This window comes from Pipra filicauda, unplaced genomic scaffold, assembly GCF_003945595.2.
Source record: "Pipra filicauda isolate LSUMZ 115617 unplaced genomic scaffold, ASM394559v2 scaffold136_size1984543_pilon, whole genome shotgun sequence".
Classification (NCBI taxonomy): Eukaryota; Metazoa; Chordata; class Aves; order Passeriformes; family Pipridae; genus Pipra; species Pipra filicauda.
In genome coordinates this window covers 25,592-169,770 of record NW_024103840.1, presented here as the reverse complement: position 1 = coordinate 169,770, position 144,179 = coordinate 25,592, and positions in this window count along the sequence as shown.

Sequence of the window (144,179 nt, the reverse complement as noted above, 5' to 3'; positions counted from 1 at the left end):
TAGGAATGTTTCAAATTTTCCATGAACAGCACATCCTGAATTCTGTTCATCTCTTGCGATAGGTTCAAGATCAGTAAAGGCGAACCCAGTGTTCTTTAGACACATTCAAGCTTCTACCAGAGTATCACCTTGACACCACACTGAAAACCACCATGACTGGTTTTGTGGAAGAGGAAGTTTATATGACTTTAGGAGCCCTTGAGACAATATACATCCCTGGCCTCCTGTGCTTTCAGGCCCTGTAAGCCGTCCTTACCACGAAGGTTGTAGCCAACCAATTTACAGTCTCCATACAAAATCAGGTTACTTGCAAATTAGATTTTGTTACACAGTGCATATGAAAGGTTATTGTTAGTCACACCTTTCTGGAGAGAGAATTCTGACAAGCCAGATTGCCAAATCCAGTATAGTTAACAGAGCCATGGACACAAAGTAGCATCCAAGCTAGAACATGGCCAAGCCCAGTTTTACATTTCTGGAATGCAAATAAAATACAGTTAAGAGTTGTTGGGGGGATTGTGGGTTGGTTTTTGGTTTTTTCAAGTCTTCTCCCGAGACCCTACTATGCCCTTGAACACCTAAAGAGAAGTGTAAAGTAATGATATATCACTTTGTTCCCACATACAAAAATAAGGTAAATATCACAGTAAGATGTAAACACTCAAAAAAAATTATATCTACACAAACAAGCCTTTCTTTATAAACACAGTAATAGACACACTGGCTCTCTCATATACTTAAAAAAAGAAATTGAATTAATTTCATTACAACTTTGAAAATAGCTGGATATTTCCAAATGGCAACCAGAAGTTTAAAAACTGCAGCCAATGACACATTAGTTGCCTCTTAATGCAACAGACAATGTGTCTATGGTTTCTGTACAACCGGCAGGGCATCCTGGCATCCTACTGAGATTCCTACGGAAGGAGAGAAGTTGAAGGAACACAGCTGTTGACACAGAGGAAAATGTCACCGATTAAGATTTCAGTGCTTTTTTGTTTTGTGCTGCACTTCGGAATGGAAATCACACACATTTAAAGCAGACCAAAGCACTCACTCCCAAACCACTATCAGTGCCACTTCCAGAAGCCACATGTCTTGGGAAATCCAGAGAGGTAAAATAATACTGGATTGCACCTTTGTTCTAATCAAAAGCATCAAATCTTTCAGAGCCATAGCAGCTTATGAATGAGAGAAGTCTGTATTCTATGCCAAGAGCAGTTACTAGAGATGAAAAAAACCCTGTTTACTTGAATTTGAAAACAGTGATACTTTTTTTTCCTCTCTGCATAGTGTGCTGAAGTTGACTCTTCCCATATATTCCCATCTATTCCTCAAAATTCTTGATGAATGGAAAGAATAAGTAAACTGGAAAATGGATCAAAATTCTTATTCAAATAATACTTATATTTGGAATCCTAATGATCTAAAATATTTGGAGAACAGAGAGAAAAAACACACACAAAAAGGTTAAGTCAGGAAAAATTATTATTATTACTACTGTTCATTTGAAACAGAAAATCCATGTACATTTTCACAGTTCAGTTTCTCGTGCAAAATGGAAATATAATTCCCCTTTAGTCAAAATGAGATCTACTCTTATATTGCATTTATACTTCTGATGGAGTAATCAAACTTTCAAGAGGGAAAGCTGCAAGAGACGCACTAGTAAGGATAGCTCTATGTGTCACCCTGACAAAAGGTACAGGGAGCATTCGGTCTCACTTCTAGGCAAACTTCACACCACATAAAACAGTCCTTTCAGAGGTGAAGTTCTCCATCTACCTATTCCTTCCACCAAGCAGGATGTATATATTAGTATTTCAAGTAGAAGTGGCAGCCATTAATCTTGTTAACAATCAAATCTGTCAGTAATGTTCTTTACCCTCAGCTTCTGCTTTGAAGAGCCAGAACTCAACTTCCCAGAAACAACAATATTCATAACCTTTAAGAGTATATGGTGTGAAAGATATCTGGTACAAAACATTCATAATTTCTAAACAAGAGGCCTCCTAAACTTTCCCGAACAATCACAGAAGTCCTTAGCATCCACAAGTTCCACATAGCCCCTACAGTATTGGCTCAAGGATCTACACGTTTCGTGGCTGAAACCAGGTCAGAGAGTTTTAACAGAAGACTGATCATGGTACAGTTATTGCTCTGAGCAGTGTAAATCTCTCTGAAAATGAATTGATGATCATTAAAACACATTATTCAAAAAAAAATGTAAGCAATAGTAAGAAAAATATGTTTAGAAGTTCATAGCTTCAAGACTGTAAAGAAGCTTTCCAGAAGATACAAATGCTTTACAGAATCGTATTCTCCCTCTTTCACAAAAAGACACAAGAAAAATTTGCTTTCTTTGTATTTACAAGCTTTTATTTGTTATGGTCAGGAAGGATTTGTCTCCATAGAAAGCATAAACTCACTGCCTCCATCTCTGACAGAACTTCGGAAAGTATGAAGTCTTGACTGAATTTCACAAAGAGAAATCATTACAAACACAAACCATGACATAGAGTTCAATGGGTCATCTAGAGACAGGTTTCACACTTCTGTGTTAAAGGAGAAAAAGATCATGCAGTGGAACACGGAATGTGCCACAAGTAAGAAATAAAATCTTACATAGCATGTGCTGGTTTCATAAAACAATGAAGGTGCTCAAACCAAATTTCAGAGTATTTTCTGAGCTTAGTAAGTCTGGAGCCTCAGGAGGAACACTCAGCCATGATTTTGCAACCAATTACAAAAACTATTCTACTTTTGTGGAATTTAACCACTGAGACCAAGGAAAAGTTAGTTGTAGCAACTTTCTGCAGTAAAAAGGCTTTCCAAATGAGGTACATGGACTTCTCACACAAATGCCAGACTTTTTCATTTTTACATATTTTGTTTGTTTGTTTGGGGGGTTTTGTTTGGTTTAGGAGTTTCTTTGATTTTTTTTGGGGGGGGTTGTATTTTTATTTTGTTGGGTTTTATAGTTTTTAGATCAACGGCCCTAAAATAAAAGCAATAATAGTAAAAGGAGTTGTCAGAACATCACTTCCTAATGCAGCAGTAAGAAATGAGAAAGGCAAAAACCAGGCTGGTTTTCCATTACCTTCTCAAATAAAATGACACCATTTTGTAAAATGTAAGTAAACTAATGAATGAGGGATATACATTCCATTGCTTCCTTAACAGCACCTACAAAGTGGAATAAGTTAATTTCCATTAAATAAGGCTTTCCTTGCCAAAAACATCTCAACAACTACCCCAGGCTCCACTAATCTCACCGTCACTTTACAAGTAACCTCAGTATGCTTTTGGGACAGAGGCTGTGGCACATATTCTGGAGAAAACTCAAAGTTGATGCAAGAAGGAGGGATGCTAGAAGTAGGATCCTGGAGACTCCACTCTCTGGAATACAGCTTTGCAGCCACTGCCATCTATTCAGCATTGCTTTGAGGAAAGATGAATCTAAGCTATAAAAGTTCTAACTCAATGTCTTTGAAAGAAAGAACCAAACCAAATCTTTACTCTTAAGAAATTACTTTTCTGCCAAACTTTGATGTCAAATCTCAAAGTTCAAGGGTTCAAATGAACGATTTTGAAATCCCGTGTAAATCTGTGTTGAACCTGGAGATTTTTCCCTAAGAAGTTCCAAGGTTTGAAAAGTCATTGAAATTCTGTGTGGTTATGATAAAAAAAAATAAGAAACATACTTAACACTGATTTTCTTCCTTTGTCTTCATCACTATCCATTCTCTTTAGTAAAATGACTTCACAGTGCTTTAAAAGAAGCCTCACAGATTACAGGCTCCCTTTTCTTGAGAGCAAGAGGAGTAAGAGGAATACTCCTGCCACAGAACAGACAGAGAGGCAGCTTGGCTACAGCAAGTCTGTCTCACTCGGGCTAACCCATAACATGATAAGGTCTGATGAATTTCCTACACTTCTCTTCCCAAGGCCAAGATACAAATGGTAAACTCTAATTTCACTACAGATGCAAAAGAATTACATTAATGTGTGGTAGTTTTGCATTTTCTTATTGTGCCCAAAACAAGAAAAAATACACATTCTCAAAATGGTAGAAAGCAAGCAAGCCACCCCTCAGCCCACGCCAAGGGCTGGGAAGGGAGTGGGGACTCCCTGGGCACCCTGCTTTTTGTCCCCTGCCATGAGAGGGCCCAACCTGGCTGCTCAGTCCCAGCTCCCACGCGCCAGTCCCAGCTTCTTTTATCACAAGGGAGTTCTGAAATACAGGGCTGTGGCTCCGACCCTGGTTTAAAGTTTCCTAGCTGCTCATCACAAAGGCCGCAGCTAGGGCAGTTAAAATGGCAGAGATGCCATTGGAAGTATTCCCAATCTGCCAGACATCAAGCTCCTAGTGACCACTGAGGGTGACCACTCCGTCACTTCTTATAACAGTCTGTCCTTCCAAGTTCCTTCAATACTGACAGAACTAAAGGGAAAGCTCAATCAAAAAAATAAGCTTTTGCAGGAGAGCGTAAACCAATGTTAATGAAATCTTGTTTTCAGTGTATAGCTCATCCTGAGGAAATCTGGTCATAACACGTGACAAGCCAAAAAAAAAGAAAGAAAAGACATTGCATTGCCCACAATGACCACACTGAATTGCACACCTGAAATAAAAATCAGGGATAAAAATTCACATTTGAGACTTTGGCTGCTGATATAGGATATTACACCAGGTGCTTGCAACTCAGTACTACAATACAAGGCAAGGGAAAACTATTTCTGAAAAGGTTTGTTAATGTAAACAGCAAATGCTTGCTATATGGGCATCACTGCAAAGGCATGATAAGCATTATGTTCAAGGCAGGTCCCTAAAGGAGAGCAGCAAGCCAGCTCCTTCGGGAAAGATGTAGAAGTCTGTGAGTAAAGTCTGTTCCAGGGCTCCGTTGAAACCCTTCTTTCAACCTGAACTGAACCTGAACAGGATGTGTTACCGGAATCAAATGAAAACTAACTGAAACTAGTTGCAATTAGATTTGAAACAATACCTTGACTACAGATTGTTTCTCTCAGGAGTGAATCAACTCACAACTGCTCACACCTCCATGTTGGTATGAAGTGTGAATCTTTTACGTTCTCACAGTACAATTGTGGCCAAATCTTGACCGTTAGATTAATTGAAACAACAATATTTCACAAAAATGACAAACATCCATTTAAAAAATAAGTTGTTCTGTTTTCCAAGGGGAAAAAAAATTGAGAAAATACTTTATGAAGAACAGAAAGGTTAATTATAACCATCCTAAAGGCAGTTGTAAGTGCCAAAGGCTTTAGTGAAGTCCACAAAGTCCTCAGTGGCTCATGCTTGACTGCCAGATATATGGCAGCAAGAAAATGGAAGAGATCATAAAAGCAATTCTACCACAGGTTCTAAAACCAAAGCTCTGAAAGCTATTTTCTTTGTAAGAAATTAGGAGGAAAAATGCAAACCTGCTGCTGCAGAAGCAAGAAAACAAAACACAGTATTATCTATACTCGTTTTATAGTTCAACGGGTTGTGGCAGCAAATTAATATGGTTTTCCAAGAGTCATTTACAACTATAATCTCTCTTGGGGGGAGAAAAGCTTTGTATATGCCCAGCTACTACTGCAGCTGAGAACACAAAGATCTGGTTGAAATTAGCATGTTTTTCTTTGTGGCGACAGAGGCCTCTAAACACAGAAGTATTTGAATATTTCCAAACTGTTGCTGCATGTTGAAAAGTCTGTTTCATGTTTTGCAAAATAATGAATTGCATTAGCAGTATTTAAAATATGTATTAGAATCAAGGGGGTTGAGATTTGATAATCTTTCAGTTGTTGTTAATAATGTGTCTACAGACAACACAAAGCACACTAGAGATGTTATTGCTTGATACCAAACAGTATTTAATACATGTTTCAGCCCATCCTGATTATCTGCCAAAACACCTTCTGCATCACAACATACTTCATAGTGTCATCGTTGAGTGCATGGATCCTGCACTGCACAGAATCGCTATCACTGCACCTTGATTGACTCAAGATTCTGCTTCAATTACTAAAAGTTACTCCAACAGATTAGCGAAGCATTAAAAACTGTAAGCTTTAAAAACATATTTTAAATTGGTGTACTGAAAAGGAACTGAGTATTCCCTGTATTCCTTCCAGTGTGTAAAGAGGTCATAATACAGTCATAAACATTTTTACCTTGTTTCTGATAAAATGTCATCACTGAAGAGAAAGTCATGAAAGAGAAGAAACAAAAATGATACCAAATATAACTTACAAACACAATATGACAAAGCAGAAAATAGGTAGCTTGCTCTCAGAGTAGGTGTTAGTCCTGAAGAATCTCAAGAATTTTTTTACCCCCACTACACATTAACCTGTTTCATTCAATCTTCTCCACCTGACTAATATTTGTCAAAAGACTGCACAAGAAGTGTTTCTGTGAGAAGGTTTTTTTTTGTTTTATAAGTAAAGGTTCAACAGCATTTGTTCTTCCATGAAAGGAGTTTTGAATTAGAAAATACTATACAGTTCTCTCTTCCAATACAAATTGTCTCAATATTCCTCCTTTTTTTCCTTTTAAGATCCATTTATCCATTTCTCTAAAATAGAGTTGTGGAAATATTTCTTTTGTGAACATATTCTGCATAGATTATAGAGCCTGAAAAGTTTCTGACTGAGTTTCAAATTACAGGCAGTGTCATGAGGATATGTTTGGGTGCATTAAACAATGCACTGAAATGCTACAATAGATTAGTAAATTTTAACTAAGATTAAGTTGGTGTTGATAATACTTTCATTGCGTATTCTAAGGAAGTTAGAGTGTACAATTGAAAAAAAGTACAATATACCATGTAACGTTTCTTTAATTTCTTAAAGAACTGCTGCTTATCTTTACATTTATCCAAAAGAGATGTGCAGCTATTTGGAAGAGAGACACGGACAACAGCCTGAATGTTCACATGTGTCATGTTTAACAAGATGCTACAGTGGGAGCAACAGCTACAGAACAGTGTGAACTAAAGGCAACAAAACAGAATGCAATGACAACAACATAACACCATGTGCAACCCATAATATGTGCATTGGTGCTAGAGATCAGCATCTAAACAGCTAACACAGCTCTATGACCAAGCACTTGTTTCACAAGTTCTGTCAACTCTGAGTCCAGGGTTCCAAGGCAAGGGCTGAGACCTGACTTAAGTGCCCTAAAACTCCATCCTTTTCCAAAAAAAAAGTAGGATACAGACAAGCAGAAACAGGAAAGGAAGAGAATGGTACATGCAATCTTCCCTTTTCCCCCTGTAAAGCTGAGGCGTGACCAGCATAACTCCAGGTCCCACAGTGGCTGCCAGGCCAGTACATACAGCCAAACATGTATATCCAAGCAAAAGGAAGTAATGAGAATTTTATTTTCAGTCTAATGCAATTCAGTATTTACCTTTTGTTTTGCACACTTGGTGTCAGAATCCTCCCACTTACCCTTTTATACAACAGCCATCTTCTTAAGGCACACCAGGAAGTGATGGTTACCAGCATTATCCATTCTCTCTGCCAATACTGTCACAGCAAAGACTGAAACCAGTGCCAGAAGCCCCTCTTCATTATAAAACACAGTGAACAAATTCAGCTTATAAGATGCAGATCACTGCACAGTATACAGACTTCATGAAGCTGTATCTGAGCAAACGATCTACAGATGAAGAGAACCACCATGCTACCAATCCATGGGTGAAACGCATTTTTCAGTATAAGTGATTTGATGTTCTACATTACTTTGATAAACGCCTTTTTATAATTAATTTTCAGTACTATTTCAAAGACTAAGTTAGTCATGGGTCCCACCACTTAGGGGTATTTCAAGATTATTGACTGTTGTAACATGGCCATCAGCTTTAGTTCCCAACTGAATGACCTGTCTCATGACTTACCAACATACTGAGGATAAACTCAATGAAATGTAATTATTCTTCTCTACTAACCATGGTCATTAATCCTCATTCATTCCTTGGCACTTCCACAGAGGGGGATGTGTGTGAAAATACAAGTCAAGACACAGACAAGAAAATAGTGGCAACCTACTGTGGCAACCTACAGAATACATTATTGTTATGCTTTCTACAGTAGTTAACTTAAAAATTACCCGAAATGAAAGCCTGGAAGTAAGTAGGAAGAGTTACAGCTACCACATGTACACTTCACTTATTACGACTCTATACAAGTCGTATCCTCATGCAGTTTGAACATCACTTATTCGAATCTGCATTAAATCTCAACTTTAAAAAAAAGGGCACAGGAAAAGCCTTAGAAAAGCAGGTGTTCAAAATACTGGCTGAAGTTGATCTCAAGAGATTCAGGTTGGGACATCTTTGAGGTTGTCCTTCCGTCCTTCTACGTGCAATGTGCTCACTTTTCCTTCACCTTATTTCTTATAAGCACCCCTTGCTCCCTCCTGATTTGAACTGGTATTTTGAGGCAGAGGACTGCTGCCCTATTACCTCTTTGTAATCCTAAAGGCTTTGCAGATTGATCCATTCACCCATTGAGCATTTTCAGTAGTGAGAGGCATTGCTAGAATGTTATTGAGAGAAAGGAATGAAAGGGTTGAATGTTTGCATGTTTGCAGTGCTCCTTGTCTACTTGCAGAGATACAAAATTACACAGAAGTGTCCCACAGATCCCAGAAAGCACCACCAAAATGCATACTTTGAGATCCCCTTGGACAGGGAAAATGAAGATGGACAAGACAAAAGAAGGAACTTCCAGAAGGATGGGAGATTATCTGGCTCAGTGCCTTTTGTCCTTAACTCCTAGGGACAGAAAGCTGCATGTGAAGAAGTTAGATGAGAAGTTCAGACACAGCAAATGTCCCAGACAGGTAATATTCAATACTCAGAAGTTTGTTCTACTGCAGATGTCTGTTAAATTCTCTATCAAAATTCCCTATTAAAACTGAAATGCACAGACTTGTTCATTCCAAAATATCATTCAAAAAAAAAAAAAAATCCCATGGTGAATCTACACTTGAGAATGAACCTGCCTTGAAAGGTAGATTGCTTCCATAACACAAATAACTGCCTTTTGCAATTTTTATGACTTTGATCTCAAAAATGTCTGGTTTATGTTCAGGTGGGTGGAGTAAAAAACAAGGCTGTGATGTATTGCATCATGTGCATATGAGGGTAAACACTATCTGAAGTGGATGAATTGAACTAGTAAGACTTAAATCATAGTCAGTTTAAGAAGTCTGTTTCTCCCTCCTAAGCAGTCAGTTTATTTAGATATTTTCTTTCATCCAAAGACACGATATGTTTTCTAAGGATGTTTACATCTGAAGGCAACTGAGAAAACACAATGAATCTGCTTGCTATTTGTCCAGTATTTCTGGACAGCGAGAGGAGACAGTTATATTGTCATGGCAAACATACAAAAGTACACAGAAGGGGAACTGTAACATCACTTCAAAAATCCTTATCAGTCTGATCTTCTCCAGTCTGCCCACATGGCTTCTACTTAAGTCAGAGCTACAAAAACACACCAAAGCTACAGAACCTCTGGCTCTCTACAGTAGTAAGACAGCCAAATCACTGACTATTAGATAATTACCTATATCCATATGAAATTCCAGCAGGGTAGGATTAACCTTACTGCAACATCCTTCATTGCTAGAGTCTATCTGCTCAATTTTTTTTCTGTTCATTCTGAAATCTGAACATTTTGGACTCTATCAGAAGGTATTCCTCCTCCATCAACTCTCAAAGAAACATTTGGCCTATCTTAGAGATCGCTTTTCCTTTTACTGGCTTTATATTTTATCCAGAACACACTCAGCAATACAACTTTGACCATGTGAACAAGCTTCGTGCTACAGGATACAGAACTCTACATAGCTAATTAGGAGAAGGGAGTCCTACAGAGATACATACACACACAGTTCAGTGAACGACTGCCTTGAAGACTGGATAATTTCTTTGTTCATCCAACACTACCCTGCCCATTCCCATCCTCACATCCATGACTCCATAGCCTGCAGCATATATATCTGTGTGCTAAAGCCATGCAAGTGACTCTCACTAAAGGCAACAAAAATAATTACTTTTAGCTGCTTGAGTCTGCTCAAACCACTTTCATCTGCTGGATTTTTTTACTTCTCCTGCGTCTATATTTCTAACCTCTCTTTATATCCCACTAGGTATGTAGTAATAGTTAGAAAGTTAGGAATATTATACTGTGTGACAGCCAGTTCTTCTAGGGCAGACATCATGTTTGTGGGCATTGTATGTTGGGAAGCCCTTTGTCTCAACTACACAGAGCACAGCAACATTGAAGACGTGTGAGATATACCCACAGTCCCTGGCTCCAAGTAATTTCTTTCTTGCATTTTTATTTGTGTAATGCAGATGTTTAACACTGACCAGAACTCTATTAAAGTGCTCATGGCTAGAAACATAAATGGATGCATTCCGAATCAGATGCCTGTAAATGTCTTCATAAGGTCCAGACCAGAATCAGACCCTGAAAGTACAGTTCTCATAAGATGTTGAAATGCTGTGCATATATTAGTCAACACAAAGAAAGGCAGGAAAAGTATTGTGGAAGTACTTACAGAGTAGTCACAACAAGAAAAACACACTCTAGTGTACAGTTACTGATGATGAAAGCCCTTGATTACATCAGTGAAACCATTAAGAGTTTCTTACCCTACCAAGACATTCTTCCTCATTATCTCTCTCAAATAAGAATTATTCTGATCTAAATGCAGTTTAAGATTGATTTAAACTAAATTAAGAGATCTAGTAAAGGTTAAGCATGTTATAATAGGATCATGCATTAATTCTACCTTAATTGATTGTGGCTGAGCCCTCTGTTCATTTCGCTTCAATAAAAGCAAAGGGATTGAGCAGAACTTTCTAAGAAAGGACACCACAGCAGCTCCCTCACAAGCCAATGCAGCACCACAGCTAAAGCTGCTCAGACTGAGGCCACGGATCCTCCAAGGCTGTCTCGGGGGTTAGTGGTGCAGCTACACAGTATTACATCTGCAAGAGCAATAACAAAAATGTCTGGGTTAGGCTCTGGGGTTTTGAGATGGTATTTTTGTTGTGGTTTTTTTTCCTAAATCTTCATATATCCTCAACAATCTTTAAATAGGGTTAAGTGGGAAATCAAGCAGTGAGTAGAGATAAATCTTATCTTACTTGTATAATACTGGTTTAGATTAGGGAAAAAAAGCTGCTGGTGAATTTCTGTTCCTTAAGCATCTGTCACAACAGACAAAGGAGCTTGCTAACCAAACTAATTCCAGGCAGAGTTATATTTATTCAATTTTTGCTTTGCTCTTGTTTTGTTTTGTTTTGTTTTAGTTAGTTCTGGGGCTGATTGACTTTTTTGGAACAATATATTTACATAACAAGTATTGAAGAAGGAGTATTCACTTGCATAAGATCATGAAGCCTGAGCAATAGCAGCTGGCCAAAAAGGTAATTTCCCACACAGAGCCCCACCCACGGCAATGCAAGCACTCCAAATGTACCTTTTGGGCTACATTTCATGACATTCTGGGTAAATACTGCAACATCTTATAAACAAATAAAAGCTCTCAATCAGAAATGCAGTTTTACTAAAATTCCTTTCTCCTCAGCCTACAACTACATACTTGAGTCACATGTTGACCAATACCTTCAGATAGTTCTATTTCATGTTATTTTAAGACTGACCTTTTATGCAAACTGCTGTTAGTTATATGGAGGCCAATGCAATTAAAACAGTTTAACTGGAATTTCACCAGAATTTCATAGAAGGGAGGTCTCAGGAGTTATTAGAAACATTAATAAAGAAGAAAAAAAGCCTCTGTAGTCCAGCTGAGAGGTATAACCTCTGCACCATCTAGTGCTAGCTGCAACAAGCACTAATACCACAAAAAGAAGCACCCCCAGTCACAGTAATTCTGTTTAATATATAATGTGGATGGACAGCACAGCCTATCAAAATGTCTCTTTGAACACAGAAGATGAAAACTTATTGTTTTCTAAGGTGACAATTAATAGTGTTTTCCCCTACTTCATTAAAGATTATCTTCAACAGAAATAAAACTATGACTTTAGTACCTGAACGAAAGGAATGAGGCTCTATTTGTTTACGCTAATTTCCTTAGATCTTCTGATGGAAAGCAAGAAACATTTCTGAAAGCAACTGAAACAGGAGAAGTTACCCTTGATGGGTTTGTGCTGCAACATCAAATTGCAACAGGAACTCAAAGAATGGATTTTCTAATTTAATGAAATATAGTTTGGTGAATTGTTGATTTCCTCAAAAACAAATGAATGTTCAGCCTCTCTGAAAGAAGAATCATGGACCTAGAACTTGATTCCAGGATAAGAATAAAGTTTCTACATTTCCATCTCAGGAGAGATCCTCATAGGCCAGAACCTTGAGATAAGGATGGTTTTTTTCTGAAGAAATATATTGAAAAATCTAGAAGAATGTTAAAACCCATAAACCTTAACCATAACTGTAACCCAGCCTTCAGAATTGATTCTTTGTTTTTTTTTTCCCCAGGGAAACCACATTTTAAAATACAAGATGTTCCCAGCTTTGAGTCACTGTATGTCATTCACTGTTTCTAGTACCTCTATGGCATTTATATTACTTTGAGATTTCTAATCATCTATTATTCATATTATTATTCATTAAGAATGTGAGAGCAAAAGCAGCAACTCTGATTCCTCTGTTTCCCCACACAACAGGCTCTGAATGATCAACAGTAATGCTCTACTCAGGTATGTGTTGCCTCGATTTGGAAGAGTCCCCTTTCCTTTCATGGGAACGTTCAGTCCTTCAAAATCTGTGTTGAAGCCACAGATATCAACTGGCAAACTTAACACAAAGTAAAGGCAAGCAACAAGTATCTATGAATTACTGGAACAAACTATCAAGGGAAATAACAGATGACTCCATGGATGGGCTTCACATCGAGTCTGTATTCCATTTAACTTGATACAAGTCCTTAGGCACAAAATATAAATACCAACTGAAGGTTGATTGCCTGTGAAGAACAGGACTCCCAAAACATTAAACTTTTCCTTGAACTTTATTAGTTTGATTTCATGTATCACAGTATCCAGTCTTCAGATGAAAACAATACACTGCTACTATTCTTCTGGGTGGTTCCCAAAGTTGCCACACAAAGGCTCATATATGAGCGTATTCCAATATGTCTCAACTTCTTTCAGTCATTAACTTAGGGAACATGAGCCACGTTAATGGAGTTAAGTTAAAGGAAAAGTATGGATGTAGTGTTTAAATGGATCCAGTGTTTAATTAGAAAAACTGACCTCAAGCTGTAGAAATTTTGCCCCAAATGAGAATGTAAACTTCAGGATTTAGAGCTCCTACTTCATTTCCTGAACTTGAGTCGAGTTCCCTGTCAATTTCTCATGCTTTTTTCCCAGAACAAAAAAGGCACAAAAAATTTGAGGGTTTTGTCAATTTTTAAGTCTAGGTTCTGCAAAACATATCCGAAATGGTAACAGCTATTACATTGCAGGTGTAAATAAAAATGGAAGGAGGGGACAACAGTTAAAGCTGTAATGAATACAGTATTAGCCTCATTCTTCCAACCTGTGAAGAGTAAAAATTTGCAATGCTGAGTAAATACAGGGTTTGCTTTCCTCATAGTCTAGTCTCCTGCCTTCCAAAATGGTTGCTCAGGGAAAAAAAAACCCTGTATGTGCCCTTGGGCTCCAAGAAGACAGCAATGAAATATCAGGCTTAAGACCCAATAAACAAACACAACCTACTCCATAAAAATCTAGTGCGAATGTTTAATTGATTTAAAATATTACTTACAAAAAAGTATATTACTTAACAAAAAAACCTACAACTCTCAATTTAGTTTGCAACTCAAAACAGAAGCATTCTTGTAGCACATAAGGAAAAAACATAAGCAATAGGACTGGACACAATTAGATGACAAGTATTATTTTATGTATTCAAACACCTTTAGCCACAATGTGGAGCAAACAAGATTTTTTTTTTCCTTAGTCAGTCTTTAAGAATAAAGAACACTGGAAAAATATCCTCCTTTTACCTTTATAAGATTTACCTAAATGACTTGTAAATGCAAGCCACAATTTATTATTCCAGTACATTCTTCACAACCCTTTCATTCCTCTTCATTCATTTTATATAATTATAGCAGTAACAAATAAAATGACCTGGTAGCATTTCCAGATGAAAGTCTGGAAAGACAGAGGAATCTTCTCAAATTGCTTTAGAGAAAGGTCATAGTAAAAACAGACACATGATCCTCATAAAAGCATTTTTCCACTGTGCTTAAGGAGAGCACCAACCAGCACAGACCCACATAAAACAATGTAAGCTTAGAGAAGTTTTGCACATCTGCAGTGTCAGGAAAAGATCTCTCTGGTCTTGGATGATAGAACTGATACATCAGAGTAAATCTAGCCATGTTTATCTGATGACGGACCTTGCTAATTAGGATCATATTAAACCACCAGTTGGCCAACACATCAGTTATAAGTCTGCTCAGTTTATTAACACCACACTTTAATACTAAATCAAGTGAACTTTCAGTGAGAGCCAAACATCTGTGTGTACACATCCCTTCTGAGGAGCACTCTCTCCCTCTGTGCTGGCAGCAGTTCTTCTAACTTTTTAGACAGATACTTCCTGGAGCATTCTGAGAGCTGTGGGTCTCATCAGCATCAGTCCCAACCCAGCAAAGTACCTGGGGTCACACATGGTATCAACAGCCTTATCTGACAGGACTGCAGACACCCACCTTCCCATTTCAAAGAGGACCTGAGGAGAAGGGACTGCTGTCCCAGATACCTGCAAACCCTATGTCAGAGCCTGGCTATCAGATAGCAGCAAAGCAATTTCTTGAAATTATTCATTTCTTAATACTCTATAAACACAATCTGAGACTTTCTAAATACCAACTCCCTGCTTCATCTCTACCCATGTGTTTTTTTAAATCCAAAGCCTGGAAAACGTTTCATAGTGGAAGAGGCAAAACCAAAACAATGCAGGAAACTGGAGTATCCAATTCCATTGTACCACTGACTAAATTCTCCTCTGATACTATTTGCATAAACAAGTAGGGTATGAGAAACATGCAACAATAAGTCTTTAGTCATACTGAAAGGCCTGCAAAAGAGAAGAGAATAGAGAAAACAAGAGTTGAACAGCTCTAACCCCCGCCTGTGGAGAGGAGCATTTGCAAAGCCAGCAGTGCATTTTCTGCCAGATACCAGACATGGAAAAGCCAGACACTTTTTTTCTAGAGGTGAGGCCATTGGTAGTGACAAACCCTGTGATACATAGGGCAAAGGAACTTTTTGTAGATTCTACATGAGTCCAAGAAGTAGGACAATTTGTCTCTTGAGATATCTTGCTAAAATTGCAAACTGTGGAGTAACATAAAAACTCATCTAAAACTCATCTAAAATTCCAGAGCTAAACTCAAATGCTGCTAAGGCATTTAAACACATTACTCCTATTGAGTTTGGGGTCAAAGGAGGAGTCACCATGCGTACCTAATACCACTGAGAACCTGAATCACAGCTAACACCCAAGCTTCTGCAAAGTCTATATAACATGTAGACGAGAAGGGAGTACTGTGAATGTTTGTGTACATTTCATCACTCATTTGAGAGAAGGCAGCAGCTTAAGGGTTTTTTCATTGAGGAGTACAAGGAAATACCCATAATTCTGATTCACTGTGGCCCAATGCACTGTACTCAACTGTTGCTGGTTTTCGCATCTGGGTAATCTTTACTGCTTATTGCAATAGGATGGTTTTAATGAAAATGTTTTCATTGTGTGTCAGGTCAGTGACTGGACTAATCTATAGCATTGTCATAGCCTCACAAAACAGGACAAATGGAAATAGAACTTATCGCATCTGATGCCTTTGCTATCCAAACACACAAAACCTACAGAAGTGAATTTCTGTTTATTGGATTCAGTCGAGAAATCCACAGGCAGACTCAATTCCCATTGATTCTACTTATGAAGAGCTGCAGCTTTAGATAGGGCTGCTCTTCTTGATTAGCTAGACAGATTTAAAAGAGTTTAATTACCTCAGATTAATCAAGCACTGAAGTCTGGCTGAAGGCTAATAAATCCTAATTAACAAGGATTATCTCCAAATATCTATTGAAGACTAACCTAAGTTATCTTTTGGCCACAGGAGCTAATTTGTCAGTAAAAGCAGTTTTAGACAATGAGATCAGAAATTATTTGTAGGCAACATTTTTTAAGAAAATCTTCTTAAAAAAATAACTCTTTTACCCTCAATATCAAGACTAATACCATTCACCAGGCATATGATCTAACACCGTCTAAACAACACTAGAAGATTCCTAACAAGTTACTCAATTCAGAATGTTTTCAAACTCTCAAGCCTGCCACCAGCTTCAGTGAGACTACATTAACAATTGTCTGTGTATCTTTTTAAAATCCTAGTCAAAATATTTAAGAATTCAGAGCAGGTGGAAAAACCTCAAGGCATATATTTTTAATATATATTTTATATCTGCATATATAAAAATAAATATATATTACTGGAACATGTATTTTATATATGTATTTAATATATATATATTTCAGTCATAGTATTAGTGTGAGATTTTTGGCTTAGCACAAAAAAACCTATGTGCTTGTTCCCTTACATTTTCCATGCTACCAATTAAACTATAGAGCTTTCTTCCATCTAGAAAAGGATGAACCTCCTCTCTTAAAAACAGAAACATCTGTTTTCTCAAGACATCTGCTAAAGAAGAGAGAGCAGGATGTAAACTGCTTAGTCAAATAGTTTAAAGATAATGAAGAAATAATTAATTACAAGGAAAAAAACTATAAGATTAAGATCTGCTTGTAATTAGCTGTACTCAAAATGCCAAAACACTATGCTCCAAAAAATATAATTAATGAGTTCTTGAGAGCTCCTGGTGATTCTCACTAATGCAGTGATAAAGGGTGCTGCAATCTGCTCCAAATGTTTACTAGGCAGGACCTGTGGAGCTGGGTTCTCTTCTTACAGCCAGGCATATGCTAGAACAGTATGTTTTCATGCTGTGCCCAGGTCCCATTAGACTTGGCAGAGCCATAACCTGTGGATTATGAGGCTTGCACACAGCCAAAGGCAGTTTTACCAGCACAGCTTGATTTGGTCCAAGCGCAACAGCATAAGAATATATTATGTTTTGGGGCACTTGTGGAGATTTCATTGATGAAGACTACATTGGATCTGATCCTTCACAAGCTAGTAATTTATTATAAGGGTATGGAAGTCCAAGAAACATGCAATGTACATTTATTTAACAAGAAAGGGGAGAGACTATGTCCAGTTACTGTTCTTCCAGTGCTGAGTGTTTTTAAACACACATGGACCAAAACTGAAAAATAAAAAGATGAACTCAAAATACAAGCGTGTTTTTCTGACTGATTTAATGGCAATCAAACTATTTATGTTATTTCACTTTGTATTCCTATCCATGATGGATGCAAAAGTTTCTTTTAACCTACTGGTTTTAAAAATTTCCACTTCTTCCCAACTTCATATCTTCCAATCTTAGAAATAAAACCTTTTTGCTGTCTTTGCTGTCTCCTATCAGGAGAGCAAATGAGAGATACGTGCAGCACTCCTAGGGGAAACTACAGGATGGCCCAGTCTTTTGATGGTGGAGCCAGATGCCAGTTTCAAGGCCTCTCCATAAGCTAATGGCAGAGAAGAGCAATTTCACAGCCCCACCATACAGGGATAATCAGCACGAGGTAGAACTGAACCAGCAACTTCCACCATCTTTAAACTGCCTGACCAGACACTCCAGAACAAGCCTCCTCCATGAGGCCAGATAGCTCCTAAAGGCAGAGCTGTTCACCCTCCACAGCAGCACTGACTTTTTGTGTACATGCTACAGGACAGGAGGGGGAAAAAAGAAATGATGACAAGGACTATTTCCTCATATCACATAAGAAACCTTGCCAAGACCAATGCTATACATAGCAGTTGGTGATCTGGGTGAGCAAAAGGGAAGTCAGTCACCTCTTTTGGCTCCTCCTCATTTTTTTTCCTACTGCAACTTATTCTTCTACACCAAAGGGGGGTTAGGAAGACACTTCCTCTAGTTATCTACTTCGGCACATAAAAAGAAATTAGCTTCAGGCAGCACTGGGCTTACAGCCTGCCAGTTGGACCATTCAGATACAGACTACTCTGCACATTTAGAGGGCATTGTCAGGTGAGGTCATAAAATTCCGCAGTTTCCTTTCTATGTTTCTTTTTCCTTAAGATAGTCAGAAAATTTAGAAAAAAAATTTTTTTGTTCTAATACAGTAATACTGATTTGTAGAAACAAATTTCTACAGCAACTGATACTGTCAAAAAACTTTCAATGAAAACCAGATACAGAAGACCAGCCAGCCCACCCACAGGCAAGCTCCTGAGGGGGCAGTCATCTTGGCAGACATTCTGAGCTCAGTTTTGAAAAGAAAAATTAGTCGTTAACATGAAAATTTCCACAGTATGGATGTTCCAGTTCCCACACAGCTTCCATGTTAATTGGTTGGTTAAAAAAAAAAAAAAAAAGACAACAACAACAAAAAAGTATCTAAAATGTAGGCTCATCCTCTCAGGAAATCAAACCCAACAGTCAATAGCAGTTTTCACCATTTATCAGGACACATTGTGCCATCAACTAAATTAAATGCAGAAGAAAGACTCTACCATCACAATCACAAAGAAGGGGATAGTAGAGAAGTGCTGATTCTCCAGGAGAAGAGAGGGAAAAGGTTTGTATCCACTCTTAACAGGGAGTGGAGAAGCTGCTCTTAGTTTATATGTCCTTTCCTTTGAGCTCAAGCCTTGAAGTAGAAAAACATTAACACAACCAGCTTACCCACCTCAACACAAAAAATGAAAATTGTCATTTAATATTGGCATAAACCCTCTAGGCATGAATTATTCTCCCTACAATTCTTATACAGGCACTTTGAACACTATTGATAAAACAATCTCCCTTCAGCTAGAAGTGAAAACAAATATAACCCTGATGAAAAGGTCAAAGATTATTACTATATACAAACAAACAACAGCAGGTCGTAGCCTCCACACCCCCTTTAAATTAAAAGCTGAAATTTTAATATAATCACAACTTCATCAGATAATTCAGAATGTTTTTCACACTGAATAACACAGGATAGGGATGCTTCCAAACTCACAATAATTAAGCAAGTCCACTCCTGCTAACTCATCAAACTAGATTAGAAAATGGAGTTATTTTATATATATCTGTTCCATGAAAGACCAAAACTGAGAACACTGCTCTCTATGTTTCACTTTCTGCACTGGCAGCTAACATACATATCACATCCATATGTACATACACACATTCTGATGTACACATGTGCTTATCTTCCCAGTCAGCTGCAGAACTATTCATCTTAGCTATGCAAGCCCTCTCTGGGGATATGAGCAGTGCTCTCCTGCCTAAAGAGATGAGATCCAAAAATAAGTCCATGCTGGTTTCAGGCAGAAAGTCATTAGGTACTCTGACCAGCCATATTGAATATACTAATTTCAAGTAGCCCAGGATTAACAGCTGAAAGCCTTCAGTGGGGATTCAGCCAAGAGGAAGGAGAGAAGGTTGTTCCTTCTAGGAAGCCAGGTAGACTGAAAATCAAGCCAGGACAGGATACCTCGGGAACACAGTTCCTTGAGAGGTAACACAATAATGGGACCTGCTAATTTCTGATTCAAAGGTCAGTGACATTTTTTGTTCTAACTGGACTGTTTTGTTTTCCTTCTGTTTATTCAAACTACCCCATAAGATGATAAATCTTAGTTTGCCCACTCTAGAAAGTCAAGACCTGACTGCAGAAGGATTTTAGAATTTTCATCCCTCCTGCAGTTTGGCCACAGACATTACAAAGTGTGCTTCTGAAAAATATCACTATCTTCAAGATCCACGTGGAACCACAGTCCTACTTAGACCGACATCAGATAAGAAAATTAAGTTTTCTTAAATAGCAACAACAGCAGAGAAGTTAGTACAATTGTTTCATTTCTATGCACTTTCATGTGACCAGAACAAAGTATTCTCATAGCACACATGTTACAGTATTCTGTTATTTGAAAATAAGTTTGGACTTGACAGGTTCTAAGCATACACAACTATTTAGAAGTCACCAAATTAAGAAACTCCAGCACTGAGGAAAACAAGAAACAAAAACCTCAGAAGTTTCCTTCTGAGATATTTAGTTATTGTAACAGTTTGATTTTTCTGTAAAAATCTGGTGACCCAAAAAAGATGCCTTTCACAATACGTTAAAAGATCCAGGACTGCCTTACATATCTCCAGTGACTCTACATTTTCAAGCAGAAAACATGAATGGAAGACAAAGTGATTATCAATCTTTTGTACTCGGTATTGAGCAAATGCCAAAAGTGCTTGTTTCATCACAATAACAGCTCAAGTGATTTTTTTTGTTTTGGTTGGTTGAGAAGGATTTGTTTTATAAAAATATAAGCTCTTTCTTCTCTCTTTGACAGTCAGCTCTTGAAAGTCAAGCCTGGCATGTTTAGATCCTTCTACACTTCCACACCCCTTAGCAAATATTTTTAATTGAGCAACTTCTGTTATGTGCTGACAGGTATAAGGCTCCAGAACAGGAACTTAATAAACTCATTACAAAGCTGTAATAAAACTTTCTGATTACACGTGAATACAAGGACAGAGAGAAAGAGTGAGGATGGCCAAGAAAAAGGCTTGACTATCATCTGATGGAAGTGTCTTGGCTATAGCCAGTGTAATAAACAGCTGTACTGCAAGTTACACATTACAGAACTTCTTATTCCCCCATGCCTGAGCTCAACCCTGCCAGAATCATTTTACTCCCCTAGCCTCCAAAAACACTCCAAACCAATGTACTCTGCATATTTGTAGCACCTCTGGCTAATACCCCTAATTGCTGCCTCTGATTTGGCATCCAAAGAATTGAATTGGTCTACATAAACACACTCAGAACTATTTGTTTCAAATGCTGCTGGTGTTACAGACAGTAAGTTACACAAAGAAAAACGCATTATGTTCGCACTGTCACTTTCCAAAGCCGCATGACAGTATGTTGCCATCTTCTTCAAAGTAGGGAAATATTTTTTCCGCCATCAAGTGAGTGTTATTTGATGAAAGAAAAGCTTTACTAGCTCACAGATAATGAAGCGTTTTTAGCAATGTCTCTCATCTACAGCCAAAGGGAGGACAAGCAAAAGCAAATTGCTTTTTCAACCAAGTAAAAAAAAAAATTTCATTTATTTTTATGTGCTCCACTTCTATTATCATCCATGGTATTTTTCATTCTCGTGATTATGTGAGCAGATACAATATTGTAACTTTCTAGCTTACCTGCCCTTATTCAAAACTCATTCCAGCAAAAAAGTATTACTTTCATTTAAAATTAGTCCAAGAAGTACCTTCATTTTTGGGCTCTCTGACAAAAGAACACATCAGTCCCTCTGTATCACAACACTTTTCAAGTACTAACATAAATGGTTTGGGTGAAATAAGTTGGGAGTTCTAATACTGCTGCTTTTGATGAAAGTCAACATAAGTTTGGTACTAAACCCAGAACAGCAAGATTGAGAAAACAAAAACCTTTGAAACCATACCCAATTTTACACTACTTCAAAGCTGAATTATATTGACCAGGTGGAGTGAGAGTTTTCTTTTCCAAGGCCTGTACCACACAAGCTCAGTCAAGAATTCAAGGACATTTATCTTCAGTAACAGACCAGAGGAACATTATGACTTACAGTCTAGTAAGTCTGACTTCCATACTGTATTTATGGAAACTGTAACAAAGAATAAACAATAATGAACAAATATGATATATTGTGGAATATTCAAAATAAACTCTTGAGTTTTTTCAAGGAAATATGAACATGTGTGCAAGGATCACACAGTAGATAGAATTTTTAATTTCCAGGAAGGTGCTTGTTTGTTTGTTTGTTTTTACAAACTTTACACCAAAGGCCATGAAACAAGAGAGAACATACTCTCCCAGACTAATTCCTGATAAAACAGTAAGGATAAACAACAGGTATAAATGCTCATATTTCATAACAGCTATAGAGGTAAATTGTAGAACTTCCTTGTGGAAGCAACTGAGATTTTAATCACTCAATATGGTAACAATTACGGGGAAAACAGTGAGGTTTGCACATTACAGACAAGCATATTAACAAAATAAATAAAATCAATATTTTCTAGAACTAAAGCTAACTGAGAAGAGTGCCAGAAAAAAAGCGCACAATCCTAGGTTGCATGCTAGAGAACTGTAAATTAATGCACATGCCCTTAATAATGGGCTCTAAATTAAACCATTCTTAAACACCTAGTCAAACCTGGAGTCACCTTGGTTACTTCATCTAGTTCAAAAAGCATAGAAAAATGTGGCCTTGTGAATCAGAGATACAAAACAGCTTCACCCACCAGAGCAGAGGCTATAAAAAAGAATGACTCAATAGTATGGAATACAGACAGCTCTTTGCTTGATCATGTCACAAGTCTGTAAAAATGGTGCAGAGAAAGTCATAGGGTGCAATTACTCACTTTCTCCTCAAAATGAGAAGTAGGGGGCATTTCATGTAATTACCCACAGACCTGGGTTAAGACAAAAAGAATAAACCACTTTTCAGACAGCGCAAATTGTGGAACTCTGCCACAGGACAGTGGAAAAGCTAAATATGCAAATAGACTCAAAGGGGAGACGAACAATTCACAGATAATTGGTCTTTTGGTAGTTGCAAAATATAAAGAACCAGACAGGATCTTTAAGTCAGTAAGTTGGTAAAAAAGTCACTAAACGGAAGTTGGGTGAAACTGGGCTGGTGAAGACAGAACTTATTTTGTCTTTCCTTAAGTACACAGAAAGCCAGTCAGGAACAGCACAGTAGATGGGGGAATTCTTGGTCTGACCCAGCATTGTCCATCATGGGACCTTAGAACCACCATTGCTGAGCCAAGAGAACTGTGGTCTGTTTCCACCACTGTCATAGATAATAGGTACCATCTCACTTTGCGTCACCCCATACACATCAGACGAAGTTCTCTATAAGTTTCAACTTTCTTTGAAGTTTGCTGATGAAAAGGCCTGTAGGGACAGAATAGAAAGAGTCAAAGCACAACTTTCACTTGCATGCCCCTTCAGAGCTGATAGCTTGAGTCAATCTAAATTTCCCAGAACCCAGATTTTGACCCTAGGCTATTAATGGTGATGTGGGGGCATTCTCATCTCATGGCTGGGCTTCGTGAACGAAGATTTGGGAAGGGCTCTACCCACGTTTGTTGCAAGCGCGTTGGTTGCTGGAAAGGCCAATATGAGACAGGCATGACCGGTTGCAAAAGGCACAGCAGAAAGATTCCTTAGATGGTGTATTCTGCAAGGCACGATTCTTTCTGCGTTGCCTTTTCTCCTCAAGGGTGATCCTGCGTGTGTTCTCAAAGGCCTCAGCAGCGTTATAGATGCTGTGTCTCCAGGTCTCCCGATTGGAGGCCAGAGTAGACCAGTTATGTTGATCAATATGGCCAAGGCTGAGATGTTGTTTCAGGGAGTCCTTGTATCTTGTATCTTTTCTTCGGGGCATTACATAAATAGAAATAGACGTAGCATGCAGGAAAGCAGTGGAACAATTGTGTGAAAATAGTGTATGAAATTAGGACTGGCTCTCAGGACTCTCTTTTACCAGATTTAGTTCAGGACAACACTACCTGATCAGCATTAAAGCTACTAGACACAAGACAAAAATCAACCTGTAGTGGACTATATATATCCAAAAAGAGGCTACAGTCACAGCACTTCGACTAGGAATGTTTAAATCATTCTGTGTCTTTAACTATGGTACACTTGGGACTATTTTGAATTATTGGACTTGGCCAATTATCTTCCCTTAGTACTGGTGAAATAACACATGAGGAAAATGAAAGAACTTTTCAGTGAATCTCATTCAGGAATTTGATTCCCTGTATTTTTCCTAATACTCCATCATGACTTAAATAAAAGTCTGAGGGTTATTCTTATCTAGCTCCCTTTTTTTTGGCCAGTGTTCAGAAAATAAAAAAAAAAGGCATGAAAAAAAACCCATCAGCCAACTGTATAAAGTTCATTCTGAAAGTCTTTTTTTCAAAATATGCTTGGTCACTTGATGCTATAAATACAATTGTGTAGAAACCAGTGTTACAGCATACCAATTGTTATTACTATTTTGACATAATCAAAACATCTACCATGTTCTATATTAACTGTGTTTCAACCAAATACAGCAATATGGCCAAGGCTCACAACTCAAAAGCATGAGCCCTACAGAAGCAGGACAACATGTAAGGAAGCAAGGAAACCAGCCCTGTCTTCACTAATATGGGGTAGGTGACTGCTTCTGCTACCAGACAGACAGATTCCCTCAAACAAGTCAGCACTTTCCATCTGCCACAAAGAGGAATCTCCCCCTTGTTTTGCCTGTATTACCATTTAAAATGACATTTGGAAAATAATCTACAATATTAGAATTACTATATAGCCTTTAATCAGTTTCTGCTACAACAACTGATTTGCTCTTATACAGAATTTCAGGACATTCTTTTCCATTATTGTTTACTTTTTTTTTTTAATACTGGTGCCCTACCCCATTGCTAATTGTTTACTTTCCCCCTCCTCTCCCATGGAATCTTGTTTGGCCAAGAGCATCTTATTTTCATTGGAAGTACTAGTGGGAGGTAGGATCGCAGAGTCACAGCAATTAATGATAAACAGATGCTATTTACAGATTAGTCTAAGTATTCCACTGACAGAAGAAAACAGAGCCCATTTTAAACCTCTGTAAAGTCTGGACATTTCTTTCCCTCTCCTTCATGATTCCTCTGCTAGCGTCTAGGGGGGGAAGAGAGTGTTTTGATTTGTTTGGTTTAGAGTTGGGCTTTTCTTAAGTTTCTTTTTGTACACAAGAAATTTGAAATGTTGTGACTGGTTTCTGTATTCCATCACACGCATAAAATACATTTTTTTGCTGCAAACTTCTGAGAAACTTAAGGCCATTACATAGCACAGAAGAACTGATATCTGTTTAACTTTAGAAGCACAGTGGAGATGAGAAAGCTTCCTGTGTTCTCAGGTTAACTTGTGCATAGGAAGACAAAAAGCAGAAAGAAATAATGTCCACAAGTCCACAAGATATAAATGAGAGAAAGCAAATAGGATCTGACTCTTCTCTATACCCACGCAACACAGCAAACAGATAGAAAAGGTATTAAATCAGAACAGCAGCATTTTACACTATTTTAAATGACACACAGTGCAAGGCAAGGAGGAGCGAGTCCCACAGAGGAAATGCGGTTTGCCCAAGGTCACACATCAAGTCAGTGGCAGAAGTTAGATGAGTTCCCTGCTTCTGACCCTTCACAAACTGACAGACCATGCTCCCTTGTGGCCTCTCCCTTCCAGGACCTTCCTGAAGCTTTTCCACTGCAAAAATGAAAAGGCAAAAAAAAAAAAAAATTAGAAGTCTGCTGTAAGAAACAGATGGGGGTATTTTTGTGATCACTAGCCCAGTACCTAGAGCCTTGTTTATACCGTAACTTTTCACTCTTCAATCAAAGGAAATAAAACAAGCATTTGTGTCTTTAGCAAATACCAAATAACTTCCTGGGACGTACGTTATACTGAGAATATGAACTGAGAAACACTTTTGATCATAACCTTGGGAGCTACAAAGCACAAAGTAGTGTAAAGTTTATGCTCCTGAGATTTGTTTCCTGATGTAACAGCTACAAGAATTCAGTATGTATTCACTGGGAAAATCATGAAAGGTGGAAAGTGCATAAACATATGATTCCTTTAACTTTTATTACATGCATATACAGGGTCTAGTTTTCACTTAGCAGACGGTACAATGTAAAGAGAAAACTCATTTTCTAAATATCCCACCGTGAAAAGGTATTATCCTTACAATTCAAAGACTTCAGTTAATCTAGGATAAAAGATCAAGTTAACAAGCATAACAACCACTCTACATAGGCTAGATACAAACCTTCCTAATTTGGTTATTTGTATTCTTAAACTGTTTAAAGATACAGGCAGAAACTTGGAAGAAGTGGCTGTTCTCGATTCATTCGCACCTCTCCTGTGCCATCTACTGCTTACAAGTTGTTATTGACACTATAATACTTGGTGCAAGATTCTGCTGACCATAGCTTCCCTGTTCATAGAAAGATAGACAAGAGAAGATAAGCTTTCAAATTCAAACTTCAGTAAGGTAAGGACTGAAAACCGAAGATGAATTTTACACATAAATAGATTAAAAATAAAAGAAAGTTTTTAAAAAATTACACCTCAGTGTGGGAATTCAGCACATAGTTGTGGAAGCACCACATTAAAAAAAACCAAACACAACACTGGACAAGGGATTAGACCCAGCCAGCACGGGTTTAGGAGGGGCAGGTCCTGTCTGACCAACCTGATCTCTTTTTACGATCAGGTGACCCACCTGGTGGATGAGGGGAAGGCTGTGGATGTGGTCTATCTAGACTTCAGCAAGGCCTTTGACACTGTCTCCCATAATATACTCCTGGAAAAGCTGGTAGCCCATGGCATGGACAAGTGTACCCTCTCCTGGATTAGGAGCTGGCTGGAGGGTCGGGCCCAGAGAGTGCTGGTGAATGGAGCTGCATCCAGCTGGCAGCCGGTCACCAGTGGTGTTCCCCAGGGGTCTGTGTTGGGTCCAGTCCTGTTTAATATCTTTATTGATGATTTAGATGAGGGGATTGAGTCCATCATCAGCAAATTTGCTGATGACACCAAATTGGGAGGGAGTGTCGACCTGCTGGAAGGCAGGAGGGCTCTGCAGAGGGATCTGGATAGACTTGAGAGATGGGCTGATTCCAATGGGATGAAGTTCAATAAAGCCAAGTGCCGGGTCCTGCACTTTGGCCACAACAACCCCCTGCAGCGCTACAGGCTGGGCACAGAGTGGCTGGAAAGCAGCCAGGCAGAAAGGGACCTGGGGGTACTAATTGACAGGAAGCTCAACATGAGCCAACAGTGTGCCCAGGTGGCCAAGAAGGCCAATGGGATCTTGTCCTGTATCAAAAATAGCGTGGCCAGCAGGAGCAGGGAAGTGATCCTTCCCCTGTACTCTGCGTTGGTGAGGCCACACCTTGAGTATTGTGTTCAGTTCTGGGCCCCTCAGTTCAGAAAGGATATTGAGGTGCTGGAGCGGGTCCAGAGAAGAGCAACAAGGCTGGTGAAGGGACTGGAGCATAAGTCCTATGGGGAGAGGCTGAGGGAGCTGGGGTTGTTTAGCCTGGAGAAGAGGAGGCTCAGAGGTGACCTCATCACCGTCTATAACTACCTGAAGGGAAGTTCTAGCCAGGTGGGGGTTGGTCTCTTCTCTCAGGCACTCAGCAATAGGACAAGGGGGCACGGGCTTAAGCTCCGCCAGGGGAAATTTAAGTTGGATATCAGGAGAAAATTCTTTACAGAGAGAGTAATCAGGCATTGGAATGGGCTGCCCAGAGAGGTGGTGGATTCACCATCCCTGGAGATTTTTAAACGCAGATTGGACGTGGCACTGAGTGCCATGATCTAGTAAATGGACTGGATTTGGACCAAGGGTTGGACTCGATGATCTCGGAGGTCTTTTCCAACCCAATCGATTCTATGATTCTATGATTCTATGATTCCCCGTAGTCACGTGCAATTGAAATGCAAGCAGCACATAAATTCCTGTTAAAGCATCTGGGTGGGGAAAAAGACACAGGGGAAGTCAAACCAATCTTTTCATGCATAGTTCGTCCTTTCTGCTCACTCTGTGGTCTGGCCCCTATATTGTATCTTGTCAGAAGAGCCACTAATATCACAGGTTGCAAAAACCTACCCAGTACTTTTTCTCCCCAGCTTAAACCTTTGTCCTGCTGTGGACTCTACTTCTTTTCTGAGCTGAAAGCACGCACCACACAGCCAGATAGCACCGCCCTCCATCAGCTGAAAAGTTGCTTAAGGCTTCATGCTGCAGAAAACCACTGCTGATTTTGTGGTTGAAAGTGTGGAACCCAAAAAACGGACCTACAGCTGTGTCCTACATGCTAGACTTCTTGGCAAATAGAGGTCCCCTTTCTGGAAGGTCCGGTACTGTTCAAGTAGGCCACAAAACCATTTGTCTTCAGGGTGATGAAAGAGGAATAGAAAATCTTTCAAAAACTATGAAAGTGGGGAGGAAATACTTGGGAAGTTAACTGCCTCCTGATTAAAATCCAGAAACCTTTTAATGTTCATTAAGCTATCAGTGAATTCCGGAAAAGGAAAAATTCACCAACTGGCAACAGAAACACAGATAACACGCCGCCATATCCTCAGTGTCCCCCTGAAAGGGGCACAGTTTGAATTCTCCCCTGAAGGGAACTCTGTTTTGCCCTGGGTAGGCATATTGCAGTTGAAGGACCCCATGCCTGTATTCTTCTCTGTGGTTCCTAAACTACGAAGAGAAAGATGCTAGAGGCAAGCTCCAAACTACACTCCCTCAAGGCACTGAATTTATGTATCAAATCAGGCAAACCAACACATTTTTAGTGGTTCAAACTCAATATTTCCTTCTAATTCAAGTCTTATTCCAAGAAAAAAAATACTTGTTTTCCAACTAAAAGTTCAGACAAAAAAAACCCCCAACCTTTTAATGGTAAATTTTTAGCTTTCAGGAATTTTATTTTTTTTAACAAAGTAAACTTGTTTAATTCCTATAATTTGATATATGCACAGAAGTCTGCAATCTGAAAAGTTTTAAGGATAAATATGAAAGATAAATCAGGAAAATAGGATGGCATACAGAATCACATAAAATTTCCAGTATATAGAACAATAAAAAAGAACAGAGTATTTGTAAGAGAAGTAACAGAGGAGGCATGATCTTGACAAGATCACTTATGCCTGATGATGAGAGTGCCAATAATTACCCATCATTATTGCTTCAAATTGCCCAACTGTCAGACTGTGCTCAGAAACACACAGGAGATCAAGACAATGGGAAGTAACAGAACTGCTATAAAAAAATTCACCAGATGATCCGTTTTCCACTGTATGTGAAAATAGGTGGTAATACAGAGCACAGAGACTGTACAAGTCTACAACAAAAACACTATAATAGATATTTATGTTACATGACTATATGCCTTCTTTCCAGAGGGAATGAGTCTGATTTGGAGAGGGGGAAGAAGGTATTTCTTTCAAATTAATGTCCTACTGTAGCTATAAGGGACTTCAGACCACTACCTCCTGTTACTGTATAGTCAACCCAACCTCACTCTTCTTGGTTGTAAAGGTCCTAAGTGCAATATCATCTCAATAATATAAGAAATTATATAAACCGGTCCTGATGGGAACAGCACATTTTCCAAAGGCCTGCTATCTCTGAGATGAGTTCATGCTGAGCTACAAGGAAATCATAAAATAGCCCACGGGTGGAACTGCTCCAAGAAAGCAAAGTTCCCAAAGTTGTTGTCACCTTCACTAGAGAAACTATCTTTTCACAATGGAAATGTTATGCTTCCAGTTCAGAAGTAATATTTCTAACAAAATCTGGTGTGACAGTATTTCTCCAGTCTCCTAAAACCTAGAGGGTTGTGGTGGGGGTTTTATTTTGGGATACCCACATCCAGCTCAAGACCCTTTCCCTCAGCCAACACCATACAGAAACACGACAATCTTCCCAAGAGAAAATGAGCTGTCTCACTTGTGTTGATGTACACTAAAATTCCGAGTGATGAAACTAAGAGAACTTTATTTTGAGGAGTGGTATCATGTTCCCTACACACTTTCCCCTTAGCATCTTCCAATCTGTCAGAGAGATCTGAAAAAATACAGGTGACCAGATTCAATGCAGAGCCAGAAGAAACATGGCAGGATGAGCAGGACAGAAACCACAAAATTGTTCTCTAGCCACGACTCCATAAGAATCTTCTCTTGAGTGAGTAGACCCCTCACTATTCCCTTTCTGCCCAAGGTAATAAGAGATAACAGAAATGAACACAGGTGAGGATGAGCTCCACTCTGTCATTAGTAAGGTGTAAGTAAAGCACAGGTAACAAGGTACAAGGGCTCGGATACATTCACTTGAAGCATGGACGTAGATGTCAACAAGCTACAGGAGAAGCAATGCATAAGCCCTCCATGAAGAGTCTTGATCATAGTCTTGTTTTTTATGAAACACTACTTAACAAACCTCGCAACACAACCAAAGAAACCGTAATTAAAAACTAACCAACCTAGAATAACATGAGTTGGAGGGGACAGGGGGAAGACCAACCAAAAACATACATACATTCTTCAAAAAAAAAAAAAAGGAAAAGAAAAAGCAAGGAAACAGCCAGGCAAATCAAGAAAAGCAGGAGTTCAAATGTTTTAGCAGCTCTCTGAAACTGTATCAAGGGGATTAAAATGTGCATTCTGGAAAGCTGAAAAAATAATTAAAAAAAGAAAACAAATATAAAACTGCAAGTCTTTCTTGGCAATAATCAGGAAGCTTGGCTTTATCACAAGTAAGACATTACATGAGCACCTCAGATGCACCTCACTGTAAATACCCAAAAGATGCAAATAGCCCATCTAGCCTGAGTGTTATCTCTTTAGCTTCACCCTGTGCAGTTTTTTTATATTAAATTCAAAGGGGAATGAAGCGTAAAGAGATCATCTCCAGGGAGATATGTGCAAAGCAAGGGTTTCTCATATTATATTGATTCGCTTAAATAAAAATGTCACTTGCTGAGATCTGTCAATTATCTAGGCAAAGTCTAAGGTTGCCTCTCCTTGGTTTTCCTTAAATTACAACTTTCAAGCCAAAAACAACTAGTAATATGATCTTTAAGTTTACCTTGATTCCACTTCTGATATCCCTTTTGTTTTCCCCAAATGAATAGTATTTCTCCTATAACCTACCTAAGATAGGATTAACCAAGTTATTTTGTAAAAGATAACAAATATTAACAATTATTAACAATATAGCTTCTAAAGTACAAAATTCCCACCTGAGGAGTTTTTCTTGATACAAATGTTTCATGAAAGCAACCCTTAACATGACTGCTATCCATACAAGTATAACAAGAGAACTGGACCACTTAAATTACAATTAGGCCTTAAAATGGGGTTTGGCTATTTAGCTATAGACAACGAATCTTGGAATTTGTAATAAAAGTTAACTTCCACCTGAGATCATTAATTTGTATCTCTAGTGCTGATCAAAAGGGTCGTTTCTTTTTAATTCACTGATTGTCTAGGACCATATTCAGAGGTTTGGGCAGAAACAGAAAAAGGCTGCATTGCCTCAGGTTCCGTGTGAAAAGCTAAAAGCAGAAAAGACTAATCATTGCTTTGAGAATCTTACAGAAAAGGTTAAAGACATGACAACATATTGTAACATGCACTAAGTAGTGCAAGAGAATGAGGTAAGCACAGCCAACGCTATCTGACAAAAGTAAGACGGTGAAACATGAAGTATCCGACATGTAGCAGGGTTAGCATGGTTCTGTGATGGCAAAGAGTTGCCAGGGTTTCGGGGAACGTGAGGGTTTGAGCCTCTTCATCAATTCACTTCCCATGTTCTCCTTTTGTCTTCTCTTTAATTCCTCTTTTCTTTCTACCATTCTGTTAGGATCAGCTGCACAAAGAAACAAAAACACAATTTCTAGTGATTCCAACACAAGTATTACATCTAAATATTTTCACAGATCTAGCTCTTCAGATCAAAACGTGAGTCTTTCATTTGGGTGATGTGATAGCAATAACACTCTGATGCCATTTGTAATGGTTATACCAAGTTCCCCCAAAAATATTCTCAGTACAGCAAACTACCACTTTTCAAAAATGTAATTCCAAATGAAGGTTTTCACCCAAACTAGCTGAATAAACAGCACTACTTTTCTATGCAAGTACTCAATCCTCAAGAGGAGAAAAATTGGTTGGGTAAGAGCAACCCCCAGCACCATGGCTGTAACAACAATGGTAAAAAGCAGGATGGAATCTTTTTTGCAATAATGAATTCTGAGTATTTAAATATATTCTATGTGCCAGTATAACAATATATACAGTTTTAAATGTCATATGTTCCATTTATGAGATTATGGCCAATTTTCTTCTGAAATAAAAATTGGTGCAGCTCACACGGCCATTTTACAAACTTTCAAATGATCACATTTATATAAATTTGAAATTGCAATGATGATGGCAGTTTTCTCTCACCATGAGAGTAGGGGAAAAGTGTTTGCATACCCAACACTGGTAATCTCTGGAGCTATGTGTGTACATGTATTTATACAGACACACAGAGCAGTAACTTTTGAATAGGCATGCTTATGTCCTTCCGTTTCTGATAAAAATGATTCCCTGCCTTGTTCTGGTTTTCTGAATTTCACCCTGCTGATTCAAACCAAGAGAACACTGTAACACTGCTTCCTCAGCAAATCTGTATTTCCGCTTTCTTTTTTAAATAATATATATATATATTTAATAACTTTAATATCTAAGCAGACGCACAGATTTTAAAGAAGTTTGCTGAGGATATGGAGGTTGACATCCAGTTATTTGTACAACATCAGCATAATACCACACATTAGTACTGTTGTTAAAAAACATTTCACTGACAGAAGTGTGTGACATATTATGACAACATCTGGCATTTTCCTTAAAATAATGGAATTCATTTTCTTCTTCCCTAAGCAGACTTGATGAAATGTAGCAGTTCCTGAAGTATCTGTAACACACACATTCATAACCATAGTATCTCCAGTTTCTTCAGTCTTGAGTATTTCTACTGCCAACTTGAAAGTAAGTGATCATACTCTGATGTGGCTCACACTGGAAGCATCTTAACAAAAAAATCAATGGGATCCTACTGAGTGCAAGCAAGGCAGAATTCAGCCCAAAGGTTCTGACAAGGAAAAATTATGTCAGGCTTCCAAGCCTCACAGAAGCTTATTTTTCATGGCTTGCTCCCCTGCCCCTGTGGATGTCTAATGTATTCTTTGGCTGAAAGAAATCTGAAAATGTTGAGTCCTTTTTTGTTCCACTGAAACCACACAAGTTTGGAGAATCTCACATAAACAGACACATGAGAGCCTTTGGTAAAACTGCAGACAACAGTTCTAATTTTTTGTTACATTGGAAAAATAAGCTTAGCTTGTTTTCCTGTTTCCTCTTCTCTTGTAAACTCAGCCACCCAAGGTCTTTACAAATAGGGGAAAGGTTAATAGTTTAAAACACGGGAATATATTTTTTCTGTAGGGTTGCTGAAGGGAAGCACACAAACATACACCTGACTATAGAATTGTCATCCCTGGGACAAAATCTCTGAAGTCACTAGCTCCCAATATATTCCTCAGATTGCTTTTCCACAGAATTTTGTCAAGTTAACCTTTATGGTTAAGCTAATTACTACTTGCCCAGATGACTTAGGAAAGTGCTCTTCTGCATTGCAATTATAAAAGCCTGCATCTTTTATAATGCCTCTACAGAGATATTTGTTACCAGAAGCAGCACTGTCATTTGAATTATCATTGTAACATGGTTAACATGATGATGTATCCATTCACTGAGCACACAGAAAACCACAACAAGGATTACTGAATTTATGAGGAATGAGAACTGCATGCATTTTAGCCTAATAAGGTTAAAGGATTTAGGCTTTAAGCTCAGCAAGTGTTAATCCATTTACTTTCACTCTGGTACATGGCAGTGGTCTCTGATCCTCAGATTGCAGTGATGAATGATGCTTTTGCAAACAGAGTGCTTCATCTTCTCATGCTACCCAGAAAAACCTCTTATTAACTCCAGTGGAAATAGAATTTGGCTTAGGGGAAGAAAGATCAAGCCATTAATTTCATTTTAATGAACAGAAAACTTCAGATTCTACTTCATCTCTTTCAAGGGAAAAATGCTTGAGCAAAATAACTACAATAGAAAGTCTGAAACTACTGGTCACTATAACCTCAGTCCAGGATTCTTTTTGAGATGTACAAAATCCAACTTGCAAAAGAGTGATTGAAGAGAACTCCATCCAAAGAGATGCAGACTACACCTGGTAGGATCCTTGTGGGCAGGAACCAGCAGTTCACAGTATCTAAACTGCAGACAATGGAATCAGAAACCATGAGAACAAACAATCAGTAATCTTAACCTCCTGAGAGGCAAAAAAGCCCCAAATCCTCCTGCTCTATCAGAATCCAATAACAGGAAGACCATAGGCAAGGTAGGTAAACCTGTTCCTGTTCTGCTGTTTCCCAGTGTCCTTACTTCATTTCTCCCTCTGCGTATTTATCTTTTAGCTTCATTCAGTGAGATCAAAAACCAAAACAAATTGTGAGAAGACAGACATCACATATGCAACACAACAAGCCAGGTTATTTTATTTACGTTTCTGTACTTCGAATTGAAGCATCAACAAAACCAAACAGCCTTAGGATTTCATACTGCATTGAACAGCAAGGAGAGTTACAGGCAGACCTTAAATCCTCTCCTCTCCCTCCACCTTCCCAGTCACCTTCCCACCTTCAGTCAGCCCCATGTCAGAATCCCTCCAGAGTGGACAATAACAACAACCCTACCCAGCACAATGAACACACGATGACTTTCTGAACTAAAACATTCTAAAGAAGATACCATTTCATGGTGCCTCAATAGGGATTATAGTCCCTTGGAATGACCTGCCCTTTTCACTTCCTACCGGAGCTGTGAGAAGTCCCCACACTGAACTCTTAGAGCTGTGCCTAATAACTGCTGCCATAGCCTAAGCAATGCCTTCCAAAGCACGAGGATGGGGACCGACATTTTACTAGTCAGAGCTGCACCTGAAAGTGCAGTCTGTGATGGGACAAGACTGAAACCTATTAGCAGCACCCACAGGGGTGATGTTCTGATGTGCTACTACCCAGGATCCAAGGGTGTGTCTCTTACAAAACCTTCCTATACTCCAGAGGCATTCACTCTCCCACTGACAGATTGCCTAATACATTCCACTATCCTATGATTTTCTGCTACTAGCCCATGATAAGAGCTCATGTTGGACTTGTGCAACTTCCAAGCAACCAATAAGCCATAAAGCTGCTTCTTCTTCCCACAGCCTCTCTTACTCTGTAATCTCATTTAGCCCAATATTCCCACTCTGCACAGGCCAGTGCAATAAGATCTCCTGACCTGCAGGCCAGGCACCTGCAGAAGAAAAGAACATGAGCTGTTCCCCAGATCTATCTCAGAAATACAGGACAAGTTTCAGTACCTCATTTCACCCTCTGTTTCTCTCCCATTATTCATTTCAGGTGCAGAGCCCTGAGGGCAGGGACCTTCTTAATAGCTGTTTGTTGCAGAGTTCACAGCTCGCCTGGGGTCCAGTGCTACCAATGGCATCTTTATTTTCCATCTGTGAAAGGGCAGGGGAGAAGACAGCATTCCCACAGAGTCATCAGTAGGGACCATATCCTTCTTTCAGTAGGATGCTCTCCAAGAAGGCACACAAATGCCAAGTCCATGCGCCCAGGAACAGATGTCTTGTCTTTTCTTTTAGTGAGAGTTCCAGACTAAGTGGTTCGCAACTCCTTCCTCTTCTACTTTATATTCCTCAGAGACTGCAATCCTCAACTTCTCCTAACAGTCTCCTAAAATTTCCAAGGACTCCCATACTTTTTTGGCATTTCTCTCTTCTTTTAGCCCTATTTTAACACATTTTTGGGCTACATGAGCTTCTTCACTATTTCCTGCTGATCTCCTTTTGAACTTGGTTAGCCAAAATGCACCATGCACAAGGGGAAGCACAGACATGTGCAGCAGAGGGGAGATCTCACTTGTAAGACCACTCAGTTATTTAGGTGGGAGATTCCTGACCTCTGCTATGCAGCTGTGCATTTGCCTTCAATGAAGTTATTTGAGGTATAAATCTCAGCAGATAAAGTCTGGTTCCTAAAACTTACACTTTAAAGTTGAATAAATCAAAAAGGAAAAAAAAAATAGTGAGTGGTTCTGAGCATTTGACTGTGCCTTCTATCAACATATATCTCAGTTTTTCCATTTTTTCTGCCAAAATGCTGACTATTCATTTTTCTCCTCCATTCCACAAAACTACACTAAAATAATTCTTTATTTATCAAGATTTTTATATTCAAGAAAATACTGTTTGCAAACTGACCCCATAACAGCCTTTAAATCACCAAACTGTCCTTTATCTGGCATTCTTTCCTTTCATCCTTGAAGTATCTGAGCATCTTCCAACAATTCTCTACACAACATTGCAAACACCTGCTATGTCAAGTTCCCTCCCTTTTATCAAAACAGTCCTTTTTGATCCTAACACATTACCTTGTTTGTCTTAGGGCAAGAACCTAGTCTAAGAGATGGATCAGCTGGAGAACTTCACAGGTCTTGGCCCTGCCCCTGGGAAATAGTCCTCCTTTTCTTATGTTAAAAGCATCTGCCCTTGTAGAGTACAATTCCATTAAACTAGAGAAGTAGAGGTGAGACTCGGTTGACAGTACAACAGTAATACAGATCTTGAAATTAAGGGTAGGATTGCCTCCTTCCTCACCCTCTTCCCAAGACTACCCCACCCATCTGCACCAATAGTATGTGAAACAGAAAATACTTGCAGTATTGTTCATCATTAATTAATTCTGGATTAAATCACAGACTAGTTCTATCACCATAACAACGCATCCCTCTACTAAGCAAAAAATATTACCAACTTCCATACCACTCACTGGCTATAACTGTCAGTAATAAATGTCACTGTAGCCTTATGCTCAGTAAATGTCACCAATATGCTGTGATGAAAACAAAATTACAGTGTTAGGATTTCATTTTCAAAGTGATGAGTGGAAGACTGGGACATAAATCTGTGGCATTTGCCTCTGGAATTTCACAGCAGATTTTAAGATATACACCCTCTAAGCAAGTGATAAAGATTAAACTATTTAAAGTTCTTTCAGAAATTCTGAAAGTTCAAACCAAACCAATTTTGAAAAGGTCCATGGGGCAGAGAAGCACTTTGGCTCCAAACAGTGTTCTATAAAAGAGTACCACCAGAGAGAACCTGGAACTTTTGAAGGACAGCTTGCTCAAGGGATAAAACATATATCCCACATTTTATTTAATAAAGAGGATTTACCAAAATCTAGTCTGGCACCAGCTCACATCCTTGAAATATTAGCCTGAAATAAGAGCAAAGCATCTTACCACATGCTTCCCTTTTAAGGCAAGGGCTGTTGAAGTACAGTCAGTCACTCCACATGACAAGCTAACCAAACTAGATTTGTTTCAGAGCAGCTTTGTGTATAATAATTATTACATGATGCATTATGCATTGCCAATTTCAAGCTGGCTTCAGTGCATATCTTTCTTTCTTTTCCATTGAAGGAAAGTAACATCTCAGTTTACACAGTTCTTAATTTACCAATCTTGTTAATGGTATGTGTGTCTAACAGGGACTTTGACAGTAAAACAGTCTTGTTAATAGCTCATGATTTATTACATTATTCACCACTTCCTTAAATCTTTTTTATTTCAGAAAAAAAATAGATATTTTAGAGTCAAGTTGTATTTTCCTAGGCTCTTCACCAGAATTGCTAGACTATACCTAACCATCTTCAGTGACAACTGTAAATGATATAAGCAGAGGAGAAATCTGATGAGGCACAAATAAAGCAAAATAACATTTGAGTGATGTAAGACAAAATGTAAATAATAGCAAGAGCAGCATAGAGAAAAAAAATCTAAATTTCTCAGTGAAGATGAAAGCATCTACAGAAGGTGATTCTTAGTACAGCCAGTTCCACTTCCAGCATCCCAGTTCCGTACCACACATCATAAATTATCATCACTGTTTCTAGGCAGTTAGAATCTAAATTTTGTTACTTGTTCCAGAGAAGCTTATGAACCTTTCAAGGTTTTTTTTTTCCTTTTGGCTTGGGTTTTTTTCTTATTTTCCCTTTCTCCACAATCCCTTGTTCCCTTTCCTACCATCCTCTCCATTTCTAAGACGTGTTTCTTCCATCACTCCCAACGTGTCTTCCAAACCTCACTTTTAATTTCCTTTTCATGTTTTCCTTCTTTATTCCTTTATGGATCTTATTACTTACCCCTACTCATATACACCTTGAATCATCAATCAAGATCTTCCCACCCAAAGTCTTCTTATCTTCTTAAATTTAAAGTAATAGGGTCACTGGATCATCTTTTAAAAGCACACTTTTTTACTGTAGCCCAGCTCAGCTTTTATTTACAATTTTTTTTTTTCTGGTGCGTAAAGAAAATATTTTGAGACAAAAGAGAACTGGAGCAGTTCTAAAGCAGAACCACCTCTGTGGGCCCAATCCTTCATAGCCTCGAGTGTGGGCAGCCTGCCTGTCTGCGGAGAGCACATTCCAGTTCCCTGCGACTGCTGGGAATTTATAATAGCAAAAGCAGGGCTGGTCTCATATATCACTGTGTCATCTATCCACAAGATGCAATGGAGTGCTGAGATTCTGCCCCCTCCTTTCTTTTTTCTATTCCAAAGGAAGTAACTGATTTGTAGAAAATACTTTGGAGCTTTTAATTCCCCGGGACTTCCCATGGCTGAGGCACACTGACTGCTCAGCTACATGTTACCTAGTTAGGAACTATGACTTTGAGCTACTACATTTAAGTTTTGAGCCTACCTGTTCCTATGGAACACTAGTAACAGACCTAGAATTAAAAGCCCAGAGACTGACATCTTCCTTTTATCCAAAGACAGCAAATCACTGTTTCAGGTCCCAACTAGTGCAGCAAGTTTGAGAATTTTTCTTCCTTCAAAAGGCGCTGGATAGGCCAGGGCTACAGGAGCCAGTGTTACTTGACAACACCAGAATTAATTTAATAATATTTAAAATAAACACGTGACTTAAGAACAAGATTTCAATTTCCTCTTTTGCCAGTCTTAATAGCGGAAAGACCTGTGATGACAGGTAAGCGGTAATTTCAAAGCTTGAAGTCACCACCTTTTATCTCCTCCCTTTCAACTGGATGCACTAGTAAAATCCTGCCTTTTTCTTTGTCCAAAAGATTGCAAAACAGATATATTACATCAAATTACAAGAGTTCCAAACAGCCAAATAGTCTGCACATCCTTTCTCCTTCAGTTCCTATAAAGTACTCTAGGCATGGTTTAGCTGTAATTGCTCTGTTTAGTACTATTTCATCTGCTCTGAAAGGGTACCTGGAAGCCCCATGATCAAGGGACTAAGATGCTAAACTTCACTTTGGTGACATTTGTTTTTGTATTCTTAAAGTGTTTTCTTTTTTTTTGTTTAAATCACTTTCCACAGTAGTCAAAACAACTGTAACTGTAACCAGTAGTATGTCTCCATCAGGGTTCAAAACATGTGTGAGCATTTGACTAATTAACCATTCATTTGGGTTTTCCACATTATGGGTAAAATTCAAAAATTCCTTTTGTATGCCTCTATACAGCTGTTATTGCCTACTATATGTAGGGAACGGATATCCAAGACCAGAGCCCTTCTACATGGACTTCCTTTTACACTTGCTATTTTTCCAAGTCATTCAGTGCAAGACTGTCATTTTGCAGGAGGAAGAGAGAAAAAAGAAAAATATGCAGTGTAACAAGACAGCAGTGTTAGAGACAAGAGCTTGATTCTTTGATACCAGCAACCTCTGCAATTGGTTATCATGCATTTTCCTGAGTCAAACAAAACAAATAACTAAAGATAAACCCTTAGAAATTAGTAGAAACTAGAAAAAAATTATTCTATAATTGCTTTTATAGTTAACTGGGAAAACATTTTTATATAAGCTTAGCACATATTCCATTATTTCTGGTTTTAAAACATAGTAATTTAAACCTATAAATCTTTCACTGTACTTTCTCAACTGTCCTCATATTTTACAATCAGATGATTTAGACTGAATTGTCAAAAACGTATGCAAGAATCACCCTTCCACGGATATAAATAGAAAAGATTGAATATCACACGATTAACCTTCTTATGCAAGTGTCAACTGAGAACAGCAATTTTGCTTGGTGTAAAAGTTTAGTTTCTGCACAGTAAAAAAAATTCCAAAGCATTTTTTGATGATAATTTGAAGAAAAATGCTGCAAACAAGACAGGCAGGCAGTTTTTGCCACTCTTTAACAACCCATTTAAGAAACATGGAATAAGAAAGAGACCACAGTTTCAGATCAGGATTAGACCAAGACCTCAATAAGAAAGGAAATAACTCTCCTTTGGACTTGTTTTGAAATCTTTTCCCAGAGTTGCACTGGCAGAAAAGCAGTTGGCTGTAGCAGTTTCTGCTATTGGAACTGTTCTGGATGACAGTCAGATGGACTCGTCTGGCCGTTCCTTCTTGGTTGCCAAGCAAAGTATTTTTGTGTGGTGAAGAACCACCTTTTGCAGTAGAGCTGCTCAGAATACAGTCAGCATTTCCCCTATTGTAGCAACAACCACATCTAGGAAAAACAAAGTAAATCAACTTTCACTTCTCTATTTTTTTTCAATTTATACAAGCTTTGTAGGTGCAAGGGTAAATCAGAACCAGCCAAACTTGTGACCAGAGAAGCCTCATGGGGAGGTACAGTACCACTAAACAAGATCTTGGGAGAAAAATATGCCCCCATCACTTAAGTAACCAACTGCTACACCTTTCCTCAGGAAGTTCTTGGTGCTCACAAGAAATTTCACTATCTCCTACTCTGCATGAATGCCTATATCAGCTGGTTGTCAGGCTGCCATAGATGGAATCGAAGAAGTACAGTTCAAAACATAGAAGAGAAGCCACCTCAGCTAAGAGTCAATATCTTCAGCAACAAAAGCTTGCATCCCTACATCATGTTTCCTTTCTGTAAGGAAAAACAAATTCATCTCTCCGGTGTCCTTCAAAGCTAAAAGTTAAGCAGCTTAGTATCATAAAAAGCTTGGGGAAGAAAAATGGGAGACAGGCAACCAATTGTCCCTATAAAGACAATCAGCTCCAGAGCACAGTAACCCTTAGGGCAAAATTTCTTTCTTCCCCATAGAAACAAATCCCTATTTGCTTCTATCACCATCTTATTAATCCTTCTGCCCCACCAGCATGGATTAAGGGATCCCACCCGTGTTGTCTATCTTCCTTTCAGAAGCCAACTCCCAGGTTGACTGCAATTGAGCCCTCCTTCCTTTTCATAGCCCAGCCCCTCCTACTCAATGTGGCTTGCTGGTTCCACAGAATAATCTCATCACTGAAACTTGAAACCAAAGGGACTGAAAGTTTGAGCACCCCAAATAATATCACATTTTACAGGCTGTTCCTTGACCCCCCTAATTTTGGTATTTTGCCCAGCACAGTGATGACATGAGTACCTTGACAAATGATGCATCAACTGGCTTTGAAGCAGTTAACAGTGAACTAGCCTTGACAAGCTTTAGAAAGGTCTGATCTGAATTGCATTTTCCTGGATATAATTTCTTCTAAACAGAAGTAATATTAAACAACCGCTCTTCTGCTTGGCATGCTCTCAGGATGCTTCCCAGGGCTGTAGTACTATAATCTCCTCTTATTCATGTTGCACACAAAGTTATATGGGAACATGGTGAACAAGGCAGGCAAAGCTGCTCTGTTAACATGAAGACATTTAACTCCATATTTGTATTCATATCTACATACACACATATATATTTCATTAGCCTCAGAAAAACATTAACAATTCTGGCCTCATTTACATCCTCTGTAGAAGCACAGCCCACAAAGCAGAAGTATGAGATGCCCTCTGAGCCTCTCTCTGTATTCACAGTGTCAAGAAAGGACCTTTTCTACTCTGCAACTTCATTGCTTGTGACCTCTCCAGATGTGACTGTCCCATGTTAACTGTGCAATGCAGATTAACACACTGGGTGAGGGTTGAGACAAACACAACTGGTTGCTGTTCCTGGCCATACCACATCACATAGGGCTTTACTAGGTCCACCCAGTGCGCTCAGGTATTCTTTTCCAGTGCTTCAGAGTTTATCTAAAACCTGCATCTGATGCAGGCTTAAATGCCAGCTGTTTGGATCTAGATGAGCTCTAGCTGGCACACAAGCAGGACACTATTTCTAGAACAAAGTGCAAGCATAAACAGGGCTCTGTGGTGACATACCTTGGCAGCTTTTTTCAGTTGAGAGGCTGATTAAGAGGGGTAGGAGCTCAGTAAGAATATTCTTGCCCCAGTCAAAAACAAAACTGCATCAGCAATCATGGACTGTTGTAAATGGTATTTTTGCATTTAAACAAAATAGAACAGAGTACAGAAAGCTAGAGGAAACAATAAAACACTGGGAGTTATGACATGAAGCTTACTCTTTTAAGAGGAATTACCCAAACAGCAAATATTTACATGGTGAAGCCACAGCTACTTCTTTTGAAGTCAGCCTCATTAAGTATATGAGGAAATTTTTCCACAGAAGAAAAAACCACCATGAAGACTTATTTGAGCCTTACCATCAAGGAAGCTAAATATTTGTGAGTGATACTGGCAGCTTGTCTCCATAACTCCTGTTGTGCATTTCCCCCTCATTGGATCTTTTCTGTGTACCAAAAACTTTCTATGAATTATCAAAACTTGTATTTCCATAATGCTTCAAATGTCTGAAAATCATGGATAGCCAGTATAGTTTTTTCTTCTATTTTTTTTTCAGGTTTTTCTTTGGTTGGTTTGGGTTTTTTACACTACTAAATTTTCTTAAATGCTTTCTTCCTTAGTTTAATTGGCAAACATCATTCATACACTTTTTTTCAGTTTTCCTATTGGCAGAGAAGTAGCAACACTTTCTGGTCCTGGTACACATGCCTTCAAAATCACATTAAAGCCTTTCCTAAGAAGTCTTTTTTGTTAGGAGTCCAGCAGAAAGATTCAGCGTACATCCTTGTTCTCGGGTTTAGGCAGAGGAATTATATAAAGAGGAATCTGAGTAAAGTGATCAGATTGGATGTAACCTGTCCTTTGGGATAACATTTTCTTCATAGTTATACTATACTTGCTCAGATATTTTTCCATGAACTAAAAGAAGAGTTAACAAAGCAACAAGCTTTACCTTCACTCTCTATAGACACTCTCATACAGTTTCCAAATGTGAGGAAATTTTCTTTCTTTCCAAATTTTCTTTCCTTTAATTCTTAATGCATCAAAAACACTCAACACACAGGAAGAGGCTTTGGAAGCATGGATAACATGCAAGATTCTTTGTTTTGGGAAACAGTTACTGATAAGCTTTATGTTGTAGCAAGCTCTTTAGAATCACTTATTCCAAGATACAACCTGGTGTTTAGCAGACCCTTTTAATAAACTGCAGCAGTCCAAATTAGTTCATGTTAGTATAAACAGATTATAGATGAATGGTACAGGATAAAAGGTAACTGCACACAGACAGGCTTCAATACTTGGATGATCCAACCACCAGTTTGACAAGTAGGTTATTTGACCGTAACAGATAAGCAAGCAAAATAAAGTGTTTCAAACTTGGCATGTGATTTGAAAAACCAAAATAAAATTACAATCCCAAAAGTTTCTAAAAGAGCTAAAAGATGTGAACAATATCATCATTGACAACATTCAGGCTAGAGAGACAAGTAAATGCATATTGAAATGAATGAAACTAAATGAAGATTCGTGACTATGTATTAAAGGGTTTAGGCATTACGGAATTCTTTAGTGAAAACATCTGCCTAGAGCAAAGTAGCTGTCAGAGAAATTAAAATTGACAATTAATACCTAAGTTAGCACAAGGCCATGTATTGTTGCTTTTAGCTTTGACCTACTTAAAAGTTGGGAGGTGACTGAGAGGGGTGCATGTAAATAAATTTGGGAAGATGTAAAAACAGTCTAGAGAAAGACTACTTAATTTATAGAAAGAATACCCTACAATGAGTACTTTGTAAGTGAATTAACCGAAGAAGAAATTGATAATAAAAATAATATTCTATCATATCATTAAAAATGGTAACATAATATAGAAGAGGGCTAGGCTTGTCATTCCAAGTTCTCAGTCAATTTATGTTGCAATCAAGCCTTGAAGCTGTTTCAGTGAGTTTGGGGGAATACTTTTATGATGAATAATAAGAATTATTATTATTACAAGAAATTCTATAGAATAAGAACTCTAAAGAAACACCTACAGCAAAGGTGAGGTTATTGCTTATTGTCCCCACAAATATTTCTTTTTCAAAAATTGTTTGCTCTCTGCCTCCATAGAGGCACTGCTTGCAGTGGAACTTCAGTTCTATGTCACAAATTATACTTCATCACTAAAACTAGGAACTCTTAACTCTCCTACACTGAAATGAAATCCAACAAGACATTTCATGAAAGGGCTCCTATGGCTAATGGAGACTTCCATCCCTAAGATAGTCAAACGCTTAGAAAACTGCTTCCAAATAACAGTATAAGACCACTTACCATTTTATCAACTTTTCAGTTACTCTCCCCCACTCATGCACTAAAAACTGTGCTTTCCAAGTATTCAAAGTTCTTTTCCTTAATGAAGCCACTGTGCCATCTGAAAATTTCTTTTATGTTTAGAATTAGGAGTATAGAACAGCATTTTTCCAGATATCATGCATTAAGGAAATGGTTCCTAGGCAGCAACTGTGTACACAAAGTATCAGCATGGAACATTGCTAGAAGTTACACAGAAGTCCTTAATAGTGGAGAAGATGAAAAGCAAAGTTTTAGTTTGACTTTGTTACACTCCCTGGAAAAAGCAGGCTAATTTTCATCAGCATGCAAACAGCTTATTTGTGTCTACTTTCCAAAATCAAGTACTTAGGAAGGGAAAAAAAAAGGGAAAAATAGGAAATTGCCCATCTTAGGTCACAATGATTAATGCAACGGAAATGTTAATGCAGCTCAGAAGTGGCCATATCACATGGAAGCTTAGAAAATAAATATCAAGTTGTTTCCAAGAAATTGTACCCATTAATAATCTCAAACCTCAGTTGAAACACAACAGGCGTAAGGAAAATATGTTGACCCTTATGGTATTGATTAGACTATGCTATTGAAAGTTTCACACACCAACCACAGTTCATCTAGGAAAATCACCAAGAACTGAATTCTAATAAGGATTAAATAATTTTTAAATGGACGCGTAATTTCTGCAAAGTTTCTTGCCAACATTGGTGTACATCAAATGAAATCACAACCTTTTTTGTTTGGCATTCTTTGTATCTCAAGATTCCTCAAGTCTTAATAGTACTAATTCTTATTGCTAGTAATAGTTTTGTTTCTGCCCTACAGTACAATTCCCTTTATTATAGAATAGTGTTTCAAAAGTAGATAAAAATATTTTGTTGATAAAATATGTAATTATCCAATCACATTCAATATATTTTCCAAGGGATAGAAGGGTAAATTAAGATTGCAACAGTAATTATTTCAATGTCTTTCAGGGAAATATAGTACAAAATCTGCTGCTAGTCAAAATTGTCTAACAAACAACTAATCTGGAACATGATAGAACTCAATTCCCCACTGATCTGTACTGGAGATAAAACATTATTATTATTCACATTTGGTGTAAGCTCTGTGGAAACAAAGATAAATGGCTGCATGAAAGCCAGGAGAAAGACAAAATGGGGATGAAGAAAAAGAGCAAGAGCAACTGCTGAATGTTAGAGAAACTGAATAGGAGTGAGGTTGGGAAATAAGCAGCAGCTTGTACTGCTGTAAGCCTTGCAGTAAAATGCTTCCAAAGCTTCAGGGAAAAGGGAAACCCTGGGGAATGAGTTTTAAGGCTGCGCATAGGAGCCTCTCCCCTTTCAACTACCTGGAGGTCAGTCTCCTAAAACCTAGTAAAGCACTATGATTAAGAAGAGGAGATATAAAAGCTATGACCCATCATCTTTTTTTCCCCATCTCCTTAGTCTCAGTTACTTAGTTACAAGTATGAACAGAATAAAACACATATTTGATGGATTACTTCACCAGTCTTTCCCACGAAGCCATCCCATTATTGTGCCTTAAGCTTGTCAAGGAAAAGCCTAATACATTGCAAGTGGCACATTCTTTGTTGTCAGGGAGGAAAAGTTTAGCTACATGGGTGTTGCACTTTGTAACTTAGCGTTGTTGTTAAACACAGGCACAAGAGACAGCTGAAATGCTCTATCAGCAGAAAATTTGGCACTGCCCTATTGGTTTTTAGGTCTCATGGTGTAAGACATACAGCTCCAGACTTTATAAAACAAAATGCTATACTGTTATTTTAATTGTTAGTTGTCATATTTTATTTTTCAAAGTTATTTGCAAAGCACTGAGCAGCTCTATGGGTATGTACGTCAGGGTTGGAGGGAGGATATTGGAAGAGTCTACAAGATAGGCAAAGTCAGGTCAGGTCAGGATTCTTATGGGGGCCTCAGACTCCATATGTGCTTCACCAAGCATAATTGCTTTATCGTGCAGTAACTTTTGTAAATTAGTGTAAGGTTGCCTGCAAGACAGTATCTCAGGGAAATCATGTTTACTGTTCTTGTTTTCATTGGCAATTGTAGAATGTTAAAGTGCTTTATGACTTCATTCTGAATTTGCTATCATAAGTTACTTTTGTATGGCTACCTTGGAAGCAAACCTTAGAAGAAAGTATTTTCCTCAGAGTTTACAGAGATTTCATAAAACCACAAAACTTGCTACCTACCTAAAGAGCAGCATGTAAGAACTTACATTAAGTAGTCCTCATACACTTATTGTGGGCTGTTTTCTTAATTCAACAGACAGCATACAAGCTATCCAGCTACAGGTCACTGCAAGTAAGTCAAAAGGAACAGAGACTGTATCTGGGAAGGATAACTATCCTATTTGTTCCTAGGCAACACCAGAAGGATGTTTCATGGAAAAACATATTCAGACAATGTCATTAGTAAGCAACACAGCACCCAAAGTTAAGCATTACGAGACTGTTGGATACACGGCTCACACATAGGATGGTGATAATGCCTTTGCTCAGGGTTGTCATCTCCTTCACATGTCTCGGATGCTCTTATATCTGCCACAGTTTTAAATGAGAATCAGAGCTTTTACATTCAAAATGCAAACCCCATTCTACACAGCTAGAAGCAGCAGTGAGACACTCCCACTGATGTGTACATCAATAAACTCTGTGCTTTGAATATCAGGAAGAATTTTTATTTTTTTTTTTGAAAACCAAACTTAAGATGGACATTTTTAGTTTGAAATCTACATTCCTCCTCTTTCTGGCATGCCTGAAATACACTGGATTAATTTAAATCACAATTCTAGGTACATACAGCTCAATCTAGAGAAATGAAAACAAAACCTTACACTTGCACAGAGCTGATTTTTTAAATACTTGTTCAACAGCAGGTCCAAACTAAGGGAAGATGTTCTGCATTGAGATATACAGAAGTATCTACAAGGTGTGTGGCTGATGAGAATTTCAAAGTCTCAGAGCCAAAACTCATCGCTTGCAGTGCAAAAGCAGCAGCTCTGTCAAATGGCTACAAGGTTATATGTAACAGGTACCTGTATTTAGGTATATTTCCTTTCCTAGCATAATTTAGTCTATTAACCTACATTATCAGGGTAGAGGTAGAAAACACAGTCCATGGTTGTTCAGGCAAAAGAAATAAGACCTAAACTAAAACACAAGCACTATCATTCCATGGTAAAATCTCTCACCCAATAATCTATACTTTTTTGTTGATTAGGGTTGGGTGTTTTTAACATATTCAAGTCAGCAATGTAAAAAAAAAAAAAAAAAGAGAGCAGTCAATCAGTCTTTTGTCTTTTCCTTGCACAAAACAAGTATACTAATATTCCTCATTCCTGTTCTGATCTCAGTTGAGTTCCAGATTAACTCATTTTTAGTATCGGATTTCAATAAGCACATGGGTGCTTGTGTAAGAAATAAGAAATGCATGAGAACACTAGAAATAACTTCACAAGTAATGAATCAAACTAAGTTTTTGCATTTGTCATTGCACTGTGTAGCCTCAGTGGTGGCATTGCCACAAGAGTCTGAGGAAAAATATAAAGTAAGATCTGCATAAAGAGATAATGTCTTTGATTAGACCAAACTACAGCATTGCAAGAGTAATAAGGATGGCTGACAAGCTTTCTTGTTCTGAGATTTTCTGCAATTATATCAGTCACTTTAACATTAGATACTACCTTTCCCTTCACGTACCGTTACATACATGTGGCACTTCATACGCTACATTATCAGCTCCTCACTATTCCAGTCAGAAACAGCTCATCTCTGGGGACAGTATTACCACACTAGCCAAGGAAAGCAACAGCAGGAACATAAGAAGTTTTGTTTCCTCTCTTTCTGGACCAGCATGTTCATAAAAATTTTATTTTTCTTTATCTTTAAAGTGTCTTAAAGAGAGAGACAAGCTGAAAGAGCTGGCATCGGTTGAATAAATCACATATGAAGTACAATAGATGTTAAATAAAGCAAGCAAGTTACTGTTTTAGCTGTATAATAGTCTGTAGCCTTACTGGAGCATTATATGAACAAGCCAGGTCCCTTTGGAGTTGTTCTCTGATCATGTAAAACATCAAAAGACACAACATGAGTGTAATAACTTTAATAATTAAGATTCATGGAAAATATAGCCAAATACTGATTGATTTGAGATGCAGCAGACTCCAGATGCATGTGAAATTCTTCATTAGAACAGGCATATATTTATTCTGTAACAACTAAAAAGACATTTGTGCACAGCTTTATTAATAGGGTCTGCTCAAGAAGAAAGTAGGCGCCCAGAACACACACACAAAAACACAGCAATGACCAAGTTTCACACACATGGTAGAGATTTCAGACTTCAACTATGATTCGCTGAATCTATGGGCCAAGGCCAGTGATAAGAGGTTCAACACGACCCAGTGCTGGGTCCTGCATTTGGGTCACAACCACCCCCTGCAGCACAACAGGCTGGGGGAAGAGTGGCTGGAAAGCAGCCCAGCAGAAAAGGACCTGAGGGCGCTGGTCAACAGCAGCTGAGGAGCCAGAAGTGTGCCCGGGTGGCCAAGAAAGCCTGGCTTGTATAAAATATATTGTGGCCAGCTGGACTAGGGCAGCAAGTGTCCCCTGTACTTGGCACTGGTGAGGCCACACCTCAAGTGCTGTGTCCAGTTCTGGTCCCTCAACTGCAAGAAAGACACTGAAGTGCTGGAGCGTCTCCAGAGAAGGGCAACAGAGCTGGTGAAGGGTCTGGAGAGACATATGAGGAGCAGTTGAAGGAGCTGGGAGTTTTCAGCCTGGCTGAAAGGAGGCTCGGGGGTGACCTTATCACTCTCTGAATCTACCTGAAAGGAGGTTATAGCCGGATGGGGGTCTGTTTCCTCTCCCAAGTCACAAACAACAGGACAAGAGGAACTAGCCTCAAGTTGCACCAGGGGAGGTTTAGATTGGATATTAGGAGAAAGGTCTTCACTCAAAAGGGTAGCTGAACATTGGAACTGCTACTGCCCAGGGAGGCGATGGAGTCATCAACCCTGAAGGTATTCAAAAATCACGCAGATATGGCACTTAGGGACACGGTTTAGTAACAAACTTGGCAGTGCTGGGTTAATGGCTGGACTCAACAGTCTTAAGGGTCTTTTCTAACATCAGTGATTCTATGAGTTCAGAGAGGATACCAGACAGAGAGAGATCATTCTGAACTATCTAGTAATAAGAACTCATACTTTCTTCTGCTCTACATGCAAAACAGTAATTGAATGAACTATGATTTAGATCAAGTTACTCTCAACTAAAAAAGATCATTTTCATAAGGCAGGAAGATTCTTTTCAAGGCCTTGTCTTCAGGAATACTAAAGTTAGAGGTCATTAATTTAAGAGTTTTTCTAATTTCAGAACACAAATGGGTAATTTCCTGTTCTTTTAGATTAATGAGGCATCAAACAATCTCCAGAGGAAGTCAAAAAATTACTGAACCTTTTAAGCCTTTGTATTATACAGTTGGTTTTCACATAATTAAATTATGTTGCACATTATTTGTCTACTCTCTTTACATTTTTTGAATTACAGTGGGTGTTTCTCTAACAAAATCTGACCTAGGTATACGACAGCACATGGCTCTAAGTTTTACACAGATCTTGCAGTTTATCCAGACCAGCAGAAAGCAAGTAATACATCAAATGACACATTACGCTGTATGATACTAGTACCATAGGACTCAGGAACCCTGCTATTTTATCTCCTTCCTCCACCCAGAAACTTTAATGTCACCAAGAACAGATATGCTATGCAAAAGTAAACAAATACACACTTAAGCTAGTCAGTAAACCAGAATATTCTAGGTCAACATTAGAAGTGAAACACAGCAACAGTGTTCACATTACCCTACATCCTTACTGTGAATGTGAGAATCATGGCTGTCAGATTAAACCTCCTCAGAGGTAACTTAAAGAAATCCCCAGCAATTCTTCTACAGACAGGCAAGATCAGAAGTCTCCAGCTCAGAGGATTGACATCTTCAGTTGTACTACATGGTCCTGCAAATCCAACACAACAACCCCTTAACATTTCTCTCAGGGAAATTAAAAAAAAAAAAAAAAATAAAAAATAAGGTCTTCTGTGCAATGGTTTCTCATTTTTTCACTGATAGGTTTCATGGGAATGCTGATGTTTAATTGGGAAGAAAAAATTCTTTTCCTAAATAAAAGTCTTGGGAGGCAGTATTCTCACGTCACACTGCATTGACCAATCTGTCAAGATAGCTGGTTTCCTGAAAGTCAGCTCAGCACATACTTTTTTTTTTTTTAAATACTGTGGCTCTCAAATCACTAACAGATACCTAATCTGAGTCTCTGCTTTCTTTTCATAATTTGCTTTTCAACCCTGTATGTGCATGTGGTGGATTCACACTGTTTTCTAGCTAATGTAGACCCTTGTTTTTGACAGATCTCCAGAAATCCTGTGTCTTATGTTAATGAGCAGCAGGAGCTTCAGATCAAGGCATCAAAGGACAATTTTCTCAGAATATTATGCTGTAAGGGGTCTCTAAAGCAGCTTTCCCTCTGGGTTTCAATAACCTCTACTAAAGCAACATTCCTGCAGTTCAGCTTGGGACAGGAGAAACATCAATATTTTGGACGAGCCTTTTAGATGAAACAGGTAAGTGAACCTCATATGACTCTAGACAAGGACTTTCCACCAACCAAGAGCTCTTTTCCATCACATCCAATTTCCACAATCCTACCTAGAAAGATTTAGAGGGCATCTGTGGCTTGACTGTGACTTAATCCTCAAGTCTGACTCAGAAACCAAGAATTTCTCTTCTGTTTCCATTTCCTGCTTGATTTTGGCAGCCCAGTGTGGAGTCCCTATAGAAAAAGGCCCGCGTGTATCATGTGCTTCCATCCAGACCACTTAAAACTTTCCTTTTCCTTCACGGGTTCTACTACCGTCCCTTCAGAGAAAAAATCCATTAAATGGATTTAATGGTTCAGATAGGGAGGGGGTTTTGTCTCCTTTTTAAAAAAATCAAAAAGCAATTCTAGGCAAAGAGTAATTTCATACAGCTAGGATCAGAGTCAGGTAGAAAGGGTTACAGAAAATTCTGGTGCTAACAAGAAATGTGGGCTAGTTCTTAGGGGCATAACCACTCAACAGCTTACTGCTTATAGAAAAAAAATCGTAGTTACTGAATCATTTCAGAATAAAGAAAATCTTCCTGAATTTTATTCCTTTGCTGATCTTCAAAAAAAGAAAAGAAAAAAGTGAGTTATTTTAGTGTCAATCTGGAAAGAAAGCCATTAGTATAAGAAAAACAAGCCCTTAAGGAAGAGTTCCAACACCGTCTATTACTTGCTATCACTGAAGTGCCAGCAATGATGCAAAACTGCCATCATTTTATCTACAACTATGCCCAGAGAACAGGTGTAAGAGCCTGGGACACTCCTTTTCCTTTATCCCATTTTTTGTATAAACAGATGGGCATGATCTCAGCTGATGTAAAATTGTGGTATCTCAAATGTTTGGGATTTTTTCCCATTAGTCAGTTCCTAGCCTTGCTCTCAGTTTAAGGCCAGAAGTACAAATAGCTCTGTTTCTAATAAAACTTATTTTGTTGAGAGTATTTGAATGCTGGGAACTCAAGAGGCTTTAATAACTGTTAAATATTGGGTGTTTTCTAAGTGTACAGGGAGTTTCCTAAAGTTTTTGATCCTGGTTCCTGCAGGAGTTACTGAGACCAGACAAATAACAGGGACTATGAGGAGTCTGGAAACCACAATACAAGCATCTTCCAGTTCAAGAAAATACTGTGAACTAACAAAAATTACTTCTTATAGTTTTGCCACTACTTCATTTGACTTTTCCATTCTTACAGCAAAGCCTGTTGATGGACTCATTTCAAATAGCACTGGATGAGTCCATAAGCATAATAAACATGGCTCAAATCACTGAAAAACATTTCAAGCTTCTTGGGTCCACTGAGCATGTCATCAGTGAAAAGGGCACAGCTAGACATATATACAGAAAGATTAGACATATTATTATAAAATCATCAGTAACCTGTAATGAACACTTGTTCGATCCCTCACTCATCTCAGGAGACAAAGCCTCCTTTTTTTGAGCTCACCTTTGACTGTGATGATACAGCTAAAAGTACTTCCAAATCAGAGTCAACATGTGCAGGTCATTATCTTCCACTTGGAAAGATGACAAGCACATTCATTATTTGGTTGTACTCCCAAATTACATTCAGCAGGATACTCAAGATGGTTTCCATGGCTTTCAAAAGAACTTCAAACTGATGCTATGGCTTGGGTTTATGGGTTACCATTAAAGGATATACTGCTGCTTTGAGTTAAATTCTTCTTACGTTCCCCATTTTAAACATCACTTTGAACAACGTTTTAAGCACCAGTGCAAGACACAATGTATTCATCTAACTGCCTTACACAGAGCTGAATAGAAAAGGCACTAAAATGTTCAGAGAAGACCTTGCTTTGGTTATATCCAAGAATTTCCAGCAGAGGACAGACAATACTCAGTCCCTTTAATGTTGGAACAAATTCAGAGAAAATATTTGCAACCTCATTTCATAGATTTCTGTAAACTAAGTGGATGCACCAGAGTGCATTGAATAACTCAAAGTGTCCCTATGACTGGGTTATTACTCAATTCCCAGACACAGCATGAGATCATGACTGGTCATATTAACACATTTCCCCTAAGGGGCACATTTTCACTAGATCTAACAAAGGACAAACTTATTCTTCAGTTATCTACATCTGTATCTTTCTTATTTTTCTGCCCTTTCAACGATTAAATCTACATGGGCCACCACATAATTCTCCAAACCTGGGCATTCCCATTCTATCTTGCAACATTCCCAAACATCTGCATCTTCTGCAGGCTCTTTTGCTGAGTATGGGGACTAGAGGACATGATATTTTCTGTATTATGGAAGTAAATGTGATCAGAGAGATAATTAATTTGCCCAAGTTTTTTACTGCAGATCCACAGCAATACTTGGGAATAAAACATCTGATCTGCCCATCTCCCATCCATTTAATTACAAGAAAAGTAATCAATTAATAGCAAGCTGAAAACTTTAGCACTATTAATTTCATCTGCTGAGTTAGGGCATGATTGCTCACCAGCAGAAATTAATGGTAAACTCCCACTGAGTTCAGCAAGAGCAAGATTAAATCCCTGGTTTCTTTCCTCCCACAGGTTCCCTAGAGAAGCTGACAAATCACAAAAGTTAAATGACTATTTTTCACTTAGGAAAAGCAGTGAAAAGAAATGCACACTACAGTCAATGCACATTTTTTTTCCCATTCCTTGACCGGGCTTCTGATTTTTATTTGGAAAACTTAACAGGATAAACACACACATACACACAAAAACCCTCAAGATACAATAAAAGCCTGACCAACACATAAAGCCCGTCTTTGCAAAGCAGACGCTTGTGCCTTTAGGATACTTTTAAAATCATACTAATTGAACTGAGAACTGCTCCCTCCTCCCCTCATTGTCACTTCCATCACGCCCCCTTTTCCAGCCTAATCCATGCATTTACTATGGGGATTGCCAATGTGGAACGTCCCACTGACCTTGGCAATGGGCAGCTGGGATCAATCACTTCATAAAATCCTATGTATCAGCTAGAAACCAGTTGTGTTTTTAAGATAGTCAATCTGCTAAACAGCTTAAGTCATGAATCCATTCAAAACACTAGAAAAACAAACTCATTTGGATGAAATGTTACTCTATGCCTGATTTTCTTTTTTTCTTTTTAATGGTTAATAATAGAGAGGAAATTCTTCTGTGTCACGAGAAGCTGCTTGCAGGCTCCAGTGTTTGTATACTGGTTTATAGAGGGGATCTCTTCACTTACTGATGGAGCTTACCACAGGTATCCCTAATCATGACACCCACATTAGTAACATGCACAGAGCACATAGTTCCCAACTTTTTTCAGACAATTAATCTGACCTAAATATTAAGTTAGTTATCAAATAAAACAAATGCAAACAACCCTCCATAGAAACTAGTATCAGACAGAACTGTTATTACTAAACAGACGACTAAACAAATGAGACTTTTTAACCGAAGGCTGAACTTTGGCAGAATGAGATCAGCACAGAAAGTCATTCTTTCCATAATTATTTCCTCTTTAAAAGCAACATGTCAATGGATTTCTTTGGCCAACTTGCTCATTACTGAAACTGTATATTCTACTCTCTGCCCACAGGTAGTCCTATGAGTATAATTTAAGTGATTTGTTAACCGTTTGCATACTTAATCCATTCCACAAAAATAAGAGTTTCTCCATTCAACCCTTCGGATAAATCAGAATAAAATAATCTTAAAACATGCAGATTAAACATAAAACTTAAAGGGAAGAAAATAAAGTGAAGGAGTAAGAAATTAAGAAGGTCCACTGAAGAGACAGAGAAAGAAACTAAAGAAAGAAAGAAGCTAACTGAGAACAAGTGAGGATAACAAAGAGATGACTCACTGGAGTCACGAGTCTTGAACGTGTAGAGGAGCCTGCACAGGTAATCTACAGTAAAATTGGATCACAAAAGACTTTTACTACCTTGAATACATTGTAATACCTTATAGAAGTAGAATAATAAAGCAGAAGCTTGTCTCTTAAGACACCATTCACTCCTACAGCCATCCAGAAGAACTAACTTATTTTCCAAGAATACAACTGTTAAGAAGTACAATAATAAAATATATTTCCATTCACAACCTGAGGGAAAAGGATATGGTATTTTGCACATTTTTGCTATAAAATGAGAACACTGTGAAAGGTACCTTCTTATGGTACAATGACACATTTCCTTTCTCACATAGACCAATAAAAGCATGTAGTGCAGGCAGGGCATCACATCTCACAGGTCCATGTGAAAGTTACTCTGAGGCAGCATCAAAGACTAGGTTAATTTGTCTTTACTAGATTGTACGTTCTACTAGACTTCTAAATTTTTCATCTGATTAGTGTCTGCTGAGAAGGTTTTTTTGGATTGGACTCAGGCAGGGAAAGGATTTAAATGTCAGACTTATTTCCAACTTCTGTCTGACAGAGAAATTTTGAGTTCTCCTGGTACAAACAGGAGGAGAAGGAATTGGGAGTAGTTAACTACTAGTTTCAACAGCAAGGAAAGGCACATACTTGTTTTCTCAGGGTATTCCTGATGAGGAAGGCAATAGGTCCAGAATTGTTGTGGCTTGGTGGCACTTCATCACTATTATAGTCTTTGAGTACAAGCTCCAAACAAAAACTTGAAATCCATCACCACTTAAACAAAACAGTTCTTCTTTCCCCTCATCACACTTTTTATCGCGTTTATTACTTTAAGTTGGCTTCTTATTACCAATAAGTGAAAACTGCTTCTGGAAAGTGAAAGCAATATATGTTTAAATGCAACTGGGCTGTAGATTTTCCTGATTGTTCTCATATCTTTCAGTTAGGGTATAGGCGTTTATTTCTGGTTCAACAAGAAAGCTGTGAAAAAACAAAACATCACTCCCTCAGAGCTTAAGCTTTCTCACCTGTACAATAACAGCCAAAACAGCCTTCTCATAACTGGATGCTGGAACCAGTTTCAAACATCACACTTAAAAGCTGGGGATTGGAGAAAACTGCCTTGCAAAGAACTGCAGCTATTTTCTCCTTGAATGCTGTCCTATCAGCTCAGGGTAGAAGCTCAAAGCTGAACTCAGCTCCAGAGTACACAAATGATATACAGATTCACAATCTCATTCTAGTCTCATCTGCCCAACACCTTAAAGTCTGCTTTGGACTTCTAATTTGAATTTACCATCATTTAATCGGCATTCCATTTGTTCAGGCACTTGACTAGGGACAGTGGAATGAGGAGGTGGGTGGGGAAAGGACAAAAAAAAACCCACCCACAAGCCCAGGCTTCAAATTCAGCATCTTGACAGACACTGACTTGAGTTCTAGTAGATAACAGATGAGCAAGCCATCAACTCTAACAGGAGAGTTTCTTGGAGCTTAGGTCATTTACTGCAATGAAAAGTTAGTTCCTATAGAGTAAAAAAAAAACCTGTAGGCACCTAGAATTAAGAGGTTTTGTCTGTGTGGCAGAAAAACAAGACTTCTTAAATACATGTAAATGAGATCGCTTCCAGGTTGCAGGGCAGATATACACCGTCACAGAGCTACGGGCCTGCCAACTACAGTAAAACTCTCTTCAAGCATAACTACCGATTTCATTTCCATGCAAACCAAGGCAAAAGGAAAACTTCCTTTTTTACCTTATTCATATAATAAAACCTATGTATAATCTGAAATAAGAAGTACCTTTACCCATATGTATTTAGGTATTTAGCCATAGTTTTGAATTTATAGTACAGCTTTTCATGAAAAATGTTAATGTTTGTTAAAAAATATCACATTTCAAATTATTTTTCCCAGATTTCAGTGCAATCTTTTTATCTTACTCTGCTTCATTTTTCTATATTTCTAGCATACTTACAATATCACATCTATTAGAAGTGTCCTAAAATTAGCAAGCGCACCATTCTCCCACACAACACACCCCTACACCTGGTCTCAGAGACTCCTGGAGACAGGATTTTGTATGAATCACTAGAAATGACCACCGGAATAGCTGATTAGGTACTTTGGGCATATAACATACCCACTGACTTTTGCAAAAAAACCTGGGGAACTTAAATTCCAGCTCAAGCTAAGTAATAGCAATGTCTTTGTATTAGTATCACCTGCACCATTTATCAAGTTGTATAACTTTTTTCTCTGCCCCTAAATCATACCCGATTTCTATTTTATTAGAGCTACAGATTATATCTATCATCATGCAAATACATGAACCACTTAATTGTGCGTTAAGGGCACTGCAGCTGCACCCCAAGCTACCTGCATTAAATTAGTTCCTCAACACTATACTGTTCTACATCATCCAGCAACAGCCACAGAAGGCAAGTAAAAATGTTTAGTCCGCACTGTCTTCAAAGTTGAAAACTTACTGATAATCATCACCCTGCAGGTGATGTCCCTCCTCTTACTATCACAGATCTTTCTCTATTGTCTTAGAGCTCAGGTCACAGCAGACATACCTCTTCAGGTTGAAGCTAAAGACCACATAAAAATGACCCCTTCACTCCACAACCTCAACACAGTGCTGTCTTGTGTTTACAATTGAGGTCTTAAAAATAGTAAGAGAATATGTGACCTCTCTCCATACTCTGTGGGGCATGGAAATTACACCAGTAGAGAAGCACAGTTCAAGGAGTTGTGATGGTCTGCACAAATGAGCAATGCATTTTTTCATTCCAAAACACCATTCATATTGGTTTCAATAAAAAGTAAAGAAAGGAAAATTATATCAAGAAATCCAACATACCTGGCACCATTGTCCACATTGTCACATTGTTCATTTGAGAAACAACATAATACAGAGGATTTTTCCAAACCATGAATTTGAGATGATTGGAAACAGACAAAAGACTTCTGCTTGGAATTCCTTACCACATAATCATGCATTCTGAGAAGAAAATAGACCAACATGAAAAGAGTATGACAAAGTCGGAGCAAATTACCATTACCTGACTCAACTTCAGGAAAGGTCACAAGCAGAAAGAGATGTTCTATGGAAAAGGAAAATACACAAAAACTTCGAAAATTTTCCATCATTGGCAAAAGCATTAATTAATACGGATATAAAAATAATTTTAAGAAAATGAATGGGAGCAGTATTTTGCAGAGGTGCTGCTCTCTGCTCATCTCAGATGTGTTTGTTGTCAGACTGCAGAAAAAAGAGGCAACAGTTCGTCTATTAAAAGCTATTTTAGTACTACAGCAACACTTTGCAGCTACTTAGCAGGTGTATGCAACATAATTGTCTGTGTACACAATCTTTTCCAAGATTGATAGTTTTCTCTAGGCTGAGAGATATACAAAATGCTTACTCTGCCGTGTTACAGCAACACATAACAGAGAAAAGTAAAACCACACATTCAAAGAGATCAACATCCTACTTTGGAATTGTCTACTGAAAGAGAAAAAAATGCAGCAATGTGTCTGCAAATACAACCTGCACATGTCTGATTACAGCTATTTGCTCCCTTTTGTGTGCTGAACTGCTCTCAGGAGGTCAGCCTCCAAAGGTGAAATTTCATCCTGAGATTTGGATAAAAGTTGCCTTTCATTTGGCATCTCAGCATCACAATCATGCACCGGATTGCTCAGTACTTTAAACAGGCACAGGGAAATCAGGGAAAAGTCGAAGGTATTGCCTTGTTGTGTAGTCCTGTTTAGTCAATATGGTCAGAATTTTGGAGGTATTTAATGTGCTTACCTAGTTTACCTTAGTTGGGCAGTAAAAGCCTAAGGCACTGTATTTTCCACAAGTCAAAAGAGCATTCCCATTTCCAATGATACTTAAAGCTGTGAGAAATATCTCCAATTAAAGTTTTGGAGACAGCCAAATAAAGCGAAACAAAGAACTTTATTAACAGCGCACTCGGTGCACCAAACTCGTGGCCAGACTCGAGCACACCCCGAATAAGAGGGACGAGTCCTTTCAAGATCCCTTGATTTACATAACCACTCCCTCGCTCCTCCCATGCCAAGCCCTGCTCCTTTCTTCCTTAGAAGGTGATATAGCCGTCTTCTTGCAGTCCGTTGGTTGCTTTAACCAACCAATCAAGTTGTTTCCCTGGCCGCACGGTTCCCTGGCAGTGAGCCCAGGCTGGTCTCACCACCTTACATTTTTCCTGGCTCGCCTTCGCACTGTGACAGTAAGCAAGCAGAACTGTAAGTAACAATAAGTAGCAGTAAACAGGCAGAACTATAAGCAGCAGTAGGCATCAATGAGCAGCAATAGGTAACCCCAAGCAGAACTGTATGTAGCAGCAGCAACAAGCAACTTCAAGCAGAACCACAAGGAGTCCACCAGTCCCCAAGCACAAAGTGGCTCCCCAGTCCTTCAAACAAAATGGCCCCCAGGTGTCCCAGCACGAGGTAGCCCCTGCTTGTAATAAAACCATCTTAATTATTTCCCACAAAGCCATTTGATCCTTATCACTCTTCAAAGTTCTATAATCTTAATCAGTTTCAAAATTAAAACAATAAAACTATACTTTTGCATAGTCCACCACTAATCACTCGCATTACTTATTGATACATCACTAAATATTGTATATATAGCACATGTACATACATATATTGTACACAACTACGGATACTAATATTGATTGCATGTGTCCTACTCACTATAAGCAATTGCCTTTACTATAAACTGTCTGACAAACAGTTTATTCACCTATAAAAATTATGGTTGTAATTCTAAGATATTTTACTGCTCACTCCATTTCTGCATCTAATCATGACTCTAAAGATTGCTACAAAAATTCATGCAATTTTATGCAACTGAAAGGGGGTGAGACTCTCAGACTTGGATATGGAGACACACAAAAGGTACTATGTAACCTGCTCAGTGAAAACTGATCATGAGCATATTTCTACCCCACAGAAAATCCAGGGTCATTTAAATGAGCAAACCTTTAAACTAAAACTTATGCAGTTCACAGCCTAGAAGAGCTCATGTTGCAGCTAACCAGGCAATAGCTTGCTCTTGGAGCTAATCCCTGAATTTGAACAGGTCTCCAGCAGGAAAGATGCCAGGTTACACTACCACAAGCACAGGCAGTATTTCTCAAGACAAAAATGCTGAAAGCGCCACAAGAAAATCCAGCAATCCACTTACAAAGACTGTAAGATCATGCACAAGGAAAATACATGCTTTAGAACACACTCCAGGGTGTCTATCTGACATTCTCCTGTGCTGTAATTAACTGCTCACTGAAGTCTGCAATGTGTAGCCTGAGGCCTTCTGGAAGCAAAGTAATGAGACTTCAACAATGCACTGCATCACACAACATCAATACCACATTCTGTTAAATAAAGCTGAGAGAAGAGAACAGCACTAGTGCAAGACCAAACACATTCAGTTACTGGTTACATTTATTACCTAGCTGGCAGAACTCCTTACCACAAACAGAAGCTATCCTTTATCCATGCGAAGTTTCACAGAATCATAGAATCTCAAAAGGTAAGGAAAACAAGACAGGAACAAAGTTGTTTTTGGAATTATACATCACCAACATAGGTTAGCAAAAGGAAGCAATTACTTCATCACAGACCAGCAAACACAGGAAATAAACTGTTTAAGAGCCAAATGAAAAAGCCCATATATACATGAAGGAGACAGCTTATAGAAGTATATTACAGATGTGTAAAATCATAAATGCATTTTGTAGGCAAAGCAGTAAGAGCCCTTGAAGCACGCTGTACGAAAAAGCAGTGATACCCTGTAGCAGATTTGCCTAAAGCAATCTTAAGTTGCCCCTGGTGAAAATACCAAGCAATGAGTTTGGCAGCATCCTCTCCTAGCACATGGCAAAGTCTGGAGTTCTACTGCACATTTCATTTTTTTTCTAGTGGCTCTTCTCACTTCATATGACATTTCATAACCAACTTTGAGCTTTTACAGTTCCAAAAAACAGATCATAATATGTACAGCTAGGATCTAGTTGGACCTAGCTGCTTTACTTGAGCCTGAAAACTGTAAAAGCAGAGAGAAAAATATCACCACGCAAAACACACTTCATACTTCTAGTGCATTTCCTTCTTGGTATGACATTTCTCCACTTTCAGCATGGATTACTTAGACCATGATCAAGGTCTATTGTCAGTAGTTCTATGTATCTAATAACCCACATAGCACATCAGTGTATTATCCTATTTATATTAGTCCAGAAATCACTTCATGATATTCAGGTAATGGTTTATGCTGTCTGTGGATAGGGAAATATACTTGGTCCAGCAAAAGTTCTTTCAAGATAAATGTTAGCCCTTCAAGGTAGTTGGAAAAGTTAAAATTTCGCTAGACTGATGCATTGTATCCTGGGACTGTGGCTTTTAAAAACAAAACCAAATAAAAAAGAAAACTACCCAAAGAGGGCTGCCCTAGAACAATTTACCATCTCATGGAAGTACAGCCTTCCAAACAGACAAATCCAGGATTTCTAACTCAATTTCACTGAATCCAGTGACAAACTCAGGCAAGACTCATTTCAGAGAAATCACAGGCAAACTTGACTGACAGTCTCTTCACAGTTGTGAAGTTAAAATTTTTAAAAAGTCTTTGTAAGTCCACACAAGTTTAGCATTTAAATCCACACTAAGCTCCGCCATGTAAAATGAATTAGAAATTCTAGGGGAAACATACACCTTTGTGTGCATGTGAGATACTTACCTATCTTAGCAAAACACAGGTTACTAACACTATATAAAAACAAGAACACTATAGGTCAAGTCCAAGACAGATTGAAAAGCTGAAAGAAAGTATTATTCATGTCATCTTGTGAGAAGTTCTTTATAAATACCATGGACTGGCAGGAAGGATGACAAAACATGCACTCTTGGCCATCTAGACTGAGTTTGAGACAAACCAGCCACATATGCTACAAGAACGAAATTTCCCAAAAGCACTGGAATAAATACAGTTAAATTAAACAAACTGATAATAAAAACAAGTTGGTTCATTCCAAACAGATGTGATTTCCAAATTTTGTCTTACTAGATCGTACAAGAACAGAGCAATACTCCAAATCCCCATTATAGCTGGAGATGAGAAAATGGTGGGGCTAAAGGTCCTCTTCATACACTCCAGTGTCTTCAAGGCTTCTAGATTAGGATATCATAGAATGAGTACCTCAGAATCATCCTGAAGTCCAACTCATAATCTGGGAAATAAAGTGAACTTGCCATTACAGTTCAAGAGAGTTTGAAGCATGAGGGTTTCATTTGCAAAAGACTGGAACCTCTTCTGTTTCAGAAGCTCTTCAGGTTTTAAATTTACATTAGAGCTCTGGCCTCTACAACTTAGTTTTCATGACAAAAAAGAAAAAAAAAATCACGATTTGGTTGTTTCTTTTCATGGGCATCAGCAATGAAAGTTTAAGAACAAATTAAAGTATGAGAAACCACCTAATACTCTCATCTTTTTACACTTTCTTTTCTGTAAACTAGGCAGTTCAGCATTGTAGTTGCTCACTGTAACCTGATAGCTAGAAACCACCCAACTCCATCTTTAATAAATTTAAAATCTAGCTAAGAATATGTTTCCCTCAAGTACTGCTGAAGGGTGGAACTAATGTCCTGCTGCACTGAATGCAAGGAGAATGCCTGCCAGGCCCTGTATAACACTCCTCAGCACCATCAGCCAGAGGCAGAAATCTAGCACTGCAGAAAATGTACAAGGATTTCCCCTATTTCAGGATCAGACACCAGAGTTTGGGCCTGGCCTCACCAATGACTGCACCACTAAGCAGCTCCAATTAAAACTCTCAACACAAGCTGCAAAGCATGAGTGCAAGTTGCATATATCATTACTACTCCTCCTCACCATGTGATAACAAAGGCATCACTGTTCAAAAGTTTTTAAAAAAGGACTCACACTAAGTCCAAGGCTAGGTATGCAACTTTTCCTCAAAATGATCTGAAGACTACAGAGGGTCAAGGCTGCTCTCAGTCAGATGTCTAATTGAGCTGTTTGTAGAGCCACAGAAACCTTCTCCTTAAAAAAGCCAGTAGGCAAGGTAAAAATGGCTGCCAGCCACCAGCACTAACCATTTTTGTTAGCATCAGACAGCACGCAGTTGTTTTGTATTTTAGAGGATCAATGAATGCTTTAATAAAATGAGCCTAGGAAATAAGGTCTAATGGTAGAACTGTTTGTGGACTGTGTACAGTGAAGGTCAGACATGTTTACTATAGGAGAAAAAGAAATATCAAGGTTACAGATTTGTAGTGGAAGGGCATTTCAAGGAAAATCAAATCTTCTTCTTTTCTTTTTAAATCAAATTTGAATGGATGCCTTCTTTTTCCAAACGAGATCCCTCTTTTTCCCAGAAGAAAATTTCCCTGAAGTCTCAGCAGCACACAGAAAATATATTAGTATTTTAAACATGTGCTGAACTGATTGCCTTCATCCTCTTTAGTTACTGAACTCTACATTAAAATCAACTGAATTGTTTAATCTGAGCCCCACAGCAACTTTACAGGCTCACTTGCATTAACCCACAACCCTGTAGAGAAAAAAGCTACCATGAATCTGGCTCCACAAATGCTCTCATGCCATAATCATCAATAAAACCCAATCTTTGAACATGTATCTCTACTTAACTTTTCACAGGCTTTTCCTCATTGGAGAACATTATATGATAGTGTCTGGGGTCTTTACTGGCAAGTGCCAGTGTTCATTAGCAATAACAGAAATGCTGTCGGGAATTACCTTTGATGGCTAAAGCAGCACTCTGCATCACTGAAATACACTGGCACGATGCTCTGAAAATCCCGTCTACAGCTAGAGCTTTATTTCCTGCCATATAAAGCAATTCACTGCACTACCATCACACTTGGCCTTCTGTCCTGCTGCCGCCAAGCCCATTGTAGAGTTTTATTCATAAAGCCAAAAGAGCTTCATCAAGAGTTATAGGTTTGAAATTTGTGTATACAAAATGGCAGTCATCTAGCTTATTTTGTTGCTGATTAATTTGCCTAACTCTATATAAAATACATATTACTCAGATGATTTTTTTCAATTTCTTCTGTATACACATCTACCTTAAATGACCATTTATAGCTCTTTCATGCTATGCACTGAAGTCCTCCTTCCCTGATTTTCTCCCATGTATGAATGAGGTGATCTTTATCTCCATTTTCCTTCTGAAGCAGCTCAGAAGGAACTCTCCCCTTTCCCTCTCCCACTTCCAACAGTTACCAGCAAAAGATTTCTCCAAGTATTTACCGTCGCTTATGTGGTACATCATGACCAAACTTATAATGCAGAAAGAATTCAAAGCCAAGAATGTTAGTTATCTATATTTGCCTATAGAACATGTGTGGTACAGAAAACAATAAGAGTGGCAACTCTTCGTACAGAAATAAAAAGCAAATGTTAAATGGCAACCCAAAAGGTAGATCCTATATCCTATAAAAAGGTAACCCAAATGTAGTCAGGTACAAACTTCACTTCAGGGGAATTGTTCCCACACCCACAAAATCATAACTTGGCTCAAGCAGCATCTTCACCATGACAGAAATCATCACCATCATAAAAGAAGTCCAATGTAAACTTAGCCTGGTTATTGTGAAGTTGAAATTAGTTCTCATTAGAAACTGTAGGGAGATCATGTTCTGTAGAGACACATGTGTTGTACAAAACCATTCAACAAATTGTGAACCTGGAATGCTTTTGGGTGCAGATGAAAAGTCTCTGACCTCTCATATTTGGCTGCTTTTTCTACTCCAAACTATTACTTCCGTCTGCAAACCTGGCTTCCTGACCTACACATCTAGGTATATTTTACACTCACTTAGACCTTTGTAGATTGATAAACAACCAGAATTATATCATTTTTTTCATGTAGCAGCCTACATAGCATATAAAATCATTAGAGCCACAAATGTTTGCACACTAACAAGGTTTTGTTTATAGTGTTAGGCACTAATGAGCTTAGGAAGTGGTTAAAACCAGAAGAACCTGCAGTTTACATGTGTAACATACCTTATGTGTTTGTCCCTTTATCAATCCCTTTAATAAAACTTGAACCTTACAGTAAATATTTACATATATGCTTCAAGTAACATATATTTTGTAGAAATCATTCTAATCACAGGCAGAAAGCTAAGTATGCTGCAGAATGAGGCCTAAAAGAGTCAGATAAATACACCTAAAACCAACAGCTTAAAACATAACATCAAAAAAAAAATACATCTTAAGAAGTTGGATCCCATAACATCTAGTGAAAGAAAACATCCCACATCACTAGTTCACATAGAGCCCATATCACAGGGAAAACTGGGACAGAATTTCTTTTTTTTTAACAGAACTTATTTATGTTAATATTTATTTATTTTACAGAACTAATTTACTATGTATACATTGTACCAACGAGTTATTTGAACTGTTATAACTATGCTTTTGTTTCAACTGTTGCAGTTCAGATTCTCATCCTTGGTTCTCCTTTAAATCATCACATATTCTTTATCAGAGATAATGTTGTTAGCTAAGAAATAGAATAGTAATTTGAAAGCTTGATAGCAAAAGCACCGTTTTCTGTAATCAAAGACATAGCTTAACCTTTAAAACACAAGTTAAAGTAACTAAATCATGTGGGCTTTGTGTCATGAAAAGAATAAATTTGCTCTTGGCTCCTTGACCAAGTCCTAAGAACTTTCTTGGCAAATAAGCAGTGATAAATTTGTCATAATTAGTTGTTCAGAAAATGCAGTGACACTAAATATTTTACCTCACTGTCTGTAGGCAGTGACACTTAAATCTCAAATCAAATGCTACAGCAGACCTAAGAAGCTTATATTCCCTAGAAGAGTACACTTCAAATATCTGCCATTGGATGATATTCACTATCTTACAGCCAAGGCCTGCATGCAGTCCTACCTCCCTTGTTTTCTTCTAGTGCTTACAATGCAGAGAATTTGCTTATAGTTCATGTTTCCCAAAAACAGTCATTAAAATAATACAATCCCTTGCAAGACTTGGATTATCCCCATGCTACCTGGAGCCTTGCGCTCAGCAAACTGTGTGTCTTCTTAAGGACTGAGATGCTGAATGACTGTCAAGCAGCATGACCGGTGCCACCCTTGGGTGCTGGGTGCCAGGGTTGCTGTTCCAAAGGGAATTTTAGGAACAGTTACAGGCAAAGTTGGTAACCCATTGTAAATATTACTGCAGTATACATGAGCTAGTAGCCTATAAATCCCTTCTCAGTGACACATCCCTACGGAAAAGGCATGCGAGCTTCCATATGGTGGTGATATATCATGTGATTTTTTTAAAGGCATACTGTAACTTGGACTTATTTACTGCTCTCTCTTTTCGTATCTGTAAACACAGAAAAGCTTAAAAGGTTACATTCCTTCCTACTCCTTGCTATGTTATTTAAACCAAACAGAGTTTAGCTACATAAACATCTGAACTTAATTCTTGTTACTTTCTCTTTTTTCTTCTTCAGAAAATAAAATACCCAGATGTGTCTGACTACTTAAAAGGGAAGCTGAACCATCTCATTTTTCTGCCAAAGTATCAGAAATAATGACAGCTAAGAGTAAGGGGAGAATTTTAAAAACCAAAACAATTACAAAAAATTAAGCAGCTGAACATCTACCATACCCTAAATAGCCATCCTCTATCTGCCTCCACACATAACAAAAGACAAAATAAACTAAAATACCACTTACTTTTGGTTTAATTCACAAAAGAATTCAAAGGACACCAGTCAATTTGCACAAATTGTATTTAGGAAAAGACACATATAAAATTCTGTTTGAACATGTCAACAAACAAAATTAAAATATTCAAATTTTCTTTTTACTTTCCCACACACACACCTCTCTATTACACTCACAAAGATTCAAAGAAAAATGGCAGATTCCATGAATAAGAAAATTAAATAATGGGACAGATTCAAATCCCCCTTCTTGCCACTTCCTTTCTGTTGCAGTTCGAGGGGTTTCTGGGGGGTCACTGCCGGCCGCTCTGCCAAGGTTTTCAGGTTGGAATCATCCCCCCGCCACCCGTCCCTCGTGGCAGGGACAGGCGGCGGCAGGGACAGGCGGTGGAGGTACTTAAGCCAGGAGACAGAGACCATGTAGCACGCAGGGAATCCAGCAGCGAAGAAGAGCCTTTTTTCAAATTTCCCGCAGCTTATAAGGGCTGCTGGGCCAAAGAGGGGATTGGCCATTTGGCTAGCCAATGCAAGGAGACAATATAATAACTATGGCAACACAGAAACCAATGGTAGACAAATGAATTAACAGCTTCCAAACCCCAACACCTTTCTTCAAAGCAAACAATTTGGTTTTTAATTTATTTTTCTTTCTTAATTTGATATGGTGATGTAATAGTAGCAGTCTACTAGAGCAACAGGAGACACAAGAATCATAGGAAAATTCAGATTGGAAGGTACCTCAGAAGTGCTGTGGTCCAACCTCCTGTTCAAAGCAGGGTCAGCTCTGAAGACAGACCAGGACGATCAAGTCAAGTCCCACGCATACTCAAGGATGCAGACTGCACAGCCTCTCTGAGCAGCCTGTCCTGTGATCTAACTGCCCCAGGATTAAAAAGTTGTTCCTTATATCCACTTTGAAGCTACCACTTCAATTTATGCCTCTGTAAAAAGTCTGTCTCCATCAATAATCTTGTCTTCACTAGAAGGCTACCCCAAAGCTGTGTCTTTCTATGCTGTAGAAGGTAGTTCCCTCAGTATCTCCTCACAAAACAAGTGCTTCTAGCACCTGGTCACATCAGTGGGTCTCTGCTGGGCTCCCACTTAGTGATGGCTTTCTCCTGTTGCTCAAAAGTGTATATAGTGTTCTAGATGTGGCAGGGACACCTTCTAGTACATAAGGTTACACAGAGCCTCATCCGGTCTGATGTTGAACAGCTCCAGGGACGGGGAGTCTACAACCTCTGGGCAACCTGTGCCAGTGCCTCACAGAAGGAGAGGGCAGAACTTGTTCCCATGCTCTTTGGACACGTAGGAGCCAACTGTTCATTCTGCTCTCCTTTCAAGTGAATCAGAAACTTCATGTGAGGAAAAAAACACAGGTACTTCGTGTGAGCAGCTGACTAGTGACACACAAATCATAGCTGTCTTGGCTGTGTTGACATGGAGTGGATATCCCTGACAACTAAGAGAGTGATGATAAGATGGAATACAATGGTAAGAAAGGAATGTAACAATGGCCCTTATTTAGGTGCAGATCAAGAATTTGCTTGGTTTTATTTTCCATCCCTGGAGGTACAAGGCAATAGATTTGAGCCAATGAATTTATTTTTCCCTTGTTCAGGTAGGGTGGTTTGAGTTGAGACCGGATGTTTTTAGTCAGTAGTCCTGGACCATGAGATTGTGCAAGGAATTATAATTTTGAAGAGGCTGTAGAATTAATTTTTGAAAATAAGAAAGAATGCAAAGACCAAGGACCCTGACTCTCATGCTCTAGCAGTTCACAGAGGAGAGGGCAGATGATGCACAGTTACCTATTCTTTACTCTGCCAGAGGCTACAGTCCCCACCACAGAAGGGGCAAAACAGGTGGCATCTCTACTCCTCATCTGAGGCAGTTTAGGCTGTCATATTAATGGAGTTACTATCAGCTCCAGTTAACATTACTATGTGAAACAACTAAAGCAGCAGAGAGCTCTGATTCATGATCCCTGCTGAAGTTAAGTGCAGTGGCTAAAGAAGTGGCCTCTCCCACAGCTCCTCAGCCAATGCAGCTACATCTCACAGAGATCATGAATCAGAGTCCAGAGGGAGATGGGAATAGATTAAGAAAAAAAGTAAGACAGGAAATAGGGAAGAAGAAAGAGAATAAAGTAGTGAGTGCAGGAAAGAGCATTAGCAGACAGAAAAAGGGTTATTAGTGTGCCAAGAGAAAAAAAAAAGGATAGGAATTTGTTAGGGTATTTCTCAAAAGCCTAAATTTAGGAGGAGTAAGGAGGCAAGGCACCTCACATCTATTAATACCACCAAGTTATTGATTACCTTTGGGCTTGATCTCAAAAAGAGCCGGTAACAAGCTGTTTGAATCAATTACAACTACAGAATTCTATAAAATACGGCCAGCAAACTAAGTGAAAATACTTCCATCTGGTATTTGGATATTCCAAGCTCCAGGATGCAGCAGGGCTACACCCTAAAGAGTTAATAACATCAGTATGGAAAAGATTATTACCTGACTGGGCAATTAAGTGTCCAAGTGATGCACTAGAGGAATTGGCACCTCCAAAGCATAAGGCAGCAAGAAATGGCTTGTTCAGAAGAAAGGCAAAACCATTCTCTCTTGAGTTAACAAATGATAAATTAGCAGGTCAAGGGAAAATCTTTCCATTGAAATGATTCAAAAGGTGTACAGGGACCAAACACGGAAAAGGAATCTGCCTGCTTCGGGCTCTGCTCAGTGAGTGTAACCTGAAGACAAAGACTTAGTGAAAACCAGAGACCTCAGTTATAAATGCTGCCAAGCATTTGCCAGCTTGTCAGTTGAGTCATATAGAGTAAAGGAAACTATTAAATCTGAATTAAGTGCTGCTTGGAGAATATGTTGGGGTTTTCTTCTTTCCCTTCTGTTCAACTGTATCTATAAGTTTTTGTATGTGCCATCTGTTTAGGATTTGTAAATAAATATTTACTGACTTGTAGCTTAATTTTTGTTAGAAGTTATTCCAAGGAGGGTTGAGCCCTAAGGCATTCCTTTACCTGGGAATGGCCATCCTGAAAATTTGTGCCATAGATAATTGCAAGGTGACCACCAAGCCATACAGGCACATGGTTCTGTGTCTCTGCACGCAACAGGCTCTACTTGAGTCCTCTGGCAAAAGGAGTTTACAAGGAAAATGTTTCTTTGGGATGAGCACTGGGGGCCAGAAGAGCTCTTGGGAATGTGGAAAGGCAATGACTCCGTATTTCAAGGGTTTCATGGAACGTAAAATAGTGATAAAGATTAAAACAATGTGGTGAGAAAGGGAGAGACTTATGCCACGTGCTACAGGAGAACTCAAAAACTCTCTATGTCCTTGATGGTGCTCGAAGTTGGTCTAAAGCTGAAATAGTCCAAAGAAACAGAATTATCCTTTCAGCATTATAGCAGATGAAAATCAAGGCCAGAAATGAGAAAATGGGAGGCAGCTAAAAATTAAGATAATAAAGAAGCCAAACAACAATCACAAGAAGCAGAGCACAGGAGGTGATTGGGACTGACAGTCAGTAGCCTGAGATGAAAGGACATAAACAGCAGAACAGAAGTAACTTTCCAAGTCACACAGCTTGTAATTCATACTGCAAAGACTGATCCTTCTGACAGTTTGTGCAGCATCCACAAAGCAGCCAAAGACTGTCAGGTATCTGTTTTATTCTTCTAGTTGAAAGGAAGAAACTTCATCTATTTTCAACGGTGTAGACTAGGCAGTGTATCAAATTACACTATATTTTACTAAGAAATTTTTTAATTATTCCAGCAATGAACAGCCAGCAATGACAGAGCTTCAAAGAGCAGAATGGTTTAAGTCTCCTATAGAAACATTCACTACATGTCATACCTGTGCCAAGAAGAGGATTGAGATCTTATGTGGTGGGAAATGAGGCAATTATTGTTCTCATTAAATTACTTTGGGCCAGGGCATCCCAAATCCTCAGGAAACAGTTCATTTAAATGTGGGGATGATGACATGTTCAGCACTAATCTCTCAGGAAGAGAATAAGAGAAACCTCAGCATCAGCAGATGGGCAATGGAGGGAGTAGTGAAATAATTCCCAGATACAGTCCCATCCCTTAAGCTCTCCATAGAAAATATCCATAGTAGTACCTTGGAGTATGACAGCTGAGAGTACAGCAAGAATGTAAAGTCACTGTGTCACATGTTCAGTGAGCAGAGTTAGGGCAAGGCAGGCAATCGGATGCTGTGAGCAGAGATGAGATGACAGCAGGGAACATGTTGTATCAAGGTGTTTGGGAAAAGTCGATACTCCTGTACTGATTGGAAGAACAGTTCTCCACGTGGGAAGGTAGAGAAGACCAGAAGGGGCAGGTAAAGAATCAGTGAAATTTCCATTAAAAGAAAAGAGAAAGCCAAACAGAAAGAAGTCAGAGTAACAGCAACAAATGAATGTGGAACTAATACAGACTGGAAAATGGGGTCAGTGTGAACCAGCACAGGATTCCTAGCTTAGCTGGTTTAGTGGAATCAAGGAAAGGTCTTTGAAATATATTCCCATTTTCCCAGCAATGGTAGTGTGCTCTCACAACAGCCACATTGGCTCTACTCAGTTGATTCCAGGTGACCCCTGCAGTCACTGTCAGATATCACTCCGCTTGAGCTAACCTGCCAGCCCCCACTTTTATGTCTCTGAGTCTTTTATAAAGATTATCCACAAGCTGAATAAATCACCACCAAGAGCCAGAATAGCAAGATATAGCAAGAACTGAATGCTCACCTACCATCTCATGCATACATCTTCAGAGTATGAATGAATGTTGGTAGGAAGTAGCTATTCCCTTTCTTCTGGTAGTTGCTGAATGGTATAATAGTCTTGTTTCCCTTCCAGAAAGTGCCTTTTGTTCTGACAGTGAATTTGTATAGACAAAGTAGTGACACTTTTGTACAGGAGACTCTTAACATTTGGGTAGTTCAGAGGCATGACCGGGAAAATAAAATTCCTGCTCAGTAAGCATTAGCCCTTTTCCACTTCTTTCCTTCCTAAAATTTATGGTCACTTCTATCACCTTTCATCTGCGCAAGGAAAAAAGTAAAAAAAAAAAATTAAGGAAAGAGCCTTTTCTTATGTTCTTCACTTAAACAAAACCAGGCTTTCACATTCAAAGAGATTCATACTCTACCACCAAGATAATAGTTGAGGTGCAAGTCCAAAAGTGTCCCTGCTGTGTGCTGAGCGTTCATGGGTGGTCAAAGCTGTAACTGAGCTGCCTCACCATGGTACAGTAAGAATTCAGATTTATTTTATGCAATTGGCATTCTATTTATACTTTTTGGTCCACTGTATCTCAGAGTGTGTTACAGAGTATTTAATCACAACATACTGTACCTACAGCACAGTTCCACCAGAGTCATTTAGCATATGAAAGGGGATAGAAGGGGGAGAAGATGAGAGAAAAAGGAAAAGAGGTGGTTTGGTTTTGGAAAATTTAATTCTCACCTAATTAAAAAACATTCAGGTGTTCTGATCATTGTCTTCCTCCTATTTCTAACTCGAATCAAAATCTTCTCACTCATTGCACCTCTTCTCAGCATCTCAATTCATATTGTTTGAAAGTTAACCCTTGCTTTCTAATTCCCAAGTTGTTTACCCATGGCATAAATTCTCCACTAATCTCACTTTCTCTTCTTAACTGACTTAATGTTTCATAACTGCCCTGTCTTAATTTTAAACTGCTGCAACTAAGCCTGTCTAGTAAGCAAACATACAGTCCAGGTACATAAAGACTTGTTCTCTCTTCATGCAAACCTCATCTCACTCTTGAAAACACCAAGTTAGAGGATTTTACAAATATCTGTGGTAGCTTCCTATGCAATTTGCCTTTACATTTTGGTCTGTAACCTAAACTTCAGCTCTCCGGAATAGGTAAAGCTTTCCTATCCGTGCCTTGTAGCATGTCAAGTACATTGTCAGTACTTGACAAATAATTGCTGCCTCCACAGATTATTCTTCTTACCAGACAGCAGATCACTGAGAACTGCAGAGCCCCAGGAATTCAGCCCAGCAGCTAACGAGCAAAGTCCGGAAAAAGCAAATAAGCATTTTGATGAAAGCTCATCTCTCTCTCAGCTGCTTCTGGAACCAGAAGCAAACAGAGAAACAGAGGAAAAAAACCCCACATTTAAATAACTGCAGCCAGCCTGAAATCATTCCTTCCACAGCAGATTGGCCTCCTCTCCAGTTAGCTTCGCCTCTCTTCCAACACATGGATGTGGGCTCAAAGGTGAAGAAATATGTCGGCTGCAAACATGTAGTGGTGGTTTATTTAGTGTATTTCCATCAAGGCACTTCAGCTTTGCTCCTTTTTTTTCCTGTAGGAATATATTTTCATTTAATAGTACCAAACATAATGAGAAATGAATGGTTGATCAGACACATAAAAACCTAGAAAAGACAAAAATTAGGAGAATAGAAAACCCAAGTATGACTCACATATAAGAGATTTGAGATCATCAAGGAACAAACTCCATTATTGCTAATCACTCAATGCAAGTACACTTTTACATGAGCAGAAACAATTTCATATATATGTATAAGTTCCTCTTACAGGGGACAGATTTGTCCTTGTAGCACAGAAGAATGGTGTGCTGTGTTCTTCATTTTGTGGCCTCTTAACAATATTAAAAAGAAAAGGAAGACTTATTCTGAACTTTCAAGATGAAGAAGTTCTCTTCTAAGCTTAGAATTGAGCTTATACAAGAGAAGTGCTCCTGTCCACATTCTCTGATTGGTACCAGTATTTCCAAGGCAGTCCTACCCAGAGGTTCACTCAGCATGAACCAAATGCCAAGACTTTTCAACACACTGACACATCAGATTCCCCAGAACCTCATTAGAATTCAGAGCACTCCCCCTACAAAGCTCCCTTTGCCCTCCCTCTGGATTTGACAGATGAGAAGGAGCACGAGATGCCAGTGCCCAGAGAGCAGGGGAAAAGGGCTGGCACAGCCATAAGAGGGCAAGGAGGGTCAGGGCACACAGAAAGCCTTGTTTACCTATGGGTTGCCAGGTGTCTTTAAACTCTGTACTGTATGGTACAAAGGCAGGTTGCTTGCTTTCCATCAAAATCACTGTAACATACTTCTATTCACAGCCATGTAAAAACAAAAATATTCTATGGAGCCACAAGCACACAGAAAACTGTCTGTTTGAACAGTTTGTGTGGTTCCCTCTAGGAGAAGACAATACCTCTGGAGGATGTTCACCCTGCCTGCTGTTCAGCCACATCATGGGCAGCTCCAACACATGCAATTAATGACAAGAATATTACTAGCAAAAATGCTTCCTTCTTGCTTTTTTCTGCTTAACTTGCTTGTTACTTAGAGCATACATCTAAGTATTTAACAGATTTAAGGAGAACCTTCTCACTCAGTCTATTCTCCATCACAATCATGATCACCATTACTGTAATTGCATCACCTCCAAAGGAAAAACCAATTAAAAAGTGTTTTTATGGATAGAACAAGATTATCTTAATTCAGAAGAACCCTGATTTCGTTACTATTGCACAATATCAATAAAGAGATAACTATAGACTTAAAGTCACCAACTGGAAGAATCTCAAGTAAACATAAGTTCACACCAATCCCAAGCCCTTATGGTTTACAGAATAAAGGGCAGTCAAAGCATTAAATCCATCCTTTCATCTTGTTTATCCCAAAGAGAAAATTATATATTTCTATCACAGAATCATACAATCATAGAATATCATAATAAACAGGAACTGATGCACTGCCTGTAAGCTGGGAGGAAGCAGCATGCAGTATTTCAGACATAATGAAGCTTCAAAAGTTTAGTTTGGTGGCAGTTGTTCCATACAACCGTATGTGGCTGAATTTTCCAAACAGTAACAAACAGCCAGTGAAGTGAGTTTGTATTTGGATACACTTGGCTCAGCAGGCTGTGGTTTAGCCCCATAGGTAAGCTCAGATTTGACATGGGCTAAAACAAAATAGTCCTTGGCAATCAGTCATGGTAACTGAAATCATACTCTTGGAGGACTGGTTAAGAGGGTCCGGATCCAATTCTTCCACAGTCACTGCAGCTGGAACAGAGCTGGTCTGTCAGTGCCCAGCTCCATCAATCCTATGTGTCTGATCTGTCTGAGTTTCACTAAGAAAACAAAGTAAGGGAGCCCTGAGGCACACAGACATAAATAAAAAAACACATTCATGTTTCCAACTGTCCACACTTTCTCAGGAAAGTTGCACCTATGTTATATTACTCAGCATGTGGTTTCAATTGTGACAACAATGTGCATTTGTTCAACTGTGTGCTGGCTGCAAACTGTGCTGCGAGCTGTGGTTAAATACAGCGTGGCCTGTGACTGCCTTTCAGGGTCAAGTGTCTGGCTTGTGCCTGCTACATTCTGCTCAGTATAATCTTATAGATTGCCCAAGCAGCACACCCAGACTCTTTGATGTTCAGGAAGGCATACAGTGCACACACACTGTGTATTTTTCATAAGGTGGAAGGTCCAAGAAAGAGGGTACTAGGGAGCGAGTGAGCAAGCAAGCAAGCAAGAAAAAAACCAGTATCTACCTAGGTCTTTCCATTTCCTTTGCATTAGATTTGCTAAACTAAATAATGATTTTACACTATCCTCCTAAAACTGCAGTTAAGTATTTTTCACTCATTTTTACTAACAACTGCTCGCTCATGAAAGTTGTCTTGCCCTGCAGAACTGTTTGACTGACCATCACCAAGGAATTTTTTTTAAAATACTTGCTATCACCCAGTTTTCTGATGAAACATTGGTGGTTTCAGATTTTTTTTCTTATCCTCATGGATTCAGGATATTGTCAACATTTTTACTAATAGCTGCTGTATCTTTGTAGTGGGGAGACGGCATAGAAGTCAAGACGCCCCATTGAAAGGTATAGCCAATGTATAACTTCAGTGTAGAATTCAGCAAGAGAGAAAGTCTGCATAACTAGCCTGCTAGTTTAACCCATGTTTTCCAAGTGTTCTCTACCTCTATCTTACACCTTTCCTAATCTAGGTAATGCTTTCTAATGAAGTTCCTCTATACACTCCCTTATAAACATCCATTTAACTTACTTTTAATTTTTTGCAACTTGTGTTTTGAATGAAATCTTGTTGCAAGGCACTTGGCTTCAAAAATCTCTTGACCTCACATTTTGGAACAGTGACCTGAAATTAAACAGGGAGATGACCAGCATATGTGACAGCATAAATAAAAACAGCACTATAATGCCTGCTCAGCAAAGAATCAAATTAAACCTCTGCCTTCTCTCCCAGCTATGACACTTCCTAACATTTAAATACTCACAATTGTTATAAGGTTATAATTTTATAATGTAAAAATATATACCATAATTTCACAGGGGCAGAGGAGAGATAGTTATTTACACAGTTAAACATCAGGAACTAGTAAATTTAGGACGCTTTTTTTAACCCTTTAAGTCCCAAAAATAACCTCTGAATGTATCCTTCTCTGATGCATCATGAATGGTCAGAGAGGAAGAAGTTCCTAAAACAATTAAAATTTCAATGAATGAAGCCATTAAGAGTTTCATAGAAAGAAAGAAAAAAAAAGAAAAAATATTTAAACATTTTATGCCTCTCTGTTATAAAATATTCCATACTCTTCTTCCTACCCTGCAGGCTTTCAAGTTTCATGTAGCTGCTTCAATGGAACCATACTTTACCACCACAGCCCTTGCTCTCCTGGTGCCAATTAAGAAGCTGTACAGAGATGGTTACACAAGTGATGATCAAGGAACTCTGTTTATATTTAGACTTAGACCAAATATTTCCAATGAAAGTCTCAGAGAAGAATAAGTTTAAAGGTTTGTTCACCTCAGAAGAATGTCCTCTTTGTAACAGAGGGGTTTTTTTACTTCAAGAGCCTTGAATATAGAGGCCAAGTAGAACACAAGCTCTTATTTTGCTAACATTCCTGTACTCTTGAGATGCAAGAGAATAAACTTGAATCATGCTGAAATATAAACTGTACCAACATGAGATTTAAAAAACCCAAAAACCACAAACACACACCAGGAGAGGGCAGAAAGGGAAAGATCCAAGATGAAGAATCATTATTAATACAAACATATCTGCTGGTTGGGATTACATATTACAGATAAACCCTCCAAGCAATGAACAGTTTGCACATGCAGATGGTGGGTGTTGACATGACCTCTGATACTGATGGTAACAGGGCACCCAGATTGCTCTTGCACTGGGTGAGGTGGCTGGGCACAGAGTTAGCATCCAGCCAGGGTGAAAGATTAATGTCTAGTGATTGTAGGAATCTAAGTCCTTCTGTTATTCCTATTGCTTTAACAGATGAAAAGAGTAGATATAAATTAACGGGTCTTGGCATATCCAGCAATACTGTCACTCAGCCAAGCAAAGAGTTTTAAATAACCCAGAGCTGTGCCTGTGGTTTCTTTCTTTCTAGGTGTCTTGTTACACACCACAGCCAGGCACTGCTGCATCTGAGTTTAAAAAGAAGCTGTGGCACACTCGGCAATTTCTGAAAGTCAGATTTCAGTACCCAAAAAAGTGATTGAAGAGCTTTAGTTTGAGACAGTGTGTTTTCTGATCCTAACTTGAAAGGAAGAGGTCAGATAAGGGCCTCAGAGATGGTGAGATTCTGGACAGTGGAATAGTTTTTAGCTTGGCATAAAAACTGATCTTGTCTTTAGAGGATTGAACTTCAATTGTCAAAATCAAGGGGGCACGTAATACCAGCAAGACAATAAAATGAGTTAACAGGGGCTCTCTGAAAGAAGCTCAGTGAATTTTTAGCGTGGAGTCCCATCCTAATAGAGGAAATCCCATTTATGGGGACATGCCCTAACAAAGAATCATTACTGATGTTTGCTAATCTCAGAGGATCAGAGTGTTCAGGCCATCCAGCCACGAGAGCTTTGACAGCACTTTGAATAGCACTCGTGAGAACTTAGCAAGAGTCACAACCTCTGGAAATGGCATAAATTGTATCTTCATGTCGTGCAATTATCACAGTCCAGCCAACATACAAAGATACTTAGAAGAGGAAAAGAAAGAAATAAAAGAGATACAGCGGGGAAGGTAATAGAGATTAGTGTTATGTCAGATTAACACAAGCAGGTTTATGTGGGTCTAATGGTTGGCAGGGTTGATCCAAAGCCTGTAAAACTGGAAAATGTTTCCCTGCTGTGAGGGTTTTATAGCCTCTCCTTTAACAAATCAAGCATTTGTGAAAAGCAAATATTGCAATTAGTTTATTTATTTGCTGTGCAAGTCTGTGGGTACTTCTTTTCTTGTGCATATCAACACCACTAATAAAAAATATTTTTATATCTTCTGTAGCAGAAACTGACAAGAAGCAACAAGGCTGATGTGGTAAAGAGCATTTACAGTGTCTCAAAGAAAGAGGAGATATGCAGGAATATCAAATGAACCTTTCATTTTTTTCCCTGTACATTTCTATTCCAGAAAATTTGACAGATAGATTTATTCCCTCCTACAGCCTCAACAATAAATAGACACCATAGTTAGCCATGTCCATCCTAATGCAAATCCAAGACAACTTTAAGGAACAAACAAAAGCACTTTACAACACATATTTGTCTCCAAACTATAAAACCTTAATATATCATAAGGTGAAAAAATATAATATCTAAGCAACTCCTGATAGAATTGGTCAATAAAGCTTGAAATGGGGTTTGTTATTCAACACATTGAATAACAGCTCTACATTTCATTGTCCAAGCTGTTACAGAGGTTTGTGCGGGTTTGGGTTTTGCCTTTTCACTTCCTGAAAAGTAAATTAGGAGTAATCATTCTCGACAGAAAGTGTATGAAAATTAAATCCATCTGCTTCTAATAAAATAAGAAATAAGAATATTTTGTTTGCTAACTACCAGTTATACCAAGCACTGATCCTTTTCAGCGAAATTCTGGTTCAGAACAGTGGCTCAGAGCAAACCAACTGCCTTCCCCATGCCCTGGCTGAACAGCCAGGGAATCTCTTCTCCCTGGGCAGGTACCAGCTGAGCAGTTGCAGTTTACAGCATACACTTCCAATCTGCATGTGAAGAGCCAGGCAACATCAGTTTAGTGATTTGAGCCAAATTACTTTTCTCCAAACAAAACATTTACTATTACTTAGCTTTCAAACTGTAGCACTGCTGTAGATGCAAATGATCCTGCATCAGCTCATTTACAATCATATGTACATTAACAACTCCCAAATATAGTGTGCATTTCCATCTCTTCCTCTGGATTTTTCTCACATCTATTCACTTGACTAATAGGAAGTTTTCTGGCTGCACAATACATCACAATACATAAGGTACCTCAGCTGATGGTACAGCACCCCTCATTTATATTAGTGCAGTGTTTTTCTTTGACAAGACAGACAAATCTTCTCACTTTTAAGGTCTCTGCTATTGAATTACAATTATTTTTTTAAAATGTCACTGCTAATTTAGAAATTACAAAGCAGGTACATGATCCTTGGCATCTCCATTTCCCTTTAGGAAGTTAAGAATGATACTGGCTCAAGAAAATTTGCAAAATAGCAATTTTATTTTTACTGTAACCCTCATGGCAATATCCAACAATAGTCTTCCCTGCCTTTGGCATGTGAGCCCCTAGATGAAATCAAGCATTCCTGATAATCTAATCAAGTATTTTAGTTACCTCAGCTCTGATTCTGGACAATTACTGTCCCTGTAACTCCTCACTGCTGTGACATCTTGAAGCTTTATTCCATAAAGATAATCTGCATTATCTATGCAGAGAGCTATTAATGGGCCTGCTGAACACACACACACAAAATATTTTTTTTTCTTGAAAAATGTCAAGACAACTATTTCCTCTTTTTTTCTGGGGAAAAAAAAAACCTACAACTTCAGAGACTTTTAAGCTTAAAGCCTATCAGATGAGATAGTAACTAATTACAGAGTCCTTGAGCATTCTTCCTCTGAAAAGAGATTATGACAGTCTGTGAGAGCAAAAGTATTTTCTTTGAATAAAATTTATCACAGGAGTAAAACTTCGCTTAAGTCATAATCTGCTATTTCAGAGAGAATGCTCACTCAGATTAAATACTGAATTAAGCACTGATCTTGAATAAAAGTTGAAACAACTCAACTAAGAGCTGAATTCAGCATGAACATCCTATGATATTGCTAATAATACAGTACTCTTCTGTACTAAATATCATGCTATTTAAATATGCACAGATTTCTCTCTCCTGTAATTAGGAGTCCTTCTTAATTCCATACTTCCTTTTTCACAGGGATCCTTTTACAGTATTTGATTTTTCACCACGTTTATTGTGGTAGAAATGGTAGTTCAATTACTAGAATTGTTTAAAACAGTGGGCTTTTTTCCTTTGTTGAAAACCATAAGGAAATAAGAGCAATCCTTACAGAAGTACTGTTCTCATAATAATCACGGCTTTATCAACCCACTTTTTAGAATTCATTAACAATTTCTTCACATCTCTAAAGGTTTTCTAATGTTTTGCATGAAGTTCATTAAAAACTTTTTCTCCAGATATATGTTCAGAGATGAACATGTTTGGTTTCAGGCTAACGGTATCAACAAACAATGCAATATTACTGTTTGACATTGAACTGCCATTCTAATAGCCTATTTTCACTGACTGTCCTAGTTAAAGGGGCCAGGACCAGTTTATGACTATGTGGGTATAACCAAAACTGTGTATTCTACATCCTCTATGTCATTTCTGATGGACTGTCAATAATGGATCGTTTTCAGTAGGTGCCCAGAGCACACTTGACGCCTCAGGGTACAAACTGGGTAGGAGAGTGTTTGTTTGTCTTCACTCCAATGACTCAGTTGTGATGACAGCTCTGGGGAGGCATTAGCACCTTCACAAACAGCCTGAGGGGTCATCTCTGCTAATGGGCTGTAATGGACTGGCAGAAGAGTAGGCAGCAGCAATGAGCCAGACCATGAAAGATTCCAAAAATATCCCATGACTCACAGAGTTAAATTACCCATTGTGAAACTCCCTGCCCTGGGGGAGGTACTGGGCATTCCCACCTGAACCTAAGCATCTTGGGGTTTTGGGACCTCTGGTACCACTCATGGGATCCAGAGGAGGACCAGAACTTCAACAGGACTGTGACCATCATCCAGACCAAAAGCTTTCCTTTCCTTTTACTTTGCACCCAGGGGGGCCACATGGCGCTCAGCACAGGAGTGGACAAACACTGTTCTGTGCTTGTCCCAGGGTACTGGGTTATACATCCGTGGGTTAAAACCAGTTTTCTCTGTATTGTTGTATTTATTGTAATCTTTCCAGTAAATTGTCACTCTGACTTGTAATCTCTCTTGAGCTTCATTTCTCCCGCCAGTTTACTTTTAAACTAGCACACTGAAATGTGCTCAGTATAATTTTTTTAACTACTTTTAAGATTCATAGTCTAATTCTCTCATCAGGATCAAACAACTATAGGGGAAAGAGTGACTATATAGCAATGCTCAAGTGCTAACTCTGCATGTCTCCACATCTCTAAAAAGTTAAAAATAGTCATAGAATATTTATTACTGCTCAGCCTTTCAGACAAATAACTATAAGGCTGTACCACCTTATCATCAGTAGGAACAGGAGGTTTTGGAGAATCATACAATGGTCTGAGTTGGAAGGGACCTTAAAGCTCATCTAGTTTCAACACCCTGCCATGTGTTGCTCCACCTAGACCAGGTTGCTCAGAGCTCCATCCAACCTGGCCTTGAACAATTCCAGGGATGGGACATCCACAGCTTCCCTGGACAGCCGGTGCCTCAACACCTTCAAAGTAAAGTTCTTCCCAGTATCTAATCTAACCATACTCTCTCTCACTTGGAAGCCATTCCCCCTCATCCTGTCACTAAAACTTACATTTCTTTATAGTATCCTAGGCACGTCATTGGAGGTTGACATTTGCCAGAGCTGCAATTCCTAAATTTTGTGTTTATGACATTTTTAAACACCTGTACATGAAGCTGTCTCATCTGCACAGCTGAAAATCTTCTTATGCTCACGGATACAATTTCTGAAAATAGGCAGGTATCTGTGACATGTAAGTTCAGCAGTGAGCCCCACCTAAAGATTCATTGGTTTTCCTACCATAGAAAACTTCCACCAGTCTTGGGCAAAATATCAGAATATATCACGAACTGCTCAAAAAGAACACAGTAGCACCCAGGCAGTCTTTAGTGCATCACAAAATGCCAAGAAAGAGACAAACTGATTGGCCTTTGAAATATGTGGAAAATATAATGCCAACAAAACTGTTACTAGCAAAACCTTTTTCTCCCTTAGTAGAAGTTATGGGTGGTCCTTGCAAAAAGAAAAAGAAATTATTAGGAAAACCTTGGCTGCAGTTCACTTGCTGGCAAATGCAAAACCAAATATCTGGCATCAGGTGTGAAAGTAGTGAGGCACCCCAACCTCACGGTCATTAGACTCTTGCAAGATTTCCAACTCAAGTAAGATTTCCCAGCTCACACGTCCTCCATCAGCCCTCATCACACTGGCTGAAATTATCTTGGCAGTGGTGATAATTATTCATCAGCTACAATAAGTGTTACAGATGTATCTGAATCAAACGCAGCGTGCAGCTGGATATTCAGCCTGGAGAACTCCCACTCTGCTTGTTGAAAACTCTCAGGACTGGGAGCTGCTCCTGCAGACAGCAAAGGCCTTGCAAAAACCCTCCTCCATGTTTATCTTGAATGAGGATGCCCCACTGTAGCCAAGTGACCAACCATCAACTTAAATTACCTTCCAGATAACTCAGCAAGGTGGCCTCATGCAAATACTTCATGTAAAATCCTCATTCTCCTAAAAAGTAATCTAAACTGCAGATCCGTAAGTAACCCCTCATCAGTCCCCATCCAGAAGCCATAAACTTGATCTCCGGCTCCAATCTCATTGACAATTTATTTGCTTGTCCAACCAGGCTTTTTCATTCCTCCTTGTATCAAATGTCACTTCAGCCGCCTAGGTCCCTGTCCTTCATACAGATAGGATATTGTTGGGAAGTGTTTACTTTGCTGTATGCCATCACAATCCTGGGATGAAGTATCAAGTGACAGGCTTTCATCTGGATATAATTTATTCATTATATCACTATTTCATATTAAATAAAAAGCACTAGTGTGAAAATACGAACAGAAGACACATTTTGGTGATTGAATAACCTGGAAAGTATTAAAGTTAAAAGCTCTTGACTCAGACAGAGCAGCACCATATTATTACAATAATATGCTAACGTTTCAGTCATGCAACCTCTGTGGGTCTTTTGAAACGCCTGTGGAAATAAGTTTTGTGTTATTCCAATGCTGACAAAGATGCTGGGCTGAGTCACTTTAATTGCTCAAATTATCCATATGACTGAATTTTATGAGCTAATAAAACTCATTCTGATGTAAATATAATAAATACTTCATACAAAATACTACAAAGTCTATTTTCAACAACTTCTTCCTATTTTCTTCATTCCTCTTTTCCTGTTCCTCAGGTAGCATTCAGTACTAGCTGATACTCAGAAGACCCCTGATGCTCTGATGCTGCTTGCAGTGGGATGGAAACTCTGAGAACCCATCATCTACCATACAATGCAGAGCCTATCTTTAAAAACAATAGATACTGCAAAATAGATTTAAGACTTTCCAAGGAAACCACATCAATGACTCCAGTTTCCTTTTACAGCACAGAGGAAGAGGCACCATTTCTTGCTGTCTCCCCTTCCCTTTGTTAGGTCAGATCCATGTTCCCAAATGCCATCACACCTCAACTTCACCTACTAGCTCTTTGCTTTTACTGCCTTCCCTGAGTGTTTTGTCATCGATAACAGAGTCTGGCAAACCATTTTCCTTACCTAGCATTAACATCACTGCTTTTATATTCATAATTGTGTCATAAAACTGAAAGACAGTAAAGTTTTATGATGTCTAAGGACAGGCCTGAGTAGCAAAACCTGCATTCTAAGTGAAAAGTGTCCCAACTTAGGTAGTGTAGTGTTTCAAGCTCTACACACCTTGTTCTCTGTTCTAAATGATTACATGTTCTGCTACTTCTTAAAAGATTTGTGAATATACTAAGGCATTTTCATTTTTAGTTTCTGATCATAGTAAAGAAATGTAGCCATTAGAGGTAAGAACATTAAGATGTGATAATTCAAACATTTGGCTCAGGAGCATAGAAAATGCTAGAAAACAAATAGGTCACTACATTATTGAATTGATTTCTTTTTTCATTTTTACTGCAGTCATTTTGAAAGCTTATGGTCCACATCAGTAAGGGATAACTAATTACAAAGTGGAAGTGTATGAATTAAAATCATGCAGCATTCCTGAAGCTGAAGAATTTATTATCAAATGGGTGACTGAGTAGATCTAAATTATGAAAAGATATAAGCCATTAAAAATAAAATGCAAACACTGGCCTAATTTAATCACAGGCCCAGAAGGGATTTATGATTCTCACAATATACAAAAAAAAAACTTCCTTCACCCTCTGAAAATCAAACAAATAAAAAAAATGATTGAAGTAGAAAAGTAGAGCATATATGCAATTTAAGCATCTCTGGCAAATACTTTTGTTCAGTTTTATCAAAATATAACCACACAGCTTCGTTAGCCTTCTGATTCTGTGTATTTCAACAGTTCCACATTACTAAAGTGATTCAGAAAGTGCTTGCTCCTTACTGTGAGATATTGAAATAGCCAAACTCACCAGCTGATTATCCTATAAAATTTGGTCCAAAGCAAAAAACACAGCATCCCAAAAGAAGCTGTCATAAGAAACTTCTTGCAGTGGAGCAGGACACTAAAAACTCCAACTGTCTAGCACAACCCTCTCTAGACATTACCCCATCCAGAGCAGAAGGGAACCATTCCACACCTACCAGAACTCACAGTCAAAATGAGAGCTTCAAATTACCAGCACAGGTGGTGGCACATCACCTTCCCCTTAGGTCTCACCTGGTATGAGGAGGAGCAGCTGATTTTTCCAACTTCTTTCAGGTGGGAACATTTCAGCAGGAAAATGCAGCAGACAGCTGGAGATGGCTCTGATTTAAAGCACTGCAGCCTGATCTATTGGAGATGCCCTATCTGAGCACTTAATCAAAATTAGCAAATTTTAACTGCTAACAATAACACAAAATAAAATAATCACTTGATAAGAAAACAGGTCACCCTCCCAAGTTTTGCATTAGTATAAGATATCAAGAAAAAGTAAGAAAACCAAGAGAAAAAAATACTTTTGATTATATGACAATCATTTACCCATGAAAAGCTGGCAAGCCTGAATTACAGGAAAAATATTTCTGGCTTAATTGCATAATTCGACAGCTTATACATATATATACACCTATAATTTCTTGGTTATGCAGAAAAGCATAGGGCATGTTTCTAAACTACTAAATTTGCAGCTAAGGCAGCAATTACAAGAAAGGGGACATTCTTGTTTGGTCACAAAAAGATCATGGAATTTTGTACAGTATATAAATCTGCTTTTCTAAATTCCCATTGGAGAATCTAAAGAGAATCTTAAGAGAATTTACACCTCACTGGGAACGAAGCATCAGCAAATGCCCTCTATGGTAGAATTTTAAAAATTCCTTCATAACTATGGACTATAGCACAATAATTCTAATGAGTCATATTTCATTAATGAAAATTCATTTCCAAGCTTCTCCCCAGAGCTTGGTGGGATTATGCTTAAGCAGCATAAATGGCATTTTACAGCTGCTCTGCACTCTTTTGATGAGACTGAAGCAATGGCCACTAGCAGTCACATACATGTGACATACATGTGACACATACATACAAGTAAATGACCTTTGCATTCACATATAAATACCAAAACTATTCTGAAATTGCACAGTACACATAGAAGGGACTCTACAGCATCCCTAGAAATTAATCCATGGAAGTTTTGCACTTACAGGCTGCAGATAGTGATGCCATAGTCTCGACAGGAATCTATAATCAAAATATTTTCAGCAAGGAACTGAAGCTTGAAATAATAACATCCTAAAAAACTGAAACAATGATTCCTAAACAAACAATTTGAACAACCCTGGAAGTTACCTGATGCCAATGAGTAGGTGCCCAGAACTTTTGAAGCCAGACAACTTTCTCCTCTCTTAATGTGTTTTTACAATAATAAGTCCTTGTGCTTGTGGTGACAATAACCATAGATCTCTGGAGCTCTGAATCATTTTCCATTCCTGTGAAATCATCTTACTCCTTGTGCTTTTTTTATCTGGCAGAAACCAGTAAGGAACTGTGAATAACAACCCACTTTAATGAGCATTTATATTATTATAAATAACTGGAACAAGAGAGGTGTGTATAGATATAAGGGGTATATATGTATATATACAGATACAAACAGATAGGATGATACTACCTTTGAGTGCTTTTTTTTGTCTAATGAGGAAACCAGGATGTCTGTAGAGCAGACACAGGAATAATGTTTATTGAAGAATGCTATAAAATGGAAGTCATCCCATTTTGAAAAAACTCACTCCCCCTCACACCACTAGACTGTCTAATTAACAATTACATTCTTATGAGCATCTTAAAACCATAAGGAAATTCAGCCACTTCTGCAAGAGATTTAAATGTAAACACATTATCAATTTAACAGAAATTCCTTGCATCAGGCTTCAGTGTGGTGTTCTTTTTCCTTCCTTTTATACACATGTTAAAATAATCATGTAAAAGGATTCTCATACTGTGTCTTCAAATTTTTCAGAGGATGGTTCACTCTATTCATTTTCACTAGGCATAGTGCTGTGTAACTTTAACTGAACATACCTTTTATATATTTAATGTGGATCCAGACCAATCTGCAGAGACTGAATGACTCTTTGCTAATAATGCCAACAGACTGAAACAAAATACACATGTAGGAAAGAAAGCAGGGATGAGAGGGAAGCACTTGGCAAAAGGAAAGAAGCTTTCGGTGATTGGGTGGTATATGAAAGAAACTGGGCAGCCTCCCACTGAATTACATCTTTCCATCTGCCCTGTTCCCACTCATCAGTGTAGTGGACCCATACATCCATCCCTTGTGTAAATCATTTGGAGAGCAGAAGAAAAAATACAGTAGCTCAATCAGTACAATTGAAGGATTAGGGAGCAGAAAATTGGCTTGCAAAAGTGACTCCATCTCTAGAGAGGATGCCCATATATATGGAAGGGATCTGCCTCACCCATGAGCAAATCCTCTCTCTTCAGGATTTAAGCAGGACCTGCAGCAAGCTACCCCTAAGTATGCTGTGAAGGTCCAAAAAGTCTTTTGGTGAGAGTTAATCATTCCCCAGATAGCTTCAGTCATTGCCAGTCTTGCCTAAGGACTGATTGATTTCCTATCACTTCCTATTTTTAAGAGGCTCACAGGCAACACAATTTACCATTGAAACCATAGAACTTTGCATGGCTTTGGTGTTAACATCAGTCATTTTCCTCCTCTGAAGCTGTTTTAAAGCTGTCAGCAGGCCTGTAAAGGAACGGAAGCATAAGGAGACGAAGTGGGTGCAAGGAATAACTGAGCTTTAATTTGAAATGCAGATGTATCAGTGCTGGGGGCTACTTCAGCTTATCTAATCTACACTAATTCCATATGATGTGGACACAGCAAATCTGTGCCTCATGTAACTCATCCCACTCCAAGAAACCACACGCAAGAGCCCCATAGCAATTGAAGGAGCTGCAGTGACAAGGTTGGTGGAGGTCATGGCTAGGCTTTGCAAACTAAAAGATTTGGGAAGGGCTCTACCCACATTTGCTACAAGTGCGCTGGTGGCTAAAGAGGCCAATGCAAGATAGACAAGTCCGGTTGCAAAAGGCACAGCAGAAAGACTCCTTGGATGGTATCTGTTGGTGGAGGTACAGATGAGTTATTCAGTGCATGAAAAGCACACCAAACTGTCTTGGCCAGCTGCTAACTCCTATTTTTATAGCCCTTTTAAACATATCAGTATCCTGTTCCACAAAAATCATCCAACTGATCGTTGATACCACCTCATCCTAGTATCACTAGAGCAGTATCAGGAAGATAATATTATTTCTTTCCACACAAAAACAACTTTGAGGAGACAAAAAAAAAAAGGAACAAATAAAAAGCCAGACTAGTAGTGAGTCAGACAATGATGGAACTGCCTCAAATTTCTGGATGACAAACCTCACTCCTCATGCATACACTTATTGTGATCTGTAACTGGCCTAGCGCAGGCTTTGGCCATGCAATTTAAGGAAGAGGGAATTGACAGCAGGTCCTCAGCTGGAAAGCTCTTTGCCAGTATGGCTCCATCTGACATTTTGGACTAAGGATCAAATTCAATGTGTTACACAATCCCTTCTAGGAAACCTCACTTCACAACCACAGTTGTCATTAAAAATCTCACATCCAGAGAAAGTCAGGGAGAGAAAGAGAGAAGCTTCTCTGCTGGTGAGTAAAATCTTGCCTTTACTTTTTTTATTTTCTAACAGTGAGGCTATAGATACTATGAAAGACTACAAAACAAAGAGAAGATGTATTTGCACAGTTATTTCCCAGGTCACACCCTAAGGAATCAAGGACAGACTAGCTTGGATCAGAAAAATCTAAATATTTGCCTTTATTTCTTAGGATGTATAAACAAACTTAAACAGGAAACAGAGAGAAAAGGAAGAGCTTCTGCTAGGTGTGAAGTCTGAGGCATCATGGATGGAAATGTCTCAAATCACTCACTGATTTATTTTCACAGCTCTCCAAAGTTTCTTCACACCTTTATTTGGGATCCAGATATTTATATAACACTCTGGAATTCATCGAAGACCAGTCTGAAATAGTCACATGGCAGCCAAACTGTCTCGAGATGCCTCACTAGAATTCAAACATATACGCTGCATGGGAACTTCTTCTAGCAGTCTTTACAGAAGGGACCGGATAAAGCTGCCAAAGAAAATGGATTTAACAGCCAGAAGTATGTGAAAATAACCCCTAGAATTGTGGCTTTTATCTCTACTGGGGACACATTTTCTTTTCCTTTCTTTCTTAATTCAATTTATAGTTATTTCCATTGTACTTTGGAAAGTTATTTTGCACCAATCATTATTATTTCTATCAAGTTTTAGATAGACTTATTTTTACTTAATTAAATCATGTAGTAAGAGCACTAACTTTAATTAAGGGACTTTAGCAATTTCTTCTCTTAGTACATGCAGCCAGTGTCTCACCTCTTATAAAACATTCCACCATCTCTTGGTTAGTAGTTTTCTGTCGGTGCTGTGATCACAGATGCAGTTTATACCATGTAGACTATGCAAGTACCAGTGGACTTACAGTATCCTTTACCTGCAAGGACTTGCTTGTACTGTTTTTCAAACAGATTTTCCATGAGCATCCCTAGGAAGAACAAGATTGGATGAATAATTAGGGAAATCCAACGCAGTGGGAATAGGAATGCCACTGAAAACAAAGTGTTCTTTTCTAAGACTTGCAAAGAAAGCATGCAGAAATGTTCCAGTGTTCCCCAGAATCTAATTACCTGTACAGGGCAAGTTTGGAGACAGGTATTTATAGCTGTGGTTACTGTTGGTGCTGCTACTCAACAGTCACATTTAGGAAATCCTCAGTGTTATTCCACCTTTTCTTGTCTTCTCACTAAGCCTCACTACTGCCAGTCACAAAGAAGAGAACAATTTCCAGACCCGCTTCCTCTAACCTGTCCATATTATTTTCCCTCCACTGCAGGAGGAATCCACTGTATCTGCCATTTCAACAAAGAACAAGTCTAGTCTTCCTCTTCACCTCCTCAGATTTGCATCAGTCATTCACTGTGCACACACTGTTGTACCATAATAGTTCTTGTAGTCCATCCCAGATGACTAATAATTCTGAATAAGACTGTTAAAAGTACCTAAATATTTACTAGGGTTAATTGTCTTCCTCTGTTGGTATGGAGGCCTCTTACCCGGAGTGGTAAATGTTTTTATGCCTTTAGAGCTTGGGATTCTAAAGTACGCCCCTTTGGCTAGTAACACTTGCAAGCGAGCTAAGCATTAAAGTCCCACTTTATTTCTGTGGGGCTGTAGTACCTGGCTAGAGGATTTTATAAAATCCCTCAACACTTCAGATAATCATCTGTGCTTGTCACAAGTTGCCCTTGAAGAGCTTCCAGTGCCCAAGAGAGAAGAGTCAGGCACTGGCTTGCCAATGCAAGCACTGGCTTACAACCCCTAATCGGCTCTTAGAGACATAATCAGAATTTACAATGGAAACCACTGCATCAACCAGAGAACCAAAGATGTCTGTCAGCATTTTAAAAAAGCCCCCCAAATGGCTACCCCAGCTCCTGAAAATTAGCCACAGCTGTTGCTAAAAACTAGTCCAATTCCACAGGAAAACCACAGAACTGGCAACTTTAAAACAGTTACAAACTTCCCCAAGCAACTTTTAATCATGATCCCTCAAGGGGTGCAGAGCCAAACGGATGCATCATCCATTCTCCAAGCAAACCTCATTGCAGTTCTCTCTACTGGCCTCCTCCACTGTCTCTCCCTCACAGGTCTCTCCAGCATGCAACAGTCAAGAAAGGAGTCATCAAAATTTTCCAGTGTGATTTTCAAGAAAAACACATTTCAACGTATTTCAGGTACACAGCCCATGAACAAATGTACAGCAGTCGCTGTTTTCCCAGAAACTTGGGGCCAAATTCTGAAGTAATTGGAACCTTATGCAACTGTTGACTCCAGTGAGAGCAAACAGGTGTTATGTCAATTATCACAGATTATCTCAGTGAAATAGCCCCAATTTGGGGTTACACTATGACAACTTGGTAACTGCTTGACATAAAAAGTCTTATAGTCAGCCTAACCAGGCACAAGAGGCTCATTCAGTGTTTTAGGGTGGAGTAGCGTACAATCAAAGGCAAGTAAAAGCGGCAAAAGTTTCCTCCAATCCAGCAAATCCCATTGACTCTTATCTCCAAGGAGTATATAACAGCTTGCACAAGTTAGTGCAGCATAAGACTGTTCTGATATAGGCCAAGTGAAAGGCTCAGTGAGTGGCTGTGATAAAAATGGCCTAATAAAACCTTTGTTATCCAAGATGTTCTTTTATTTTAGGAGAATTTGCTCATTCTTTGCAAAATTAAACCATTGTTTCATGCCTACAAAAGCAAGTGAAACTACCTACACTCTACAAAATTAGTGTGTCTTCTTCCTTCCTCACTGAACAGGATTTCTGTCTAAATTCTACTCACCAACTCCTCCATCCCACCCCATTTTCTAAAGGAAAAAAATTACCTGCAACAGCTGTCACCCTGTACTTGGTCTGAAATTAGTGAAAAGAAGCTAGAATTCCTGTTTTTTCAACAAGCATGCACAGCCTTTTAACCCTTTAGTGTCAAAAAAAAAAAAAGTTGAATTCACGTTTCCCTCTCCTGACTAAAAAGAAGGAACAAGGAGTTAAGGATTTTCTAAGACTCAAATGAGATTGCCTCTCAATCAGATACATAATATTATTTGGACTTTTCAAAATCAGTCTGGGGATCACGACACATTATATTTAAACTTAAAGAGTTGGTTTGATTAGAGATGATGGAGCATGACAAGTAAACCTGTGGGACAGTAGATGTAACAAATTAAATTTACATCCCTTGTGTGAGTTTAAGGGTGATTTCTACACCCTTTAGCTTTATAACATGAATCTTCTAAGGGCAGAGGCAGTGGGAATTCAGCTTGATAGCCTATTTCCTGACCACATATAAAGATAAGTCTACAGTATTGTTTTGCCTATTTATCAGTTTGCTGAAGACATTTGTAAAGCACTTCACTTACCCAGAATTCAGAAAGAAAAGCTCCCTATTTGCAGCTGAAACCACATCAAACTTCTTGAAAATATTGAGGGAAATTTTCACAAGGGCAGAAACAAATTCTGGCATCAACCAGTTATGTGGCCTCCAAAGACCACAGGAGCCCCACAAATGGAAAGGTATCATGGTAGTACCTGCCTTGGCATTTAGCAAATGTGTAGCCAGCCATGTCACACTGACAGGTATGTGGATATTTGGCAAACAATTTAGCACCAGTAGCTGCTCCACATGCTTTTAGTCAGGCTAGCAGAACAGCAGGAATATATGCATATGACATAATCAGTCTGGGACAATATTTAAAACACAATTGTTACTTGTTCTTAAATCCGGATGCTACAATATACAGCTGTATTTGAAGCCTTGGGATGCTGGCAGACGTGCTGGATGGACTTCCTGCACACAGACAAGTGCTGGAAATGTTGTCTCATTAAGAGAAACTTTTCCCACATGCTCTGGGACCGTTTGGAATTCCAGTGCTTGAGAGATTACCTCATTGTTAGGCATCACCTAATTTGAAACACAATCATGACAGACGGCTTTCTATTATCACATTAGGAAAGTTTGCCAGCTCTTTCTGGTATTAATAGACAATAAAGAGGGTAATTGCATCATGCCTCCCAAAGCAAAAAATATTAATCCATGAGGAGAAATCTCTGATGATCTGTTATACAGCACTTGAGGTACCTGTGCAAATACTCTTTCATGGATGGACAGATGGACATTGGAGCAAATTGATAACTGGAAGGCTTGCAACATTAGGTTTCTTTGTATTTAAAAACAAAAGCTATTTCTTTTTATTTTTAAAAAATCTATTTTTTTCACATCTCCCTCCCTTATTCTTTAAATGTTTCAACTCAACATCAAAAAAACCTTCTGAAAATAAGATAAAGACCAAAAAACAACTCAGCTGTAATTACATTAAGCAGCCTGATGAATTAAAATAGTATACAATTTAGCTCATTGAGTAAGGATGGAAAGGAAAAAGTAAACAAATTTAATTAAAGTGCATGTTGGGTAAATGCATTTTAAGAATATGAATCTTCCCTTGAATCTTTAAAAAAACAGGAACAAAATTATTCCTTCAAACAATTCTGATCAATGTAAAGGAGTACTACTGGGATGGTATTGGTCCTGTATTTTTTTACCAGAATCTCTTAACTTTACAATTAATGTTGTTATGCAGTCATGCACAGGAAAAGTTCCAAATGGCTTAAAATAAATTGCACTCAGATGTGACAATGATGTCCATTCTCTTGTGATTAAATTCACAAAATTACAGGCAAGAAATTTATGATGAAAAGAAGGTTCAAGGGAAACAGTTACAGCAAATAAAAACACACATCTGTTACCTTGTGCTTTCTCCTACCACCCTGTAAACGGAATATAAGTGGAACCTAAATTATGAGTCAGAACGATGCTCACCAATATTTTGTCTTACACACTAAATATTTCCACATCACTACCAACTTGACCCAATAAAAATATGAGACTCGGCAGACTTCTGGTTTTTAGTAGCTCAGAATCTGATCCATCACTCACAACTTCTGAAATGTCAATCGACAGATTAAAAATATTTCCATGAATACATGTATCAAAGACACAGACATCTACTGAAATGCTGGTTACATAAAACCAGACTGTTTTTGGTGAATTGTAATGCAACAATAAAAATCTCACTTCTGAAAGAGGTTTAGAAACTGATTCAAATTAACAGTTAAACAAAACAAGTCTTTCTATTCCTTTCAGTAGTCTTTGGATCAGCCCCTGATTTATTTATCATCAGCTATTTATGAAGACCCTCAGGGTGCCAACTTACTCATTAAATTAAATCTAGATTAACAAAAAATATCCTTTTGATTCTCATTTCCTACGCTTTGAGGAAACAGACTATCTTGAGCAATGTAATTATTTGATGGGTATAACTATTGATTTCAGAAGAGTAACATCTAGTTTTGAACATTTTTCTGCATCTCCTCCCAAGCTCCATGGAGATATTTTATATGAGCTATTATTCAAAATCTGTAAGTCTGCTAAATTAAACAGAGGGCTCTGGGGTCTTTGAAAATTAAGTGTGGTGAAATCAGAGACTTTTACCTATACAACTTAGTGAAAATAAGCAGCTACAAAGCACATTGTACTTCACTGTTTTGAGTTATTAGCCCATTACTAAATTTAAAGCCAACACTTGGGTTTATAACTTCTTTCCACAGATTTCACATTTCTCATCTTATTTTCAGTACTGGTTAGAACTGGAGCATTTTTCTGTCCTTTTTTTCAGATGAGGGCTAAGAATAGACTTCCTCCTGTCATGTTATTAATATTCCTGCTTTGGTCCATGATAGTCTCTGGTTTTCTATGTCACTTTGAACTTTGAACTTCTGTTCATTATTTTGTGACATTTGCTTTATTCTTCTGCTTTCACCTCAAAGAAACTCCAGATACTTGAAAAGTTATTTGAGATAATGATATTAGGGGAATCATTTGTTCACCTCACTGTACGTTTTTGGTTTTAATACACATGGTTGATTTGTTCAGATTATAGTGCAGTGCAGTCCACTCTTCTTACTTCTGGAAATAGTTCAGCCAGGCTTTACACTAATTTTATAGCCCATTACGGGAACACATTGCCTAGCAAGTATCTCAGTCACCCCATTCCCAACCAGCTAATATTTTATTCCAATTCTTCTTTGAAGTTTTCTCTAACTAAACTATTATATTTACTAAAAGAGATACTTTACAATAGTTGTAAAAGATGTCAGCAGAGGCCATCTTCATTGTGGCCTTCTTAAACACATGGTATTCTCTGGGTATTGATGCCTTAAGCCCCTAATTTTTTTTTTATTTTTCTAATACTGGTAAGCCTTATAAGTTTTATAAGTAGATTTTAAAAGCAGCAACCCTCCCTCCTTTGTCCCTTGTCCCTTTCCCTTTCCCTCTAACACCCTTGTTTACACATTCCTTAACCCTCTTACCCCATTCTATGCTCCCTATATCACTCCTACCCCTGAATACAGCAGAAATGTTTAGTCTTTTGTCAAGGCAAGGCCCAGATTGTTTGGAGAATGCTTGTATCTTAGCCTAAACCACAGAACACGGTCAAAAACTGGGTAACTATGTACCCTTTGTGCTCTGATGAAGATGAAGATGGGATGAACAGAAGGTCCCGAAATGCACCCCAGACCCATTTTCAGGGGGTGGACTCCAGGGTGGTCCAGAGTAAAGGCCACAGGGTGGACACATCTGGGATTGGATGGATGGTAACATCTCAGGCATGTCTTGTAACATCTTAGCCTTGGCAAAATAAACCCTTTCTTATCTCACCCCTAATTAACTGCTCCGGGAGATTTTTTCAGCACCTAACTCCCACGGCAACAGTATTTACAATAATTATAATACATTGTTTCTTTTGCTTTCTTTTTTTGCAGGAAAAGATAAAAATTAATTTAAAAAAAACCCCAAAAAACAACAACCTCCCCTTCACCTCTCTAGCATATTAGTTCAAGTCTGAGGCAGCACTTAAATCCCACTTAAGACCTCAGGTCAGGGTGAATTTCACCCTTGAAGAACTACACAAAGGGAACCAGTTTCTTTTGTCCTGCTTTGAAAAAATCTGTCTGCTTCATTGTGTATCTGGACTTTTTCCTCAAATGTGGTCTTCAAATCACAGGAGTCCCCAGATTGCCTGTGGTTAAGAAGACATAGCTCAACTACATAATGATGCAAAAAAAAAACCCAATACAGAAAAAACAAACAAAAAAACAAACACAAAATTAAACAAATTTAAGATTCACTAACTGAAGGAAAAAGTATTTGTTGGCACTTGGAACATGATTCTGTGACAGATGGGCTGCAAGTTGATCTTTACAGCAGTGTTCTTTGTTATCATATTTATCATACCTTTGTTGTTTATCACAATTGTTGCAAGTATCTGTGAGTACTAATAGTCCTGGTCCAGGAAATGCTGTTTGTCTAGCCCGTGTCTCACCAGAGGTATTTCCGTTTTGCTGTATCCGTGTCTTAAAGACAAAAATACGTGTTCTGATATTGCTCTTCCTAGAAACAGGAGTAAGACAAATTTTTCCCTTCTCAGATTTCATAAAGATGAGGAGGAAATTACAAATTCTGTCATATGAACATTCAACCCCCTCTACTATGCTGTTTTCTGAATGATTACTTTTTCCACTGGACAAAACGAAAACATTATACATTTCCTAGGAAGAGGAGAAATCAAGAAGAAGAAGAGCTTGAGCTTGTCTCTAAAAAGCTAATAAAATTCTTTTATAGTGAAATTTTATAACATAAAATTTTATAACATTTTATAACATTTTATAACATGTTCACCTGTCCTCCAGTAATCTCTGGGGATCTTAATGTTACTCTCTGAGTCATGTCACTGGCATTGAACTGCTCAGTTAAATGAGAGAACTCAGGCTGACGTGATACCCTTTTACTCTTTTCTGGAGGATGATGCCATAAACCTTACTACATAGGTGAGTGTTGTTCTTCAGTTCCTTCTTCATTTTATTCCTACTTTAATTTTCTTCTGAATTTGCATAGAGCAGTTACCTAAATTACTTCTTATATATCATTAAAAGCTTTTTCTTCTACTACTAATAATAATTCTATTACATCAGATAAAAAACAAAATACTCATGTTGTAATGACAAGAAAATATATAACAGTATAGCATAAGCTTATCTTAAAGTAAACAGACACTATTCCATTTAGGTGGCTAACACATACTAAGTACCAGAAAAGGAAAGGATACAACATTAAGGACTGGAACATCAGTTGTTTAAAAAGCAAGCATTTAGATTAATGAAAAATGTTTCCCTTTATTAGACTGTCTTATAAATACTTATTAGGCAACATTAACAGCAGCAGTAAAAGAGCTGTGTGTAATATAACATATGCTGTGTATCATGGATTTGCCTCTGCTTATATTAAGAATCTGTATGTTATTTATGAACAGCAAAGTTGTAAGTTTAAAGACCTGTTTTGGGGAACAAAGTTAGATTAGGCACACTAAGTGTAGGCCACATTGTTTTTCATTGAGTCTCATAACTTAGAATTACAGTACAGTGACTTGTGTCAGATGCAGCCACATTTCAGCACTGTTTGATTCACTCTGTGGCCTCTCCATGTCAAAGGTGAGCAACTTGGTACAAAATTTACATGGGCTTTCAACCAGCTTTCAGGCTCAAATTTCAAAACATATGGGACTAATTTTGAAGCCAAAGTCTACCTTTAAATCAAGCCACAAGAAGAAATTAATCATTTTAAACAATTAATCATTTAATCATCACAATAGGAGAAACCATCAAACAACCCAGGTTCAGTAGCTGGAGTGTGTTTTAGATACATGGTGGCCAATAAAACAGAGAGCAACTTAACTGATGATTAAATATGTCTTGGTTAAATATGTACTTTATTTAACTTCACTGACTTTTTTCACCTATCCCTCCACACACACAGACTCACCTCACTGAATTATCAGAAATAGTATCTCACAAATATCTGGCTCCAACAATCACAAAATTATGAAATGGATTGGAAAGGACCTTAAAGATTATCTAGCTTCAAACCCCTTGCCACGAGCAAGGGACAAATTCCACCAGACCAGGTTGCTCAGGGTGCACTTGATCTCTTTGTCTACATCATTAACAAAGATATTAAAAGTATCTTGCCTTGCACAAGGCTTACAGAATGAAGACTTGTAGGATGCATCTATTCAAAATGCTCAGAGGCATAATACAGTCAAATCAAAAAGCAAGCATCTAAAACCCATTTTTTAAGTATTGAAATGCTCCATCAGAGCAAACCACAGGTACTTAGAACTCCTGCTCCAGAGCTATTTAACAGAGACAGAATACATTACCATAGCAGACAAAATACATTAGAAAAGGACACATGAACACAGGATGTGGAAATTTTACTAATGACACACAGCTAACAACAATTCCTATATTTTTAGTTTGAACTATTCGCAAAAAATACTAAAATCAATTCTATTTATCAGCATTTTTAAGAGCATGTGTTCAAAAGACAATAAAAATAGACAAAACATACTGTTGTAATGGCATTTTCCTTACTATCTCCTTTTTTTTCTCCTTAAAATATGAAGATTAGGTTAATTTCACCACCTCTTCCCCGCTTCAGCTATGTCAGTTTCTCAAGAGCCAACCATATAATGGACTGCCATTATCCAGAATAAGCAAGGAAGAAAAACTTCAACAAGCAGGTGACTCCAAATATATAGTTAGGAAAATAATTATTTAAAATGTCAGGAAGGAACAGGGCAAAAGAAACAAGAAATCTGTGTATGGTTTGACCATCAGTGCTATAAGCATACACGTATATGGCTCATAACCTGTAGAATTTTTCATTTAAGAATTGTGTTGGTGTTAGTCTGGGTTGAAACCTGCCATCATACATCAGAGTCCAAAGAACATTTTAAACAGATGCACAAAGGAAAAAGCAGAATATTGATTGTACTGAAGGATCATGATAAAATGAATGGACCTACTTCACTCTTTCTAAATTCTGGTCTCTATAAGGCAAAGCTTCTTCCATCATTTTGCACTACTATGTAGAGTTCATCAGGGATCTTTTCTTTTCCAAGCCGTTTTCTGGCAGGGATATACTGCAGAAACAGTACATGAATGAAAGCAGGGCTCAGTTTTATCCCAAACACTGTCCTGAAACGTCTTAGCAGAAATTAAGTCAAGCTAGTTAGTTCCAAGTCATCCTTAGAAGAGCCAGCCACCAGCCAGTGCCTGCCTTGTGCCCCAAAGCACAATAATATAAACTGCTGCATAAATTTTACCCTCTGTGATATCACTATTGATTGCAAACATGACTTTCATCTTCTTCTGAATTATTAGTTTTCAAATATACAATGATGGTTTTACAGTTCACGTTATTTACTATAGCTGCAATACTTATTAACCATAATGCTCATTTTTGGCATTAGTAAAATGTATTAATTATGTGTTATATCAAAAATGTCATCATTTTTCACAGAATCACAGAATGGGTCAGGTTGCAAGGGACCACAGTGAGTCATCTGGTCAAATCTCCCTGCTCAAAGAGGGTCATCCTAGAGCACATGGCACAAGATTGTGTCCAGATGGTTCTTGAATATATACAGTAAGGGAGACTCCACAATTTCTCTGGGCAATCTGTTCTAGTGCGTGGTCACCTGCACAGTAAAGTTCTTCCTCATGTTCAGGTGGAACTTCCTGTGCATCAGGTTCTGCCCATTGCCTCTTGTCCTATTGCTCAGCACCAGCAAGAAGAGCCTGGCTCCATCCCCTGGCATCCTCCCTTCAGCTACTTATAGACAAGGATGAGGTTCCCTCTCAGTTGTCTCTTCTCAAGGCTGAACAGGCCCAGCTCCCTCAGCCTGTCCTCGTAAGAGAGATGCTCGAGTCCCTTCATTATCTTTGTCACCCTCCTCTGGATCTGCTCCAGGAGCTCCATGTCTCTCTTGAACTGAGGAGCCCAGAACTGGACACAGCACTCCAGATGTACCTCACTAGGGCTGAGCAGTGGGACAGGATCACCTCTCTTGACCTGCTGGCAATGCTCTTCCTAATGCACCTCAGGAAAGGAGCAAAAGTTAAAATACAGCTCAATTTTGCCATAAGCAGGTGTACAGCACGTACGAGGAAAACCAAAAGTCAGAAGACGAGGATATTAAGAAAAACATCTTATAAATCCACTGTTACTCTAAATTAACAGGATACACTGATGGAATGATGAATTGTAAAAAATACTCCTCTCAATTAATATACACACAGGGCATTCCTGAAGTATCAAGAGGAATATATTAAGTGAGTGGGATTCTGCTTTGTGCAAACAAAGAAAAATAAATCATTATTATGTTTTTTACCCTCCATATTTGTTTTCCCAGATAAATGTACTGTCTATTGCAGAGAAACAGTCAAATGGCTATTTGGAAGTAAATCTACGTGTTACCTATGAACCATTTCAAGTAAATTACAATTATTTTCTTTGGTTGCTTGTGAAATGTGACTGACTGTACATGAGGGTTGTTGTCCTCAGGATTGGTGCTGCTCGAACTACCATTCCCATAAAAAACTCTCTGCCAAGGCAAACAATGGCCTGGAATTTGGTGAATTTTTCTGAGCAGAGGTAATGAAGTGTAGTTGACTCCCATCAAGCTCAACCAGGCAAGTGCAAGTGGGTTATTCCAGAGGCAGTGAGAAGGGCTGGCTGGAAACCAAAACCCACTTTATTTGCAAAAGAGGGGGGAAAAGCTTGCTAAAGAAAGAGCCTGGAGAGATGTCAGAATACCCATTACAGCTGAGAATAAAGCAGAGAAGTCAGCAGCAACTCATGAATTTATGAATTGTGGTGGTCTTTCAGAAGTCTTCTGAATCCCACTCATCCTCTGCAAGCTCTCAGAGCCAACCACTGTTGATGCTGACACTTCTCCTTGAGTTACCTAAGTGCTCATGGAGGAAGTCTGGCACTCCCAGATGATTTGAAAATCAATCTAATTTCAATATCAACCATCTTTTCCTTTTTTTATTTCTTCCTTCCTTCTCTAACCTCAGAACTTCTCTCTTTGCTTTTGATACCATACTAGATTTCTTATCGGGGAGAGAAGAGGGAGAACCTCGGAGCACACAGAGGTTCGGCGGTCCGGTTTGGGGGAGGGGTGGGATGTTGGGTGGGCCATGGGGGTCCTTGGGCTGGCGGGAGGCCAGGCGGGGCAGTCCCGTATGGAGTGTATGGTGTGTCTGGGTGAGCACTGCGTGGGTAGATCTGTGGTAACACGGTGGGGGGAGGAGAAAGGGTGGATAGTGGGTTCGTCTGGGGGGTTGGGGGGTCTCAGCCGGGCCTTGGGAAGTACCCGAGCACCGGCAACAGTTTGTTTTTGGCTCACCTGCGGCTACTGCCCAGGTTTGGTATGTTTTGGATATATTTACTGCGTCCTGAATGGATGGTCAGGACAAAGGGATGTTCCTGGGTATTTCCCTGAGATTGTGCTTAGATGGGTGGCAGAAAAGTAGGGGGGTGAATGGCTTGCCCCAGTCCGCTTTAGTGGAAAGAAGCCTGTGTACCCCTTCATGGTTGCAAGCTATGCTGGCGATGGTACATGCCTCGGTAGGGTCTCCCATGCCAGACAGGTCAAAAACACAGGGTCAGACACAATACATCCAAGGGCGGGACAAGCCCGCCAGCCTTCTGGTAGTCATCCTAGGAGAAGGACAACTCTAATTCCAAACCGGGGCAGATGGAGCTCGCTTAGCCCTGTAAGGCCATCCATCTAAGAGAAGGTCACTCTAAACAAACCTACATCCTGAGGACCTCACTGCCACCATCCAAGCTTGCTCGACCCCGGCAGACGAACTTTAGGATTAAAGAGTGGACCCAGTTCCGCGCATGCTGCGTCTCACCTAAAAAATCCACTGCGCAGGCTCAAAGGCTTTACCCACATTCACAAAGCCCTGTAGCGACGTGTGAGGGTCAAAACGGCAGGTGAGAGGTGCACTGGAAGCCACAGACCCAACCCTGCATGCAGGCGGTTCAGGATATTGGTCATTTGAGACTGATCGGAGATGACAGTCTCTTGGGGCAGCATCCTGAATGACCAAGCAGCCTTTTCAAGGACAGCACTGCTTGCTCCGCTCGGAGAGGGGCCTAGAAAAGGTGGCCTAAACAAAGCTCATCTCCACTTTCACCCTGTTGGTTAACCGCAGGCCAACGAGCATCTTCTTCCAATGCAGTCACATAAAGACCAAAAGACAAAGGCATGCACCTGCCTCCAATGGTGTACCTAAATTAACTCTAGCATGTTGGAATATCAGAACCATGCTCCATTCTGCAGATAGCAGATGTCCTGAGTGTCGTTCTGCCCTAATTACCCATGAACTGACTCGTCTCAACATCGACATTGCTGCTCTCAGTGAAGTTTGCCTTCACAAGGAAGGCAGCCTCAGAGAACATGGTGCCGGTTACACACTCTTTTGATCAGGTAAGCCCAGAACCGAAAAACATCCCTCAGGAGTAGGCTTCATGATCAAAAACTCTATTGTTCCTAAACTTGAGAATCTGCCAACAGGTCACTCCAACAGCATTATCTCCCTACGCCTTCCACTCCACAACAAGCAACACGTTGTCCTCTTTAGTATATATGCCCCAACTCTCCAAGCTGACCCTGCTGAAAAAGATAAATTTTACACCGACCTGCATCGCCTTACTCAAAAGGTACCTGCAGATGATAAGATCATTATCCTTGGTGATTTCAACGCCAGAGTAGGCAAGAATTTTGAAACCTGGAAAGGAATATTAGGCAAGCATGGTGTTGGAAACTGTAACGATAATGGTCGACTTCTGCTAGAATTCTGTGAGGAGCAACAGCTCACCATCACTAATACTATCTTTCAGCAGAAAAATAGTCTGAAGACAACATGGATGCACCCCAGATCTAAGCATTGGCACCTCATTGATTATGTCCTGGTGCGACGGAGAGATGTCTGCAATGTCCACTATACCCGCGTGATGCCCAGTGCAGAATGCCAAACAGACCATCGGCTGGTGCGCTGTAAACTCAACTTCAATCTTAAATTCAAATCTAAAAGGGGCAGTATCCCAAGGAGAAGACTCCAAGTTAACAATCTCCAGCCAGCCACAGTAAGAGATAGATTCCAGGCAAACCTTCAAACTAGGCTCAAAAACCATTCCATAGATTCTACAGATTCCTCTCCTGAAACAACTTGGCACCATATTAAAAACAGCATCCTGCAATCCTCTGAAGAATCCTTAGGGTTCTCCTTCAAGAAGAACAAGGACTGGCTTGATGAAAACAATCAAGAAATCCAGGAATTGTTGAGGAAGAAGAGAACTGCCCACCAAGCACACCTTGCACTGCCATCCTGTCACGCAAGAAAAACAGCCTTTTGTCTTACATGCAGCAAGCTTCTACAGAGACTCCATGACATCCAAAACAAGTGGTGGATCGATCTAGCTGAAAAAACTCAATTATGTGCAGATACGGGTGATCACAAAGGATTCTATGAGGCCCTGAAAACAGCATAGGGGCCTACATACCAGGTCCAAAGCCCTCTACTCAGCGCTGATGGTCAAACACTTCTAACAGATAAGTCCTCCATTCTGAATCGATGGTCTGAACACTTTCAGACTCTTTTCAGTACCAACCGTGTAGTCCAAGACTCAGCAATTCAGTCCATCACACAACAACCAATGAAGTACGAATTGGATACTGCCCCCACTTTAGGAGAAACCCTCAAAGCCATACAGCAGGTGAAAATCAGCAAGGCAGCTGGGGTTAATGGAATTCCACCTGAAGTCTGGAAACATGGGGGCCTTGCACTCCATGCTAAATTTCACGAGTTTGTGGAGCGCTGTTGGGAACTGGGCGAACTACCATCTGACCTTCGTGATGCAGTCATCATCACTTTGTATAAGAAGAAAGGAGTTAAATCAGACTGCTCAAATTACCGTGGTATTACTCTGCTCTCCATTGCTGGCAAAATCCTGGCAAGAATACTCTTGAACAGACTAATACCCGCTGTAGCAGAAGGAATTCTACCTGAAAACCAATGTGGTTTCAGAGCCAACAGGAGCATCACAGACATGGTATTTGTTCTCAGACAACTGCAAGAGAAGTGTAGGGAACAGAACAAAGCTCTCTATGTAACCTTTGTTGACCTCACCAAGGCTTTCGACACTGTGAGCAGAAAAGGTCTATGGCAGATTTTGGAACATTTAGGTTTCCCCCCAAGTTCCTTAAAATGATCATCTCACTCCATGAGGATCAGCACGGCCAAGTCAGATATGGCAATGCACTTTCTGAGCTCTTTCTAATAACTAATGGTGCATTCTAACACCAACCCTATTCACAATCTTTTTCAGCACGATGCTCCAAAGGGCCACGGCAGACCTCGATGATCAGGATGGTATCTACATTTGATACCATACTGATGGAAGTCTATTCAACCTAAGGCAACTGAAGGCCCACACGAAGACCTTAAACCATCTTGTCCGGGAGCTGCTTTATGCTGATGACGCCGCCCTTGTTGCCCACACAGAAGCAGCTCTGCAGCGTTTAACATCCTGCTTTGCAGACGCTGCTGAGCTCTTTGGGCTGGAAGTCAGCTTAAAGAAGACAGAAGTTCTCCATCAACCAGCACCTCAGGAAGTCTTCCATCATCCCCATATCACCATTGGTGAATCAGAGCTCAAATCAGTCCAACAGTTTAATTACCTCGGTAGCCTCATCTCCTCGGACGGTAAGATTGACGGAGAGATAGACAACAGGTTAGCAAAGGCATATAGTGCCTTTGGAAAGCTTCATAAAAGAGTTTGGTAAATAAACACCTGAAGAAAAGTACAAAGATCAGTGTTTACAGAGTCATAGTGCTGTCTACTCTCTTATATGGATCTAAATTATGGGTCATCTACTGCCACCACCTGCGTCTCCTAGAACGCTTCCATCAATGCTGCCTCCGTACAATCTTAAACATCCACTGGTCAGATTATGTGACTAACACATCTGTTCTAGAACAAGCAGCAATCAGAAGTATTGAGGCCATGTTGCTGAGAACACAGCTGCGATGGGCAGGGCACGTCTCCAGGATGAAGGACCACCGCCTCCCTAAGATCTTGCTTTATGGTGAACTTGCCACCGGCTGCCGCAAGAGAGGAGCCATGAAGAAAAGACACAAGGACTCCCTGAAACAACATCTCAGCCTTGACCATATTGATCAACATAACTTGTTTACTCTGGCCTCCAATCGGGAGACCTGGAGACACACCATCTATAAGGCAGTTGTCTCCTTTGAGAACACACGCAGGATCACTCTCGAGGAGAAAAGACAACGCAGAAAGAATCGTGTATTGCAGAATATACCACCCAAGGAGTCTTTCTGCTGTGCCTTTTGCAATCGGACGTCTGTCTCGTATTGGCCTCATTAGCCACCAGCGTGCTTGTAACAAATGTGGATTGAGCCTTCCCAAATCTTCGTTCGCGAAGCCCAGCCATGATGATGAGATTTCTTATCCTCTTAGTGAAGACTGAAGCAAAACTTCATTAAATTAATTAACCATTTTATCTTTTCTTCCTCTTTGAGCAGTAGACCAGCTCTGTCCTTGGTCTTCCTCTTAATGTGTTTGAAGAATGCCTTCTTGTTACTCATCATATATATTCTTTCTATATATATATTCTCTATATTGCATTCAATGTGTTCATACAATCTCCTGTTAAACACTTTCTAATTTCTATTTCCATACTAGTGTTTTGACTGCCATGCTATTTCTGTTCTGTGGATAAAGAACTTTGGTGTCCCATTTGCTGATTCAGGTAATTTCATAAGGAAATTAGATCTGATATTCTGCAAAAAGAAGAGATTCCTTGCTCTTCATTACAAAATTTCCCCCATTCCTATGATTTGCAATACTATATAATACAAGACTGTTGCTGTATGTAAATTCTTGCCTCTTGTCGTAGGTATTTAACATGTACAAAAATATTTCACATTATGGCCCACAATTTAGGAAAAGAAAAAGTGTAGACTCAGCAACCACCAAGTATATTATATGGACTGGCAATAAAAGTAACTGAACTTTGAGGGCTGTGTTCAGTTCCCTAAAGGAATATGAAATGTATCTTTACACTGATGGTATTTTGTTTGCAGTGTGTCATTTTAAATTAGCAGTAACACATAACCCATCTCTCCTCCTCCATTCAAAGTCCATATTCATTTAGCAAATGTCTTTGCAGACAACTGAATAAGGAACAAGCAAAAAAGATTAATAATTACTAATAAAGAAATAGCAATAATACAATGTTCATACAACTATATATATTTAAAAAAATCCAATTCTAATTCATAATTTTGGCAAAAGATTTTTAGGGCTGAAGCTTTCTTTGTTTGGTCTACGTCTGAAGAGGTCTTTGCCAAGTATGACAAAATAGAATTCTGACATCTTATAAGTTACTAGATCACAACATAGTTTAAGATGCTTTCTTTTTACTCAGAAAAAATTATGTCTAGGATTTTTTAAACCTCGGACTTGGCAGGTGACACCACTTTGAATATAAAACTAAATCATATTTAAAATCCTTTATTTGCACAATGTTGCCATTGACATTGAGACTTGGTATCAGTAAGAGCAAGGTCAAAATGTCTGCCAAATACTACATTGAAGAAGTCATGATCATTTTGACTTTTACTTCATGTAAGTGACAACAACATTTCTTTTGCTCTTCAATTGCACAATATAATTGCTAAGCACCAGAATTAGCGCAGTAACTAAGTATGTGACTAAAAAAAATTACATATTTCCACATATATGGGTGTTTACATCACTCAGAGGTCCTGCTTTCTTTTTTTCTGGGTCAATATATTTGCCTTGGATAACCATTTGGGAACAAAAAAGTACAGTTTACCTTAAGATGCAAAATACAAGCAGATACATCATTTTGCTGTATTCTTCTCTAAATAATTTCTTCCATATTTTTGGCTTCCTTTGGAAGTAGCGTCAAATTGTTTTGATTATTAGCTGATGAAAATGAGGAGACTTTCTTTCCAATACACTGCTATGCACATCTCACCTAATTCAAATTATTTCCTTTCATATCATGACTCACAAGTACTATTTAGCCACTTCATTGAAGAACTATATGTTGTTTCCTTCCTTTATTCTCTAGGTTCTCAGGGTTACAAAGAGCCTCAGAACTTCCAGACACAGTGCTCAGATGTGCATCCAAAATCTTGCAGGCAGAGACGTATGAAATTGTCTCAGGAGTTAGAAACATAAAGCATCAGATACCCCTCCTGCTTCAAACCTTTTTTGAATCTATAGCTAAATCTATATTCTATTCAGGGAAGAACTCTGGTACAAGATCAACCCGTTTTCTCAGAGGCTGAGATGTCCCTTGGTTCATGTTTTGCTTTGGGTTTTGTCTAGGCAGCTGGATCAAAGCTGCAATTCCTGTTAACCTCAAGTAATTCACATTTATTGGATTGCCATTGATCTGTTGGTAAGCAGAGAGTGGACACCAGTTACATAAGACTTGACTTCAAGTACTGGAGCTTCATAGTGGCTGCTGGAAGAAATTAATTAAGAGATGATGAGATACAGAAAAGTCATAGGTTTATTTTCCATTTGGCACATCCATGTCCCAGTAAATGACTCTGAAAAGATTTTGTGTATTTGGGTAGATTAGGCACAAAATCTTAAGACTAGAGTGCCTAAGACCAGTTGTGCAATTATATACTCCTAAACTTCTAATTTTTGGAACATAAAACCAGCTGAATGATTCAGAACGTGAATGAAAATCAAAATGGCAAAGATTCAGAAGTATTTTAATCCCTGCCTGTACTGGACTGTTAATTATCCAAATTTACAAAACTTTCCAGTGCTTGACACCAGCATATAAGTCCATAAAGCATTCGATTCAGTATTTCTCAGGCTTAAATTTCAGCTGCATATACGGTGGCTTAAGTATAAAAATGTCAGTAGTTAACAATAGACATTTGTTATGCCAGTAGAAAGCAATTCGGTTTTGGCAGAAATTTCACTAGAGCACAGGCAGAACCTGGCTCACAGGTGTAACTTGATACTCAGTTTGGGAGAGCAAACTTGAGAAGGACTGAGTGGAGGAGACTTGTTAAAAAGCCTTTAAGATTCGGAGGGAATCCCTGATTTAGACTCATTCAACTGATAGTTGCCCAACAGGAACTTCTTGAATGATTCCTCCAATGTTTAGATTTCTGTGGATTCTTCTACAACTGAGAAACAAATCCACACATCAAGCTGAGCAGATGTACTCAAAATCCCCACCTCTAACTATTTTGGCCTCCTTCTTTTGTGGTTTTGTAATCCACAAAACACCATAATACCTCATACAAATCATTTCAAAAGACACGTGGTTTAGAAGAGATCTACAGCCAACTCAAGGAGACATTATTTTCATTTCATTATTCATTTTTCCTCCTTACATGTCTGGTAGAGTGGTTCAGATTCTGTCTTCCATTGACATCAATTCAAGTCACATACATAATACTCAAGAACAGAATTTATGATCCAGTATATTACCTATGATTTTAAAAGGTTACATACACTGCAGTCAGACCATGGTATGAATGAAGGAACAAATGTTTAACCTGCTACTTCCAAAGTATTACATTCTAATGTTATTAAGAATTCTTTCAAGTTTATTCCTTTATCTAAGCATGAAACAGACTACTAAATTTCCAGTATTCTTTAAACTTATCCAAAATTTTCTACATTTAGAAAAAGCCAAATTTGCACTTAGAGTAGAAATTCCAAACTATAAGCCATGAACAAAAAAGATATAATTCTGCTTTTTCTGATCCATACCACTCCATAATCTAGTCCCTTGAGTATTTCAGAGTGTGTCAAAATGGTTCATAGTCAACTGCTATTCAATAAAGTATAATATAGCCTCCCAATCTAATGATGACAATTCCATTTGCTTTCATATAGTGTTCAAAGCAATAACAGATTCCTTGTCCACTATTTTTGCCTTTAGCAGATCTTCTCTAATCTTCAGATTTTGCAACACTAAACGCCAGCCAGTTCTTAGCTTTTGACAAGAAAGAGAAGCAGACCAGTCATATTTTCCTTACCAAACACAGAAGACAGAGCTGTTGTGTGAAGAATCTAACATAGGATTTTCTCTCCTATCCTGTTTTTTCTGCAGTCATTCACCCTTCTGCCCAGCTGATTAACAAATGAGATCCATCCACTCCTACAGATACTATGAACAAACAGAGATGGCAGCTATTTAGCAGCAGTAGAATAGTACAACTGGAGCTGATGATTTCTTAGTAACTTCTTAAATTTCTTACCTGGAAAACAGGATATTTCTGTTACCATTCAGTAGACAATGTGGCTAAGGACAACTACTTTAGTTGGAACAGAAATGGTAAGCACAGTTATTTCTGATTGATTTAGCCACAAAAGAGAATGATTTAAGGAGTCTAGAAAAAGTAAAGAAAACATCTAAAAAGGAAGTCCAGAGAGGATTTTTACTTTCATCTTCAATTTTGATAGCTTTTCTTCTCCTCAGTACAAATCTCAGATCAGTTGAATCCCTTTGTATTTCCATAGGTTTCAGTGGTCTGACAGGAGGAATGAGTTTTGCTTTTTCATCTCTATGTAAATGTTTATATAAAAATAGACACACTGCCCCAAATTCTGGGCCATGTTCCAGCAAATTCCCTCTGTAGAAATGAGATAGATGTCTCCAGGGGATAATTAATTCCTTCGTTGGAGTGGAAGCGCAGATGACACAAGCTTAGGGGAATGGTTGTAGTCTTCCCTCAGGTTCCTCTGGGGATGGCGAGGGGAGACTTTGATGAGGGTATGATGAGTTCTGGTTGATTCCACTGACTGTTCAGTTGTCCCTAAAAAGTAAGTCCCCCAACTGTTATGAAAATGTTTGAAAAGATGAATAGCACGGAAAAAATATTTGACCTATGCCCACTAAAAAGTAGTATTGATTAAATGGCTTGGAAAATGGAAGGGTTTTGTTTCCATGTTTGATCCCTCTTTTTCAACACCTAAATTCTTTTTCATATCAATGGTTTATCAAGCATTGGAACAGTCTATACAAGGAAGCTGTTGAGTCCCCATCCCTGGAGATAGATAAAAGACACGTAGCCATGGCACTTAGGAACATGATTTACCATTGGACTTGGTAGTCTAGGTTTACAGTTGGACTCAACGATCCTAAGGATCTTTTCCAATCTAAATGATTCTATGAAAGCAAGTGTTCAGGATTTAGGATTTAGAATTCCCCTTTATGGGGTGTCTTCATTGCTTCTACAGAACCTGCTAGCACTAGGTAGTGTTGTTTTTCTTGTATTACAGAGCCCTAAAGTCATTATTTTTAATTCCCTTTAATACAACCATTTACTGCAACAAACTTTCTTCCAAAACTGGGATTGGCAAGACATGTGAAGAAGAACAGAGCAGAAAATCTATCTTATATGCAACTGAAGAGTCGAGAATATCACCAGTTCCTGGAAACAGGTTGCTACAAACCTATAACCTATAGAACAGTCTTACTTCACTTCCTATCCTCTCCTCCTTCCCAGCACATTACTCAGAAGAGATCATAAATGAGGACTTCAGGTACAATCATTTCTCATAAAGGGCAAAGTGCTGGGAATTCACAGCAATAGGAAAGGCTGTCTAAGGTGTCACTGGTCATTTTAGGAAAACATTACATACTGAAAGTGACAAATTTCAAGAGCTCATTAAATAGATACCAGTTCCAGTAAGACTGAAAAGAGGCCTTGTTGTGGAGTCCTTAAAAATCACCATCAACTCCCTCGCTTTAGCACAGCAACACAGAGTGCCAAACCACCAGTTGTGGCACTTGCTCTGAGCACCAGAGCATCCCACCAAATACAGAAATTTGAAGCAACAGACAATTATATGCTAAGAACTCAAAGAACTCCTTTCTAGTCCATTCATGTTTAGCAGGAAGCCTGGGAGGAATCTGTGGCCTCACAGTTTAACTGTCAGACTTGCAGCCACTATTCATCACAGCCTCTGCATTGTTTACATATTAAGAATGTTTTTAAGACAAATAATGTGTTTCATATTTTCGCTTTATTGTGTTTTATAGCTTTTCTTTTGTTTGTATCTAGAGCTGCCTTGAATTCAGAGGAGGCAACTAAATCATGCAGTTTAACCTCCACAAAGAAAGCATTGACCTGGGTTGATTTCGAAGGAAAGGGGAAGAGGGAGGTTATGTTCCATCCAGAGCTCTAAGCCAAGTAGATTCAAAATGGAGAAATGCCCAGACTTCTTGCAGCATGTATTCACTAAATCATACTAACTCATTGTGTACTGCAATTTCATAGAATTTATCAGATGCCTTGAGAATAGTAACCTCAGATTTTTTATCCCCATATTCACAGCCCTGGTCTGCAGAAGAGGAGGTCAGTGTTCCCATGTCTGCACAGGTTGGATGAGCTGCTCCTGATGATCTAATTTTGAGATGCTTTTGATACGATTGCATCAGAAACACAAACTAAACTCACAGACATACTTGGAGTCATTCCAGAGGTTTCTCACAGGGGGTTCTGCATAAAATAAACTTTAAACTGATTAAAGAAACAGCTCTGTCATGCATTTGTTTGACTGACCAAGGTGCTAAAGTGCCATCAGGCAAATCAGTTGACTTTCTTGCCATACCTATATATGAGCATTTCACCAAGCCTGTCATGTACCTCTTCTATTTCTGATGTGTTTCCTGCACTTCTGATATAGAACCTTTTGTCACTAAGCCTTCAATGTACAGATTCTGTGTGGCTTCTCGGAAAATATTTGGAGAGCAGAATAGGAGAGGAATCACATATTCACATAGTATTATCCCACAGTTATCCCACAATCATACGGTAGATGTTCATATAATAAGCAGGCACCAGGCAAAACATATGCTCTGCACAGATTCGTTCAAAGTCAGTTCTTCATTTCAAAACTCGGTTAATGCTGACACCACACCACAGAAGGTCTCTGATAACTTGTGTAGCTGGAGTTCAACATTCACTGCTCTTCATACACTCCAGAATCTTTTGCTCTAAATAATCCTTTAGAGGACCTTTTCCTGCTCTGTAAAACTAGTCATTTTCTTGATCAACATAATCATCTCTTTTACTAGGTCATTTTGAGAATGCAAAGACTGTGCAAAGTATCTCGATTTCATGGATTTATGATACATAGTAGCAATTTAACTACTAATCTAACAATGTGAGTTTAGCTGTTAATCAAACTAAGTAATGCTATCCAAAAGTTCAGTAAGAGGACATTTATAAAGTCTGGTGCAACATCATGAGTAATTTTTATCCAGTTGAGTATTTTATGATAAAATCTAAAAAGAGGAATGCTGGTGTCTTAATCTAAGACCAAATAAATACATATATGTCTCTACTGTAACTATATGCGACCCTTTTTATCTTTGTATAGTGATTCTCCACCCACATTCAGGTGGATCACCTGATAGTATCTTTCCATTTTGTGGAGACCAAAATTCTTTTAGAAATATCTTCATTCAAAGAATAAAAACATTAAACTTTTTATCCTAAAAAAAAAATTCTTCAACATGCATTTAAAGGTACACCTTGACTACCTAAAGAAATAAAAACATTTTTAAATATTAAATTTCCATGCAGCACCTCAAAAATGTAATAACTCTCTTGGGAAGGAAGAAGTCTAACTGTTTCAGGCAAAATTTTGTTTTCTTCTTCCTTAAATATGGATTTTTTGAGAATCAAGTCAAAGTTTTTCTTCTAACTTACCTGGCTTTGTTTCACAAAGCCAGGCATTGTCTCTAGATTTTAGTATATATTTCATCAATATTAGAAGTAAATAATCAAATGATGTGCCCTTTGGCTATTTTCTGTTGTAGTGATGGATTAATCAATAAGGGGCAGGAAGACCACTTGTCTTGGCATTTCCAAACAATATTTGAGAGCTGATCTCAGAGTATAAACTGCCATAGAAAATTCCAGGGATACAGAAGAAACTTTTACCAAGAAAGGAAACTGTGATGTAATGGGAGAGAGGAAAAAAAAAAAAAACAAACTCGAGGGAGAACATGGATGTTCTGTCACTGTCTATTTTGTAGAGCATTTCAGAGTTTTAATTTAACATTTTATTTCTGTTTTGGAAACAAACACACAAAATCCTAAAAAACATGAAGTCTCTACCTGCAAAATCACTATAATGATTTTCATTTTAGAATTACAATCTGGCATCCAAAAAATTAGGTAGATTTAACTTCAAAATGTCTTGGTACTCTTTGGTTTTGCACGGTACCTAAAACTCTATGTCTGTCCTATTTCTTTACCAGACTTCAAGCTGATCAGTAGCTTAAAAAACACCAAAGTCCCCGTATGTTTTGAGGTATGAAATCATCAGAGTATTCAGCTTTTAGTTATCCAGTACTGTACCAATGTTCCTATGAAACTTGTAATCAAAATTTAGCATTTTGCACATAGTCCTTGCTTCTGGAACTGAGGGTTTACATCAAAATCTTTCGGGATTTTCAAACAAACTTTTCAGACCTTGAAAAGCTTGTTAAGAAAAAAGAACTACAGAAATCAGAAATCATTTAAATTAACATAAAAAATTATTTTTTACTTAGCCAATGACTTTGGGACTCTATCAAATTCTTTTTTTTAAAGTTTTTAAGAAGGTATAAATTGCATAATAACCAGTTTCAGCTTTACAGTTGCAAGAGGACAATAAGGAAGGGGAGAAAGAAAGGAGTTGAAGACACTTTCCATATTTCTACACACAGATACACACACACAGAAGAATGTAAAAAATAACTTAAACCACAAAGAAAACAAACTCAATGTGAAAAACATCAGACCAAAACTATGATTTGGAAAAGCTGTTCATGCTTTTAGGAGTTTTAGCATCCCTATTTTTTTCCCATGGTTTGGGTTCCCCAGACAGATCACACCTCTCATCACATACTGTAATCTGGGACCCTCAGAATGAATTTATGTTTAGCAACATGTATTTCCAATGATGTTAAAGTTGTACAATAAAGTTGTACAGTTTCTGCCCTACTAATAACAAAAGCTGTATGAAGCAATAGCTGGAGAGGATGCATAATGTTAGAAAAACGGAAAAACGGTTACTTAAACACAACTGTTTATGACACAGATGTCCACGGAAATGGTAGATTATATACCCCAATCCTTTTGAGTGCCTAAACAGCTCCATATTTCCTTGCTCTCCAGCCCATTCCCTTTATTCCATAGATTCCATACACTATTTCGTTTCCGTAGGGTACCACACTGTCATTTCTGCTCTGCACTGCCTTCCAGACAATGCAATTCCAGTCATATCCCACTACACCCTGAGGTTTCCAACAGGAAAATTAATTATCATAACAGTTTCAGGTAACCAACAGAATGATTTAGAACTATAAACGTATCTAATTTCAAACTTGAAAAAATCTGAAGAAATTTGTACTGGGATCTTGTAGAGACAAGACTGTCAGGAAGATACATCACTGGTCAATACTGGGGCCTCTGTCAAATAGAAGTTCTCAGCAAAGCACGGAGAGAAGAGAGGAAGGAAATAATGGTCAGGACATTTTTTAAGTACTTGTTGAAAGATCCAACAGAATGGGAAGAATGTCCATGTTAAACTCACCAGTGATTTCCTAAGCTTCACTGTGACAACAGTTAAAACAGAAGTCTCAGAACATCTAATGAGGTTTCATTAAACAGAGTTTCAGGAATGGGAACCTTTCACAGGAGTTGAGGGATAAGAGGGAACTCCAGGAGGTTCCTTCGGGAGCAAGAGTCATTCAATAGACTACGATGGCAGCGAGACAGTTTGGTCAGTGTTCCTACCCAGACTAGCATGACTAGCTGATGGTCTGTGCTAAGCCAACTTCTTTTTCCACTATCACTTCTCTTTTTTCAACAGCAGGTATAAAAGTTATGAAAACTTAATATTTTGCGAAGTCATTTAATAAAAATCCTAATTTATTAAACAGTGGCCCTTTTTAAGTGTCAAAACTTGCCTTAAAGAAAAATAAGAACCAGCACTGGTGAGAGCCATGGGAGCCTTCCACTTGCTTAAGTGAGTAAAATAAAAAAATGTACTTCCAACAATTAAAAAGAGGTTTTATTTTTATTAAAATTGATTAATGCTCAGAGAATAACTCAGAGGCTTGAAAAGTAGCCATTATATTGGCTACTGGAAAAATCATTTTTTTATGACTGATCCTCACAACTGTTAAGCAGCTGGGAAACCAACTAACTAGTTTTGTATATTTTATTTCAAATATAATGGAATTTTCTTTAAAAGAAAATATATTTTACTTCTAAAACTAAAAAATGTCTTTGTTGTTTGAGGGAAAAATATAAATGCAAATATATAGAAGTTATTTTAATCTTCTTTTTAAGAAAAGTTCAAAGGCCCCATAATATTCATAAGATTATGCCCAGCATTAAACTCAAGGTGGGAAGCATCCCAGATAATGTCCATTAGATTAAGATTAATATACTGAGGGTGTTCCCCCTCTCCTGCTCATGGCTGAGCATCCCTGTACCCTCAACAGTACCTTCTCTGAAGGCCTGTGGTGGCCTCTGCAGCTCTCCTATGGAGACCACCAGCTACTACAAAGGGATGAACAGCATAAATGCATCCAACTAGACGGTTTTAAAGCCCTGGCAGCTAAATCATATAACTTACAGAAAATTGTTGGTTAAATTTAGATTTAACTTAGAAAATAATGGGGTTCTAAAACAAATTTTAAGGTTTTAGGTCCTGTTTCTGTTTTGCTCTCATAAGACAACAGCTCTTTTAAAAGCAATTCCTTCGCTAACGCCAGAACCAGACAAGCACTGGCTTCAGAAAACCTCTGCTGTTTCTGTAGTACAGGCTTCCATTTAATAAGACATATATGTTTTTTAATTAAATTTCCCATGAGAAACAGTGGTTTAAGTTGAGGTAAACTGTGCCTCACAAAAAGTCAGCAATATTACTGAAACCAAGAGCTTATTTGAGAAGACAGGAGTTTTTGTAAAAATCCTAAACATGCTCATTTCTCTATTTCTGAAGGTAAACAAACCCTTCATTAATTCCTCCTCAGGCTTACCCATTTGAATTTTTTGGGGTGAAGTATCAGGAAGGGCAAACAATACTATGTGGTGCTTCATGGGTGTTTTCTACAGCTGTACTTGGTAGCACTGGGGCAGCCCCACAGAAGTGCAGAGCTGGAATGCCTGACTATGTTCTGTTTGCAGTGCAGCACTTCCCATGTTCCTGTAGCACTTCCCATGTTCTTAGTGCCCCATGCCTCCCCCAGCCACTCAGAGAAGAATGTACCTCCTTCCTATCCTGGGAAGCCAGACAGGAGGTGAGGGAAAGGTGATAAAATTCCCTATCTCACCCTAATCAGGACCTAGAATTTGACCTGACTGAGTACCTTCAACCAGGAACTGTGGAGCTCTCACAGACTTTGTAGCTGAGACCAAGCTGGTCAAAGCTCAGGAAAAGCCAAATAGAAGAGCAGTGGAGGAAAACACTCCCTGCTCTAAAGAGGGAACCACATTTTACATTATGAACAGGCTGTGCACTTTGGTAATGCCCTGACATGAGTCCTGGGACAAACCCAGGCACCAAATCTCTAAGCATTGGTTTTGGAATTCCAGCTGTTCTCAGCTGTTCAGAGCAAATGTGTCCAGCGAGGTCTCTGCTAGCAGAAGATAACTACATCTACCTCCAGCTGAAAACAATTGCTATGTCTAACTCCTCACATTTCCTTGATGTAGCTCCCAAAACAGCTCACACATCTATGCCATATCCCAATATTTACCTGCTTCTCAGCCACAGGAGCACAACCTCACTCATTCACATATAAACAACAATTCTACTTACTTTACTCCTTTTTAACAAATAAATGTCTTCTCTTTCTTGTTAGCGTGTTCCAAATGTATGCCAAGACTTGATGTAGTGATGTTGGTATCAGTGATAAACAATCAATTTCCAAGTTTCCTGCAGCAAAATTGGTACCTTATATTAGCAGACGACCACTACAATGTCTCAAACTACTTTGCTCAGTTTGTTGCCTCTCAGCTTGGTACCCAATGTCTTTTAATTCTTAAGGGAACAGAACACAGTAAGTCAAAAGTATTGGCAGAGGGGATATAGACAGATTGTGCACAGACCAATATGATCGACAAAATGTCCGATTTATTACAAGAAGGATGCTCATTATATACTACTTCTACATCCTGACGCATGATCACCTCTTCTACAGTATTGGGTACATAAGAAAAACATACTTCGTTGTCCAATGCTAATTGGACTACAACAGGTGTCCATATGATCTTGAGGGCACACGTTTACCCTCTTGAAACTCCACCTTCACCTTGGCATTGATCCTCTGTTCTAACTTCAAGGACTGAAGCCATGTTAGCTACGCAGTTTCTTTTACTGTTTGTGCTTTAGCTATGCCAAGGCAAGGCTCACAGAAATGCAGAGGAAATTGCTCACACACAATCTTTGTTCTCCCAACACAAAAGTTGTAGCAAAGGAGTATGTTAAAGTACAAAGTGGAAAGGCATTGTGCTTCCATCTTCCACCTTCCACACAGTGTGAAAGCTACACGATTCTTTCGCAGACCAGGCCCTCCAAGGCTCTGACTATATGTGGGTCCTCAAGTTATCTTATTCTAACAACATATATCCTGGAGTCAACACAGGCCATCATATTTCCACAAGCATTTTGAACCATCATAAATTGGACCTGAAATGGAGGGTCACCTTGTCTTCTCCTGCTCTGCTCCGTCCCTCAGGCTGGCACAAGTCTTTGGGCTGAAGCACAATTACCTGCATTAATCACATATTTGCCTATGATCCAGGTTAAACATGCCCAGCTTTTTACTATGTTAGGCTTAACCCAGTTCCTAATTACACCAGATAAAAGTTTCCATAAAACTGCAATGGTAAAGCACAAGTCATCTGTTGACATAAAATCCAAATGTCCTTTGGTCTCTCAGTTGTCACCATCTCAAAAGCAGTACAGATATCTTGGCAAGAGAGTGAATAGGTCTTGCAACCCTTCTCAGGTTACATCTATTAGAGCTCCACGTTAATTAGACTACTATTCTTCTAAACATAGGCATTTTTTCCCCCATTTTTGGAAGTATTAGTTTTGAATGTGGACCTCTGCTCTACAAGGCAAGTATTTTTAAAGGGCTCAAAAGACAAGCACTAAGTTCAGTGTTAGAGCTTTCAATTCCAAATGAGGAGAAAATCTGTTTGTTTCCAAATTGCTTTCTTTAATTTACACTGACTTCTTTAAGTTATGGTGTCAACTTCAGAATCCACATTTGAAAGTGTGGGATGAGGAAATTAGGGCTTACTACAGCAGGAAAATTCTTATTGTTTCATTAGTCTCTAGTCCAAGAAACCAACATACAGCAGCAAGGCCAAAACTGACAACTCATGTTCCAGAATAGTGAATGGTAAATCACCGGATATGGGAACGATGAGGGTGGAAAGAGAAAAGAATGGAATTGTTTACTCCCTTATGTCTTTAATTGAGTAACATTAAAAAAAAAATCTAGTTATAGTAAAAAAAAGAAAAAACTCTTGGCTTATGCCTGCAGCAGCCCTAGGTTTTGGACAGAAGCAATGTTATAATGTATAATTATATAACTTGCTTGAACAGTTGCTTTCCATATGGGAAGTAACAGATTTGCCCAGCTGCATTTTGGCAAAGCCTAATCTACCATTATTCAGGGTATAACAATTTTGCTGAAATTTGGAAGTCTTACAAAGGTATCCACACATTTCACTGATGGTCTTTGACAATACTTCTCTTCCTAAGAATAATACATGGCTTCAACCCCTTTTCCTAAGGTCCCGAGCCATATTTATCTCCCAGGATTGTCAGTATAATTGTGTTCTGACTACAGATGACTAGGACTGCACTCCTTTCTTCCTATCATGAAAGAAAAGATGGAGCTTCAGGAAGCATGAAAGAGGTGCTTTTGAAAGTCTCATTTAAACATTTTATTTTGGATAATCCTCTAAATATACAGATTTAATTCAGCCACTTAGTGGTCTTCATCTCAGGTTATTTTCTGTCTTCTATACCAGTCAGTAACTGAAGTAGGAAACACAGTTCTCAATAGTCTTAAAGCAGCAGCCTGTAGTTGCTGCTTATTTCAGTAACTTAGCTATAACCCCAACATTGATTACACTTCTTAAAAGTTTGAAGAATACTAGACTTCCAACATTTACGAACCTGAACTAACAGTGGCCGTGACTGTTTTGTCAAGAGTCCTTATCCAATAGCTAGAATACTACTTCATCTCACCAGGTTCCCTGCTGCCACACTAATGTCAAGAACTGGGAGATTTTCAAAACTACACAAAGACAAGTAATAGGCGCAGATGTTTGGCATGTATATATAGGATATAAGTTGTTGAGTGTGAGACTCAGCAAAGAAGCCACAAAAATTGTCACAGTTTCAGAAGATGTCAAAGTGACCTAGTTACCAGACTATCTGAGTCCTCAACTGGGAGTCAAATGTGTATTAACTGGACCTTCCCTGACATCCAGCCTTTCAAATATTGTACAAGACATAATTCCTCCAAAAATATTTTACAGACTTATTTCATCTAGTGTTGGGAAAATACCAAAGGTGTCCAAAAAAGAGACAATGCTGTGTGAATTAAGAGAGCACCAACAAATGGTTCCACAATGCCACTGTATTCTCGAGGGGAGCACGGCAGCCACATAGTCCATAATATTTTCAGTATCCCAAAGGGAAATTACCTCAGATTTCCTGTGTTCTCATTTGTCTGACACATGTTTTTGTTACATTTTATATCTTTAAGTATTTTACGTTCCATGAAATCACTCCAAAAAGCAATTTACCACATTATATTACTTTCTGCTATCTTTATGCATCATCAGAATTTTGAGAACTGAAACTACTGTGGCTTGGAGAATCCATGAAGGCATCTGGCACAATTAGCAGAGCTAAAGAAGAGACCGTATTTGTTGCCAGATGGTCTTCTGTATTTTGCACAAAACAGTTGTTGAACAAAAGACAGGAACAGGCCCGGGACATGGAAAAGAATGGAGGCACATGGGTGAGAAGTTTGAATCCTCACAGGCAGACAAAGGAACTGAACCAGTCTCCATACATCCTGGCCAGGTGCTTCAGCCACTGACACTTTAGCCCAAGCGTCATCCCCAAAGGCAGCAGTCCCACATGAAGGTGTTGAGCAGATGGAGAAACTTCCTTGAAGCCCAGATTGAACCACATGACAAATATTGAACTGCATGTACAAATATAACATTCGCTCCATCTTTATGTTTCCCCCATGCAGTCTGGGCAGCTCTGTACTTAGCATAGGAGCTGATTTGGGTCCTGGTGTCTTCTCAGTGCTTTGAACACTAGTTTATACACCAGCTATATGATTGGCTCATATTTTTAATTTGCAGCTGAGTTTTGAATCCAAGTCTTGACCATGAATACCGGGAAGGGGAGGAAATTTGAGAGGAAGCATGATTTTTCCCAAATGGTAAATACACTGAATCATCCTGTGAAATAACAACATTCCCCTCAGTGTGTATGGTTCAGCCTGACAATAAAGAGAAGCAGCTCAGGACACAGATTCTTCTATGAGGAAGGAACAGAAAGTGAGGAAATACACCACAGTTCATGCCTTAAGGAGGACCACTAAAGCAACTTAATAGCTGAACATATTGTCTTATTGAGGTACAAAATACTTCCTCTACAGGGGTCCTGCTGTACAATCATTTTTTGAAGTGCAGAATTTTGCTGACTTTACATTCCAGTAAGTGATCTGGAGTAGCTTACAAATGTTGCCATATTTATGCAGAGGGAATAACTTCAAACTGCCAGCCCTCCACAGGCCATGAAAATACTCCTTCCCCCAATCTCACAGTTCCTACTCAGTGTTTTGTGAACTTAAGGCACTGACAATATATTTAACCAGTTCTTCAACAACTGCTATTCTAACTTTCTGCAACTATTAACAATTGTCATCTTCTCCATTTTCAAAACAATTTAAAGAAAACTTCATGTATCTATTTGATACAGAGAGGCACATACTCTTAATCAGAAGTTCTGAAAGAAAATAAAGCAAGATGTTGGAATATGCAAACCACCCTCTGGCCAAGGACAGGTTAATGCAGTGCTCTGGGCTCTGCCCCCCTATGCTAGTAATAGGAATCAGGCTTCTAGGGAAGGATTTTTGGTGACTGGCCAGCAGGAGAGCCTGTAATCTGCAAAAGATGAGATCTGGGGCTGAGTCAGAAACTTCCTGAGAGTCTTCTGCCTGTCAGAGCCTTGCTAAGTGCAGCCAAGTCTGCATGCAACAACTGGGGATTTCTCCAAGACCATATTTGTTCGCCATGTATGCAATGCTCTATTGAAAAGGAGGAACAGCCACATAAAATGTGTCATATGCTTCAGCCGGGTGACCTTTGGTTATGAGATTGTGGTGGTCTTATTACAATTGCTCCTTAAGTTACAGTGGTCAAAGGCACATGAAACAGGGACATTTCTTTATCATTTAGTTAATTCCAAACAATCGCCTGCGTTCGCTGAAATGAACAAGTGACACTGGAACTGCAAAACGCTGGAAGAAAAGAGTCCAGAATTTTATTATTGGGATATCTGGTAAGGTGTAACTCAGAGAAGCTAGCAGAGTCTTTTCAGAAGGGTCCATGCCAGCTCTAATAACAGATAAAAGAATCTGGCTTAGAGAGATTGAGAAAGGTTATAAAAGGCTCATTATTCCAATAGCCATTCTATTAGAAGAATCTAATTGTGATCACTGTTCAGCAGTTCACTAATTCAGCCAAAAATCATCCCTATTGAAACTTAGAGGTATAAAAAAAAAAAAGGATGAACCTTCTGTGTGTTCATTTCAGATCCCTCAGTTAACACACTACTTCTATAAAAATCATAATGCCCAAATACAGATTGAGGCAAATACTAAACACCACTCTCTATCAACTCAGTTGAGTTGCTTTTTGAGTGAAGTAGTCAGGAGAGCTTACTGGTAGATAACTTTAAACAAAAAACAACAACAAATAACCCAAACTGTTGTTTATGCGTATTTTACTTGGTAGAATTATCAGACCTACAGTGTCAAGAAAAGTATCAGATACACTGAAAAAGTAATTTGCTTTCAAATACAAAAAGCAACAGTCAGGAAAAATCCATGGTGCATCTTCCATTTTACAAATGCATTTCAAAACCAGTGATATCATCCTTGTGCATAGTTAACACCAACATTGTGATAAGACGATTGATAAGCTTTATTTCTTCCATAAGAAATAAATCAGTATTTTTCTTCTTAAGGTTTTGTTATCTTTTTTGCAGTGCTTAGCAGTAAAAGTTTAATGAAGAGCATTCAAAGAGCCAGAGTGCCCTCTCGTGGTCCTACATCATCCCTGTTACTTCATTTTAGGAACCAAAAGAAAAAAAAAAGGCTGGGTTGTTGGGTTCTTTTTTTTTTGTTTCTTGACTATTCTACACAAAAATCTTACAGCTATCAAGCCAACATTCCTAAATGTTCTCTTAACAAGGATAATTTCAAGAGCTAGACAATTAAGTGTGCAGATCCAGACTGCCAAAAGTCACTCATGTAAAACAAAGTGCAGAAAATAAAGCCCATGCTTTATCCCCAGCAATTCCAGACATCACAAAAAACTGAAATGCAAACCATAGCTTACATAAACTTCTCAGCGGCTAACTTGGTTTGATAACCTAAACACCAACATTGACATGACACAGAAGGGAGGAGAGGGAATTAACCCTCTACCTTGAACGAAAGGGACCATCTGGGTAAGGAAAGTGAAGAGAGACTTCCCAAATTAGTTCTGCTGTAGCCGACACAGAGCACTAATTCCTTCCAGGAGCTCCTGCTCCCAGAGTGATATCTGCTAGTGGTCAGATATCAGGTGGTTTTGTGCACAGACCTTCGGTCATTGTTACTGATGTTGGGCGTGTATCAGCATCCTCTCAGACATACTACAGCTAGTACAGAGTGGGATGAGTTAACTTCCAGGGGATTTTAACCCTGTGCTGCAAGGAGAAGGAAAGGATTTAGTCCTTCAGTTTTTCCATCTGTCATCTATTTCTTGGTTCCTCATGGGCTGCCTCCAGTTTTCACTCAGGGACGGCAGCTTCCCTTACAGCAGTAAATGGACAATTCAAAACTCTTAAAACTAAGAGACTATTCCCCAGTTCAGATGAAGGACATCATGCGAGCAATCAAAAGTAGATGGATATTTTAATGCCTTGTTCTAGTAAGCTGCCAGTCACATCACGACTGCCAGTCGTGACTGGACTAACATCTGCTTTGTAACTGATACCACTGCGGGCAGAATAGCAAAATATTCTGAAAAGACATAAGCTGAGTTGCAAACACACTGATATCAGGTCACCACTGGCACACTGGTGGTACAAAAACAAAACCTAAACTTTCAGAATTAAGTCAAGGCTAAATAGATAACACCATCAAAGACAACTAATTCAATGTCCACTCTCAAGAACAGTGAAGCAGAAGTACTCACTGCAAATACTTCAGATCACTTTCCTAGGGATTTCAAACATTTTGTACTAAAGGTCCAATAGACATTCAATTTAATTTTTTCAATCATGTCCAAATGTAACAAAAGTAACACTGACTCATTTCTCAAGGAAACCAAGGAACTAACAGCAAAACAAAGTAGACCAGGAATTAAGCATACATATTTTCTAAATAGCAGATCTTTCAGTTCCAATAGAGTTTTAGCCTTGAACTATAAAACAATTATTTAATACCTTATTACCAAAGTTGCCCAAAGAGAGCAAAAATACCCTCTGTGGGCAATTTGTGTGCAAATGGAACAGCTTATTAAGGCTTACTTAATTGAGAACAAGTAAACAAGGCTCTTAGCCACATCGAACCAATTTCTTGAGGCAAACTTCATGGTCTGAGTTCCCAGAAATGCACTGGAAAATTAGCAAAAGGGAACATGTTTCACTGCTTTGTTTTAAGCCACAGAAAACAATGTCAGGCCACATCCACAAAGAGTTGATTTGATTCCCTCTGGCTGTAGGAAGTAACATAGCTTCTAGAAATTAAAAAGAAAAAAAAAGAAAAAAAAAAAACAGGTAAAAATCTCTGCTTAGCAGATATTTGAAACTATAAGATGGGACAGAAAGGCACCAATTCCATCTTCTGTCCTGAAAGCCACATGGTGGTTTTTACATTCTTTGTTGTTGTTGTTGTTGTTGTTGTTGATTATCAGCATCATAATGATCCAAAATTTCCTGTTCCTCAGCTGAAAATCATCATCATAATGGTGATTGATTAGCACAGCTCTGCTAATTCACTCATCCACATTTGCCAATGCCAGCTGAACAAAAATATGTCTTACTAACCCACAAGGAAAAGAAAAAAAGTGTGGTTCCTCTCTGAAAAGTGGTTTTGTAAAATAAATAAATAAGAATTATTTCTTGATTAGTACAAACTGCTTTCTGCTGCTGAACTTGGATCTGCTCACACTACCAATATCAACATCTTTACTGCTTTTTTCTCTTTACTAGAACAGATGCTATGATCTGGACATTGGATGGGGTGAGATGCAGACAGAGGTACAATATGTCAGTGCTTGCTAATTTCAAATATTTATTTTGGATTGTTAGGTCAATGTAGTATTAGATATTGTACTCATAATTCTTACATGTTGCCTCAAGGAAAGATTTTTCTGATGGTACCACAAAGTGAAGTTTAGCACACTGCATCTAATTGGCCAAGCTTTGGAAAGGAATATTGAGTATTTAAAGGAATCATCCTTTTCAGTTCTGTAGAAACGTTACTTGCTAGGGAAGGGAACCTCTCTTCAAATCTGAGGAATCATTAGAGAAAATAGCAAGCGCCTCTCCCAGTGGGCTATTCTAACACAAAGATGTGTAAAACACCTTTATCTGTGACATAAAAGTCCTTGAAGCCACCTAAAACTTTCACTGTACAAAATGTGCAGGTTATATACAGAGAAATGTTAGGAGAATAAAAGGAAATGTGTCCTCACTTGGAAAAGTCTTATGTCATGACAGAAAACTACTAGCAGAAAAAGAGTAATTTCTTATTCCATGTAAATGCTAATGCTTACTCAGAGGATCTTATTTTTCAGTAGTTCCACTTAAATCATTGCTGTTTGTGAGCAGACCAAATGGAAGATTTAAATTATTATAACATGCAAATTATAGTCATTTAAGTTAATTTTCTTACTGGTAAAAAATAGGGGATATCAGTGAGATTAATTCAGTTAGGAGAGCTACTTCAGTAAGTGAGGTTTTAAGTCTTCTTTAGCTGGCAATAAAAGATCATCTCCTGAGTAAATAAAGACGTAATTTTGCAGTTTGCTGTCTGTTTTCCGACTACATAGCTCCTTTGTTCCTAAGGGTGAGCATTCTTAAAATTTCAACCTAGAACAAACACATGAAAGCAACTGAGTAAGATATTCTCTAGGACAGAGAAGAATTTAGAAACATATCTGCTCTAGGAGGTATTGTTTAATCTACCAATAAAACCAAAACATACCTGTAAATCAAACCCAAACAATATCATACTTGTATATATTTATAACTCATCAGTTAAATCTCAGCCTCTGCAACTATTTTCATCTCTTTAAATTATAAAAAGATATTAAGTGGGCTAGTCTTGAACACACAAACTCAACTCTCTCTTGTAAGGATATTTCTAGGTTTCCTTGTGCTCTATCACTGAAGTCTTCCTCAGCATTGCAATAAAATACTATTAAGCATACCTATGTCTCTTTTGTCCTCTCTCACTCTATTACATAGCATTTGAAGTACTACAAATACTAATAAACTTTCTTACAACATTATCAAGGTATGTTCAACAACTTAGACCAAGATCAGTAATGTGCACTTCAGAACTGTGAATGTTAAGGATTAGCAGAAAAAGGCACTGACAACAAATTCTAGACCACAACTCCAATATGTTTTCATTTAAATCAGTATTTACTAAAAGAGAAACAAAACATTTGATGGGTGATCCTATTACATGGAGTATTCCTAAACCCTTCTGAATCATCAGTAAACTTTTCCATATGACTTTGCATCAGGTTATTTGGCCTACCTATGCCTTGGTAAAACCAGCTGGAAAAATGTGCTATAAACCTGGTAATGTATCCGAGCTGAGTTCTGGGTAAGTGAATTGCAAAAGCAAGGAAAAGACCTGGAGGCAGCTCCATGCCTTGTTATTCCTGGGAGGCCCAAGGTGTGAGACTGCAGCCAGACCCCTGTCTTTGGGGGTTAGGCTGATGGATATTCATTAGCTAAGTCTCATTTTCTCGCAGCAGTTCTCCACCTAATCACAAAAGTGAAGTTAGTTTGCAAAATGACCATCTCAGTCTTTGCCTACTGTAGGCAAGAGCTGAGGCAGAAAATACAAACGATTGTCTTTACATTTCAAGGACAGCAAGTTCTCTTCTCATTTCACAGTTTCAGTTCACAATTACTGAACTATTGAGAAAATGATCTGGTCAGCTATGATTTACACAAGTTGCTTTAAAATTACTTCATCTGTGGGATCTTCCAGTGTAGTTTTGATTTGTTTCCTGAATTTTCAAACTTGATGCATTTCTGGGCAATACAGACATTCAGCTTAAATCTACAGAGTTGGACATGCTGTTGTGGCTGTGTAGCACGCGAAATTCACCCCATTAGTTTTTCAGACTTCTAGATCCATGGAACAACACCTTAAGAAAAATCAGTTCTTTTGAATGCACTGAAGGAGAACAAGAACACACAGATGTGTAAGTTGTTGGGAGAGAGGGAATGACTCCTCCTACATAAGTGAAGCAGCCTCAAGAAAGGTCCAAATTACTCTGAGTTCTCTTGTAAAACAAAGTCTAATTCCTTGATTTCTAAGTGCATTTTAAAGTTTATATTTTCACCAAGAGATGGACCATCAATTCTGAAGTCATTATCTGTTTGTGATCTAAAACAACCTAAATATTTACTAAACAGTAAAAGAAAGTGTACTTCACATCCTGGCTGATGTGAGAGGAAGAAAAGCTACGCAGAGTAAAAAGGACCGACTACTGCGCCAAGACAGGAAGAGTAAATAGGGGAGTGTGCCAAACAGAAATATAGTGTTTCAGTATCATCATGAAAATATAGAGTATTTTTAGTCTAAGCTGTACTAAAAGACATTTTCCTTTTTTAACTGATTTTCTATAGCCACTAAGAGCAGCTTCTAAAAATGGCTAAAGTAGAACAAAGTTCCATTACAGAAAAAGTAAGCAAGACAGACATGTTTCAGAAGTTTGAACACAGAGATCTGGAAAAAGCATTTGGTTTTTCTCAAGTATAGCACTATAATTTCCAAATTTTTGACAAATTGCTAAATTTTAGGGATTAAATCTACTTCTGGATTAGTGTAACTTCCCTCAACTTCTTAAAATAACCATTCCCCAAAAGTTGAAGAAAATAACATTCCCAAGGAACTTCATAGTCAACAGGCCATTATTTTGGGTCTACTTAATAACAAACTTTCTCTCTGCTGAAGTATCAAATTAAAATTTCCATACTAGAATGCATGAAGCCTGAATGATACTTCACATACAAATAATCAGAAAACATCTGCTTGTTGTGGTTTTGGCATCACTTCTGTTTATAAACTGTGTAAAATAACAACACTTTAGGCAACATTTGAGGGGAAAATATGAATAATTACTCCTTACAGTATCGCATAGGTCAAAATACTATCACACCATTTATAGTGCCCATAGGAGCAAAATATTGAAGTTTCTTCCTTGATGCAAACCAAGATGTGTAGACATTGCAGTTCATAGAAAATGAAGCTTTGTTGGGCAGGGAGCAAAAGAAGGGGGTACAAGGGGAAAGAAGCATTTTATCAAGTATAGGAACACAGGCAACAGCTCAAAGGAGAGGGGAAAAAAAGGTCACAGCTTCATTTTATTTAAGTCAGTGTAATCTCATTGATACTCAGCTGATGTCAGACTGAGAATTTAGGAGGCAAATTTCAGTCTCACTGATAACTAAATAAAAACTCTAATCCATTATTACAATCTCCTGTTCCTATAATTTCTGTAGTAAATTCACAGGACATTTATTCATTCAAATATTTCTTACTCTTACAAACTATCCCTATTTTCTTCAAAGCAAATATATTCATGAGTGAGAACTGAAGGATGAGACCAGAAGCATCAGGGTGCTTTTTCACCCTGAAAATCTGTTTGTTTGTACTTTACATAAATCCACTTGTTCGGGCTATCTGCCCTTTCCTAGTTTAAAAGACTTTTTCATCTGTTTTCTGAATAGGGTCAGATGAATTGACTGAGGTAGTGATACACCTGCACAGAAAAACCAGCACAGACACATATGTGCGTGTATATATATATATATATATATATATGTATATATATTTATATATATAAGAGAGTCATAGAATCACACAATGGTTTGGGTTGAAAAGGACCTTAAAGATCATCCGGTTCCAACCCCCTGCCATGGGCAGGGACACCTTTCACTAGACCAGGTTACTCAGAGTTCCATCCAACCTGGCCTTGAACACTTCCAGGGATGGGGCATCCACAACTTCTCTGGGCAACAAGTTCCAGTGCCTCACCACCCTCACAATGAAAAATTTCCTTCTAATATCCAATCTAAACCCACTCTCTTTCAGTTTAAAGCCATTCCTTCTTGTCCTGTCACTATATGCTCTTATATCTCTTATTATATTTTTTTTTAAAATTATATTTTCAGCAGCTTTGATGTACAACAAAAGACTAGAAAGTCTCCTTTAGCTGGAACAGAATTCAAAGAGTGACAACACTCTTCCTGCAGAGGAGTGCCGTATCTTGTAGTGATAGTTTTTTATTATACAAATTAGAGCACTTCTCTACTCTGTGAAAACAAAAAACTGAAATATTTTTGCCTAGTATCGTTACATGGGAAGCCATGTGACAGTATAGTCATGACAGTATTGGGTAGATCATAGTGAAAATAAGACTTTGGTTCATACTAAGGTCACCAAGATAATATCTTTAAAAGCACTTTGGGAATTTAAAAAACACCCAAGAGAGTATAAGGATACAGGCAGGCCACAACTTATCATTTGTGTCCAAAGCAGATTAATGGAATGATTACAAATTAAATTGAACAATAGAAGTGTATTACCAAATCTCCTTCCGAAGTAATAAAGCAAAAACCAAATCCTTTGATGATCTTATATGAGACTTAAAGAATGGGGATATTTTAACAGTCCATTTTCCTCAGTCAAATTCAGTTGTTGAATATGACATCCATGAGAGTTTCTCTTAGTGTCTTGGGAGTTAAAAACCCACCCTGAAAAAAATCCAGATACAGCATAAGCATTTTTGCAGTCAGTGGCATGTAAGCAAGAGGTCTTCCTGAATCTGCTATTATTGAGGACTATGTTCTTAGCTAACAGATGCCAGAAAAAACAAAATTTAATAAATGAGCTAGGATGACAAAGCTAAATTTAAGTGAGGAAATGAGTTGCAAAACCTTTTACTGACATATGATTCTAAAGATAATGTAATTTAATTTTACTTTGTTAATTATCCCAATGTATTTAATTTGCTATTTTATCTGCTTCTTTTACACATTATGTTTTTCTGAAGAGAAATTATTTTTAAAACATATTCAAATTAATTTCTCTTGATTATAAGCCCCATTTCAGTCCCAGTGATACAATATTTTTTAAATTTCAGGAGTACAATGAATACGTAATAAAATCTGTTGCATGATATGAGAAAAAAAAAGTGGGGGAAAGAATTGGTGAAGGTCACATACATGAAAGCTTGAGAAGAGATTAAAGTCATGCTGCTGATCTTCTGTTGGTCCTAAAACAGAATTCTCTACAAACAATTAATAATATTTTCACCGTGCCAAGAGAATGCTGCATATAGATTACTTGGGAAAATCACTATTTAAAACAGGAGAGTTGAAATTAAAGAGAAATCCAGCTATTCCCACGAGAGTTGTTATATTTGAAATTCAAGATTCTTCAGTGCTACTCAGGCTGACCCAGGGAATATGCCTTAAGTGTCCTGAAGTTCAATAGATGGAAAGAGCTGCAGTACAAGTTAATGTTAATTCAGTTGATTACATTGTTAATCTATGATAAAGATATGAATGCTATACCAGTTTTCTGTCGGTTACCTAAAGCACAAAATGACTGAACTAGATAAATTAGAGCAGAGCAGATCCTTAAGCACAGAGCAACCCATTTCCTCTTGAATTTTCCTATAGAATTACAGTATTTGTAACATAGTTGTATCTCATGCAGTGACACGAGAAAACTGTGTACCCATGGTATCAGAACTGAGTAAGAGAGGGACAGTGCCTGGCTACTGAGAACCTTAAAGTAGCTCTCTTCTAGTTCCAATGAAAAAATCGAATTAACAAGTATCTCCATGAATGTAACTAGCAGTTAGGCATTATTTTGGTGAGAATTTTGATGACAGAGAGATCTAATCATTTCATACAATACATATTTCTGTCACTTGATTCGCAGCTTCATTTTATCACTTATGTTCATCAGCATTGTTCAATTTCCAAACACACTTTTTCTGCCTTTCAAACTGAATATTTAAAATAATGTTTCATCGAGACCTGGCAGGTCACAAGTGCCAGACAAAGTCCTCTCACAGATCCTTGACCAAAGCAGAGTTTTTATGGAATTGCTGTAATGTAATTTTGTCTAACTTTTAATTTTCTGATGTGAATTCTGTGGATCACATTACCCAGGAAGGAGAGCAGAAGTCTCTTTAGAGTTGCAGAGGTTGCAAATAGTTACTGGAGTAGAGTTTTGGCTTGTGCCACGTGCTCTGCTGCCTGATTAGAAACAGTTTTATTGCTGGATTCAGGTGCTCTTTGGGAAATTTGTTTTATGGTAGACATTTCACTGGCTTCTAGTTCACAAAGACATTGTGACTATATCTGTTGACAAACAATACTGTGTAACACAAATTGAACAAGAACCTTTCAGAAGTATTTCTTCTTTTTTTTTAAACTGATATGAAATATTGTGATATAAAAATTCTACAGAAGTAAACAACGAAAGTACTGAGTTTCAAAGCACTTGATATATCAAAAAAAAATTTATGCTTAATGTGCAGACTGAGACTAAAGCTGCAGAAGCTACCATATTACTATGGAGTAGCGTGAATATGTATTCCTGGCTCTGCTGTCAGTTGAAGTGTCTATGTGTGTCTTGGACGTGCCATATGGCAAGGAACTCAGTGTCCTGGTTATTACCTGTGGAAGCGGGAAACCTGAACCTTCAACTGGAAATAACTGTAATTGTGATCCACTCTGGCAGCGAGCCTGGAGCCATATATCGTCCCTCTGTGGGCTCCTGCCCACTCCCACAGATGCCATAGCGGTTTGTCAATACAGACAGGGAAGGAAGAATGAGACTATAAAATTAAAGGCAGCCTGAGAAAGGAACCCATAAATAAATGACACTCAGTGCATTACATGTGGCTGTTGGCCAGTACTTGCGCTTGGGTGTAAAGTGAGTGCAAACATACTGAAGTTCCCTGGTTACACTTCCCCGCTTTTATTTGCTTATGCCCTCAGCTACTTCACTACCTTCTGAAGATGACTGTCTTCCACATAGCCAGCAAAAGAGGTAAAAATATTATTTTTTAAAAGGCAAGAGGATACCATCCTTGTGTTGAGTCAGTTCTCTGTGTTTCCTATTTATTTTGTGCCGGTCAAGTGGTCCAAAGTGCAGAGGGAGTCAGAAACTTTTATGAAGAGAATTCTCTGGTAGATAAGAATCTTGAAGAGATAAAGATGCAGTTCCTACCTAATTTTACACGAGTTAAAACACATATTAAAAGGGAAACAGAGACTATTTATCCTTGGAAAAAATACAACTGCAAGCACAAGCAAAAACATGTAAAAGAATTTGTTGCAATTGACAGCAGCCATTTAAATCATGTTGAAAAGAGGTGAGAAGGCAAGGATAAGTATGCAGAAATAAAAGGAGAGCATGCTGCTTTCCAGTGCCAGCTTAAATTATTCTTCAAAAGCAAGTCAATGCTACAGCAATTCTCTAATGGTTCACACAGCCTGGGATTTCTTTACTTCTTTCTCTAAGTAAAACACATTGATAAGCAAAAAGCAGCAGTGTACATTGACGTTTACATTTCCAAGTCAGCATATTATCTCATTTTCTACAGAAATCTAATTTATTTTCTATTTCCCTGTAGAAATACTCCCAGGAGTATTATATAAAATAAATAGTCATCCTTGCCTGACAAGCAATATCAGTTTTAGGTTTTCTGTTCTTTCTTTTTTTTGGTCAATTTTTTAATGAAAAACAATCAGAAAAATTACAGCTAATAATAAGGTCAGAAGATACTTTAAACTGTTATATGCAAAACAAGAACAAATCTATTAAAATTTGTTTCTGCAACGATAAAACTAAAAATGCTTTAATCTTTCCCAGTATTATATTTAGGATACACACTGCATCTATATCAAGAGGTTTATCTTGAAGGAGACTCAGTACAGACCACAGAAGTCTCAATATTTTTCATATCCTAATTCTTAAAAATGTATGCAAACTGCTCAAATATAAATATCTAAAGCAAAGTAATTATATAATTTGCAGGCAAAAGAGTAAGAAGAGGAAGTAACCCAGATGTTATTAGCATTAACCTCTAAAAGCTAAATTCTTCCTATCTATGTAAATTCCGTAGTAATTCCAAAGAATCAAGTTATCTTTTATATACATTGCTCTGTATTAAGGGACAAATGGGTTTCTAATCTGTGATCTCATCTTTCAACAACCTGCAAGTGTATGAGATGTTACTCCACTGAATTCAGACACCATTGATACAAAACGACGAAGTCTATGGTTCACCAATGCACTACAGTAAATCAATTGATTTAATTAACTCCTTGATGGAGTCATTCCTGTGAGAAGTGCATTCCACACAATAACAATCTTTCAAGGCAAACGGGCATTTGTGCTTCACTGTTCCATGGCCCCCTACTCTTAAAACCTGTGGTGGATGAGAAGACAGAATGGGAGAGATATGCTGCCTGGAAAAACATAAATGGGATCTAAATGGACCTGTTGCTTACTGAATAATTCACCCACCGGACTGAAAGTTTTTCCCCAGTTTATTGTTGTGTGTTTATGAATTCTTATGCACCCCAGTTTATTGTTAAATTTTATGAATTCTGTCATACCTCCATATTGTCTCCCTTTCTCCCTCAGATTTTCCCTCCAAAAGTTGTTTGTCCCCCTGTCTCCCCAGTTTTCCCGCTCCTCTGCCGCTGATTGGTCACAGCCTGCCACAGTGCAGGGAGAGCTACCATTGGCCCATTCCCTCAGAGACCCGGGAGTTCCACCCACCTTTCCCCTGTCTCCCTATCACACCTTTCCCTGAGTTGTCAATCTCTTGCGCCTCCCCAGGTTAGAATCCACCCCTCAAACCTACTTTATTTAAACCCTTGTTTCCCCTAAATAAAGTGGCATTGCTGCACGAGACCTCAACTGTGTTAGAACCCTTATTGCAGTGCCCGGTCCCATTTCCCTTCCCCCCACGGACTGTGGCAAAAACCTTTTCCTTCTTCTGGCTTAATCAAAACCAACAACGAAGATTTTTTTTTTCCCAGAAAAATGGTCCAAAGTTGTGGCAGTATTTCTGCAGTTATCCTGGGTAACACTGCTGAAGAAGGTAAAGTCTGCTGCCCTACGTACATCAGGTAAAGTTTGTCACTACGTACATCAGAGCCCTAGGAAACCACACTGGATGCTATTGATTCCATAACACAAGGGAGCTATTTCCTATGGGACAATTCCTGGAGTGAGGGGTTGCCTCTCCTAGTAGTAGTGACAGCTAATCTCCCTTTCTGCCCCCCCTTCTTCAATTAGCAGAAGCAACTGTGTCTCTCTGGCCTTCCGTCCTCTGCACAGGTACAGGAAATCTATAGAGTAGTAAGACTGAAGCATAGTGGAGGAAAGGGAACTCTGGGGAAAGAAAACAGGTTGTGGAACCCCCAAAAAAGAGTACAGGGGCAAGGAAGGCTACATACTTTCACAATGATGGGAGAGAAAAAAAGCAATTACACAGCCTTTCATAACCCTTAAAACACCCCTGGTTTCTTACCTGTTCAAATTCTTTACTAGTTCTCTTTCCCTCTGAGTGCAAACCCTTTCTGTCTCCTCAACCTCCCTGTTTTTTCAGCACTCTTTTCATTTGCACCCTCTTCATCTGCTCCAGCTTTCATTGATCCTATCCAACTGCTTTTCATTCAACAGCTTTTCACCATCCCTGCCAGAATCACATCTCCACAAAATTGAACTTTGCTTGCACTACTGAGGAGCTCTAACCCAGTTTTTCCTTCACTGTTGAGGATCTTTGATCTAGTTTTCAGTCTCCCAGATTTGGAAATGTTTATCTGGTCTCCAGTTCTGCGAGGTCTACAGCAGAATCACTGTGCTTCATACAGAAGTATTTCTGCCCAAAGAGAAGTCTAAAGCCAGGCATTAGTATAGAGATTCACCGTAACAGAAAGCAGGCGATGTTATAGATACCAGCTGGCTCCGTGAGTCCTGCATTCCTTTCTTCATTCTGTGTTTTTTAAATTTGTCTTTGACCCCTCTAAATTTCTTTCTCATATGGATACATATTCAGTCAAACAACTTAGTGTTTTACTTAGTTAAATAAACAAGGATAATATATTGCTTTTAATTTAAACAAAATGCAGAAAGTTGACACAGCATCTCTTTTTACCAGCTTTCAGATTACATGTGAAATTATGCGCCTTCCCCTCTCCCCAGTGACAGAGTTGGAGAGGAAACCTAATTTGCATTATTATTTTCATAAATGTGTATGTAGATATTTAGATATTGATCAAACTTAGTGCTGTTCAACACATGTTACAAAGAATGAAAGCCAAAACACTGAAACTTTTGCATTCCTAATGAGAAAACTGTTCCCTTTTTTATTGTCTTAGTTCTGGTGCGTTGCTGGATTCAGATAGCTCTGATAAATGGAATGATACAGAGATCTGTGCAATAGTGGAACACTGTGCAGGTGTACCTCATTAATGTCAGATATGGAAAGATGGTTCCTCAGAGACTAGAGATTTATATAGCTGAGTGCTTTACATATTCTGTGCTGAAACAAGCTAGATGCTGCAAGTCTAGGCCAAAGCAAAGCCAAAGTTCACAGCTAGACTCTACAACATAACTAGCAATCAACTATCTTAAAATGAAAAGCAGAACTTCTGCTTTAAAAGTATCATGGGACATAAACTCACATTTACTTTCAAGTTCCACAGCAGTTTGAGTCAAAATCTTTTTTTTTTTCCCCAAGTTTCTCACAGGAATGGGTAAAAGTATTATTGTGAGGAGAAAATATGCATTGCTTTCTCAGAGGAGTTCACACCATGCAGCCCTTGCATTGATTGGAGCACCAGTTCTTTGGAAGAGGGCAGTAGGAGCTTTAGTCTCCTGTCAGTGCTAAGTGGTATAGCCTCCAATTCCACATCATGAGGCAGAGTCACAACCCTGCAGCTTCCTCGGACACAGGGCAATGGGTTCTGGTTTGTATCACTTGCCTGTGATCCTTTCCATTAAAATTATAAAACTAATATCAGAACAGATTGCACTTTTGAACTCAGGTATCATGACTGTTCTTCCCGCTATAGACTAGAATTTGCTGGTCTTATTCCTAAATTTGCCTATATCCTCCAAATAGGATTTCTCATGCATAAAGTAAATAGACCTACCTAGTAATGTTTTAATAAAATTACCTCAGAAGCCACACATTAACTCAATTTCTAAGTCACGCAGCAGTTCGATAGAGCATTCATTTTAAAATTCTCTCACCTTTTCAAATTACAAACTCTCTAGCCTATTTCAGTTTTTAAAAAATATGTTTTAGTAACTGCAGATAATTTAAACAGACTTTTGGAATTTGCTATATTCCTGACTAATTTTTACTTCCAATTTTTCCACTTCCTGTCAAACTTTCTCTTTTATTTTTTAACTGGCAGGCTAAGTTCCATTGAACTGAAGGTTTCGGCAAGACACACGTCACTAAGAACTTTCCTGGGCTGTTGGTACACAAAAATATCACCATAAAATATCCACATATTCTCCGTGGAAACAATAGGACAGAGCAGAAAGAGAATGTGAGAATGTTTTGTGTACCCCTTAATATGGCACTGAGTGCCAAGGAACCTGTGCAGAGGTGCTGCCAGTTGAGTTACTGCTTGTCCAGTAGTAGAGGGAATCATGGATTCTTAAGCACTTCTGTGCAATTCTCCCCCTCCCCTATCACAGGGTATGACTTTTGACATGATCTGTTGGTATGAACTGGATTATTATGGCTTATACTTTAATGCAAACATCTGTAAGTATTCCTGTAAATATTGGAAATCTCACTGCACACGTGTTCTAAAGTCAGACCTCTTCAAGGCAGGAAAAAGGGAGGTTAGATTCCAAACATAAAAGGCGTTTATCTTATAAATTCGTAATAGGAAAGACTGCAGTTGTCAAAAACAGGCAGTTTTTCACTTGATTGCATGTGCATCCATTATGGGTATTTTAAGGCATGCAGCAATGTGATTCACATCTCCAGCTTCAGGAGGGGACTGCAAGACTGACACATTCAGTAATACAGAAAGACTCTTTCACTTAAAAAAAAAAAGTCCAGCAATTTTGATGAATTGTCTCTACATACACAACAGAAGTCAGGCTTGTGCAAAGTTAACCAGGTTAGGAAAGATACCAGAGAGTCACAGAAGTTTTAATTCACAGGTTGAGAAAATAATTGCTATGATGGCATTCCCAGTCTGTTGGCCCTGTGACTTCAGAACTATGAGAGGTTCAAAGGAATCTAGGACAGATGAACATGAATTGGTACATGGAGTGAATGGATCTGTTTTGTTCACAGTTACTGTATGTTGTGTTACTTTGAAAGGCTGAGGCTGAGTAGCAAGGAGAAAAGCTCCCTGTTCCTGTAGTACTGGCTACTGCTCTCTGGGTTAAGGAGAGACAGGAGAGTCACCACCTCAGAGCAGATAAACTTGCTCAGCACAGAAAAATTGTGGAGCACAGTCTGCGGCAGCCAGAGAAAGGAAGCAACACACACATAAAGTGAGAAACCCGATGCAAGAACAAACTAAATTCTCTTGTTACAAGCCTCAGAGGTGATGAAATCCGCCCCCGTGCTTTACCAAGGACATGCAGGATATTCTGCAGAAGTCTCTGCAGCACATCAGACCATGACACTCTACTAGGAACAGCAGCAAACCTGAAGACACCTCATGCAAGGACACAACATGTAGACAAGAGTCACATACAAACATTTTTTTCTGTCAAATCTGCAGAGAGCTTTTTTCAAGTCAGTAGTTGAAAGCTCACAGTTCCAGTTTGTGCTTTAATAAAATTAAATTTTGTAGTTCAATGCTCGTTTTATATTTGAGGGGAGAGCTTCACAACAGGAAAAACAGATCACGAAGACACCTCTAAATTCTGGGTGCACTGGAGTCCCGTAACAACCTTTCCTCCCTTGCCTTGCTGTGGTTTTGCGAGCTGCTAATACAGAAATAGAACCTTTGTATGAGAATTCTGGCTCTAAGGCAATCTGAGAAACTGAACTGTATCATTATTTTTTGTTCCCATCAAGACCAGTAGCAAGAGTATTGCCATCAGCAGATCTTCTTTGCCCCTGTCAGGAAGCATACAGCTTTGAAGTGAAAAGGAAAAAGAATTAGCTGGGTATGCCATTAAAGAAAGAAAACAATAGAGGGGAATTAATTCACCTTTCAACACCCTTCAGAACAAAGAGTAGCAACCAGCATCCTGCAGAATAATGAGGTCATTCCTGCTGGTACCAACATCCAGTCATGGATGCAGAAACCATAGGGTATTGATGTGGATTAATAAATGAAGTTGAAATTCATCTGGTAAATACAGAGTGAGATTTTCAAAAGTGTTTATCTCAAGGCCAAATAACTCTAGTGGGCATTATACAACTTGTGTTCAGGGCAAATTAGACGGACACTGAGATTTTCTGGAAGTCCCACACATAGGGCTTAACTTGTAGCTCAGTTATAGTCACATAAACCAGACATTCACTCGGGACAGATCAGACTCAGATCCTTACAGCTCTGACTCCTGCTGGGCATACCAGGTTCATTTCATAATAGACTCCATAGCAGATTGGGAACTTGGGAGGCTATTTGATCCACCCCATTGCCAGTAGGAAGGATCAGATAGACATAAACCATCTCTCATACATGTTTTTCTAATCTGTTCTTAAAAATGTCTCTGACACCTGCTCTATTTATCTATCTTAGGTACAGATTGCCGATAAATATTTGATGTCATAAAAACACAGTCTCTTACTATTCCTACCTCAATACAGTTATTTTTACACATCATGACTGAATTGTATTTTTAAATACTTAAAAACTTCGCTGCAGTTGGTCAAGATACTTTAAAATTCAAATATTATCAGCTAATTCTAGGATGAAATTATTAAATCTAAGATTATTTTCTCCAAGGGACTTTAATGAAATATTCTATGCCATCATTCAAGTTGTTAATGAAACTATAAACAATAACGAGCACAGGAGAGACTCCTGAAGAACTCTATTTGGTGTATTTTTCCTTTTTGTTGGGAACCTTTGATACACGGAATATAACTTTCCAGCAAAATCTCCATTCACATGGTAGTAATTTAATCCACACCAACTTTTACTGATTTGTTTAGCTGGATGTCATCTGAAACAGACTCAAAAGCTTTTTTAAGGTGATGTGATATGTGCAGCTTCTGTTCTACACAATGAATCCTGCCAGAGATGAAAATTAGATTGCTTTAACAGGATTTACCTTGAAAATTCCATGTTTGTTCTTTCTAGTCACTTAACTACCTGCTAGGTAACTGCAAATAGATTAGTTGATTAGGTGGGGTTTTTTATTTTTATGAGATTTTTAACTTGGGATGACTCATGTATAATTTTCTTTTAATAATTTCGCTGTGAAGGCAGGCATGGTTACCTCCCAGGAATCTCATCTCTTCTTTATGAGTCCTCAAATACAGCTGCCAAGAAGTTACTATTCTCTCTGTATTATATTTCTAAGCCAATTTTATATTCAGAAAGAAACCTTGAACTAAGGTACATCTATATAAATAATAAAAGACATGAACTGTCACTTCTTAGCATAAAAACATATCAGAACTTTAATGAACCCCTTTAAAATGTTCACTTTTATGTTTCAGCTGATCTGTCAGGGTAGGACACATCTATGATGAGGATATATCAGGCTGCTCATTTTTAATCTTTAGTATTGTACACTGAAAATGTCAGGCATATAATGATTCTGCCTAGTAATGTTTTACTGCAGTGTGTATTATAGAATGACTGACAAGTCAAAACAGGTAAAAAGAGCTTTTAATCTTTGCAACCCAGACTGTAGCTACTAGCCAAGTAACGCAGCCTTTAAGAAAATGTGGAAAAACAGTGTTCCAGGTGAACGTCTCTCCACATCCCTGAAGTCTCACTCTATTTCTAAAACAAATTCCAAACGAAAACACATTAACTCAAACTGGTGGGCTATAGCCAGTTGCCAGGTTTCAATGCAGGAGAGAATCTGAGTGTTTTCCCCGCAAGTCCCAGGCATCTCAACCCCACAGAACACTTGCTATAGCAAGGGTGAGCACCAGATTGCCCCCTCTTTCTCCCTGCCTTTTTGCATTTTGTACTAGACAAACAATTTGCCTAAAATGTAATAAAATGGCCCTTTTGCCCCTTGGCTTGTAGATCAAACTCTCAAACCGCAGTCATCTCAATTTCAATAAAACAAACAATAGCAACAACCATGACCACAAAAGTATTGCCAGTGTTCTATGCAAGATTATCTGCCACAGCCTTTTGTGGGAATACAACAAAAGCGTGTGGCTATCCTCTCAGTGCAATAACTTTGACCAAGAAAGTTAATAAATTATATTTTAATTTGAAAAATCTGTGCATTTTACAAACTATTTTTGAATAAAGGGTGGAGACATGGAAAATGAAGCTGAGTGCTACAGACTAACTTAGCCAGAGTGTGGAAAGCCTGGCAAAACTACACTTGCTTTTAGGCTTCACAACTAGGGAAAAGCCATTCCACCAAAAAGCATATCAAAGAGTTGAAATAAAAACCATTAGAGAACTAATTTCAAATTAAACTGAAGAGCAGATTTCAGCTGTTATATGACCCGAGTCTATCACAAGAAGGCATCATGAATATGTCACAGTCTTTTTCATATGGCAATGTCATAGGCGTGATACAATTGCAGCTGGATCCCAGACAAATAAACCTACAGACCTGCTAAGAGACGCTGTGTGCAAATATGTTAAGAAAGGAAACATGCCAAAGCAAGCATCAGCACTTCAAAACACTTCTGGAGATGGCTTTTTTCTTGGATAAAAAGAAGAGAAAAAAAGTCAGGACAAGGCAGTAAAAAATGGAGGTAAAAAGGCAAAAGGAAGTATCTTGCCAAGAATGTTGAAGTTGCTGCTGTAAGAAGTAAGAGTAAATCACTTTATTAGTTCAACAAAATCACAGTAAGCTAGTTTACATTATCTGGATATCAAGGATAAACAGAAAAAAAATTAATACAGAGAGAAAAAACAAAAAGTGTCACTTTCCAAGGACTAATTTAGCATCACTGGACACTTCACCAATGTGATTACATTCCCAGAACTACACATTAAACATGTTGCATCACAGAGTGAGGACTGGAGGACCTACAAACAGATAAGGTTTGCGAAAGTGGAGGCAGTCAGGGAATTATATGGGACCATGAAAAAAACCTTTATTATAACAAGACTTGAAATTGAGATACCAAAAGAAGAACCGTACATGAGTGTGACTTAGTGTAACAGTGATAGAGGTGAGAAATACTATGGACATAGTAATTTTAAGCTCCTTTTTTCCTTTTTTTTTTTTTTTAGGGCTGAAGTAAAGCAAGAACAAGCTGCATCTCATATGTTGGACAGATTTTTACCCTCAGTACAATCATCAAAGAGAGCATCAAATACCATTTTTACCACTCAGTACAAACTTCAGAGATTTCCCCAGCACATGGGGATCTTCTATCACAAATCACTATAGAACATCTTGAATTGTTATTATGTTCCAAGAAAAATTATTGCCATCATTACAGTGGAGCTTACATAGTTAACATAGGCCCGAAAGAATGGTTAATCAAATAGATTGATATTAAATAATGATGTTATCATGTTTGGTATTGCCATTAACTTTAGTATTAGAAATATAGAGAAATTATATAGGCATTCCATTCCACAGTAAGAATAGATTTTGAAGATCTAGAGTTTGCTGATGATGTAGCTTTGAGTGCTAGCTCAACAAAAGAGCAAAGACAAAAGCAGTCTTATATTACCCCATAAAAAAAAAAAAGATTTTTCTGCTATGAGCAAAAACCAACATCTAATTAAAACATAAGTAAACTGTAACTCAATCACTTCATTAAAAAGACAAGTAACTACAACAGGAATCAGTCAATTTCCATACACTGGCAGTAATGAATGAAAAATCTACAGGATTTTCAGAAGGATATCATTAATAAAAGGGCAAGGTGGCAGGTGTGTTTACCAATTTAAGCAAGATTTGATCACTAAAAATCTCAAATTTCACAATTAATCTGTGAACTTGTGACACACATTGTTTTCATCATACCATCTATCTGAAAGTTAGACATCAACTAATACAGGCATAATACACCTTACCTTTCTGTAACAAATGTGGATAGAGCCTTCCCAAATCTTCGTTCGCGAAGCCCAGCCATGATGACACCTTACCTTTAAACTTATCAGTAAAGAAAATGGAAATATTCAGGGCATGTGAAAAGATCATCAATCAAAATTATCAAAATTGCCTTTTCATAAATCTCCTGGGAAGAGATAGTCCTTTTCATAGAATCACAGATTCACAGAATGGTTTGGGTTGGAAAGGATCTTAAAGATCATCTTGTTTCAACTCCCCTGCCATGGGCAAGGACACCTTTCACTAGACCAGGTTGCTCAGAGCTCCAACTGTCCTGGCTTTGAACACCTCCAGGAATGGGGATCCACAACTTGTCTGGGCAATCTGTTCTAGTGTCTCACCACCCTCACAGCAAAGAACTTCCTCCTCATATCCAATCTAAACCTACTCTCAGTTTGAAGCCATTCCCCCAATGCTCTTACAGGCTCTCTTCAGTTACTGGAAGGCTACAAATAGGTCACTCTCAAGCCTTCTCTTTTCCAGGCTGAACAAATGCAATTCTCTCAGCCTTTCCTCACAGCAGAGTTGCTCCATCCCTCTAATCAACCTGGTGGCACTCTCTGGACGCGCTCCAACAGATCAATGTCCTTCCTGTGCTGGAAACCCCAGGGCTGGGTGCAGCACTGCAGGTGAGGTCTCACTGGAGCAGAGCAGAGGGGCAGAATCCTGCTGCCCACCCTGCTTTGGATGCAGGCCAGGACATGGTCCGAACATGGTCCAGAACCATTTTAAGACATAGTGGTAAAGCCCTATTAAATCCAAACAAAACTCTGATACTATAGAAAGAATTCTGACTTCAAATAAACAACAAAAGGTATAAACCAGGCATATTTAGAAAATATTTGCTTGGATTATATCCTATTTATAGTTGTTGCAGCAGAATCACTTGCTGAGAATTCAACATAATATGAAAGAACAGAAGTACAACATACTAGATCATTAGTTATAAAAGAACAGGTTGCCATCTGGCAACCATGTAACAGATATTAAAAGACTATTTATAAATGGAATTTTAATTTAAAGTATTTCTCAGATTTGGTCCTTAAAAAGTTTTGAGTTTATTTCAATTGGGCCAAGTTAGCTTTATAGCATGTATGAAAATACGTAGAACTGCTTCAGGTTATTGCCCAGACGTGCTGCCAAAGCCATGCATTCTGTACTGGGGGTTAAAGTTTCCATCATAGCAGGAAGCTCAGCTAACAGAAAAATCTTCATTCGCAACCCTTTTCTACAGACACAGAAGTGCCAGCAAAAGAATCCATGTGCCTGAAGAGTAGCAACCAGTGTCATTAGATACTCTAGGACATTCAAGAGTTTTTCCTGCCTAGGTGTGACAAATGGAAGAGCTGCTCTTCCTTATCAGCAGCTGGAAACCAGATGGGATACCTCAAAGCTCCTAAAATAATACTAGATACCTACCCTTGAGGTATCTGGCTCACACTCATTGCTATATTCTTGTCTGTTTTATTAAAATACTAAAAAAGAAATCACAATCTGATTAAAATATGTGCAGTATGAGGTACAAATTACAGGCATAATTTAATAATTTATACTATGAGTTTAGTCCATGCAAACACATCAAACAAACAAACTGAGGGAGGTGGATAGTTTCTTTTTCACATTCTTGCTGTTAATCAGTGTACCTGACTAATACTAGTTTATCTGCATTCATGGCACAAACCACTGTTTAGATAAAAATATTTCATTTGGAGGAATATGTTTTTGAATAATTTTATCCAGATGTTGAAAAGAAGCTTCCAAAATAAAAGAGTTTACAAACACCAGATCTTATGCCCCCCTTCCCACAGCTGGGAAGCAGGATGCTGTCACCCAAATATCCAGTGTAGGACCACCTGATTTGACGCTGGGAGGTGTGCAAGTAACTAGTCCTGTTACTGAAGTGGGACACTAAAATGGGATTTAAACTACAGTTCATGTTGCAGTCAAGATATTACTAGACAAAGAATGAGTGTGGGCAGGGAATGACAACAAAAGCAAAGCATGAGGGCAAACAATCACATCCCTTGCTCTGACTCCTCTGTTAATAATTTCAGACAACTCATTCATTCTTTAGGAACCTGTTACCCATCCTAAAAAGTCCAAGCTGTATTTCAGTCAACAAGCAACACAAAAGACTTCACAAAACTATCCCTCAATGCCTGATCATCAGTCTTGAAACAAACTAAACAAGATGTTAGGAGAAAACAGTGTTAATCTCTCCCCATTTCCAGTACTCTTAGCCAAGTACGGCAATGACTCTCACTGACAGTTTTGTGTAAGTAGGGTAATCTATATTTGGCCCCTTTCCTATAGCAGTTTACTATGTCAAACAGAAAATGCCCTTGATGAATCTAAGCAATGACAGGAATTACGGAACATGACTTTTTCCCATCCGAGCCTTTCCCGTCCTGCCAAATCTAATAATTTTTTATAGAACAGCTGCCTTTCCAGTTTTGTGCCATTTTGTCCCACAACTTCACAAGGCTTAGCCCCATACTGGCAAATATAATTGGTAAAATATTAATTAAAGAAACAAATAATTGTAACTAATTATTAAGAAAACCACAATGAACATCTGATCAGAATCAGGTGCAATGCTAATTGTTCTTTAAACATATGGCTGCTGGTCTGGGCACTGATAAATAGGGCTTGAGCTGCTTTCCTACTATCAGAAAAGACTCCCTTACCACATTATATAAGATTACAAAAACCCTCATTTGTGAGGAATATGTGCAAAGGTTAGTCTCCCAAGGCAGTCATATCACAATGCAGTTTTAATAATTCTTTTTTTCAGTTCCACTGACACCAGCTTTTAAAATATTATATAGCAAAAGCATAATCTGATACACCACTCCAAATAAACAAATGGAAGAAATTTAATTCTTCTGTACCTTTTCACTCCTATGCCTATGTAACTCTTCTAAGGATAGACATTCCCTAATTTTTTGAAGTCACAAAGACAAAGGCAGACTATTGTGGAAGTGAATTCACTCCTGTCCTTTCAGGTGACCCATGATGTTTT